This window comes from Botryllus schlosseri, chromosome 13 (genome assembly GCF_051294905.1).
Source record: "Botryllus schlosseri isolate E-star chromosome 13, Bs_hap1, whole genome shotgun sequence".
NCBI lineage: Eukaryota > Metazoa > Chordata > Ascidiacea > Stolidobranchia > Styelidae > Botryllus > Botryllus schlosseri.
In genome coordinates this window covers 19,439,171-19,561,157 of record NC_137248.1, presented here as the reverse complement: position 1 = coordinate 19,561,157, position 121,987 = coordinate 19,439,171, and the positions used below count along the sequence as shown (strand labels likewise).

Below are 121,987 nucleotides of genomic sequence, written 5' to 3'. Positions count from 1 at the left end.
AAATTTTCATGGACAACGGATACCCAGAGTATGTTATTAAGCGGGCAATAAGTAAAAAGTTAAGTCATTGGAATGATACCAAACCAGAAGAAACCCCCGAAGTAATTTCGCGTGAAAATAGGGATGTGTACATTCATCTTCCTTGGATTGGCCCGGTTTCTTATCGATTTGAGAAACAGATAACTTCAGCAGTCTACCGCTGTTATCCAGCGGTGAAAACCAATGTTGTTTTTACCACGATACCAATGTTTCCTGCAACCCGAAAGGACGTTCTCCCGGCTATAAAACAAAGCAACGTAATTTATGAATTCAAGTGCCACTGCGATTGTCGGTACGTAGGGAGAACTTCCAAACGGTTGCAGGACCGTATCAAAGAACACATTCCACCGTCTGTCAAATCTTATATCTCAAATTCGCAGCTTAACAATCCACTTGTTCTTGAACATAACCAGGCCATGGGTCAAAAATCTTCTATAGGCAAACATTTACTAGAAAATCATACGTGTGCTGCTAACTATCACGGGGACATGTTCTCTATATTGGCTAAGGGTCGCAATTTATTTCATTTGTCTGTTCTTGAGTCCACCATCATCACTATGAGCAAACCTAGTCTATGCCAACAGAAAGAATTTGTGTATCATTTGAAAATCGCGCATTAACTTGTTTTGCTTCGCTATCTCCATGCCAACGCTTCAGTTCTCTCGTTTTCCTAACTTTGTATATTTTCTGTGTTACGTCATAATTAGCGATATATATTGTTGCTGAACATAGTTATTCGAATTCTCGCATTATTGCTGACGATACTCCCCTGACGAGGGTCAGCCGAAAAGCTTAGGGAATAAAATGAATATTTTATTCAAATGTGTCATGAAGTTCTGTACTCCTAAGCGTCTCTTATTGTTAGCATGTTTCATTTTTATGGGCATGTATGACATGGAGACACTCAATCCGGTCTCTAGTTTGTTAGGACAGCGTTGCCATCACACCTCGTGTCAGGGGTGTGGTTGGGCTGCGTTGACAATCAGACATCATGTCTGAGGAGTGTTCGAACAAAGTTGCCACCCGGAAATCGTGTCTGGGGTGTGTTCGGATATCGTGTCTGGGACGTGTTCAGTTCAGACATCATGTCTGGGGAGTGTTCGGACTGCATTGCCACTAGGACGTCGTGTCTGGGGTGTAGGCTATTCAACATGTCCGGAATTTCGCTGTTTACTGCGTCCGGGAGAAAATGCTGATGCTGAAATATGCCTAAATGTCCGGAATTTTATAGGCTTGGAGGGGGCTGAAATTTTTCGTAAATCAACATAAACAATATCTTATTTTAGGGAAGAATGCTTCGGCCTCCTTAGGCCAAATTGGAAATGGAGTAAAGTTCGTAATCCACCGGATATGCAGCCTGCTGGTGCGGAGTGGCATTTCGGTCCATAACTAATGTTATCCGTGCGACATCATCTGATGATGTTGGGTTGCATTTAAAACAAAAATCAATTTAAAACAAACATGTTTAAAGCAAGGCCCTTATTAAAAAAAACTTGTTTTTTTGAAGTCATGGCGTCAATAATATTCAATTGTGACGTCATAGTCGATTGACATTGACAATTGAAAATATAGGTTAAATATATAGCTCCTTTGACGAAATATCTGTACTATTGCTGTAATGCTTTGATAGCAACGAAATACTCCTTGTTCATCAATAAACAGCTTTGTAGATAGGACATCCGCAATAAGAATGCGCCAAATCTGATAGTCGAGCTTCAAAAGCAGCATCGTCCGATTTATGACGACTGTCAGCCGACAATATTCGGGTTCCTTTCAATATGAATATACTATTCAGTTTTATATTGAAGTTCTGTACCTCCAAGAAGCTGTTCAAATAGTGGTTATGTATATCGCAGGATTAAATGGATTTCGTGGCGAGGTTTTAATCCCTGCATTGGTAAAAATTGGGGAAATACTTCGGAAATTTTTATTTCAAACGACTGTTCACTAATTTGATGAGACTGACAACTTCAAATCGAGAAGACATAACGAAGTCCCCCTTGTTGACCTTACTATCTCCATATTTTTATTTTGTCAAGAAACCTCAACAAAACGTCTCTAGACAGCAATATGTTTGTATCGGCAAGTTATTGGAGAATTGGCAATGAAAATGAATTTCCACACTACGATAGTTCATGTCAAACGATTATTATGATGATATGAGTCATGAGGTTATAGCAGTTGTGGTGCGAAACTGCCTCATGCTTTCTCAAATTAATAAATAAAATAAAAATTACGTTATCAACCATTTTAAAAATTTAGAGGTCTCGCGGACCCCCTGAAATTGCTTCGCGGACCCCTAGGGGTCCGCGGACCCCCGGTTGAGAACCACTGGTATAGGGCCTACTGAACGCACAAAATGTTAACACCGTATCCGATATAACTTCTCCGTATTACTCTTCGACTAAACTACGGCCATAAAATATCGGATAGGGGCCCAATGTCATGATATTTTAGAAAATGGGGTGTTCGACGAGTAAACGAAGGATTAGCATCGCACTTCCATAGGCCTATCAATACTATCATTTGTTCCCATGATGCGGGCGAATGAATATTCTTTAGAAAATTGATATATCCTGGGATGCATTGATTTTAATCAAGTTCTCTACACCTTCCGCGTAGCTCCATTTCCAGCTTTAGACAGTCCATGCGAGCGAATTACGATCGTTTAATCAACTACTTATTTACTTGAGTAGATTTAAAGTCAATAAATTCTAATTAAAGTAGTTTTAGGTTGCTTTTACAAGGACTACTTCTACTCGTACTCGAGTAGATTTTTGCGTCGCTACTTTTACTTTGGTAGCTTTCGTGACCACATCTGGTGACGTCATGTGTTCATGCCTCATTTTAAAACCCGCTAGGGGGCACTAAAGAGTGTCTGGACTTTGGCCCAAGACAATATGGTAACCCTGTTTTCAGACTGTGTTGCCACTCGGATATCGTGTCTGGGATATGTTCGGGCTGCGACTGACATTATTGTGAATATAAATATAACGACTGACCATATTTTAAACATGAGACTGACTATATTGTGAACAAGACTATCCCTATTGTGAACATCCGACTGACCTTATTTTGAAAAAAAAACGGCGCTTCTTCGATAGTAGGTAGACATCGAACAATATTTACCATGATCATCAATAAATGCTTCTCATGACCACGTTAAAATTTCTAAACGTCAAAATATTTTTTCGCTTTGTGTTTAGGGTTGGCCGGTTGGGGAAGGGTGATATTAGGGTTGGGGATGTTTTGGTTGAAGGTGGGTTAGGGTCAAAGTTGGGGTTAGGATATCCCAAGATTAGGGTTGGGGGAGCACGATATCCAACCCAATATCCCCCCTCTCCTAACCGTAATACCCCCCTTCCTAATCTTGGGACACCCTAACCCCAACTTTGACCCTAATCCACCTCCAACCCTAATATCCCCCTCCCAAACTACTACCCCGCCTCCTCTTATGATACCATTAGCCCAACTTTGACCCTAGCACTCTCCCAAGTCCCAACCCAAATATCCGTCTCTCCAAGCGCAAAAACAAATTATTTTGTTCATGAGAAACAGTCATCGGTGATCATGGTGAACATTGTTCGATGTCTACCTACTATCGATGAAGTGCCAAAAAAACTGCCCTTATTGTGAACATAATCGAACCAACCCTGTAGCAGAAATATAAAGATCGAACACTGTTAACGGTATCATATTTTACACGAGTACATGTATTTTCAAGGTTATTTGCAAATTGATGACTAAAAATTGCGGAAATGTAGGAGGGGGGCCCCTCATAAAATCAAAGTAAGCTATTTTGATGGGTGCAGAAATTTATTGTTTGACCATTGTTCACAGCACCATATTCTACATGGGTGGGGGCCTACATGTATTTTCACGGTTATTCGCAAAATTATAACTAAAAAGTGTAAATGTAAGAGTTGAGGCCCCTCATGAAATCAAATTGAGTGGAAGCAGAAATTTACGTTACCATATTCGAGTCCAGTCTACTTTCATGTCCACGAAGATATCAACATGACAAATCAGGGTTCCCCGTGAACATGTCAAAATTTGTGACGGTTACAATCGGGTTACGATTAGGGATTAGGTTGAGGTGTCATAAAATTAGGGTTGGGGGTAAGGGTTAGGTTGGGGCCGCATAAAATTAGGGTTGGGTAAAGTTAGCGGTTAAGGGTTAGTTAGGATATTATAAAGTTATAGGTTGGAGTAGCCTACAATGAAATTAGGGTTGGGGGAGTTTTAAAGTTGGGGGTTAGTGTAGTTTGGGCCGTGTTGGGGTATCGTATGATTAGGGAGTAATTATAAACTTAAATTAAACTTAGACATGTTCATGGGGAACTCTGATTGGTCAATTAGCCAAATAGCCATGTTGTCATGGATAAGAAAATATTAGACTAGACATATTCTACAATGGTGCATGGATTTTCACGGTTACTTGCAAAATAATACTGTAACAAAAATGAGATTTGATGATTGACCCCTCTTCAAGGTGTCTTAACATTGTATATACAATGGATGGTAATGGATACAAGGATTTCCGCTGTTATTCAGAAAAAGCTTACCATACTATAGACAAGTCGCATCCACTATAGCCTGCTTATCATTGTAGACTGTAGAGCTCTGGTGCTTTTTGCAGACCATAGACCTGTGTAAATAGTGTAATTCGGATAAGACAAGTTAGAACTTTACCCTGTGGGTAAGCGGTCCGCACTTGTGCGGATTCAAGTTACACTGCCGGGATGTGGCATATACTGGAAAAGATATCTGAACAGGTGTACGATACAATTATCAAAACTTCGTAGCTTTTCTGTCAACATTTGATCGCTTTCAGGTCACAAACTACAGCACGTGTCTGGGTCAGCTATGGTATCTTTGCGTGTTCGTATTTCGTCTCATTGTGGTGGTGACAATCGGTGGTGCTGGTAAGTTTGCATTCAAAATTTATATGTAATTTTTTATAAATATTTCGAAAACGGTTTTTGCGTGGATCAAATGGTAGAACTATTCCTGTTGAATATTTCTATACCCACTCGATCTTGCCCATATTGGAGCTAGTGCCTTGGTTTTGAGCACTTCCAAAGTGGGGTAACACAATACCTTAATTGCTTTGCTAGACTTCAGAGTACTGTTTACTTAGTGTTGTATCTTCGAAAACAAGCCGTGTCCCAAGTACATCGTTGAATAACGCACTAATGAGCAACAATATTTTTCATGTTTCCAGTTTACGGCGACGAGCAATCCGTCTTTGAATGCAGCACGATGGAACCCGGCTGTCGGATCATGTGCTTCAACGAATTCTCTAAACTATCTCATATTCGATTTTGGGCTTTCCAAGGTAGAATGTTTAAGGATAGGCTATCACAACATTGTTTGGTGCTCACTTGTGGTAATTTGGTGTCCATTATATCTAAATTTATTTGCCTTCATATAAGTTTATTCATCCATGTAACTGTATTCCAATTCATGGGGATGTAAAGCACGGGGACTGCATACGTCTTATAATCTGGCAAGCTTTTATGGCTGCCCACTGGGTCTTCAAAATACCCTTATTAATGGAGTGGGGTGACCTAATAATATTATAACGCCATCAATTATGCGATTCCATACTCAAATATACGCTATTTGAATTACAAACATGACTTTACATTTGGAAACGACATACATTAGTAGACATATCATAGTGAGTATTAATAAACAAGCTATTACATATATAAAAGTGTTGGATAGATGGAATCTACAATAAATACAGGCCGAATAGTGACCTACTTTGAAAAACTACTGTTTTATTATTGACATTACATAATGTTCGCTCAGCTTTATATTGCAAATCGATGTGTGTTTGCAGTGGTCAGTGGGATGTCAGTCAGTCCACAAAATTATTTGGACAGCTGGAACCGGGAATTTGAATGATTGGTTGTCACGTTCTCTCAAATCGTGCTCGCTTGATTGAGTACTAAACTCGGAGTCATCATTTTCTCATGCACCACTCGTATATCGATGGCGCTGAACATTGAACAACCATACATCGTAAATCTGGTCCATGGTCGAATTAGGGAATATGTAGGAACGTTCAGTGTGTCCGATAGCCTACGAGGGTAGGCCTATACAACGAGTCCGTGATCTACGAATAGCTACTTGAAAATATACTTAACTGGCATTATAGCTGAGACAAACGTCCTTACGAATGAGCCGTTGACTAGCAGTTGAACAGAGGACCACTGCTTTTTTCCAGGTATATTGTACGGATAACTCAATTGATAGGTTTTTTATCACACATACGAGTCTCTCTAGTTAATATACGATATACATTGTCACATTGAGTAACATACCATGTAAGAATAGAGACCACATGTCTTTTTCGCAAGTCCATATGCCCGGGAAGAGTATCTGCGTCTAATGCATTAGCGTACTCCTTGTGGTTTTTGATCGCATCATGCATGGAAAACGAGAACTCTGTTTCAAAGTTAGTGTGTGGTGACAGAGGTCAAATTCTCATGTTCTAGCGTGCTACTTGCTACTAATTTCATCATGTATGGACGGTGGACAGTGATTACATCCGTACTGGGTTACTACACCATGTTTCTGTCGCTGCAGCTTCTGGCGATCGCTGTACCAGTTGTTATATTTCACTTTTACTCAATGATCGTTGTCGGACAAATCGAGAAACTCCGAAAAGATGAAGCCATCAAAGCGGAGGAAGGCGAAATGGATTCGATGGTACGATTGTGGGTAACAGCATAATTTCAAGTATGGAATATTCCATCTTCATAATAGGGTGATTGATAACTGTGTGGCGGGGCAACATTAAGTGGAATGAGTTCCTAATGTGAATCAGGCACGTATCCACTATGTTCAATCGGCCGTACCTAGTGCCCATGGTTGGCATTGGGAAGGTGGCTATTGTTCATAATAGCAATGATTTTGACATCCTGTGCAGTTCTTTTTTCCAACTGAGGAATGTTGAATGCAGGGTTGTAACCATGTCACAAGTCAATGTCACTTATATAGTTTTGACTACATTTTCAATTCATTTCCGAGCCGGGTCCGAGTCATAGTGTTATGACTCGAGTCCGAGTCCAAGTCATTGTGTTCATTGTTCAGTTTTGAGTTCAATCCAGTTAAAACCACTTTTTCCAACTCTGCTCGAGTGATATAGAATGGCTTGCATCCATAATTATCCTCAGTCCTAGCAGTTTTTGGAAGAACCAGGACTGAAGGACCAAATACCACTAATCTGTGAATTTGTTTACAATTCTTCGTAATAACAATGAAATGAGTGGCTGTCCTAGTCCCGAGTCATATGACTTGGTTCGAGTCATGTACAATGACTCGAGAACAAGTCAAGTCAATACACAAATTGACTCGAGTCGAGTCTAGTCACTTGAAGCATTCGGAAAAATGACTCGAGTCAAGTCGAGTCACCAAAAATCGTAACTCGAGTCATTGCAACCCTGGATGAATTTATCGTTGAACAGTTCGGTTATGCATGATATTAATATATCCTTGACATATATATAATATCCACCTGAAAATACCAAAGTTAATTCCTAACATCAATGTTCTCCACATGAATGCCTGTCGTGGAACATGATGTTGTTATGTTATTATTATTCTTAGTATGATCCCAGCCACGAAAGGGACTTCGAGAAAATGGCTCGCAGACGAAGAAGTATCGGACATGTGAAGGTCAAGAAAATCTACGCCGGCGGTGACTTAAAAGAGGTACATTCGACAAACACACACAGAAGTGTAATGTAAACGGGACCCGTGATGTTTTAGATTCCCTTCACAAATAAAATCCACACCGCCTACTTCTTGAGCATCATCGCGAGACTGGTTGTGGAAGGAGTGTTCATATACTTGGCATATTATCTGTTCAAATTTGTGGTGAGTTCTATCATTTGATATGGTACGTCTCGGTAATTGTGCGGCTTACACCGTCATCTGGCCTACATTTTGTGACCAACCCATCACAATTGCAGTGTCGATTAGGTACATTTGTGGAAACATCTCACACTGCGACCTATAGGCTACACCTTCATACAAAATTTCCCACCGTCAAAGCTGCTTCCTGGGGTCGTCGGCTTTGTATAGCGACTACTAGTTGTGTCATTGGTCATTTTGAAGTAGTCACAAAGAGACACGCTGTAATTTCAAAAGTGACCATCTCCGGTTAACTGCTAGAAGCATGCGTAGTAGGCCTACCTCTGATAAAATGTCACCTGTCCCTGATCATTCCACCTAATCTTGTATGCCTTTCAATACAGAATTGCATTTTCAGGATCTCAATCGTGTTATGTAAAGTAATGATGAATGATGAAACGAAATGCATACACATGAAAAAAGCAACGTTTACAAATACAAAATTGAATTTTCAGGACCCCAAATCATGTGCATAAGAAATATTCATAATGGACAACAAAAGCAGTGTATGGAAGAAATCACAATGCTAGGTATCAGTTCATGTCATCATCAACATGGAAAAAGTGTTTGCATAATGTCCTTCATGATTGTTTTATACTTCAACCGGGTTCACATCATTTGTTTCCTGCTCTGGAGAAGTGGGCAATAAATCTAAATGTTCAAAGCGTATTTTACAGCAATTTTATTGGAATTTAGGATAAAAAATTAAACTCAATTCAAAGATACACCACAATTATCAGTGAATATGTAATTATCGAATTTTAACATAGAATGGCAACGACTAATTTTGCAGCATCGTTCCACTTTGCTGAGGCTGGATTCTGAAATGTTTCCCCGCGACTGTAGTACTTCTGGCAATTTAGAAGTTATCATCCAGAGTGCAAAATTTACTGAATCTGGTTTTGATCAAAAGCTACTGTCGCGCTGATTCCGGAAATATAAATTTAAATGTGGTCTGAGCTTCGGAACTTGACCAAAATCTCCCTCAACATCTGAGATCTGCATTGTTCAGAACAATCAGGTTACCGCAAAGCAATGACCCATTGTGGATTTCCGATTGTTTGGACAATGCCGATATTTTAGACTTGGAGGGCGATTCCAGCTCCTGATAGTACCAGCGTAGTTCCAGTGCCTAGTCATATTTTAATTTATATTTATGTTGCTCTACTACGGATCTGATGGATTGTGTCAGCTTTTCATGGGCACACGGCACCACCCGAGTCACTAATAGCTGCTCTTCAGAGGGTAACTATCTTGTGTGTTGTAAATGATAGTTTTTTGGAGCTGGTTTTGTGTATACTATATGCCATGGCGCAGCGCCATAGTGCTGGTGATGCGATGAACAATGCATCTGTGTCATGATAGAGCCTGTTTGGCCAGTAAGTTGTTGTTCTTTATTCCTTTAATTTCTCAGTTCTTCAATACTTCGAACACTAACCTGTACCCCGTTCCTGCAGGATATCACAAACTTGAAAATGGACAGTGCATTGGATTTCATATGGATTCGCATACCAGCGATGTTTTCATGCACCGCCACTTCTTCCGCAGTAGAAAATGCGTGCTATAACGCCATTGTCGTCAAGAAGAATGGCCATGTACCATGCTGGGTTTCCAGGCCGTGGGTGAGTGATTTGTTTCGATTTTCGACTGCGGGGTCGCTTTAATTCGTTAAGACATATGTGTAACATTTTCTAGTTCTGTTATATGTCTACAAATAGGCTACATGCAAATCGCATTGCAAGAGGCCCTATATTGTGAATTCCTATGCACATTTCAAGTTGGTTACTAACTTCAAATCGCAGTGGTTTGTTTTCATAATCCTATTATGTTGTTCATTCGCATCCACCGTACAATAGAGTTATGTGACTTGGTTCTTTTCCTCCGAGATACAGTTATCTTCCTGTGGGATCTGTATATTTGTCATCAATGAACTGGTGGCTATCGCACCATATGCACAAATATCGGTTTTACAGGGTATCATATCTGTTCAACAACATATCGTTAATCACCATATATCGTTAGCCAGCTCTAGTTAGCAGCGTCCTAATTTGGGTGCCTTGAGGTCGTCTTTTATCAAAATACGCCAACCAAGTATGTGCCTACAGAAGGAGTTCGTGTACCATCTAAAAATAGTGCGTTGAGCTTAAGCGATCATTTCGCTTCGATTATTCGAAATTACATGCCGGTGATGTCATCTTTTGTGATACGATTTTTCATACTCAATGTTCAATTCTCTACTAGTTGCTGACGATTATCCCTGACGAGTGTAAGCCGAAAATATTCGAGTTCATTTCAATATGAATATACCATCCAATTGTATATAGAAGTTCTGTACCTCGAAAAACTTCAAATTTACTTAGAAAATGAATGGAAATTATTCAGTTGTCAAGCTCTCATGTTTGCTCAATGGTCAGTCAGACTATCAACTTATGCAAAGTTTCAAATGTTCAAGTGTTCAAATGCCTGTAGGTGGCATCTAGATATGTTATCCCTCCCTCTCACTCACTCGCCTTTTTACCATTTGTGGCTATCGTTTTACCTGCGAAGAATCAGAACATGGCTCAATATTGCAGGAAAAAATAATTTACCTACAACAGCAATTGTTAAATTATCTCTAAAATAATAATGGCGCAGATTTTTCAATACCAGGAAAAAACGATATACATACGATACATGAACGTCATGAGTGTGATATGTTTCATCCTTTGCGCCTTGGAACTGATCTATCTGACCGTAAGATGGCTGAAGAGCTCCTCGCGAAAACGCCGTTCTCCGAAGAAGTAAGATGAATTATTTTGTCGGACAGATAAATGAGCCCAAAGCAAGTAAAACGCCTTTTGAAGCGTGCGAAATATTGTGAAATAAAGTGAAATATGAATGATATGAAATTTCAGCTTACTTCTGAACGGTCTTCACAAACATGGCCATCGTCACGATTCAGTATTTGACGGCACCGGGCCCAGCGCTCACCATATGTATCATGAAACTCTTTATCCGACTCTTGCAGTGCCGATTCGACACGGCGGCAGTGAGTATGTATTGGGTTTACTGTTAGGTGGCTCGGTCTCATGTCAGGTGGTGGTGGCGTAGCATACTACTAACACTATTATCATACAAGCTAGGCCGGTGGCTCCCAACCTTTTCGGATGTTGAAGCCTCATTTCAAACTTCATGCATGAAAACACTCGAATAGGCTACTTGAAACGAAAATTCAAAGGTAGCTGGCGTACCTCTGGATCTCACCATGCAGCTAATTTAACAGCATGCACATATAGGCTTCTATATATTCTATATTGGTTATTTTAGCATTGATAGACGCATATTGGCGAGTGCTCTACATTGAAATACACTGAAAATGCTTAATGTGACTACATCACACTATTATGTCATTATGTGATAGCCCTTCAACATTCCAGCACTTGAAGCAAAGTTTGCAAGGGATTATACACGCGGAGTAATATTAGGATTACCATATTTTGGAAATCTAAAAAGAGGACACTTTTTCAGAAATTTGAGACTTGCAAAACCAGAGAGGAATTCTCAAAAATCGGTGAATTTTTCCCACTATGTGATCGGTTGACTAAAAAAAAAGGTCAACTTTCCGCTCAGAGCTCAAAATACCGTTTTCCTCTCCACATTGCTAGGTGGTTGACTAAAAATAAAAAAAAGGTAAACTTTTCGCTCAGAGCTTAAATCACCGTTTTTCACTCCGAAATACCCGCCGGAGCGTCACATCTGTGCTAATTTACGGCATATCACTCGCATTTTGCTCTAAATGTGACCTAAATTTTCAAAAAAGAGGACAAAAGGGCGTCCTCCGAGGACACTTTCAAAAAGTCAAAAAAGAAGACAAATCGTCTTACGTATGGTAAACCGAAGTAATATAGGACTTATTGCAATTTATACTTGACTATGAGCCGTTATTTTGATGTTAGTAGAATTGTGTCGAAACTTACTCTTCACAGAAACGATATATAAAGGTCTATGACCAGCAGTACTCAAGATATACTCTTGTCTAACGGGCATTCATCCATACGATTGACGATAGTCTGCAAGAATTCTCTTTCCTGGTTATCAGAAGTGTCCTTGGACGGCTTTCGACTTAACTAATATCCCTCATTTTAGCATTCATACACAGAAATTGACTATAACCATTCATAAAAACAAACAAGAAGTGTTAATCTAATATATCCTCATGGCGTTTTTAGAGGTCAATCAGGTTATGGTATATTAACAACGCCAATGACTAATAATAATGGTACATTTGACTAAAATAAGTCATTTGAGACCTAGAGGTAGTACGCGGTGCATTAAAAAACAAATTAGTGGCATGCGACCTGAAAAAGTTTGAGAAACCAGCTGACGTGAGATGTTGGCAATCTAATGCTAATCTTATTTCGTGAAATTTTTCAATGCTGAAATTTTAATTATAATATAATTTCTGGGTTTCTTGAAAATGCTACCGGAGAACTGTATAGTGCGAATTTAGTCCCGCACTTAATGTCTCGGCCGCAATATGAACCCCTCGTTTTGTCTTCGCTCAGGATACGTAGAGTCAAAACGGTCACGCACAGCGAGTATGTATAAGCGATGAGGATGACGTCATGGAGGGACTGGAGCATGAATCTGTGGTCAGCGTGAGGAGTGCCACGCATCAGACCGAACGATTTTGAGAACTGCTATTCACCCGATTTTTCGCGCTACCTTTTTTCATTCATTCATTTCATTCGATTGCAAACGGTGCCTACGTTTTGCACAGATGCCTTGCCAGGTGTACATATCGAGGAGTGCTTGTAATATTGTTGGAAAGGTACTTTTTCTTTCTTTATGGGAGAATCAAAATAAGGTGTTCCTCACTAGTTTTATCGCCGCTTCATAGGGCGGCGATGTACTGTAAATATTTAACCGACTGCATTTTGGTACACTTTGATCGTACTTGAAACTGTGCTTTAGTTGACATTCTGGGTATATGCTCTATGATGAGAAAACAGTGTTCAGATTTTTTACGACATCATGACTGCAATCCGTGCTGTGCAACGAAATAAGTTATTGCCAACCAGAACTTTCATATTATACTTTTCATTGAACTTAGCCTTAGTGAAATTTCGATCACGACATCATTTCTTGCCTCTGAAATTGTTTTGTTTGTTAGCTTTTAGTGCGTCAATCATGAGTTAATGTGTCTCACGTTAGCGTCGTTAGGTTTCTGAAGCTACGTCGTCAGTTTCATTTTACAATGCTTGGTTGATGCCAACTGGGTTTTTTCGTTACAATGTTGAAAATGTTCGTTTTTAAAATGGTCCATGAAATTATTCCAATGTGGAATATTTAGTGCTTACTCATTGTGTGAACCTTGAATCTGTGCTGTGTCGTGGAACGGCGTTCTTCAAACATTATTGTCAATTGCTTTACTGTGTACAATCTGAAGCCGCTGTTTTGTCGATCATTCATGTATTTCTCGCTACGAGATTCAACTTTACCTGTGGTTACTCCGTCAATTGCATCCTGTATTAACTTTTGTATCACGGATGCGAAGCTGCAGCACCTGAAAAAATAGATACTGGTTACGAAACATGTTGCATGTATCAAGCTGTGGGTCATATCTTGATATATAAGTTGGAGGGTGGATTCGTTGTATTCATTTCATTCAAAAACATCAGTTCGTTTGTTCATTCCATCGCTTGCAAACATTTCTGGTGCAAATATAGTAGAGGGTTACCATGTTTTTGTAGCTAAAATTCAGGAGTCTTTAGCGCCCACTAGCGGGCTCTACAATGAGGCATGAAGGCACTGTCTTTCGATATGACGTCACACTATCGAATGTATAGGAGTGGAGCGGAACATATAGGTCTCACATCGGACCATCTCTGACACAGATCTTGGGACGACCATAGTACGTTGTAATGACTATATAGCGATATTTTGGTGACTCGACTTGACTCAAGTCGTATTTTTCGAATGGGTGAAATGACTCGAGTGAGCGTTTGTATTGACTGTAATTGTACTCTAGTCATTGTGCAGGACTCGAACCAAGTCATATGACACGCGACTAGGACGGCCAATAGACAGACAATTTCATTGTAGCACCGCAGAATAGAAAATGTCACCACATTATTGGTGTTTCTTTTATCAGTCCCGATTCTTGGGAAATAAGCCGAAAACTGTCAGGGATGAGAAAAATCACGATATTATGAATGCCAGCCATTCTGTAATACTCCATCAGAGCAATTATATATATATCATTGATCAGAGTTGAAAAAAGTGGGTTGAACCGGATTGAACAGAAAACTGAACACAATGACTCGGACTCGAGGCACAACACTATGACTCGGACTCGACCCTCTATACCAGGGCTGGCCAACCTTTCTGGCCAAAGGGCCACATTCGAATGACGGACTTATGCGCGGGCCACCATCCGCGCGAAGCGCGAAAATTTTTGAGGTTCATAGGTCAATAATATTGTCACTTGACAATATTGCGGGCCTGCTGTATATCGCTGGGCTAAGTTTGCGAGGACTGGGCTACTCGGCGCATGGACATATCGATATCGAAAGCTGCGACCAACATGCGTCAATCATTTCGTGCCTAGGTTTCATAGTCGACGGTCTTACTGCGAGCGCAAACACAAGGTCGCATATGTTGAACGACACTTTGTCTCGTAATCGCGAATATAGTTAGACTCAATCTGATACATTAGGTCAGTGGTTCCCTACCTTTTTCGACTCATCGCCCCCTTTTCAAGCTCAACGCCGATCATCGCCCCCCAAATTTTGTGAACCAAAAAATTGGTATACAAGCTGTAAGCACCGGCGGGTTGACTAAAAAATGGTCAACTTTTCGATTCGATGTCGAATTTTCCACTTTTGCAACTGAATTTTCGTGGGTTGACATAGAAAAACAAGTCATTTCTCCGACTTGGCTCTCTCATTTTCGCCCCCCTGGACAGCCAAATCGCCCCCTGGGGGCGATATCGCCCACGTTGGGAACCCAATATTAAAAACAAGAAATCGAGTGACAACATATTCCGTTAAGCTTGCAGAGAATTTTTACCCTTGACAAATATATCGCAAATTAATCTGCTTTATTGTAGTGTACGAAGATATACCAATATGTGAATGGCTGATGGATCTTTTAATGCGTCGGAACTGATATTTTAGTAACCACATCTCAAGTATTGCGGCAAGACTTATCAAATTTTTGGTTGGTCTTGCAATTTCAAAATCTGTGCAATCCATTTTTGATGATATTGGAAATTACCTCGCGGGCCACTCAAAACCTTCTCGCGGGCCACGGGTTGGCCGGCCCTGCTCTATACTCACTGACTTAGTAGTGAATTGAAAACGGTTTAACTTGACTCGAGTCAAACCTAAAAGCAGTGAGATTGACTTGGTTACAACCCAGCCGTCATCGATAAAACTTCTTGGAAGCTTACTATAGCCGATTCATCTGCTGTCTGTTAAGTTTTGTGAATGAATTCTGTCAATGATATTGGTTCTTCAAGAATACACCCGAAATTGCTATTTTTGGTGATCAGCAAAATCATATTCTTTTCCGCACATCAGCTAAAATTAGAGAAGGTCAAAAGGCTACGCAGGTATACCAGTATTGGTATTGCCTTTGAAGCAGCCCAAAACTACTTCAAGTAGAATTTATCTTTGAAACTATACTCAAAGGAGAGGACGTAGTTTATTTTTGTCCTCGATGTTTTTGCGGCATATACACCGACTCATGATACACATACACACGATCTGTACATTCATATGCAGCATACCTCGAGTGCATTTGCCGCTGGACAAGGGAAGTTTTTTCGATTAAGAATGTGTCATTTTTATGTCAAAAACGTTTATCAGGCCAAACTACTTCGTAAGGACACACAGCTCCACCCAGAAATGAAGATAAGTAGTACAATTTTAACATTATGTCCGATGATACCTAATTAGCATGTAAGGTGAAAACCAAGTTTTTTTAGGCCAAAAAATGTCAAAATTTCGATTTTGTAGGTCAAAATCTTCCTGTTATCCAGGTAAAAAATCGCCCTAACGATGACTATTTCGAAACTGCTTACTTACATTAGTATTCTTCGAAAACATGAAATCATACTCCTGGACTTGAAATAGTTCGAAGACGTTCCAGAAAGCATTTCTACTCATACTGTGATAGAATTTCACATCACCACTACTCCAGTAATTTTGTTCAGTACTTTGCCAGCTCTGTTACTCATATGTCATCAAGTAGTCTACTGATAATAACCGTGAGTCCCATGGCCCTGTACTCGGTCATTATGCTTGTGATACCTTTTCTGACAGCCCTTGCTTCAAGTCTCAATCAATAATTGTCCCAAAGTTGGACGAAAAGATGCCAGATCATTTTTAATGTGATGTAGATCAGAACTGGCATTAAATTTTTTTGTGGTTGCATAAAAGTTATACAATTTAACTTCAAACATCTTTTATACTGTTATGACGTCTTTGTGAGTAATACTGAAATGCTAGACTCCAAGCCTAATACTTGATTCATATTGGAATCACTCAGGCCTACTCGATTTAGCCCAGCCCTCTCCTCAACAACTGAAAATCCGGATCAGGTGATCTATTGGACGAGTCTAGGTTTATGTCCTTGACGAACTCACCTCAGGACACCTGGAAGTGGGCTACTGCCCCACTCCAACTACCCTCCTCAATAAGCAAAATCTTGCCATAAGCTCACCTTAGGACACCAAGAAGTAGGCTACCGCTTCACTCCAACTACCCACCTGAATAAGCAAAAGTGATGAGACTAGTCGAATTTCTGCGACAGCCCGAGGGCGTCTCACACACCCTACGACTCTCATCTCTTCAGACAGTCGAATTGGAGATGAAGACAAGATTAAAGAACGAACAAAATATAATAAAAGAACTCAAATATAAGACAAAGACAAAGTTATTCAGGCAAAATATACAAAAATACAAGACAATAAAACATCAACGACGAGAACATCAAGAACGAGAGAAATATAATAAAAGAACTCAAATATAAGACAAAGTAGAAACATAGACACAAAAATATTAAAGTAAAAAATACAAAATACAAGAATAAAAGACAATACAAAACAGCGGTTTTGAAGTTTGAAGCACAAACGTGCAAAAACTGATATTTCAACATCAAAAAACTGTTGACGGAGATATGTCGATCTTCGTACTGGGGTGGTGGGGTGATGGGAAATCAAGTTTGACGACTTTTGCCCTAGAGTCATGAAACTAGACAGGGTTTGAATTTTATTAAAAACACAGCTTTCCACAGCCAGATAGTGTAGTGGTATTATCCACAGCTGCAACATCAATGGGTTGCGGGTTCGAGTATGATGGAGGCAGACTCCAGAATCTCTACCTAAGTGTTGGAGGTTTATCCAGGCTCCTCCTCGCCATCTCATCTATGTAAGTGGCGTCTTATAAAAGCCTAGAAGTGGGCCGTGCTACAAGTCTGCAGATACGGGATTAACATGAAAAGTGGCCAGGTGTAAATGACTATAGCAGTAGACAAACACCATGAATACCTCAAAACAAACAAACAAACAGCCTAGGCTTAAAGGGTACGGTATTAATAGGCAGTGGGTATTAGTCACAAACTGTTTTCCGCAACTGCAGAATTGATTCCCAGAGCAAGTTCATCTCGTTTGAAGAATTAGGCCATGTTTTCATGAGAAGCGTGCGTTGTTCCTAAACTTCAACCTCACTGGACATTTGTTGCAACTCTCGCGACTAACTTTCTCGTATTTTGAGAGCATCGCTACGCTATCAATTACAAGTTGTTATGACATGAACGTCACACGATCATAGCGTTCTGTTATCACACTTGTTAAAACTACCAATCTAGGTGGTTAACGGTCAACCAAGCACTGGTTTTTGAGCAGTTCCAGTTTCTAGTTGAGCGAACAATTATAAAACATGTGTTTTGTTTGGCTTAAATCGAGGCACCCATATGCTGTTTAGTGAGTGTGAGTTGGTGTAGCCAGCGCACACACCCACAAGGATGTTAAAGTACGCCGCATTTCATGGTGATTTGCTTCAAATCACCCTATCCCGCTTTTGAAGCATTGATTAGTATCGCTCAAGTCAGTACGGTCATACCAAACACGGCGTCAATGAAAACAGGCCCTTGGAACAGTAGCTCCCAACATTGAGCTCTGTAATCCATAGCGGTAGGGTTACCATATACCCTTTTTTAGTTGCGCGTGTGCAATCGCCCAGCAGTCAACTCTATAAAGGAGGATGAATTGCCAAAAAGGCGGACATTTTGGCGTCCTCGGATAACATTTTTCATTTATTGAAATGGATGGACAAATCCTCCTAAAGTAGGACGTATATACACAGTGGGGCATGTAACTTGAGCACAGATGCTACGATACCGACCAATCGCTATCGTCAGACAGCTCTAAAAAATAGTGGAAATATCAAAGTCGCCTCGATTAACGTAAACGGACTAACAAGCAGACTGGAAGACTTAGACCAGTCCATACTCAAATCGAAGTTGGATATATTGCTCATACAAGAAACCCACAGAATTGATAAGCCAGTCACGACCGAATGTGCAGCAAAACAGGGATTTACTATACACTTCAAATCGACAAGAAAAAGAAGGCAATTCGACGGTACAGCTATAATGATGAAGAAGGACTGCCAAGGTAAAATCCTTACACATACTATTATCATAAAAAACCGGGCCCAATGCCTCCTAATCCAACTCGACCAATGTCCAATAGCCGTTCTGACGCCTACATCCTATCCGGGCACAAAGGCCCAGCCCGTAAAAATAGAATTGACTTCCTGACCGCGCTAAAAGACTATACCAATGAAATTGACGACCCCATAATAATGGGAGGTGACTTTAATACCATATTAGACAAAAGAGATAGGAAAGAAAAAAAGAGCTTCGAAATTATAAGTGGGACAAGAATTCTCCAAGAAATAATATCGGAATTCTACATAAATACCCCAAGGTTGAAATATTCACCGACGTGACTGCTAAAAGCAGCAGAAGAATCGACAGAATTTACGTAACAAAAGAAATAGCTGATGACGTCACCCACTTGGGTCACGAAAACAACAACGTAGCGGACCACATAAGCCCCACCATGACCCTCAGACTCCAACCAGTAACGAAATGGAATAAGAAAAAATGGAAATGTAACATCGATCTAATATCAGACAAGATATATATAGCCAATTTTATCAATACGGAAGAAGCAAACCTAGACAAATGCGAAACACTCCAAGAGTGCTGGGACGAACTGAAAAGAAAACTCGCTAACCCAAGTAAAAGGTATGAAATAGATAAGAGCAAATAGACTGACCCGAGTCTAAAATACCATAAAGTAAGAGGAAAACTTACAATGCTAACCCGCTCTGATACTTTTGAAGGGGAGAGAAACTCACATCAATCGCTATGGGCGCGGTTCCAAAAAAGAATGAAACTTACCGACATGAAGGAGCTACAACTAGACGACGGGACAACAACAACAGACAAGTCCAAGATCGCTAACCATGTTAAATCCTTTTACTCAGAGCTCTGGACGCGTCACCTTGACGACAACACCGAACAGCAGGTCGAATACATAGCAGAATACGAAACGAACCCAACCCAGCAACAAACGCCCGGAGTGCAATTGTCGGTACGAAAGGAGGAGGTACTGGAAGCCCTCAAATCCATGAAAAAAGGGAAATCACGAGGGCCAGATGGCCTCACGGTAGAATTTTACATCACGGTATGGAAAACAATTGGCACCAAACCAATTCAAATGCAATACTATTTGGAAATATACCCAAAAGATGGAACGAAGCCAGAGTAACCCTGATTCACAAAGGGAAAGAAAAAACAAACCTTAAAAATTGGAGACCGATATCACCACTGAATATAGATTATAAGATCATGGCTAAAATTCTGAATTCCAGGCTATCCCAAGAGATCCAAGACTGCATCTTCGAATCGCAAAAAGCAGGAATCCCAGGAAGACAAATGGACTCCATCCTCAACAACATCCGAGCTACAATACGTCACCAGAAAGAAAAGCGAACAGAAGGATACCTGATGACAATAGAGACAAAAAAAGCCTTCGACAAGGTAGACCACTGCATGCTTTTTAAAATCCTTGAAAAACTACCGTCTCCCCCCAGACCCTAAATGCCATCCGGGCAATATACAACAAACCGACAGCTACGATAGAGATAAACATCCAACAAGTAGCCAACATACCATACACGAGAGGCATCCGACAAGGATGTCCTCTCAGTATGACGCTATATGCCATCAGCGCAGATCCCATGGCCCGTAGAATAAACAATAACAACTCGATAAGAGGAATAGGAATCAGAGGAACATCCCACAAGATCGCCGATGACATCACCTTATACTTAGATACTTGTTTTGAGTTCTTCTATTATATTTCTCTCGTTTTTGATGTTGAAATACCAATTTTTGCCAGGTTTTGCTGGGTCATTTTCAAAACTGCTGTTTCGTATTGACTTGGTGTTTTTGTATTTTGTATATTTTACTTGAATAACTTTGTCTTTGTTTCTACTTTATCTTTGTCGCATATTTCAGTTCTTTTATTATGTTTCGTTCGTTTTTGATGTTGAAACACCAATTTTGGCCAGGTTTTGCTTGGTCATTTTCAAAGTAGGCCATGTTTTCACGAGAAGCGTGCGTTGTTCCTAAACTTCAACCTCACTGGAGATTTGTTACGTGTTCGTTATCGTTCTCGCGGCTCAGTTTCTCCCATTTTGAGAGCGCCCACACACTGAAAGTTGTCATTCGCTACGCTATCGATTACAATTTTTTATGACATGAACGCCACATGATCATAGCGTCCTGTTATCACACTTGTGAAAACTATCAATCTAGGTAGTTAACGGTCGACCAGGCACTGGTTTTTGAGCAGTTCCAGCTCCAGTTGAACCAACAACTAGAAAACATGTGTTTTTGTTTGGCGTAAATCGAGGCACCCATATGCTGTTGAGTGATGATCTTGTCGCCATCGCTATGCAATAGCCATTACTACTACCAGTGGTGTAGCCAGCGGGTGGGTTTCGGGGGTCAAAACCCCTCCTATTTCGAAGTTGTACTGATTGGTCACATTCCGAATAAATGGATGTAACAAAATACAGGCTTTTCTAAGGACTAAGTGAAGTGCACACATGATTGCACTGTGGTCGTTAACATAACCATCATTGTGTGAAGAGATCTCGCCATCGCGATCAACTCGGACAGACCCACAAAGATGTTAAAGTACGCCGCATTGATGGTGACGCCATACTATTATCGCCTATTTTTCCAATATTTTGCACCTCTTCGTATGTGTGAATAAAAATGTACCCCCCCCCCGCCTACCTACACCCCCACCTTACTACCTTCGCACCCTCCCCCCAAAAAAACCATACCCAGAACCCAACCAACAATTAGGAGAAAGGGCAAACAAAACATCCAGTCACCACAAACCTTATGAACATGAAGGATATACTCCAATAACATAGGAATAATAAATATGATTTCGAGTCCAGCAAACCTAGAGTCACATCACCCAACACCTCCCCCGACATAGGCAGACCACGCCTAGACCAGCAAATTTTTTTTTAAAAAAACTGAAAAAAGAAACAGAAGTTTGTACGTCACGCTCGAATGACTATCCGAAACCACCTCAAAGCTTGACAAGTACCAAACAGACAAGCACGGACCACACCCATTCCCTATGCTAAATAAAAGATGACGTCATCCTTCAAAATAGCACATCCATCATGATTGAGGGAGAATTATGAATTGAATTAATGCGCCCTTACCTTACCATCAGGGAAATTGCCGCAGATATGAGACACAAAGAAAAAGATGCAATGGTATCCATAGATTTTTAAAAAGCCAATGATTCAGTTGATCACAGCTTCATGCATGATGCCCTTCGCAGCGTTGGCTTCGGGCCGGTCTTCCAAAACTTTTTTAAGGGGAGATATAAGAACGGAACTGCAAGAATCTCTATCGACGGCCGAACTGGAAGGGAAATTCCAATTCAAACAGGAATCAAACAAGGTGATCCCCTATCCATGTACATTTTTACCATTGTGACAGATTCCCTATTACAAAGCCTAAACCAAGAGATAGAGGGATATCGTCTGACCGATCTCAGAAACAAGATCGTAGCCCTGTCGTACGCGGACGACATAACAATCACAGTCACGGACGAAGAGGACACCGAAAAAGCGATCGAGATTGTCAGATGCTTCGGGAAAGCAAGCGCGCTTCAAATGAATGAGGAAAAAACGTAAGGAATCAGTTTTGAAAGGAAAAAGTGGAGAAGAAAACCGACAAATATTCAATGGGTAGGAAAACTAACAATACTTGGAAACATTGTAGCTCACAAGGAGAAAGATGCAAACACTCAATGGGAACAGTCAATGGACAAAGCGTCCAACTTCATGCAAGAAATCAATTTCCAAAGGCTTGAAAAATTAGCTCTAATAAGAAGTAACATCCTACCCATATTTAGTTACAGAGCAACAATATCGCGCTTCCCGAAATACCGGCGGGCCGGGCTCGAAAGAGAAGTAATGTGCTTCCTTTTCTGAAAGGACGGAAAGATGACCTATCCGAAGACAATACAAGCAAAAGAAGGAGGCCTCGGACTCCTAGATATTCCGCGAACAACCGACCTGCTTTACATCAAACAGGCCACACGCTTCATACAAAAAGCGGGAAAGCCGCCAGACAACGAATGGGAAAGGAGAGTCGAACAGCAACTCGCCATAACTCTAAAAAGGTATAAAAAAAACCGCATACATTTCAGCCCCTCCCACATTAGACAGAAGTGAACGAGACACTAAAAGAGCTGCAGATCGAGCCCGGGAACATCACTAATAGTAAAGAAATGTACAACACCACAATCAGAAAAAATCACGCAACAGAGCGCAGAGAGATGCTAGGGCCCAACTTGAAAGGCATACAACATCAATGCTTGAACCAGAAACAACGCCAAATAAATTGGGACATAGCACACTACCTGCTTCCAACAAGGGACAGATTGCATGCAAGGTTGGCCGCTCATACTGCACACTGCTCTTTTTGTAACATTCACGCAGGGACCCAGGACCATCTATTTGTAAAATGCGAGGCAACAAACCCAGTAATAAATCTGTTTTTAGATTTTTGGAACGAATCGACAGGGGACATAAGACAAAAAGTAGACCTCCGAACCATCATCAACATGAGTCCAAAAGGGCCCATAAAAGGAGGTAACTATAAGTCGCTGATAAAGCTTATATCAATGTTCAAGCAGGCCGTGTGGACGGCAAGAAATAGGAAAATCTGGAAAACACCTTACATCGACAAGATGGATACAGAACTCTGTATTAAGAAGACTCGAAAGAAGAAGCCGACATCAGGATGATGAAGAAACGGAAGAAATCTTAGAGAAGATAACAGAACGAGCGCGAAAACTACGAAGCAATACGCGATAGGCTAATGTATGCGAAACGAACGAACTACAATCATAACACCCATTGTCACGATTCCGAGCTATGTCTGCTTTTGAAATGGTACATATTATGCATGAAACTCCAGGTGAAACTCTACAGAAGCAAATCATACCAGTGCAAATTTTGCCAACAGCCGAATGTTAATATAATCCTTTAATGCATTCATTTCGCCATTTATTTCCATTGTCGAAATCTATATGCACACTTTTGAATTCAATAACCTCTTAAATGTTGAATTAATGCGCACTTTTATGCGCACGAATCGTGACTTACGCTATGCTATGTCCAGTGTGGACTCTATTACCGTAAGTTTACGAGAAATAAAATGTATCCCATACCCTAAACAACACCCCCCCCCATAAAAGACGTTTTCAAGAGACGAAATATTGCACTTGTACACATCTCTGAATAAATCACTAAACCAGGAGTTGAGATTTTTTTCGATGGATTATGATTAGGATTGGAATTAGCGATTTTCGGGGAGATCGATGCCCTGTGGCGAATGGCGACAAAGTTTTTCGTTCTACCTTAGTTACTTCATGTACTTTGGCACTCATTTAGCGTTTTATTTCTTTTTACAGAATTACAGGCATCGGATGTAGGATTACCAAGTGGAATTGGATTAGGATTGGAATATAGAAAATTTCTAGACTATGATTAGGATTTAAAGCTTCAGATTTGGATTGGATTAGGATATAAAATTTCAAATCTGCTCATCTCTGATAGGTTGTACCATAAATCGGGGTTACACTGGATGTATGGGTAACTTTGGACAGTATACAGTAAAATATACAAATTGACGGAGAAGAGTTGCTATTGGAATTCTATTTCTTTCTCGAGGGTCAACAGTACCACAAGTAGTCTCAAGAAAATTTACACAACTATCTGGTAAACTTGACCTATCATTGAAAAATTAATGGCGGGGAACAATATCTTAACAATCGATAGTCATACAATCAAACATTGATGGAATGTGAGCCATATAGTCAGAAATTGACAGAAGGGACCAGTAAGTAGTCCTAATCAATGGCAAAAATATCAATAGGCTCCCCCTAGATCAGTGGTTCTCAAACTTGGTGGTGGGGGAGGGTGAAAGCATCTGAAGGGGGGTGCGAAGCCGCAGTCAACAGAAAATTTTTCAAGCACTGTGTGATTTACCTCCAGCATATAAATATTGCTGTGTATAGGCCTAGTCCGAATTTCGTATTCTCTCATCAGCAGCTATAACCTCCCAAGCCACCTACCTCTTTGTTGGGATTTCTAAAATTCTGATTGCACTTTTTATATTTAATGATATAACGATAAGGAGGTGTGACATTTTTTACTATCATAAAGGGGACGTGTCTAAAAAAGTTTGAGAACCACTGTCCTGGATTGTGATTTTTAGAATTCTGAAAAGTGGTTGCTTTATCTGTATCAAAGTGCATCAACGATATCTGTAACGACTGATCCGATGGCTTTTTAAAATGGGATGAGGTTTTTGAATTAGAGTTTAATAAAATATGAACTAAATGGGTAAGCAATAAGCCAACACTTGATATGTGGGTGGAAGCTAATTGAAAATTTATCACATACTTTGAAATAAGTTTCTGTTTTAGCTAGTAGTTTAGTAGCTAATTTTGTCGATCCAACTGACTAAACAGTGTTCCAAGCATGCCTGAAGGGAAAGTGATGCCTTTTTTCAAGTATTTCAATCTTCTGATGGGCTTGTGAGAGCATTTCGATATAGACATTCATTCAGTCATTTGTTTATTCATTATTTCCAACAATTAAAAACTCCACAAGAACAACATAAGATTAATAGATAGGAGGTTGTCGAAATCAGACACCCATCCTGGCCTAGAACATGTAAACAAGAGTCATGCACACTGAATGGAAGGAAATAGGTGATAACATAAAAAAGACAAAAGATTAGAACGAAATGCAATGTGTCCAATATGTCAGATCCTGGTCCAGTAATCTCGAGGGCATCACGAGCAATGGAACCGATACATAAACTTGACAATTTCCAGCATTTCCATATCTTGCATGCTTAGAATGCCAAATCTTTTATGCAGCGACTTCTTGATCACATATCCAGATCATTTTGGGACTCCGGCAGTAATGGGGAGGACCCGATGTCGAAGTTTCTGCAGTGGTGAAAGTGCATTCTCACTGGTTAAATTCAGCAGAGAATGCCCGGCTTTGAATACCGGGACCACTATGGCAGTTTTCAGACATTATCCATTGTAATCACAATTTTCTATCATTAAGATGAAAAAAGTGCAATAAAACCGCGGATATGCGAGCTGATTCTTAATTAATTCTTGACCAGGTATATGGAATGTCCTCTATGTTTGAAGAATCTCTCAATATCTTTGTCTTTAGCCTTGAAATAGGATTAGTGATGCAATTTATGAGCAGTCGGAATCTTTCTTGTTCGTCTTGCATGAAGTACTTAATATGTTCAATTTTGTTTATTCCAGATCGTACAACAACTGTGGAGACATCCGCACCAGTCAGTCAACTTGCATTGCTTCCTTGAAATGAGCCACAGATGTGTACAGCGATTTTCTGGCAGACATAGACTCCCGAAATTGATCATCATTAATGCTTATTGGGTTGGAACGGTGGCTTGATGGATAAGAGCTGGAGTCCCCTCGTCGACAGAAGTGTTGTGTTTCTTGGCACTATTCCCTAACCATGCACCGGTACCTGAAACAAACTAATCGATAGCGTAGAAATTCTGAGGGCGTTTATTCACGACAAAATCTTCATTGAACAGCGATACATAATAGATTACCGAATGCATCTGGTGCAGAATCAGGCTCACTGTCTTCTAAAATTCCAGTTTGATCGAAGTTGGAGCAAGCAGATAACTTTCAAATTTACACTGCGAGAACCAAATACATGGGATGTGTCCATAGGTGAAGTCGATTTCTCAGATCCTGGTCCGGCAATCTTGAAGGCATGGAGCGCAGTAGAACCGATACATAAACTTGACAATTTATAGCTTTCCAATATCTTGTATGCTTAGAATACCAAATGTTTTGTGCAGCGATTTCTTGATCACATATCCAGATCATTTTGGAACTCTGGAAACAATGTGGAGGACCTGATGTCGAAGTTTTTGCAGTGGTGAAAGTGCATTCTCACTGGTTAAATTCAGTGGAGAATGCCCGGCTTTGAATACCGGGACCACTGTGGCAGTTTTCAGACATTGTCCATTGTAAACACAATTTTCTATTATTCAGATGAAAAAAGTGCAATAAAACCACTGATATGCGTGCTGATTCATAATTAATTCTTGACCAATTATATGGAATGTTCTTTATGTTTGTTGAAGAATCTCTCAATACCTTTGTCTTTAGCCTTGAAAGAGGATTAGTGATGCAATTTCTGAGCAGTCGGAATCTTTCTTGTTTGTCTTGCATGAAGTTCTTGGTATCAAGTATTTAATATGTTCAATTTTGTTTATTTCAGATCGTACAACAACTGTGGAGACATCCGCACCAGTAAATCAACTTGCATTGCTTCCTTGAAATGAGCCACAGATGTGTACAGCGATTTTCTGGCAGACATAGACTCCCGAAATTGATCATCAATAATGCTTATTGGGTGGCTTGATGGATAAAAGCTGGAGTCCCCTTGTTGGCTGTTGTGTTTTTTGGCACTATTCCCTAACCATGCACCGGTACCTGAAACAAACTAATCGATAGCGTAGAAATTGTGACCGCGTTTATTCACGACAAAATCTTAACTAAACAGTGATAAATAATAGATGATCGAATGCAGGATCATATGAAAACAATCAACAATGACATCACAGCTAACTTATTGCAAACACAAAGTAATTCAGCAATTCTCCCTTCAAATCTGAGAGATACTTTACATCAAGCATAACTGTTTTTTTGAGTTCATTTGCATCATCCATGAGGTCCATATTACGGTAATTCGTAGACTTGCCTCTATGTGCTTGAATAAATCAAGCCAGATACATATGGTGCAGAATCAGGCTCACTGTCTTCTTCAATGAATTCCTGCAATACAGCTTCAGCTGTCAAAGTGAATTTCCATTGTGAGGGTACGTATCAGTCCACTAGTATTTCTGTGGCGCCATCCGGACAAGGGTGAAACGATGGGACAGATAGGTGCATGATATCCCTTTCTTTTCATCTTTTTTGAAATTTCAGTCCAGTGCCTGTCGTTGCGAGCTTCTTCATCGACGGAAATGTTGTCTTCCTCTTCAGTATTTCCTTATCATATAATTGGAACAAGCTAATTGATGCAATGCAGATTGCGGACATTTTTATTCATGACAGAACCTTAACTGAAGGAAGAACAAAAACAGATAATAGATCAATATCATTATTCAATAAAAACAATCAACAAAAAGGAAAGGAAGTAATTCTTCAAATCTGAGAGTTACTATAAATCAAGCGTAACTTTTCATCGGTCCATATGCTTCGTCTCTGATTATGAGGTTCATATTTCGGAATTGCATGGACTTTCGAAGAGGCATGACACATTGCATGAAATTGTCTCTGGGTGAGGGCTTACTATCCTTGGATAAACCAAAGCAGATACATCCGGTGTGATGCCAGGCTTGTTGTCTTCTTCCATTCCACAGCTTGTTTGAAGTTGATCAATTTGTTTTCTCCACGTTAGACCAAACGGAAAGACGTTGACATTGACTATTGCAAACCAAATGCCTTGGTAACTGTTGCCCATACTGATTTTGTCGCAGCGGCATCAGAGTAGCTCATGTCTATTTTTAACTCCTTAGGAAAATAAACTTTTTCAAAGATTTTCCAAAGATGTTAAAATGGACACATACTACTCAGATTTCCACTGCGGCTATTCAGGTTTTCATCCTTTTTATGTCCATAATGTAAGAGCATAGCAGGGTTTGCCAACACGCGATTGATTGACAGAAGGTTCAACTTGTTTCTCAACTTCTCTTGCTTGCCTTTAGCTGAGTAAGCTGGAGATGGAAGCACAGTATCAATCATCACACTGATATGTCTTTGATTGATAAACAGCTCAAAGATAATTCCATTTTTACGACATTCTTCTGTACAACATGATGAATTCATATAATGTGGCTTTGACCGTCAAACTTGATTTGTGTAGTGAGGGTTTGATTGAGACTAGTAGCTTTGCTATGGTGCAGTTCATACATGAGAGAAAGGGTGTGACGGATATGTGGATAATATCTCTTTGGGTACATCATTTCTGAAATTCGTCAGGCTGAAACGTACTTGCATTATAAGACACAATGGCAAATAAATAATCAAAATGTGCAAAATCCTGTTCAAGTAGGCTGATCATTTCTTTTCAGAACGTAATTGATCAGGTGGATGCAAGGGTGCTTGGAATACAAGTCTGTTAATACGAGTCCATTGGTTCTCATGATGCTGATTGCATGGCCAACATAAACACAATTGTAACACGTCTCCATGTTATCTCTGTCCATTGGTGGGTAATACACAAAGTTGTTCGATACGTCGCATTACAAAATGTCTCAAATGAAGAATATCCAACATTTTTCCATGACGACTTCGGGAAATGCAATTTTCACCCCTAGCAAGCATCCATTTCATCATCATTGGTTTATTAGCAAATATTTCGGTTCAATATACCACAAAAATGCGATACAATGAAACGATGAAAGGTGTCGAAGCAACTAGGAGTAGTCCATTGAATCAGACACCCACCTTGGCCTAGGCGATGTAAAGAGGAGGTATGCACTATGCACACTGAATGAAAAGTAAAGATAGTATAGAAAAAGGCAAGTAGCAAGAAATGGGTAGGCATTTCATGGAAGGTGAGATCGATAGGTCAGTCGTAGTCCATTTCCAACAAATAAACATCTGGATATTTCACGAAGACTTTGTTATTGAACTGTGGACGTTTTCTAGCCAGAACACAGGATTAGAAGGATGAATGTTGGCTCACATCACATACTGTGCTAACAATGTTCATGTTTTCCTCTTTCTATCCTCTATTATTAAATAGAGTCATGACTGTACACTGGTCACAGTAGTCTGCACAATGCATCATTGTTACCATGCTATTCAATATCATAATCGTATCGATTCACAGTCAGTGCCTATCTAGCTAGACCAGGGTGAAGGAATGCTGAACTAATGAAAATATGCTAGTAATATGCAAAATATTTCCATCAAAAGTTATGATTTTTATTAAAAAATATGTCCAATTAAATGATCACCCAGGACAGCAAATGTCGAACATACTAATGTGTCACATCACTACCGCCCAGCGGCATTATTGTGTTTACACTTGAGTCACGATTAGTAGAAAGTCTGTGACACTGACAAGGCGAAAGTTGACGCACATCTCAGAGTTTTCAGGTAAAATAGGTCGAAACGTAAGTATTCACAGTGGCGAGAATGCCAATGCTAAACCATTATACTCATGTGACACCGTAATCAAAGAATATCTTGCAAATATGAGGTCGCCGTATCGGAGACCTTTCTCTTGGCGTCTCTTCAACAATGCACGGAGATTATTCATATGATCTACCCCATTAACTCTGCTGACCAGAAAGCCATCCCGGTAAAGTTTCACGCCTTCGAAATTGGCTGATTTAAGACTTCCTGGTCCTGACGAGATTCCAAATGTCATTCTCATTTTCAACAATACTTCACGTGTGATGAAAGCGAGATGTTTCTTACTTTCTTCGCCCAATTGTACTTGGTCACATGCATCTTTCGTACAACAATATCCACCACCCAATCTCTGTATCAACTCATCCTCGAGTCAAGGATTGATTAATGAATTAACTACAACAGAATTATCCCCGCGCACGCAAATCTTTCCTAATTTAAGACCAGGAAATGAACATTTATAAATTGGGACAACTCATCGCGGATAGCAAATGCCACTGCATGATATTTGCATTTTTGTTAATCTAACTCTATATCCTTCAAACAACCAAATTCTGGTTTGACAAGTTCTGGCAATTCATTGCTTTTCCATTCGCTTTTTCATTGTTTATACGTTCTTCATCTGGTCTTTTTCTGGGCACGGAAATAAGGAGCCCAGGATAACCTCCGACGCAAAATTCAACCTATGTAGCTGCTTCCTTTTCTCAAGATGATAAAATGAACGCAAGCTACTCTGATTCCACAGCCTAGATATATGTATTCTTCATGTGAGTGTCGGCAGGTGTCACATCGGAAACATGTCTAATGAGCAAGCTTTCTTCCTTTGGTTTCATATCCAGAAACTTGACTCTTGGGGGGGGGGAGTGTCTGGTCCATTTCTTTGCCTTTTCCTTGTATGAGAAGCCTTGAACATGTTAGCTTGAAACAGGTTGTAATCAAAACGAAACAGTTTTTTCACAAAATGGCCCCGGAAAAGGGTTAACGGTTCAGAGCAGCAAGAAGGGTAAATACTTGACCATGATAAGAATGCAACCATCTGATATTAGAATGAATGAGACCAGTTTGTTTGTCCTTCGGCAGTTTAGACAAAGTCAGGCTGTTTCTTTAATCCATATTGAATTTGTGAATAAGCTGGAAGTCTTTTGATTCATTATTATCCATGATCTTGACAGAGACGAAAGATGACTCAGAAATCCCTATCATTGATTTCAATTATGATTTCCAGTCTTCGACAAAGGATCATTTATATTTGAAGTTAGTCTTAATACACCAAGACATTATCATTTAGAATAGCCTGCCCTACATTATATAATTATTCAGCTTGAAATAGATTCTGACTGAGAGAGATCGAGAGTCTTTATTTTCATCCGACTGAAATACATAACAAGCAGACAGCAATAATGATTGCACAGTATTCCGTATCAGATAAGAATAATCGATACGACCGTGGAGGTCAACTAGTCTAATCACACTCGCATCAAACAGGTACACTTGTCTCTACACAGTCTTTCTTCAAGCGTAAGTACCAAACGCATCATCATGCACGCTTGGTATGCATATGCACAGATTTAGTATATGTATATGACACGTTTCTCGGCTACATAAGACAGTGTATATTCCGCAAAATATTGAGGACAGAAATAAAGATGTCCTATTCCTATTATCTCGTCTGGTATCAAAATATGTAGAAGACAAGACTTTCCCTCTAGGCATGCTTGGAACAAGTTGTTTGGAATTTGGTTGGGTTAGGAAATTTGCCACTGGTGCAGTTGCTCGGCCACTTAAGGGTTTTAAGTTAACACACAACCAATAATTAGCATGGAGCTTATTATAAATATATCACGTACCGTAACACGGGGTGACTTTAGCACTGCAGGGTGACTTTGGCCGAAAACCACTATTCGTTTCTATTGCACTCATCGAACAATATATCGATGTATGAGAACTTTGAGCTATTGTTTAGGAACAATCTGCATCAATAGAGTGCTATTATTGCAAATTTCATGTTTGATACCACACTTTTACATGTTCGCAGCCATTTTTATACTGACAGGTTTGGTAAGAAATTTCACCACACTTTTTACGTACTCAAACTTTTGTTTGGTTTACATGCAAAGTAGGTGTTTGAGGCAATTTCCTTTCATTTGCAGACAAAGACTATGTACCTGACAGCATTTATTGGGTTTTCTGGGCGAAACTACAGTTCATTATTTCACAATTGTCAAAATCCTGTGGGTGATCAATTTTTTGCAATTTATGGGGTGACTTTGGCCTGCTATTTAGAGTCAGCTAAAATGGGTATTTTTTGCATCAAGATCAATCTTCTAAATAAATAAATGCCAAGGAAATATAGAAGAAAGCTTGGTGCCAGGAGTTATAAAGACTACACCGCAGATGAGATCCAAGCGGCACTAAGAATGATCGAGGAAGGAATGTCCGAAAGATCTGTGAGGGAAATAACTGGTATTTCGAGAAGGGCTTTACAGAATAAAAGGACAAGAAAGCATCCGAAATCACCAGGAGGCACTGTCACTCGTTCTTATACAAATTACACTGCATAACGTAAAACGTCACCGTCCACAACAACCTATTGTTAACCGGATGGAACACTTAGTGCCCGACCACTCATCTCGTTCAGAACAGATAAAACTTTTTTCGGTCAATTATTCGACAACAACACAGCCTTTTTGGAGACTCGATATATCGACACTGGTTCCGCAAACGCAACCAGAGTATTCAAGGCGGGTGATTCCTATTTCAAGTACCAAAATGGAGTGCTCACATCCCGCAATGCCTCAGTCACTCAAGTCAAATTCTCGAAGGATCTCAACATCTACGATTTATTGGGATCACCACGTGTTGACAACATCACAGAAACCTTTCTGCATTTATTCAGGAAGATGGACTCTTCATTTAGCACAGATTATGATCATGTTCTATCTCACATATCCAGTTCCATGCTGCTAGTACAACGTCTACAGAGCCTGTCTGCTTCGTACGTTTTGAACAGCAGTAGACAGGATGACACTACCCAAATAGACCCCTTAGAGCCAATAAGAGTAGCGTCCGAAGCCATTAATTGTAGCATTTTATCCTTTCTTATCCACGATTACCAACCCTTTGCTTAAACTTTTACTTTCTTGCTGGTTTGTCGCTGCGATGCTTATGGGTTTATACTTTTCTTGTCGTTTATTATGTTGTAATCGTCATAGGCTTAGAGAACGTTTAATCGTGCATCGTGAATCTGCCGCTAGCTCATTTCAGGCCCGCAGTGCACGAATCTGCCGGCGACGGTATGCTGTTGATGAAAGGATTACTCACGACGTTCAGGGAGACGCTAGCGAACTGCAAACGATCCGTACAGGACATGACTCTGACAATCTCGAGGACGATACCAAATCTCTCGCAGACCCGACCAATGTCGTCGAGACATCAATCACTACTTCAGACCCAGATGCAACCAATCAACAACCATCGACTTCGACTATCGATTCGGACACATCAAACAACGATCTGACAACTTCTACCGATCGAGTACCAATTCAGACGATCGCACCACCAAACCAACCAATTTCATCTGTCGGCGACGAAACCGCACCACAACAACAACAAAACCATGTGCCAATGGATTATGCGAGAATCACTGCAGTGATTAACGACCACAGTCCGAGATTCCGTCCCAGGATTCTCAAGATTCTGCACAATTCCAAACGGAAACGACCACGTACGAAGAATTGCCCGCGTCTGCCCATGAGCGAGTAAATCCGAGTAACGCAGTATATGCCAGACCGGCGGGTATGTTATATACTGTTATATATTGACTGACTGACCATGCTTAAATAAACGGTCTGGATAACAAGGTACAAGTTTATTAGCACCGCGCGCGCGCGGTCACGTTGTGACATGGACAATGGACATTTGTGACGCTCAGCGTGAGTGATATTGTTAGGATTAAATTTCTTTATTGTGTATCGTACTTGTGTATTTTTTTTTCATGCCTATACTGTACGTTATAAAAATGAATGAATAAAAACTTGCTCATTGCTCCATCAATTAGACTTAACTATTTTTAGACATCATTTTTCCACTCAGAAATTTCTCTAGTTATGTGATACACCTCCAAGCTACGACTGATTAAATACCTTGATTATCTTACATTTAGACCTATCGTTTTTCTCTTATCTAAGAGGGGGCGGTGCAGTTGCTCGACAACTTAAGGGTTTTAAGTTAACACACAACCAATAATTAGCATGGAGCTTATTCTAAATATATCACGTACTACAAATTGTGCATGCTATATAAAATGCTCATTACGCAATATTGCACGAAGCCACTCTATCGTTCGAGAGACTGCAAAACTGTCGAGTCTGTCTCGTATCAAACCAGACTCATTTACGCTACCTACCGTAAACATCAACGAATAAATCTTGTATTGGTTCAAGAACTTACTACAGAGTTGACGTCCAAGTTAAGTATAGCCCAGCAATTACCTATCACCTACCAGGTTATGCTACTTTGCTACTTCAGGGACTCATTCAATTATAGTACCTTGGATGAACTCAGAAATCGAGAGGCCGACCGTGGATGCAGCAAAGAGTTGTCTCGCCCTCTTTTAGCGTGCGATTGAGATTTCGTAAGTGGTTGTTATGCTTTAGCGTCAAACGTACAGAATCTCTCTTATAGGGCTTGATGTAATTCCTTTCTCGTATTTCGTCTGTTCCTAATTATATTTGAATGGCATGGGCTCACTCTCGGAATCAATCAAGGAATTACGGATCACAGCCACGGACAAATTGCCACTGCCTAATAACAACCGTACCTGTCGGAACTAGGCTGTGGAAAGGTCGTAGCAGCAGATAACAAAATCTGGGGGGCCCTAATATCAATATTCGGAAGACCGACATATACAACCATCACAAAGCTAGAAAAAACTACAACAAGAGAAGAAAAAGAAGGAAATTCAAACCGCTTCCGGTGACAACACGTAAAAGATGACGGCTTCTGTACTCTGGCCGTTATGAAGCGTATAGGTGTTTTCGTACGGCACCTGAAACTGGGAGCCTGCCTTCAGTTCGACAACTTGGCCTCCCAGAGCCAGCTGCACCGTACCTTCTTCGACGAAGCAGGCCTGTAAAAAAGGATCGTATTTGTTGAAACGTAAAAAAAAACATTTTGATGCTTGGTTGTGGACACAGCGAGAAACAAGCACGATGAAAACCAGGACAGGCCACAGGATTAATATTTTGACATCGATTATAATAGGCATGACTATTCACAAAGCAGGTACCGGCGATTCCTATTTTTTCATTGGGCGAAGTGGTCAGGGGCCGAAAATTCCTTAGGCCCCTCCATGTCCAGCAAATTTAGATTTGAATACTAGGCTTCAATCGTGATGCATTTTTAATTCACGACCACCATCAATCTATTTGATACACACCAAGTAAGGTCTATGGTATAAATGGAGGTGGTAAAATTACTGTCCAAATCTTGAAATTTGTCAAGTAGATGATCAATTACTGGCGACATCTTAAACGAATATATGATATTATCATCGGAATGTAGGGACATCTGCTGTCGTCTGGCCATGCTAATTACCTCAGCAAGAGTTTACCAATAGAAGCAAGCATTACCAATTTCAGCTGGGTGATTTACCGCAATTTTCCTTGGATGCTAAACACATTTTAATCAATTTTTTTTGTCCTAAAATCGGTGTGTATTATACACGGGTATAAGAATATTGAAAAAATTTCCCTCAAAATAAAACTTGCAATTACATACACTCATGGTGCCCAGACTTGTGCGGAAATCTAATTACCGCACTTATTTTCTAACCCCTAGTGGGTGTATTTGACTCATTTTCACCTATTGGAAGGTTGTCAAAGGATAGTCCACACAACACGCTATGGTGGAAATCTAGTTAATACACATTTATTCTCAGTTTCTTCGAACACGCTGCATAACAACACAATGCATTCGTATCAGACGCTTGCTCGATGACATTCTCGTACAGGGGGTGCGTATTATACGTGGATGCGTAGCCTACTATAAATGGAAAATTACTGTGAATAGAATACTTGTCGAGAAAGAAATTAATGGTACGTGCTACTTCTGAACCATGACGTATTTTGGAACGCTAGAATCCCCCCTCCACACAATCAAATCAGTAAGGCACACGATCTTAAGCCGTCCTCAAACGCTTGTTAATCAAATTACACAGCCCTAAAGACATTACCAGGCATGTTTGCTTTAATCATTAGAGGAGCCAGATGTAAAACGGCCAAAAATAAGTTCACGAAAATATCAAAATTAGCAATTTTTTGACATATGCCATAAATAGGCATTAGGGTTGTTCAAAATTTGGAAAATGTTTGGAATTATGCGTGTCCATCGCTTCTTCTGTAGATTATTGTTAAAAAACAAAAATGGGCTTGAAAGAAGCTCGCAGGAAAGCCGCTAACATTTGTCTAAATGCGTTTGAAAGTCGTTGATGAAGAATGGGCGGGCAACCGACAGCAGAGGCGGGCAATCACGAAACCACGGTTCTTGATTGGGTAATCGGCTAAGCTTCACTGATTACTGCAACAGCTGACTCGGATTCGGGAGCTTGGCTTTACTAAACTGAAAGTCTGTTTCGCTGAGGTAGAGTCTGTTAGTAGCGGTTGTGGTTCTGTACAAGCGCGTTGTGGGTTGATGAGTCATTAGTAGTACTGTAACACGTGTTCTTTGAATGCTTCAGAGTCGATAGCAGTAGTTTATGATTTGGAGCAACAATAGTGCAGTCATGGCAGAGGCAAAACGGCGAAAGATTGCACACACGCCGCAGCGAAGAACAAGATCCAAATCTGAGCAGTACTTGGTCGGATATACTTGCGATTACATCTGTGGCTCGAGATTACCTACTATACGAGAAATAATGAGTTACTTGCTGCATCTGAAAGAGCATTGTCCTCAGTCAACCCCTACTCATGAACTGTGTACTGTGGTGGTGGATGATGTAATGACAGTGTGGAAAATGGCGAGAATTGCGACAATGCAGAAATCACATGTGGTGCGATCACTTCAAAACCTGCACGAAAGATGGCGTGATCTGAAAAAGAATCCGAAACAGGAAAGTGATCCCAAGGGTAAGAGGAGAAAATTCACTGATAATTTGGACAGGCTGTGGGATATTGGAAGTAGAGATGCCATAACAACAATAGAAAATGACATTTATCTATCACATGAAAGAAAGCTTGAAGACATTGCATTTTATGAAGATCAACGGCAATCTCGCCAGTCAATAATGTTGGGAAGAGACAAAATTCTGTCTAAAGACCTCAAAAAGAATACAGCAGCCATTGCAGATCAAACTGTTGAAAACGTTTCACACGACTCAAGTTGTGACTATGTTGTTTTAGCATCTTCGTCATCTTCAAAAGAGGGTGACAGTTTGAGTTCAAGTTCTGACTATGATGCTGACGTTGGACTTAGCCCCTCGACCCAATCCATATGAGCTAGTAGTCAAAGACGTCTGGAAATGTTTATTTGGAAAAGCAACAACCGGACCAGAGAACACATGGTTTGTCCACGTTAAGAAGAGCTGGAGCAGTCTTGACAGAAAACAGCAATTCAAGACTCTGACTATTCCTATATGCTTTAAAGAACGAGCAGCAATGACAGTTGAGAACTTCAAGCTACTACTCGCCTGATAAGATTTCTTCACACGGGATGACTACAAACAATGTGTGACTAATGCTCTTGCTCTTCTCGGTGCAGATGGAGATATACATCATCACAAACCTGGTGCAACACACCATGCAAGGTGGATGGGCACAATTCTGTATGCTCAGAAGATGTTCATGTGGGCTGATCAGTTACATTACAAATCTGAAGAAGTGGAACTGCTGCATCGCTTCAATGTATTTTTAGTTCTCTTTTATATTCCTGCCTGGGTTGCTTCAAGCATCAGTCGTGATGCAGCCGGTAATGACTTGAGATTTATCCAGGACATGTTGAGTTACAAGGAACATGATGAACAAGTTTCCAAAGCTGCTTCACAAAAGCTTTTAAAGCATGACTGGTATATCGTGAAGGAAACCGCTGTATATGCCTTGTTTTCGCCTAGTGAAAGCAATGAAACCCGAGAAAATATGGCAAAGACGCTCCTGCAGGTAGAGCGAACTTCAAGTTTCAGGAGAGGCCCGCCCTCGTTGAATGCAACTTTACACATCAACAAGGACACTACTTTGTCCGATTTTATTGGGCCACAGTCGTGGTACATATTTGATGTTTTTGATGCTCTGGGTCGTGGCTAGCTCAACCGGTTGATGTTTGGCACCTATCAGATTCCTACACCAGAATGAGCTCCTACATCAGTTCTTTCAAAGTCGTTAATGATGCCGCAGAACGAGGTGTAAAGCTAAGCACAGACTATGCTGCAATCTTGACTGACAATGAACAACAAAGAGACAGTCTGCTTCAAACTGTGGAACAGCATAGGAAGACAGTTGGAGACAGCAGGAAGTCAACTCTAATCGAAAGCCTGTAATCTGCAACTTGTGCCTGACAATGCAACACTGATCTGCAACGTACTTTTTAATGTTTTTTGTAAATAGTGCTTTTCGCCTTCAATTGTGAATAAAAAGTGTAATATGCGTTTGTTTAAGGGTGAGACGTCGACTAGTCATAACAAGCACTACTGAGATGTTGACTCCAGGTGGTAAATTTTTGAGTTTCACTCACTGTCAGAAACTTTTGGAAAGGTTGAAGGTAGCAAGATGCATACATCTAGTTTATTCGTATCTCAACTAGCGAGAGCACCTGTGCAATACATAGCACTTATACACATTCTGCAGGTAGATATTAACTTAGGCGGTTGCAATGTTGTACTATGAACTCTTGATGACAACATTAACAAAGGCAATAATATATCATGTCTGTAATGCCACCAACAGAAACGACTGCATAACAGCACGCAAAAATCGTTACCAGCAGTGTTCACAAAGTCGGTCTTTCAGCCAATCATTAGCTTATTATTACCGGCTTCAACCAATCAGGATTAATGGCTTCTCTTTGCCCGCCCACTTCATCAATTCCCTGCCCACTCGCCGACGGCTACTTTCAAACGCATTTAGACAAATATTACCGGCTTTCCTGCGAGCTTCTTTCAAGCCCATTATTGTTTTTTAACAATAATCTACGGAATAAGCGATGGACACGCAGAATTCCAGACATTTTCCAAATTTTGAACAGCCCTAATAGGCATATCTGGTCATCGTCTAACGGCAAGTCTTACGAGCGGGAAAGAGACAGTACTGAAAAATACATACCAGAGTACCACGGCTCGCACGCCGCTCCGCTTTCGTACACCCCGGGGCGATAACAAGTCGTCCCTGCTTGGTGTCAGTGTTCAACGGGCTTGTAAAGGACACACCGTCGCACATGTGCTTCTTTTGGGGCTCAACGGCCCAGGACCCACCACCAACTACAACCAAGTCTGATAGAGCTGGTAAAGAATAAGAGTTACAGAGTGTTACAGTGTACGTGCCGCTTTTCAGGGGTGAAAAGTCTATTGGATGCGTGGTAAAAAAGCGCACGTTCCAGTCAGGCTAATCATATCCCATCAGTAGAGATGGGCGAACCAGACGATGTGTATTATGTGCAGAAATGTCACCGCCACTAATGATCTTAGCTTTGTGCAGCTAGTCTAGAATGTTCCGATCGAGGTTTCAAGGCTTCCGCGTGGCAAGAAAAATACTCAAAACTCATTGCCATCAGACAGTCGACGAGCATGTCCACATTCAAGTCGAAATACAAACAATTACTACTAAATAAATACAGTCCATCCTCAAGATTACCGGACCACGACTGACCTATCGATCTCGCTTCCCATGACATGCCGCCCTATTTCTTGTCGCATTCTTTTTCTATACTATCTTCTTTACTTTCATTCAGTGTGCATGCCTCCTCTTTACATCGCCTAGGCCAAGGTGGGTGTCAGATTCCATAGACTACTTGTCGCTTCGACATCTTCCTGTCTTTTCATTGTATCGCATTTTTTGTGGTGTATTGAACTGATAAAATTGCTAATAAACCAATGATGAATGATGATGATGATGATAATACAGCCTTTGTTAGACGAGAGTGTATTTTCAGTAAAAAATCGTTTCTTACTACTCGACTGGAATCATTTAACACTGAATTCAGATCTTGCACTCAAATCATTGAAGCAAATAAAGAACACAGTTTCGAAAAAATTCCGAGGGCAACACGTTTGCTACAAATAGATACCTACCGACGCGACGCAATTCATTCGAGGCGGTCCTCATCCCGACCGTCCTACCCGACAAGTTTTGCGACGGGTGCTCCATTGGTTCGGGTTCGGCTGTTTGAAAGAACGAGGTTATTTCCAAAGTACGTAGCGTGGAAGCAGAATTCACGCAAAGCGCCTGATTCAAGTTCTTCACAGGGGTAGGGGTTGACTATATAATGAAAGCACAGTAGATACGGGAAGACACAAACAAGGACACTATGTTTTGAATGTGGGTGGGGGGTGGCCTTACTCACCTAGATCTTGATCAACGGGGGCTGATTCTGCCATTCTAGTGTTGTCGTCGTTCCTTCTCCGCTTCGGCCTCGCACCAGTTTTTTTTCCTGAATAAAACAATCCGATTAACTTCAAAATTGCTGCAATTCCCGCAACCAATATTCCTCACGAGTTCGATTTACCCGATATATCGCGGGCCTCGAAGGATGATTTCAGTTTATCACAAAACTTTGACGAGAAGAGCAGACGTGCCGTCGCCTATGCGACAATGCAGTTTTCAAATCCTCATCGTTTTCCTAATCATGATAAGCTCCTTTGGAAGCGATGTTCACGTTTACAGATTCGAATTACAAACGTAGCCATCCACATTGCGATTAGCGTGCCGGCACTGTCTTTAAAATGTAGGCTTGGAGCGCAACGCTATGTTGCCGGTGACTAATTTGTCAATTGAGAAGTAAAGTGGATTAAAATATATGAGGTAAAAAAATTCCCCTGCCGCTGAGGTTATTATTCTGGTTTGTTGGAACTAATTGAAATGCGGGTTGTTAGTACACTGGAGAGGTATGGCTGTCCTTGGACACGTCATACGATCAGCGCGGAAATATGTTCGGCTTCCATGTATACTTCTCTGTATTTGTTATTGGCAATCGTAATCGTACTTGAACTGTTTAATGAGATGGTTTATTACATCGACAATGTGGTAGCGGGCAGATTTTATTGTTAAACAAATCTCATGAAACAGTCACTAAACGCAGGCTGTTTCTGTGAAGTCATACATCGTTAGTAAATCAAAGTGCAGCCCTTTACCTTTCGTCTGAGTACACCCTGCTTGTTGTGATCAAGAAGGAACGGCAAACATACAGCAAAAAATTTTCAATTGTGACGCAGCAATGGATTAACATGTACGGCTCTTTAGGAGTTGAAATGGAAAATATAGGGCCAACATGGCTCTTCAGACGAAAAAGGTTCCCTAACACTGGGCCTAGGCCAAGGTGGGTGTCTGATTCCAAAGACTAACCCAAGTCGTTTCGACACCTTCCTATCTTTTCATTACTGCAGCAAACAATACGTTCGTATTGTTAAATTTATTCCACTGGAAGCTTTTCGACTGGCTCTCTGCAGCAGTGAACACCAGTAAATGAGGTTAACCAAGTTCGAAATGTAGAAAGAATTTTGTCGTTGTGACGTAATAATGACAAGTACACATTTTTGTGGTGTATTAAACTCATAAAAATTGGTAATAAACCGAACCGACTGATCAGCACCGATTGGCAATGTTATTTACTGATGGCAATCAAGTAATACAATTATTGCAATGGATATGATTAAAATTTTTGACTCAGCCCGCCAGCGTATTTCTACTTATCATTTGGCCCGTGGGGCAAAATAATTGCCCACCCCTGCTATTAATTAATAGGGCTGGGCACAATGATTCAAGTACTCGAATCTGAATTTAGTATTTATTCTAATGATTCGAGTCGACTAGTAAAGGATGATTAATTTCGAGTGAACATGGTACAAAGTTACGAACGTTACTGGAAATAACACATTTCCGAAGTCATGATCATCCTACAACATTTTCACAAAGTGCAGTGAAATCGGAATGGTCGAAAAAATATCAAAGTATCTTTCATGCGACGAATAACAGGCATTATGTTCTTTGTGGTGCCATAAAAGGTACATCACACATTCGGTTGTGATATCATAATAAGTGATACTCGAATACTCGACTCGAAGTATAATACGTGATTCAGAATCGAATCACTCAGGAACTCAATTTTGCCCAGCCCTATAAATTAATAGTGCTCAAAATTACTTGTGTGTCAACAATGTGTTGAAGAACAACACCATCAAAATGTCATTATCACACAAGCATTACAATGAAGATTATGGCGTATCAGTGTGTGGCTTTTGATGTTCCCTTGGAAAAAACATCGTATTTTTGGGTCGAACCGCAACAGCATGAGACCAATTGCTTAAATACAAATGATCTTATAAATATTGGGGATGCAGTTGTCATTTCGGAAGAACGGGGTTTCAATTTTGAGCCCTAACCACCCCTGTGTGTGCTACTGCACACGATGTACCACCTTGAAAGTCACAAGTCGACAACTAATCAAGCCTAATCACCACTGACCCACGATTGCCAAGACCAGCGTACCATCACAGATCATATGTTTTAGGGACTCCATGGAACCACTGAGACTGGATCACGTATCCCCTGGTGTTCCGTGGAACTCAGGTTAAGAATCACTTTTCAAGAGTAACTTTGTTCAGAAAATACATCGTTTGGGCATTTTCATCAAGAAATTGATCCGAGACCTTCCTAGTTATGCTTGTCATCAACCCAAAACAGACTGCATCGAGCCGACTCGGTTTGAAATAGGCGCGAAGAATTCACGAAACCTACTGCACCTTTAGACGCGGGTGGCTTCTTTGGACGCGGCTTCCGTTTTTTAATTTCGACGATTGACGCCTTATACTCTGCGCTGTCTACAAAAAGAAGACACATAAACTCGCTGCCTTCAACCGGCACCGATTCTGCATACCCTTGTCCACGATTTTACGAACACCTAGGATTTTTTTGAACCCGAACTCATCAAACTCATGGAGGCTGCAACAAGACAAAAGATATAAGCGGGACACCGTCCAAACCTTGCGCAGGCACAGTCCACTTACGCGTAATGAAACCCGTACCGAACCCCGGGGGTTACGGGCAGCCTAATCCTTTTACTGCGGCGTCTTTGGTCTGACAAAAAGAGGTTGAATTCAGAAGCTGTATCGACCACAATATTTCCGTTCTGTCACATTTTCAACATATACACGGCGCGCTATTTTTAAAAATAAAGTATCTAATCAACAAAATTGCCTACATTCACAAAAATTCAATATATTTTTCCTCTGTTCATCATTCTTTGAAGGAGAGGTTTTGTGTTTTGGATTTCTGACGGATATACGAGGAAAAGTGCCCAACACATTCTGTGTTCTATCGTGTCGATTCATTTGGTGCTGACCTCATTTTCAAGTTAGGCGATATACTTTTTGGCAAAAAATCTTTTCAGATGTCATTAAAATGTATTGGTGGCTATTTCTACCAAAAGTCCTAAAATCTGATGCTAGCATAGAGATTATCTTTGAAAAATTTCAGCGGGACTCAATATGAACCAATCAAATCGCCTTGGCTAACTCGTTTCATTGTTGCTATGCCAAGATTGGTTGCCAATTAAATGTTGATTTTTCCAAATCCCAATAACTCCGCTTCTATTGAATCAAATTTCCTTTGCATCGTTTTTGAAGACAACTCAAACAATCTCCAAATTTTTTTTCTTCAATTTTTCATAATAAATTTATAATTAAAATTAGCTCTGCGGCAACTTATACCGGTTAGAATTGAACCAAATTTGGTGTAGCGATTTTTAGGGTGACCCAAAAATTTATTTTTGAACAACCCCATTGCACACACATATACATAGTTATATCATTACGAAAACCATTACCTACTTCTTCCCATAAATTTTTCTGTATTCAACCTACATTTTAAACAGCATTCACTCTACTACAGAATCTGTGTCGTGGAACCTTGTAAAGACACGGACAAGGACATATTTCGAACGCAGCTGGCCGTGCTTACCTGTATCCAGTGGTGCGGATTCCGCCACCCTTTTGTTCCCCCTTCTAGGTTTAGGCTGCGCACAGCTTTTCTCCACTGAATGAAATGATTCAAAAATCCTTAATAAAATACAGCAAACAGAATGTGCAACGGAGCAATTTGTATTTCTTTTCACATAATATTCGTTAAACGTTTTCAAATATAAATAATCGAGTATCCCATATTATTCGAGCACTCGAATCATCAAGTCCAGCCCTACTCCCAGGACCCCAAGAGCCCCCCCTCCAATGTGTCAATCTGTTATGACGTCAAAATGATGGGAACTACAATACTTGAGTCTTATACGCGGTTCTACCAGCCAACGTGATGCGCCGTTCATACATTGGAGTCAACTTTTATCAAAATGCCGAGGTTGTGTCAACAACAAAAAATTCGTGTATCATCACAAAAGAGGACATTGAGAGCTCTCCTGTTCGAAATTTCCTGCTGGCGAGGTCATATTCTGTGATACGGTTGTTGATATACGATTTTCTTTCCAATTCTCTACAGGTTGCTGACGATTACCCCTGACGAGCTTCAGCCAAAAATATCCGGGTTCATATAAATATCAATACACTAGCCAATTGCATATTAAAGTTCTGTACAACCAAGACCAAGTAACTATTTATTACATATTCCGTTGAAAGGATGGTTAACCATGTTTTAACTGTGACAATGTCATAACTGCAGGTTTGTTAAGGGGAGAAATAAAGTCAAGAATTAGCAATAGCCTTACAAGCCTAAATAAGCGCGATCAACCTATCATCCAGGCTAGTGGATCTCAAACTGTAGGGGGGGGGGGCGGGTGCATCCTCTTCGGCGGGCGTGAAATCATTTGAACGGGAAGGGGAAGCGAAGTCATCTGAGAGACATAAAGTTCAAGAATTCGGAACGAGTTTAATCTGGGTTGTAACTTCCAAGTTTTACCACAGCTGTAATGACCCTAATTATGGCGCGGTTTTGAATGTCGTAGTAGTGTCGTATTACCCATACATCGATGCTAGATTGTGACTGATACCAAATTAATTTTGTCAATACTATCTGTACTGCATGAAGTTATAATCCTCTTTCTTCCCAAGTGATCAGATATAACGGTAATGCTAATGTCTTTGAAAGAAGACTCGCAGTCATGACCTTAACGTGGGTTGGATTCAAGCGGCCCATTGGTATTTATCACATTGGGGAGTCGCATGTCGGTGAAACGTTTAATTGCCTTGGTATGTCATGGCCAAGATTTCCATGATGCACACACAGGTTGCAGCATACCCATAGGCGAAAGAATCCCAACAAGCGATACGCTCATAATTGTGAGTACAGCTACTTGATTCTATAAATTTATGCGTATTTTGTTCGAGATTGGGTACATCTATATTCCACGGCAAAAAATGTTGTGACACAAAATTTCACTTTGAACAACTCAATACTATAATTTGGGCGCGTTCGAGTTTGGTTTGTAAAATCAGGTGCATAACAATTTCTATATTACAGAAGTAATTTCCAAGTTTGTGTCCGGTCCTAAATAAACGGTTCGCGGACCCCAGTTTGAGAACCTCTGCTGGAGAAGGTGACACAAAACAAGACACTCACGTATCGAAGGTGGTGGCTGCTGGCCGCTTGTTGCCGCTGGCTGCGGGCTGGTGGTGGCAGGCTGGTTTTTTTTGCTCCGTAAGTTGTAACTGCTGGATGTCCTGTAAAGTTAAAATGAAACTTGAAGCTATGATTGGAAACCAATAGACTGAATGCAAACGAGGACCCGAATATGAAATTTTTGTGCCCGAATTTACAAATTGCTCACGTGTAAATACCGTTAATACAAGGATCACATGAGATTTCTACTGTTAACCAACTAGATAAGAAAGAGTAGGACTAATCAACATTTACATTATACATTTCAAGATGTAAAAGCTATTCAGGCCAATTTAGTTATCATTTAGCAGAAAGTACTTTGGTGACGAGTTTCTATCCACTCCATCATAAAACCGCATGAAGTAGCCCCGGGTACGTAAGCTCATGGAGAACTAGACCTAGCCATAATTTACAATAATGTTCGAAAAACCTCGTGCTTGTTCCAGCTTTTCTGCCACTGTCAGCTTTTACTGGAACTGGGCGCTCTGGTGCGTTAGTCGGCAAGCCAGACCTGCAGACAAAACAAGACTTGCATCTGATTTTTATTTTATTAATAAATTATTAATTTTAATAATCAACACATCCGCCAATCAAGCTGGTGACCAATCAACAATATGATAAGTTTGCCAGTGAAAGTATTTCAGAAATCTGAACGTTCATGGCATATTCTGTTATGTGCCGATAGAATATGCGATGATTAAGTCCTATGAAACGTGTAACGAATGTATGTTTTTTTTTCTAATCTCTGGTGATCCTAGGCCCGTTGCATGCAGTTTTGAACTGATGTTATATAATAACGATCAGCTGAGATAGGGTAATATCATAGTCGAATATACATTGAAGTGCGTGTGATGCAATCAATAATAACAGAATTCCACTTTTGAGTCATAATTAAAAAGCGTGTCCTGAATCAATAGGGATTGATGAGATTGTGGTGCGAAACTTACATATGTCAATCAGCACAAAATCACATCCAACATTGATTGGCCAGACATCTCCAGCGATATCATTTCTTTGCCTCACATGTGTCATGCTGCTTCAATTTCTTACTGTATATGAATTAGAAATCATTTCTGCACTGTGCGTTTGTATACCTAATGTTTAGTGCTGGCAAAATTAATGTATTTTAATCTTTTTGAACTGTCCGAATTAGTTTTGGGACGAGTTTGCATCATTTCTACAGGTGGAATTGCTATATAATGCGCATCAAGTCGCCTCATTACCTAAACATAAACGCGCGACACAGAAAAGCCATCAAATCTCACATTAATCGACTGTTGTCAATAGCTTGCAACCGCAGAAATCGCAATTACTCAAAGGTTTTCAAATCAGGGTTGAATTTCACTGTCAAATGTTGCAACAAAAATGTATAGTCTAAGCAAAACCCTCACCTAGACGTAGTGGCCTCCGGTCCAAGCCCTTCTAATAGGTCTTCCATGTCACCAAAGCAATAACCAACGGGCGAGTTCAACAGGTTTGGTGGTAACCCGCTGTAAAATGGAAATTACGATGTGCCTGGTTTATTTTTAACCGTGTGAAAAGTGAACAAGGCAGAAATGAAGAGGAAAAAAACCTCAAGTTACTCGAAACATTATCAAATGGGCCGAAACAAGTTACAAGAACCTAGTTTGATCTTCTGGCTATAGGGGAGAAAATCATCGCGTCATTGCAAAATTGGCAGCGGTGAAGTGAACATTTATTGGAAACTAGGATGAATATGGCACTACTGAACACAATCTTCAAATCAAAAACGATGAAAACGACTAGCAACTAAAAATGGTTGTGTTCACACTCTACATACAAGTTCAAATGCCGAAAAGATGTACAGATTGGGTGTAGATTGAGAATTATTAGATCACAGTTCACCGAAAACTCTGTCATTCTGTTCTACAACAGCCCAGGTCTACCAACAATATTTGATCTGTTCCTGTTCACCGTAATGTCACTAGCGAAAGTTGAATTTTGATCCATTTATGAAACCGAGTTTCATGACAGCAATCACTAGCACAAAATCGGATTCAGCTCCATGACCCCACTTCTAAATGAGGCATTCCATTCGATAACTTGAAATTTCAAGACCACGGTAATCGTGGGGGCTCTATTCGTGACACGACATAGTTCGATTCTAAATGAAAAGACATTACTTCCCTAAGTCAGATTTTGAACATAGAGTCTTTTTGTTAACGAACCTTCAGGAGGGAGTATCAGAGATCAGGCTCAACGATATAATTCGCTTCAAAATAGGTCATTGATTTGGTAGAACTATCATATAACGACATATATATCTACTTTACGAGAAAAAAGAACGTCACTAACCCGTGAATGCTGGTGGCATTCTTAATTGCTTGGGACATTGAGGGTTCATCTTCTGAAAAATCAAAGTTACAATATGGAATCATTTGCTTGGTTGCTGCCTGCAAGAATACAATTTACCCACTGCAAAAACTACAACATCGGATTCCGCGTATCGTTGCAATGGCCCCAAGAGGGCCTGAATGTGCAACATATAGATCGCTACACAAAATATTCGGTGTTCCAAACTTACGAGACATGAGGAAGCTAGAAATTGCCAAGTTTATCGATCAGTTCCATTGTGATCACTGTCCCACAAATTCCAACAACTACTTCACCTCGAAATCAAAAGCGCACACGTACGCAGAACAAGTCGCATGTGATCAGAATGGAATACATGAAAACGCATCTCTCTTACAAGTATAGCAGTCATGTAGTGTGAAACAGCCTCTCACTGGCTAACCAACATTCGAATTGAATTGCAAGCAACTTCTACTGAATCAATACTAGTCAGCCCTCAAAATTACTGGACCACATTTTGATTTATCGACCCCGCCTACCGACACATGCCGCATTCATTTCTGCCGCTTCCTTTTAAGTTATCTTCTCCTTAATCCAGTGTGAGTGTCTGATTAGAAGACTACTCGAAGTCGTTTCGGAACCCTTCTATCTCTTGATATATATCGCGATCTTTAGGTGGATTGATTTGACAGAAGTATTAAAATGACGGTGATTAAATATTCAATCAAAAACATTAAAGAGAAATATCGATTTCAATTCACACAATCTTCGGTCACTGGCACGCTTAATTGACACAAAGTGAAGTGTTCCATGATCCACTGTCGTTTTTCGTTGTGTCGCATTCTTACATGTCTGGCAATCAACAATTACAGTACAACTTTAGAAAGTTACCAAAGAAGGAAAAGAACCGACGCTTTTTCCTTTGGCCCTCTCTTCGTGGCAGGCCACCATGACGTCGAGGGCTGACTTTCTGATCTGAACAAAAATAACAACAGTGCAAGCGCAATTGAGCAGTCCGGATTTTTTTTCGCACAACGCAAGCACTTGATCAAAAAAGGGTAGAGGTCGGGAAAACTTGGAAAAGCTAGCAATACAATGCCAACTGTCGCGAGAGAAACTTATGATGCACTCACATTTAGGAGGGCTATAACGACCAGCGGACTCCAGCCATCCGCTCAACGACCTCTTCTCACAGGCAGGCATCTTAAAGATGGAAACATGTTAAAAAAGGCATGCCTATGCCTTCACGTATAAGTGGACGTTATGGTTATTCAAAATAACTTTTTTCCGCATTCCAGATATTCATGGATTAAATTGTCAGGTTACCCTAAAAATCGCTGCACAGCAAATTTGGTTCAATCCAACAAGCATAAGGCACCGCAGAGCCAATGAAAATTTTCAATTATTAGGAAAAAATTACAAAAATTTTTTGAATTTTTTTGTCTGAAATTGTGGGGTTGTCTTCAAAAATGAGGCAAAACAAATTTGACCCAATTCCAACTAATAGACGCGGAGTTATTTGAGTGTTTCCTTGATAATTTTCGGACCATCCTTTACCTCCAGATTACCATTGATGATTTTTTGTGGTGATGTGTCATAACTCACTACAAGAAATGCCATATTTTTAAATATGATCGGGATTTCAATTTGGTTCACTCCACCCCCACTGGTTGGAATTTACCCAAATTGAGCTGAACGACATACACTGTAGGCATAGGCGCCAAGCATACCTAGACATTTTTTTAGGTATGCACTATACCTAGAATTCAGTCTGGCATGTATCGGCATAAACCGCGATTGTGTTATATTGAACGAATCGCAATGAATTTTCGTTTACGGCATTACCTGCTGCCGCTTATGTGAGCGAGGTAACCCACTCTCACACTCTCCTAGCCACGATTCGACAGGTTGGAATTGAGCCAAATTTTATGTGCAGATTATTTCTAACCAACATAACAATTTTATCAAGTTGTTGGTAGCCCAAACGTTTTAATCAACATCGGCTCATGGCATGCCTCACCTCAGGAGCATTCTTCTCATTTTCATCCACCCGGATTGAGGAACTGAAACATCATGATATTGTATTAAAACACAAATTCAAGTTACACTCAATGCTATTTTTATATTACATGAATAACTTATATATCCATATCTCGCTCCTCATCGATGCATATATTGGGCTGCGTGAATCATACTATTTGTAATCTCTCACCTAACCGAATGTTGGAAATTTTCAATTTTGTCACATCTTGCATTTAAATTTTTTCACGTATAAACTGTGCATAAATAGATAATTGATTATGATTAACACTCAGGTCGTTCTCAGTTTTTCCATCTTATGACCTGATGCGCGAACTTTGTTTGTTAAAAAATGAGTTTGTCAAGCCTAAAAATTGTACTTTTACACAATGGAAATACATTTTCTCCAGTACCAATTGGTCATTCTACCAAGATGAAAGAGGAGTATAAAGCTATCAATTTGTCCCTCGAAACCTTAACAAAAATACTCATGCGTCTCATCTCTTTTCACTTGTAAATGGATAATTTTCCGGAAAGCCAACCATTAGTAGAAGAGAGTAACAGAGATCTGCCTAAACAAAATAATTCACTTCAAAATAGTTCATTGATTTGGTAGAACTATCATATAACGACATATATATCTACTTTACGAGAAAAAAACTGCCCTTACCCGTGTAGTGTAGTGATGGGGGCGCTCTGAATTGCTGATGCTGAGGGTTCATCATCTGAAAAATCAAAGTTACAATATGGAATACGCTCATAGTTGTAAGCAGTTACTTAATTCTATAAAATTATACGTATTTTGTTCAACATTGCGTACGTACATCCATATTCCTATCACAATCACCATAAAAACTGTTGTGACAGCATAATTTCACTTTGAACAACTCCATACTATAATTTGGGCAGATTAACGATCTGATTTTGGGCACCTTCGAGTTTGGTTTGTAAAATCCGTTGCATAACAATTTCTATACTACAGAAGTAATTTCCAAGTTTGTGTCTATTTTTACGAAGGTGCAATCCGGTTCTAAATAATTGGTTTGCGGACCCCAGTTTGAGAACCTCTGCTTGAGAAGGTGACACAAACAAAGACACTCACGTATCGAAGGCGGTGGCTGCAGACCGCTTGTTGCCGCTGGCTGCGGGCTGGTGGTGGCAGCCTGGTTTTTTTTGCTCGGTAAGTTGCAACGGTTAGACCTCCTGTAAAGTTAAAATGAAACTTTAGGCTATGATTTGAAACCGATAGACTGAATGCAAACAAGGACCCGAATATGAAATCTTTTGCACAATTTTACAAATTGCTCATGTGTAAATGCCGTTAAAACAAGGATCACATTAGTTTTACTGTTAACCAACTATATCAGAAAGAGTAGGATTAAATAACATGTACATTTCTAGATGCAAAAGCTATTTAGGCCAATTTAGTTATCGTTTAGCAGAAAATAGTTTTGTGTCAAGTTTCTATCCACTCCATCATAAAACCGCATGAAGTAGCCCCGGGTACGTAAGCTCAGTGGCGTATCCAGGGGGGGGGTTTTAGGGGGTCGGAACCCCCCCTTTTCAAAATCCTAAAAATTGATGTCCTCTAATATTTGCTAATTTGTTAGTTTAACATATTCGTTTTTACGTATGAGAAGCCGAATATGGCGTCTTAATGTTATTTAAGGGGACTAACACCCCTACAAAATATTGGAATTATGCGCCGAATTAGTCGAAAGGATAAAATAGGTCATTATAATTCGCTTATTCCATACGAATTCTGCGATTGTTCAGCTACATTTCAGCTGTGGCAATTGCTGACGTTCTCAACTTTCTTCCCTCGATTTCTCTCTCGCCTTGCTAAAACGAGAGACGCATTTTAGGAAAATCTAATCTAATTGGCCGACGCGATACGTAATTGCAAAGACGAAGTAGTCGGCAATCAACATTGCTCGCGAATTCGCTGCACCTGCTCGCCTTGAAATCCTAATTAAGAATTGCACGCGGCGTGTTGTTTGATCAGCGAGACGCAGACACGACGGCACCAGTACGACAATGCTATTCTCAAATCCACGTTGTATTCGCCATTATTGGCGAGAAATGACCTAGGATTGACATTCACATTTCAAAATACAAGTCTAGCAATCTACGTTCCCGATTGTTAGGTGGCTTGCTGTCGTCCAAATACAGGCCTATGTTGTCGCCGAACGGGAGAATTGAGTAGGCCTAGTAGTACAGTTAACCTAATTATATCCGCTGACAAGTTTCTCTGTCGATCAAGTTATTATCCAAGTGTGTACTCTGTATTAGTTGACTGACTTGCGTGCTTGCAAATTAAGGTCTAATTATCTTCGCGCGTACTACACGCTCAGCCGTATGGCTAGTAAAGCCATCGAAAAGCACACATTCGTGTACGACGTACACTGTTCACACCACACCTCTCTGTGGCGATCGCCCTCGTTTATGCTACCGCCCTATTCCGCGCTTGTTCGTCCGCTGCGATACTACCGACCGTGCGCATAATATCGTCGAAACCCAACAAAATCGCGCATCTCTGACCGGAACTAGGCGCTTGAAGACGGGCGGCGTTTGCCAGCTTATGACTAAATGTGAGCATTTACGAATTTCTTTCAATCATACCGTAAAAGAAACGCGATTTTCAGGCAATGTCCGTATCGTATTCGTACATCTCCCACTCACCGCAAATCTCTGTTTATTATTAAACTATAATGTATTAAATATTCGCCATGGCGTGGAGACGAGTGATCGTAATGATGACGTCACAATAGCCAATTTCGTAACGCAAAACCCCCCCTTTTTTCGCGCTCTGGATACGCCCCTGCGTAAGCTCATGGAGAACTAGACCTAGCCATAATTTACAATAATGTTCGAAAAACCTTGTGCTTGTTCCAGCTTTTCTGCCACTGCCAGCTTTTACTGGAACTGGGCGCTCTGGTGCGTTAGTCGGCAAGCCAGACCTGCAGACAAAACAAGACTTGCATCTGATTTTTATTTTAATAATAAAATAATAATTTTAATAATCAACACATCCGCCGATCAAGCTGGTGACCAATCAACAATATGATAAGTTTGCCAGTGAAAGTATTTCAGAAATCTGAACGTTCATGGCATATTCTGTTGTGCCGATAGAATTTGCGATGATTAAGTCCAATGAAACGTGTAACGAATGTATGTTTTTTTTTCTAATCTCTGGTGATCCTAGACCCGATGCATGCAGTTTGAACTGATGTTATATAATAACGATCAGCTGAGATAGGGTAATATCATAGTCGAATATACATTGAAGTGCGTGTGATGCAATCAATAATAACAGAATTCCACTTTTGAGTCATAATTAAAAAGCGTGTCCTGAATCAATAGGGATTGATGAGATTGTGGTGCGAAACTTACATATGTCAATCAGCACAAAATCACATCCAACATTGATTGGCCAGACATCTCCAGCGATATCATTTCTTTGCCTCACATGTGTCATGCTGCTTCAATTTCTTACTGTATATGAATTAGAAATCATTTCCGCACTGTGCGTTTGTATACCTAATGTTTAGTGCTGGCAAAATTAATGTATTTTAATCTTTTTGAACTGTCCGAATTAGTTTTGGGACGAGTTTGCATCATTTCTACAGGTGGAATTGCTATATAATGCGCATCAAGTAGCCTCATTGCCTAAACATAAACGCGCGACACAGAAAAGCCATCAAATCTCACATTAATCGACTGTTGTCAATAGCTTGCAACCGCAGAAATCGCAATTACTCAAAGGTTTTCAAATCAGGGTTGAATTTCACTGTCAAATGTTGCAACAAAAATGTATAGTCTAAGCAAAACCCTCACCTAGACGTAGTGGCCTCCGGTCCAAGCCCTTCTAATAGGTCTTCCATGTCACCAAAGCAATAACCAACGGGCGAGTTCAACAGGTTTGGTGGTAACCCGCTGTAAAATGGAAATTACGATGTGCCTGGTTTATTTTTAACCGTGTGAAAAGTGAACAAGGCAGAAATGAAGAGGAAAAAAACCTCAAGTTACTCGAAACATTATCAAATGGGCCGAAACAAGTTACAAGAACCTAGTTTGATCTTCTGGCTATAGGGGAGAAAATCATCGCGTCATTGCAAAATTGGCAGCGGTGAAGTGAACATTTATTGGAAACTAGGATGAATATGGCACTACTGAACACAATCTTCAAATCAAAAACGATGAAAACGACTAGCAACTAAAAATGGTTGTGTTCACACTCTACATACAAGTTCAAATGCCGAAAAGATGTACAGATTGGGTGTAGATTGAGAATTATTAGATCACAGTTCACCGAAAACTCTGTCATTCTGTTCTACAACAGCCCAGGTCTACCAACAATATTTGATCTGTTCCTGTTCACCGTAATGTCACTAGCGAAAGTTGAATTTTGATCCATTTATGAAACCGAGTTTCATGACAGCAATCACTAGCACAAAATCGGATTCAGCTCCATGACCCCACTTCTAAATGAGGCATTCCATTCGATAACTTGAAATTTCAAGACCACGGTAATCGTGGGGGCTCTATTCGTGACACGACATAGTTCGATTCTAAATGAAAAGACATTACTTCCCTAAGTCAGATTTTGAACATAGAGTCTTTTTGTTAACGAACCTTCAGGAGGGAGTATCAGAGATCAGGCTCAACGATATAATTCGCTTCAAAATAGGTCATTGATTTGGTAGAACTATCATATAACGACATATATATCTACTTTACGAGAAAAAAGAACGTCACTAACCCGTGAATGCTGGTGGCATTCTTAATTGCTTGGGACATTGAGGGTTCATCTTCTGAAAAATCAAAGTTACAATATGGAATCATTTGCTTGGTTGCTGCCTGCAAGAATACAATTTACCCACTGCAAAAACTACAACATCGGATTCCGCGTATCGTTGCAATGGCCCCAAGAGGGCCTGAATGTGCAACATATAGATCGCTACACAAAATATTCGGTGTTCCAAACTTACGAGACATGAGGAAGCTAGAAATTGCCAAGTTTATCGATCAGTTCCATTGTGATCACTGTCCCACAAATTCCAACAACTACTTCACCTCGAAATCAAAAGCGCACACGTACGCAGAACAAGTCGCATGTGATCAGAATGGAATACATGAAAACGCATCTCTCTTACAAGTATAGCAGTCATGTAGTGTGAAACAGCCTCTCACTGGCTAACCAACATTCGAATTGAATTGCAAGCAACTTCTACTGAATCAATACTAGTCAGCCCTCAAAATTACTGGACCACATTTTGATTTATCGACCCCGCCTACCGACACATGCCGCATTCATTTCTGCCGCTTCCTTTTAAGTTATCTTCTCCTTAATCCAGTGTGAGTGTCTGATTAGAAGACTACTCGAAGTCGTTTCGGAACCCTTCTATCTCTTGATATATATCGCGATCTTTAGGTGGATTGATTTGACAGAAGTATTAAAATGACGGTGATTAAATATTCAATCAAAAACATTAAAGAGAAATATCGATTTCAATTCACACAATCTTCGGTCACTGGCACGCTTAATTGACACAAAGTGAAGTGTTCCATGATCCACTGTCGTTTTTCGTTGTGTCGCATTCTTACATGTCTGGCAATCAACAATTACAGTACAACTTTAGAAAGTTACCAAAGAAGGAAAAGAACCGACGCTTTTTCCTTTGGCCCTCTCTTCGTGGCAGGCCACCATGACGTCGAGGGCTGACTTTCTGATCTGAACAAAAATAACAACAGTGCAAGCGCAATTGAGCAGTCCGGATTTTTTTTCGCACAACGCAAGCACTTGATCAAAAAAGGGTAGAGGTCGGGAAAACTTGGAAAAGCTAGCAATACAATGCCAACTGTCGCGAGAGAAACTTATGATGCACTCACATTTAGGAGGGCTATAACGACCAGCGGACTCCAGCCATCCGCTCAACGACCTCTTCTCACAGGCAGGCATCTTAAAGATGGAAACATGTTAAAAAAGGCATGCCTATGCCTTCACGTATAAGTGGACGTTATGGTTATTCAAAATAACTTTTTTCCGCATTCCAGATATTCATGGATTAAATTGTCAGGTTACCCTAAAAATCGCTGCACAGCAAATTTGGTTCAATCCAACAAGCATAAGGCACCGCAGAGCCAATGAAAATTTTCAATTATTAGGAAAAAATTACAAAAATTTTTTGAATTTTTTTGTCTGAAATTGTGGGGTTGTCTTCAAAAATGAGGCAAAACAAATTTGACCCAATTCCAACTAATAGACGCGGAGTTATTTGAGTGTTTCCTTGATAATTTTCGGACCATCCTTTACCTCCAGATTACCATTGATGATTTTTTGTGGTGATGTGTCATAACTCACTACAAGAAATGCCATATTTTTAAATATGATCGGGATTTCAATTTGGTTCACTCCACCCCCACTGGTTGGAATTTACCCAAATTGAGCTGAACGACATACACTGTAGGCATAGGCGCCAAGCATACCTAGACATTTTTTTAGGTATGCACTATACCTAGAATTCAGTCTGGCATGTATCGGCATAAACCGCGATTGTGTTATATTGAACGAATCGCAATGAATTTTCGTTTACGGCATTACCTGCTGCCGCTTATGTGAGCGAGGTAACCCACTCTCACACTCTCCTAGCCACGATTCGACAGGTTGGAATTGAGCCAAATTTTATGTGCAGATTATTTCTAACCAACATAACAATTTTATCAAGTTGTTGGTAGCCCAAACGTTTTAATCAACATCGGCTCATGGCATGCCTCACCTCAGGAGCATTCTTCTCATTTTCATCCACCCGGATTGAGGAACTGAAACATCATGATATTGTATTAAAACACAAATTCAAGTTACACTCAATGCTATTTTTATATTACATGAATAACTTATATATCCATATCTCGCTCCTCATCGATGCATATATTGGGCTGCGTGAATCATACTATTTGTAATCTCTCACCTAACCGAATGTTGGAAATTTTCAATTTTGTCACATCTTGCATTTAAATTTTTTCACGTATAAACTGTGCATAAATAGATAATTGATTATGATTAACACTCAGGTCGTTCTCAGTTTTTCCATCTTATGACCTGATGCGCGAACTTTGTTTGTTAAAAAATGAGTTTGTCAAGCCTAAAAATTGTACTTTTACACAATGGAAATACATTTTCTCCAGTACCAATTGGTCATTCTACCAAGATGAAAGAGGAGTATAAAGCTATCAATTTGTCCCTCGAAACCTTAACAAAAATACTCATGCGTCTCATCTCTTTTCACTTGTAAATGGATAATTTTCCGGAAAGCCAACCATTAGTAGAAGAGAGTAACAGAGATCTGCCTAAACAAAATAATTCACTTCAAAATAGTTCATTGATTTGGTAGAACTATCATATAACGACATATATATCTACTTTACGAGAAAAAAACTGCCCTTACCCGTGTAGTGTAGTGATGGGGGCGCTCTGAATTGCTGATGCTGAGGGTTCATCATCTGAAAAATCAAAGTTACAATATGGAATACGCTCATAGTTGTAAGCAGTTACTTAATTCTATAAAATTATACGTATTTTGTTCAACATTGCGTACGTACATCCATATTCCTATCACAATCACCATAAAAACTGTTGTGACAGCATAATTTCACTTTGAACAACTCCATACTATAATTTGGGCAGATTAACGATCTGATTTTGGGCACCTTCGAGTTTGGTTTGTAAAATCCGTTGCATAACAATTTCTATACTACAGAAGTAATTTCCAAGTTTGTGTCTATTTTTACGAAGGTGCAATCCGGTTCTAAATAATTGGTTTGCGGACCCCAGTTTGAGAACCTCTGCTTGAGAAGGTGACACAAACAAAGACACTCACGTATCGAAGGCGGTGGCTGCAGACCGCTTGTTGCCGCTGGCTGCGGGCTGGTGGTGGCAGCCTGGTTTTTTTTGCTCGGTAAGTTGCAACGGTTAGACCTCCTGTAAAGTTAAAATGAAACTTTAGGCTATGATTTGAAACCGATAGACTGAATGCAAACAAGGACCCGAATATGAAATCTTTTGCACAATTTTACAAATTGCTCATGTGTAAATGCCGTTAAAACAAGGATCACATTAGTTTTACTGTTAACCAACTATATCAGAAAGAGTAGGATTAAATAACATGTACATTTCTAGATGCAAAAGCTATTTAGGCCAATTTAGTTATCGTTTAGCAGAAAATAGTTTTGTGTCAAGTTTCTATCCACTCCATCATAAAACCGCATGAAGTAGCCCCGGGTACGTAAGCTCAGTGGCGTATCCAGGGGGGGGGTTTTAGGGGGTCGGAACCCCCCCTTTTCAAAATCCTAAAAATTGATGTCCTCTAATATTTGCTAATTTGTTAGTTTAACATATTCGTTTTTACGTATGAGAAGCCGAATATGGCGTCTTAATGTTATTTAAGGGGACTAACACCCCTACAAAATATTGGAATTATGCGCCGAATTAGTCGAAAGGATAAAATAGGTCATTATAATTCGCTTATTCCATACGAATTCTGCGATTGTTCAGCTACATTTCAGCTGTGGCAATTGCTGACGTTCTCAACTTTCTTCCCTCGATTTCTCTCTCGCCTTGCTAAAACGAGAGACGCATTTTAGGAAAATCTAATCTAATTGGCCGACGCGATACGTAATTGCAAAGACGAAGTAGTCGGCAATCAACATTGCTCGCGAATTCGCTGCACCTGCTCGCCTTGAAATCCTAATTAAGAATTGCACGCGGCGTGTTGTTTGATCAGCGAGACGCAGACACGACGGCACCAGTACGACAATGCTATTCTCAAATCCACGTTGTATTCGCCATTATTGGCGAGAAATGACCTAGGATTGACATTCACATTTCAAAATACAAGTCTAGCAATCTACGTTCCCGATTGTTAGGTGGCTTGCTGTCGTCCAAATACAGGCCTATGTTGTCGCCGAACGGGAGAATTGAGTAGGCCTAGTAGTACAGTTAACCTAATTATATCCGCTGACAAGTTTCTCTGTCGATCAAGTTATTATCCAAGTGTGTACTCTGTATTAGTTGACTGACTTGCGTGCTTGCAAATTAAGGTCTAATTATCTTCGCGCGTACTACACGCTCAGCCGTATGGCTAGTAAAGCCATCGAAAAGCACACATTCGTGTACGACGTACACTGTTCACACCACACCTCTCTGTGGCGATCGCCCTCGTTTATGCTACCGCCCTATTCCGCGCTTGTTCGTCCGCTGCGATACTACCGACCGTGCGCATAATATCGTCGAAACCCAACAAAATCGCGCATCTCTGACCGGAACTAGGCGCTTGAAGACGGGCGGCGTTTGCCAGCTTATGACTAAATGTGAGCATTTACGAATTTCTTTCAATCATACCGTAAAAGAAACGCGATTTTCAGGCAATGTCCGTATCGTATTCGTACATCTCCCACTCACCGCAAATCTCTGTTTATTATTAAACTATAATGTATTAAATATTCGCCATGGCGTGGAGACGAGTGATCGTAATGATGACGTCACAATAGCCAATTTCGTAACGCAAAACCCCCCCTTTTTTCGCGCTCTGGATACGCCCCTGCGTAAGCTCATGGAGAACTAGACCTAGCCATAATTTACAATAATGTTCGAAAAACCTTGTGCTTGTTCCAGCTTTTCTGCCACTGCCAGCTTTTACTGGAACTGGGCGCTCTGGTGCGTTAGTCGGCAAGCCAGACCTGCAGACAAAACAAGACTTGCATCTGATTTTTATTTTAATAATAAAATAATAATTTTAATAATCAACACATCCGCCGATCAAGCTGGTGACCAATCAACAATATGATAAGTTTGCCAGTGAAAGTATTTCAGAAATCTGAACGTTCATGGCATATTCTGTTGTGCCGATAGAATTTGCGATGATTAAGTCCAATGAAACGTGTAACGAATGTATGTTTTTTTTTCTAATCTCTGGTGATCCTAGACCCGATGCATGCAGTTTGAACTGATGTTATATAATAACGATCAGCTGAGATAGGGTAATATCATAGTCGAATATACATTGAAGTGCGTGTGATGCAATCAATAATAACAGAATTCCACTTTTGAGTCATAATTAAAAAGCGTGTCCTGAATCAATAGGGATTGATGAGATTGTGGTGCGAAACTTACATATGTCCATCAGCACAAAATCACATCCAACATTGATTGGCCAGACATCTCCAGCGATATCATTTCTTTGCCTCACATGTGTCATGCTGCTTCAATTTCTTACTGTATATGAATTAGAAATCATTTCCGCACTGTGCGTTTGTATACCTAATGTTTAGTGCTGGCAAAATTAATGTATTTTAATCTTTTTGAACTGTCCGAATTAGTTTTGGGACGAGTTTGCATCATTTCTACAGGTGGAATTGCTATATAATGCGCATCAAGTAGCCTCATTGCCTAAACATAAACGCGCGACACAGAAAAGCCATCAAATCTCACATTAATCGACTGATGTCAATAGCATGCAACCGCAGAAATCGCAATTACTCAAAGGTTTTCAAATCACCGTTGAATTTCACTGTCAAATGTTGCAACAAAAATTTATAGTCTAAGCAACACCCTCACCTAGACGTAGTGGCCTCCGGTCCAAGCCCTTGGAATAGGTCTTCCATGTCACCAAAGCAATAACCAACGGGCGAGTTCAACAGGTTTGGCGGTAACCCGCTGTAAAATGGAAATTACGATGTGACTGGTTTATTTTCAACCGTGTGAAAAGTGAACAAGGCAGAAATGAAGAGGAAAAAAACCTCAAGTTACTCGAAACATTATCAAATGGGCCGAAACAAGTTACAAGAACCTAGTTTGATCTTCTGGCTATAGGGGAGAAAATCATCGCGTCATTGCAAAATTGGCAGCGGTGAAGTGAACATTTATTGGAAACTAGGATGAATATGGCACTACTGAACACAATCTTCAAATCAAAAACGATGAAAACGACTAGCAACTAAAAATGGTTGTGTTCACACTCTACATACAAGTTCAAATGCCGAAAAGATGTACAGATTGGGTGTAGATTGAGAATTATTAGATCACAGTTCACCGAAAACTCTGTCATTCTGTTCTACAACAGCCCAGGTCTACCAACAATATTTGATCTGTTCCTGTTCACCGTAATGTCACTAGCGAAAGTTGAATTTTGATCCATTTACGAAACCGAGTTTCATGACAGCAATCACTAGCACAAAATCGGATTCAGCTCCATGACCCCACTTCTAAATGAGGCATTCCATTCGATAACTTGAAATTTCAAGACCACGGTAATCGTGGGGGCTCTATTCGTGACACGACATAGTTCGATTCTAAATGAAAAGACATTACTTCCCTAAGTCAGATTTTGAACATATTGTCTTTTTGTTAACGGACCTTCAGGAGGGAGCATCAGAGATCAGGCTCAACGATATAATTCGCTTCAAAATAGGTCATTGATTTGGTAGAACTATCATATAACGACATATATATCTACTTTACGAGAAAAAAGAACGTCACTAACCCGTGAATGCTGGTGGCATTCTTAATTGCTTCGGACATTGAGGGTTCATCTTCTGAAAAATCAAAGTTACAATATGGAATCATTTGCTTGGTTGCTGCCTGCAAGAATGCAATTTACCCACTGCAAAAACTACAACATCGGATTCCGCGTATCGTTGCAATGGCCCCAAGAGGGCCTGAATGAGCAACATATAGATCGCTACTCAAAATATTTGGTGTTCCAAACTTACGAGACATGAGGAAGCTAGAAATTACCAAGTTTATCGATCAGTTCCATTGTGATCACTGTCCCACAAATTCCAACAACTACTTCACCTCGAAATCAAAAGCGCACACGTGCGCAGAACAAGTCGCATGTGATCAGAATGGAATACATGGAAACGCATCTCTCTTACAAGTATATCAGTCATGTAGTGTGAAACAGCCTCTCACTGGCTAACCAACATTCGAATTGAATTGCAAGCAACTTCTACTGAATCAATACTAGTCAGCCCTCAAAATTACTGGACCACATTTTGATTTATCGACCTCGCCTACCGACACATGCCGCATTCATTTCTGCCGCTTCCTTTTAAGTTATCTTCTCCTTAATCCAGTGTGAGTGTCTGATTAGAAGACTACTCGAAGTCGTTTTGGAACCCTTCTATCTCTTGATTATATCGCGATCTTTAGGTGGATTGATTTGACAGAAGTATTAAAATGACGGTGATTAAATATTCAATCAAAAACATTAAAGAGCAATATCGATTTCCATTCACACAATCTTCGGTCACTGGCACGCTTAATTGACACAAAGTGAAGTGTTCCATGATCCACTGTCGGTTTTCGTTGTGTCGCATTCTTACATGTCTGGCAATCAACAATCACAGTACAACTTTAGAAAGTTACCAAAGAAGGAAAAGAACCGACGCTTTTTCCTTTGGCCCTCTCTTCGTGGCAGGCCACCATGACTTCGAGGGCTGACTTTCTGATCTGAACAAAAATAACAACAGTGCAAGCGCAATTGAGCAGTTCAGATTTCTTTTCGCACGACGCAAGCACTTGATCAAAAAAGGGTAGAGGTCGGGAAAACTTGGAAAAGCTAGCAATACAATGCCAACTGTCGCGAGAGAAACTTATGATGCACTCACATTTAGGAGGGCTATAACGACCAGCGGACTCCAGCCATCCGCCCAACGACCTCTTCTCACAGGCAGGCATCTTAAAGATGGAAACATGTTAAAAAAGGCATGCCTATGCCTTCACGTATAAGTGGACGTTATGGTTATTCAAAATAACTTTTTTGCGCATTCCAGATATTCATGGATTAAATTGTCAGGTTACCCTAAAAATCGCTGCACAGCAAATTTGGTTCAATCCAACAAGCATAAGGCACCGCAGAGCCAATGAAAATTTTCAATTAATAGGAAAAAATTTAAAAAAATTTTTGAATTTTTCAGTCTGAAATTGTGGGGTTGTCTTCAAAAATGAGGCAAAACAAATTTGACCCAATTCCAACTACTAGACGCGGAATTATTTGAGTGTTTGCTTGATAATTTTCGGACCATCCTTTACCTCCAGATTACCATTGATGATTTTTTGTGGTGATGTGTCATAACTCACTACAAGAAATGCCATATTTTTAAAAATGATCGGGATTTCAATTTGGTTCACTCCACCCCCACTGGTTGGAATTTACCCAAATTGAGCTGAACGACATACACTGTAGGCATAGGCGCCACGCATACCTAAACATTTTTTAGGTATGCAGTATACCTAGAATTCAGTCTGGCATGTATCGGCATAAACCGCGATTGTGTTATATTGAACGAATCGCAATGAATTTTCGTTTACGGCATTACCTGCTGCCGCTTATGTGAGCGAGGTAACCCACTCTCACACTCTCCTAGCCACGATTCGACAGGTTGGAATTGAGCCAAATTTTATGTGCAGATTATTTCTAACCAACATAACAATTTTATCAAGTTGTTGGTAGCCCAAACGTTTCAATCAACATCGGCTCATGGCATGCCTCACCTCAGGAGCATTCTTCTCATTTTCATCCACCCGGATTGAGGAACTGAAACATCATGATATTGTATTAAAACACAAATTCAAGTTACACTCAATGCTATTTTTATATTACATGAATAACTTATATATCCATATCTCGCTCCTCATCGATGCATATATTGGGCTGCGTGAATCATACTATTTGTAATCTCTCACCTAACCGAATGTTGGAAATTTTCAATTCTGTCACATGTTGCATTTAAATTTTTTCACGTATAAACTGTGCATAAATAGATAATTGATTATGATCAACACTCAGGTCGTTGTCAGTTTTTCCATCTTATGACCTGATGCGCGAACTTTGTTTGTTAAAAAATGAGTTTGTCAAGCCTAAAAATTGTACTTTTACACAATGGAAATACATTTTCTCCAGTACCAATTGGTCATTCTACCAAGATGAAAGAGGAGTATAAAGCTATCAATTTGTCCCTCGAAACCTTAACAAAAATACTCATGCGTCTCATCTCTTTTCACTTGTAAATGGATAATTTTCCGGAAAGCCAACCAATAGTAGAAGAGAGTAACAGAGATCTGCCTAAACAAAATAATTCACTTCAAAATAGTTCATTGATTTGGTAGAACTATCATATAACGACATATATATCTACTTTACGAGAAAAAAACTGCCCTTACCCGTGTAGTGTAGTGATGGGGGCGCTCTGAATTACTGATGCTGAGGGTTCATCATCTGAAAAATCAAAGTTACAATATGGAATACGCTCATAGTTGTAAGCAGTTACTTAATTCTATAAAATTATACGTATTTTGTTCAACATTGCGTACGTACATCCATATTCCTATCACAATCACCATAAAAACTGTTGTGACAGCATAATTTCACTTTGAACAACTCCATACTATAATTTGGGCAGATTAACGATCTGATTTTGGGCACCTTCGAGTTTGGTTTGTAAAATCCGTTGCATAACAATTTCTATACTACAGAAGTAATTTCCAAGTTTGTGTCTATTTTTACGAAGGTGCAATCCGGTCCTAAATAATTTGTTTGCGGACCCCAGTTTGAGAACCTCTGCTTGAGAAGGTGACACAAACAAAGACACTCACGTATCGAAGGCGGTGGCTGCAGACCGCTTGTTGCCGCTGGCTGCGGGTTGGTGGTGGCAGCCTGGTTTTTTTTGCTCGGTAAGTTGCAACGGTTAGACGTCCTGTAAAGTTAAAATGAAACTTTAGGCTATGATTTGAAACCGATAGACTGAATGCAAACAAGGACCCGAATATGAAATCTTTTGCCCAATTTTACAAATTGCTCATGTGTCAATGCCGTTAAAACAAGGATCACATTAGCTTTTACTGTTAACCAACTATATCAGAAAGAGTAGGATTAAATAACATGTACATTTCTAGATGTAAAAGCTATTTAGGCCAATTTAGTTATCGTTTAGCAGAAAATAGTTTTGTGTCGAGTTTCTATCCACTCCATCATAAAACCGCATGAAGTAGCCCCGGGTACGTAAGCTCATGGAGAACTAGACCTAGCCATAATTTACAATAATGTTCGAAAAACCTTGTGTTTGTTCCAGCTTTTCTGCCACTGCCAGCTTTTACTGGAACTGGGCGCTCTGGTGCGTTAGTCGGCAAGCCAGACCTGCAGACAAAACAAGACTTGCATCTGATTTTTATTTTAATAATAAATTAATAATTTTAATAATCAACACATCCGCCGATCAAGCTGGTGACCAATCAACAATATGATAAGTTTGCCAGTGAAAGTATTTCAGAAATCTGAACGTTCATGGCATAATCTGTTATGTGCCGATAGAATTTGCGATGATTTAGTCCAATGAAACGTGTAACGAATGTATGTTTTTTTTTCTAATATCAATTTCTTGTAGTGAGTTATGACACATCACCACAAAAAATCATCAATGGTAATCTGGAGGTAAAGGATGGTCCGAAAATTATCAAGGAAACACTCAAATAACTCCGCGTCTAGTAGTTGGAATTGGGTCAAATTTGTTTTGCCTCATTTTTGAAGACAACCCCACAATTTCAGACGGAAATATTCAATATGCAATTGATATGATATATAATAACCGTCTGCTGAGATAGGGTAGTAACATTGTCGAATATACATTGAAGTGGGTGTGATTCAATCATTAATAACAGCATCCCACCTCGGACTTGTAATCAAAAAAGTATGTCCTTAATCGTTAGTGATTGATGAGATTGTGGTGCGAAACTTACAAATTGTCTAGACTAGCAAATGTTTGCGCTGCAATCTTGGCATGTTTCGCACTACACAGTTCTCCTGTAGCATTTGAAGAATCAGAAATGAGATTAGACAGCATAATACAGAATTGAAACATTTCACAAGTAAGTGATCTCTAATTAGCCATATCGGAACACTGGATTAGTCCAAGTCTGTGTGCGGCCTCACGGGACACAGTGCGGCCATTTAATCTCGCACTGATCGACTCATGTCAAGTTTCCAACCACAGAAATCGCAATTAATCACCTGTTTTTCACATCGGGGTTGAATTTCACCGTTAAATGTTGCAACAAAAATTTATAAACAACACCCTCACCTAGGCGTAGTCGCCTCCTGACCTATCCCCTCAAATATGTCTCCAATTCCAGCAAAATAATCGCGCAACGCCGAGCTCAACGTAATGTTCGACGATGACCTGGTGCAAGATGGAAGTTACGTTGTGTCTGGTTTATTTCTTACCACGTGAAAAGTGAACAAGGCAGAAATGTAGAGAAAAAAACACCTAAAAAATACTCGAAACTGCAATTAGCAAATGGGCAGCAACAAGTTTCAAGGTCCTAGTTTGATACCTAGACTATGGGGGAACAAATCATGGCATCATTGCAAAATTGGCAAGGATGATGTGATCATTTGGTGGGAACTAAGATGAATATGGCACTACGTAATACAATCTTTAAACAAGGAACGATGCAACTTGAAATTTCAAGACCAGTGTATTCGTTGCCATGATACGACATAGTTCAATTCTACATGAAAAGGCATTACTTCCCTAACTAGGATTTTGAACATATTGTCTTTTTGTTAACAAACCTTCAAGAGATCTGCCTTGATAAGATAATTCACTTCAAAATAGGTCATTGATTTGGTAGTACTATGATATAACATATATATTTACTTTACGAGAAAAAAAAATGTCACTAACCCGTGAGTGATGGGAGCACTCTTAAATCCTTGGGATGTTGAGGGTTCATCTCCTGAAAAATCAAAGTTACAATATGGAATTCTTTGCTTGGGTGCTGCCTGCAAGAATACAATTGACCCACTGCAAAAACTACAACATCGGATTCCCCGTATCATTGCAATGGCCCCAAGACGGCCTGAATGTGCAACTGATAGATCGCTACTCAAATTATTTGGTGTTCCGAACATAGAAGACATGAGGAAGCTAGAAATTACCAAGTATATCTATCAGTTCCATTGTGATCACTGTCCCACAAATTTCAACAAGTACTTCACCTCGAAATCAAAAGCGAACACTTGCGCAGAACAAGCCGCATGTGATCAGGATGGAATACAAGACGCATCTCTTTATCAAGTATGCCAGGCATGTAGTGTGAAACAGCATCTCGCTGGCTATCCAACATTCGAATTGAATTACAAGCAACTTCTACTAAATCAATACTAGTCAGCCCGCAAAATTACTGGACCACATACTGATTTATAGACCTCGCCTACCGACACATGCAGCATTCATTTTTGTCGCTTCCTTTCAAGCTATCTTTTCCTTAATCCAGTGTGAGTGTCTGATTAGAAGACTACTCGAAGTCGTTTCGGGACCCTTCTATCTCTTCATTATATCGCGATCTTTAGGTGGATTGATTTGACAGAAGTATTAAAAAATGATGATGATTAAATATTTTATCAAAAACAGTAAAGAGCAATATCGATTTCCATTCACAGTCTTCGGTCACTGGCATGCTTAATTGACACAAGGTGAAGTGTTCCATGATCCATTGTTGTTTTTCGTTGTGTCGCATTCTTACATGTCTGGCAATCAACTATTACAGTACAACTTTAGAAAGTTACCAAAGAAGCAAAAATGGCGACGCCTTTGGCCCAGAGCTCTTCGTGGTATGTTTTTCGTATATGGACCACTTACGCCACCAAGTCGTCGAGGGCTGACTTTCTTATCTGAACAAAAATAACAACAGTGCAAGTGCAATTGAGCAGTCCGGATTTCTCTTTGCACAACACAAGCACTTGATCAAAAAACGGTCGAGGTCGGGCAAACATGGAAAAACTAGAAGTACGATGCCATCGGTCCGACGCAGAGAGAAAACTTTACTGCCGCGGCACTTACATTTCCCAGGGCTCCCACTAAACTGACCAGCCGTTTCGAGCCATGACTTCAGCTTCCTCAGAGGCTTCTGTTTTTCGTCAGACATCTAAAAGATGAAATTGTCTTAAAAAAGACATACCTCTCCCTTCAAACATGAGTGTAACTCAATGATTTGTTGTGGTGGTCGTAACTCACTGCAGGAAATGCTATATTTTCAAAGATGATTGGGATTTCAATCTGGTTCACTCTACCGCTACTGGTTGGAATTGACCCAAATTGTGCTGAACGACATACCATAACAGACAGTTAGCATATAGTGTAACAGAGATAACCGAATAATAACACAACACAAATCATTATAACACCATAATAACCTGTCATTATTACACCACATGAACAAAACATGATTTATCCCATGGAATGTTGGCTATTGGTGTGAAATTGTGAATCATAGTCGTTGAACTCAGGTATGCCGCGCATACCTAGGAATTTTTTTAGGTATGCGGCATACCCAGAATTCGGCTAGGCTGGCTGGTGAATTGATCGATTTACAATTAAGCAATGTACTTCGTAATGCTGCTGAACACTTAATCAAATCAGAAGCAATACAATGACCCGCGTAGCACAGCCCCGTCTTTTTGAAATGAACATTCTGACGTTAATATTCAGTTGCAATTCCGTAAGTCTTATTTTATCAGTGTTGTGCGCGGCCACGACCAATTAACGAGAAGCGCTTCGCATCCCAGTTTGACAAGCACTGCTATATGCAACATAGAGTCGAGACATTCAATCAACATCGGCTCATGGCATCACTCACCTTAGGAGGGTTATCTTCCTGTTCCCGGATCAAGGAGCTGAAACATGATGTCATTGTCTCAATAACACAAATTATTCATGTTACACTACATGTCATTTTTATATTACATGAATTACTTGTAGGCTATATCTATATCTCGCTCCTAGCTGATGCGTATGTCGGGCTGGATGTGAGTCATACCATTTTTGACATGACAACTCACCGAAAAAGTTGGAATTTTTCAATTTTGTTACGTGTTGCAGGCTCACTGACAGTAGCAGCATACCACAGACTCTCGCTTCTATGGCAGCCTTGCAATATTTTTTAACCGGTTAAATTTGGAAGGAAACATTCTTGTGTATCAGATGCGAAATTGATCTTGCGTTACGGTTGATGCTGTAAAATTTATGTTTATGGCAGAATGCAGTACAGTGTCCAACACTAATGACCCAACTGTGTCTAGTGAAAAGTCCAGAAAAATCCTGCTCTGAGTAGAGATATTCTATTTTGTCCACATGAGAAGACGGACAGCAAAGAACGCGAACACTAGCATTGTAATGTTGCTTATATGGCGATTGATTATTATTAGACCTGGGCGAATCGTTTCGACTATTCGACACCTCATTCAGGCTATATTCGGTGAATATTGTGTCTCAAGTATTAGCATTACACATTTGCATCTTGACTTATACTAATAGACTCCTGGTTAAACTAGGCCTAGTTAGCATATGAAACTGAAAACTATGGAAGTAGAACTAGTCGATAATCATAACCACTGGAGTAATAAAGTAAGTCGACAAAGTCTATTCTAGTAGTCTGAAAAAGTAGAAATAGTTCAGTACTGGCCATCTTTGCTTACTCGTGTCCAGGTGCAGCATTTCTAGATTGTTTCATGTTTGAGCGAAGCCGTACAGGTGGCCAGCCAAAAAATAAGGGGGTTTGAAATATAAGGGACGAGTTCGAGTTCACTAATAGCATCAATTCATTAGGGTTAAGTGCATGTGTAAATGACGATTACACAATCTCCTCATATTGACGAACTTACGAGTACCGGTATCATAAGCTTGCCAACAAGTCCGGAAGTGCTATCAATTACCGAGTCCCTGATCTCCCGTGAACAATTAAATACGAGCGCACATCAACACGTATTACGTAGCCTCGGCGACGATTTCCGCAAGTTAAGTGTCTAAGTTGTTATTGAATCTCTTCGATGATGTCGTCGATTTAGGGTGGTTCAAACCTATCGCATCTTTTATGACTCAAGCCTTGACACACATCTTCTAATAGCGGAAATCAATTTCACATGCACCAACGTCGAATGATATTCGATGTCATTCAGTATCGTGGTTACCCTCTTTCATCACAATTACTAATGAGCATAAGCTTAAACGGCATCGTCTCCAACCCGGAACCCCAGGAAGATTAAGTTTTCGATTTTGAAAAAGTGAGTAAACTTTTTTGAAAATTCCATCCGGTGCCGAACGGTTATTCATTATAGGATTGATGAAATTGTGGTGCAAAACTTACAAATCGTCCAGGACGTCTTGTCAGCAACACATTACACCTATAACTGACTGTTATTGGCGGGGTATCGCAAACGATATAATTTCTTTTGTCTCACATGCTTTACCGTCTTACTGTATGAGAATTAGAAATCATTCTTGCGCATAATAGGAACACCAAAGTTAAAATTGTGTATTGCGGTATAAAATGACGATATAGTAAGCTAGCAGTTACTTACGTGACGTTTGATGCCTCTGAGTTGTCCTTTTGTTGAGCAGCTGCATCCTCTGAATAGAATGTCATCGATTCACATAAAAGAGTGCAACCCCGATGTAGGAACACAGCAATCCCTATTTCATTCCACTGATGACTCGTTCAACGTTTCAAAATATAAATTATCGGGTATCAAGAATTACTCGAGGCAGATTCGAGTACTGGAATCACTACGCCTAGCCCATTTTGTGATTACTATCTGTTTTGCAAGAATTTATAATCCTCTTTCGGCCCATGTGATCAGATATAACGGTGAAACTAATGTCCCTGGGAATTCGCTCGCAGTCAAGAGCAATAACCAAGGCTTTACACTGGGTTGGATTCAAGCAAGCCATTGGTAATCATCACATTACGAAGTCGCATGTCGGTAAGACCTTCGTCTGTCTTGGTGTGTCCTGGCCAATCAACATTCCATAATGCACCAGCAGGTTGCAAACCCCTAGGCTAAAGAATCCCAACAATCATAAGCTTTACCCAAATAATGGAGACTACAGTCACTCAATTCTACAAAATCATGCGTATTTTGTTTGAGATTGGGTACATCCATTGGTCTATCACAATCACCTCAAAAGATGTGGTGACACAATAATTTTGACTTTGAATAGCTCTGCTCAAAAATACTATAATTTGGGTCGATTATCGATCTAATTTTGGGTACCGTCCAGTTTGGTTTTAAATATAAGTTGCATAATAATAATAATATTTCAAAAGTAATTTTCGGGTTTGTGTCAATTTTTCGGAAGGTGCTTTGTCATCCTCCATAATTGGTTTGCGGACCCCAGTTCGATAACAATTACTTTAAATGTAACACGAACAAAGTCACTCACGTTTAGGTGGCGGCTTGTGGCCTGTGGTGGCTGGCTGGCTGCTGGTTGGCTGGCTGGTTGTGGCCGGCTGGCTGCTGGTTGTGGCTGGTTGGCTGCTGGTTGTGGCTGGCTGGCTGCTGGTTGTGGCTGGCTGCTTGCTTACTGTCTTTTTCTTACTGCGTAAGTTATATGGAGTTACGAAATTCGAGGTCCTGTAAGGTAAAAACACAAACTTTATGCTATGACTTGAAACCGATTGATTGAATGCTGTTGCCGCAGAATTTCACCCTTTAATGAGTTCGCCATACGCCACTGCTTCTTGATTGTGACACATAAATGGTTTATTGTATTTCACAACTACACGAGACACGTGCTTGATTCATTTGTAACAGCGCTCTGTGCTAAAAGGAGTGATATTTGACGCGTATTAGTTAGGGCTGTATCATTGTAGTTAGGGTTGTACTTGGCTTTGATGTGTATTTAATTGTCGTATTTGATTGTATTAAGGATCTGGTATAAATAATTTGGTCAGTTGTTTTATCGCTGGGAATTTCTATCATCAAAAAACCGTACTTCATCCAAGAAGACGCGTGCTTGACTTACAACCGCAGCGTAGACAGCTGACAGTGTAACATGGTCGTGTACCAAGAATAGGCTTCAATTTCTGCGGTTACAAATGCTAACGGGAATGCGAATATGAAATTTATGTGCCTGATTTTACAAATTTAACAAGGTATTATCAATTTATAACGATCATGCTCATGTGTAAATGTCGATAATACGAGGATCACATGAGCTTTTTAGTGTTGACCATCTCACACCGATGATACTTATCAGTCAGTATCTACTACACTTTCCCACACTACAATAGGAACTCGCAGAGTAAGATTCACCAACATGTAAATTTGAAGATGTAAAAGCTATTTAGGCAAAAAACTTCATGATTGAAATGATCATAACAACCGCATGAAGTAGCACCTGTAAACCCATGGAGAACAAGATCTAGCCATAATTTACAATATTGTACAACCGACGTCACCTCCGGCTCTTTTTCTTCTTCCTTGCAGCTTTTGCCGCATCCCGTGGCGCCAGAGTGTTTGTTGCCAGTCCAGACCTGTAGACGAAACAAGACTTGCATATTTACTTTTTTATTCTAACGAGCCATTCCAGGTAGAGAACAATCCAATAATATTTTTCAATCTCTGGTGATCCTAGGCCAGTAGCTTGTAGTTTCGAATCGATATGGAAAGGAAAGGACGTGGTTTATTTTTGTCCTTGATGTTTTTGCGGCATATACACCGACTCATGATACACATACACACGATCTGCGCATATGCATACCAGCCGCTGCCTGCCGCTGGACAAGGAAGTGCAGATATAGCCGTAAAGGCTTTCTAAGTCATGCACCACCCCTCCATGCTATCCCAGTAATGCATGAGCGCCAAGCAGGGAAGCCATGGATACCAGTGTTACTAATCAGGTCTTAGGTCTGACCTGGCCGGGAATCGAACCCACGACCTACCGATCAAGTAGCCGGACGCTTAACCATTACGCTATCTTGTATGATGTATACAAACCGTCTGCTGAGATAGTGTAATATCATTGTCTTGGTTACAACAGTGAGAAGAATATACATTGAAGTGCATGTGATATAATCATCTATAATGGAAGCCTGCCTCGAACTCGCAATCGAAAAATATATCCTTAATCATTATGGATTGATGAGATTATGGATTCAGGATGTCTCGTCAGCAACACATTATATCTGACATTGGCAGTACTGTTATTTGCCCGGTATCGCCAACGACATAACTTCTTTTGCCTCACGTGTGTCCTACTGCTTTACTTTTTTACTGTATATGAACTAAAAATCATTCCTGCGCATAATCGTTACATCGGTATAAAATGACGGTACAGTATAGGAAGCTAGCAGTTACTCACGTGATGTGAGTTTCCTGCGGTTGGCCACCTTGTGTGCTGGGCGCAGATTGCGGGCCGGATACATCCCCTGTATAGATTTATTTCATTAAGTCACATAAAACAGTGCAAACACGATGTGGGAACAGACGAATCAGGATTTCTTGTCATGCAACACTCGTTCATCATTTCCAAATATAAATTATTGAGTTGTCTAGTATTACTTGATTAAGATTCGAAAACTCGAATCATTGCGCCCAGTCTAACTCTTAGGCTCTAATGGTTACGTATTTAGGGTATACAGTAAGCGGTAGTTGCAATGATCAATACACTATAAACCTGATAGTACCCTACATAAATTAATCATTGCATGTTCACATTGTTCAGTTATCGAGATGGTTATGCTTGTTTTTTGCTGTGACAGTGTCATAATTCTTGGTTTGTTATCGGGGACGATAAACTCAAGATCAAAAAACAACTTAAATTGCTGTAATAATATCTAATTGTATAGTATATTCATATTGAAATGAACCCGAATATTTCGGCTGACACTCGTCAGGGGTAATTGTCAGCAACTAGATGAATTGGAAAGAGCATTTTATACCAACAATCGTATCTACAAATATGGCGTCAGCAGCATGAAATCTCCAATAAGAGAGCGTTTAATGGACTATTTTAAGATGGTACACGAACTACTTTTGTTGATATACAAAGTTCTTCGGGCAGTCACATGCTTAATTGACAAATGGTAATGTGTTGCATTCTCACATATCTAGCAACCAGTACAACTTTGCAAAGTTACCACAAAAGATAAACTGCGGAAGCCTACCTTGGCCCAGGCCGCTGGCACTCGGTTCCTCTAAGAGGTCTGGCGGCTTTTCCGTTCTATACGGAGATGCCCGTACAATACGGTGTGCACGTATTACTTTCCCGCCTGAACAAAAATACTTGATCAACACATGTGACAATGCTGCAAGCGCAATTGAGCAGTCAGGAATTCTCTTCGCACGAGGTAAGCACTTGACCAAAACAGATTGAGGTCAGACAAACTTGGAAAAACTAAAAATACAACGCCACCGGTACTTTTTCAATAGTCGCGAGAGAAACTTATGCTCATGCTGCACTCACATTTAGGAGGGCTATACCGGCCCGCTGATTCCGACGACCTCTTCTCAGACATCTCAGACATCTTAAAGATGGAAACATGTTAAAAAATGCATGCCTCTCCTTTCATGCAGGAGTGGAACTTGGCGATTTGTTGTGGTGATCTATTGTAATTCACTACATTAAAAACTATAGTTTCAAAGATGATTGGGACTTAAATTTGGTTCACTCTACCCCTACTGGATGTAATTGACCAAAATTGAGCTGACCGACTTACAACAACAGACAGTTACAGAGTAACACAGACGAATTCGGCTATAAAAGTATGCAAAGAACGACACAACACAATACCGTTGCTATCAGTCTTGGGATCAAGTCATAACCTTTGAGTCACAAGTCATCTCGATTCATTGCGACAAGTCACTCGTTTTTGAAGGTGACTCGAGTCGAGTCGCGTCAAGTCAAGTCATGCCACAATTGAAGTCTAGTTGTCTTTTTGAAGTACTGTAGGATGCATGATTAGCAGTTTGAAATACACATTGAGCGGCGTTGTATAGCTCACCCATACGTAGAACTGGTAAACTATGTCACTAACTGCATAACCTCAGTCTATATTTACCAAAATTAAGAACAGAATAAGAAACCGCAGAAAGTTGAGAAGAATTGATATGATGCAGTACCCATCTGAATATCCATGAGATACAATTTAAGCCTGCACCAATGATTGACGAGTAATATATACTTATAAACTATATTTGAAATGGATTTAAATCATACAGGAGACAGGATATTGGTCAAGGTGAGCGTAGAGCACAAGGGGCAGTGTGTAGAATGGTCCAATAGCCTAACTTATTTTGCAGTCGATTCATTTATGATTAAGCAATAGAGATCCTAGGGCTATTCAAAAATAACCTTTTTCACGGATTCCAGCCATTCACTGATGAAATTGTCAGGTTACCCTAAAAACGCTGTACACTAAATTTGGTTCAATTCCAACAAGTATTAGCCGCCGCAGAGATAATTCAAATTTTTAACTTACTACGACAGTTGAAAAAAAGAAAATTCAAAATTTTAGAACCCATGAAATTGTTGAGCTGTCTTCAAGCACGATGCAAAACAAATGTGACTCTATTCCAACAAGTAAAAGCTGAATTATCTGAGTTTTTAGTTGATAATTCTGCCACTTTTTACAAACACCAGTACTAATACACGAAATACCAATAATATTGTAGCTTACTATTCTTCGAACAAAGAAATGCCTGTCTTGGCTGTTTGAGTCTCGTGTCAAATGACTTGGTCGAGTCACACGGAATGACTAGAGTGCAAGTCAAGTCAATACACAAATTGACTCAAGTCGAGTCATTCTCCATTTTCGTAAAAATGACCCGAGTCAATCAAAAATTGCGACTCGAGTCATCACAACCCTGGTATTTAGCGTCCAGTTGGTTCATAACGGGTATGCCTTGGAATGCGGCTGTATGCAGCATAATTAATCAAAATGCGACCATGAATAGTAAACAGATTGGCCACCCATGCACTAAAATATAGACTCTCTCAACTCAAATTGTTGTGACAAACCGTACTTGCAATAAATGCCATAACTACTTTCTTCCAATATGTGCCACATGTACCACATCAAGACTGTCGAAAAATATAAAAATATAACATTTTCCACTCTCATAGCTATGCTTCGACAAGTTGGAATCGCGCCAAATTAGATGTGCAGCATATTTCTAGCCAACATAAAAATGTTATTAAGTAGCCAGTCTAATTTGAAAAATGAGTTATTTTTGAACAAGCCGAACGTTGTAATCAACATCGTCATGGTTCACCTCAGTAGCGTTCTTTTATTGTCTCTTTCTCTCTTCTCTCTTTTTAATATCCGGATCGTGAACTGAAACATGATCATATTGTATTAAAATACAAATTCTTATTGTTACGCTCCACGTCGTGTTTATAACAGTTAATTGACTGGTATATCTATATATCCCTCCAAGCTGATGTGTATGCTGGGCTGCATGTGAGTCATAAGATTCTAGACTTCTCAACTCGCTGAAAAAGTTGAAAAATTTTAATTTTGTTGTGTGTTGCAGGCAGGTACGTAGCCAACCGAAAAAAGGAGGTGGTTTGAAAATGAAGGGGAAGTTCGTTTTTTACTCAAATATACCATTATAGCATCAATTCACAAGGGTGAAGTACCAGTGTAGGGATCAAGTCGCTACCTTTGAGTCACGAGTCATTGCACCTTTTGGCTCGAGTCAAGTCAAGTTAATCGATTCTTCAGGGTGACTCGAGTCAATCACAATTCAAGTGGATTTTTAGAAGTATGAGACATAATTAGGTCCTTGCATTTTAATAGCTGTTTGAAGGTCGCCAATTATTTTGAATCAAGGGACCAATAGCGTTGAAAAAACATGCAAAAAGGCGACGTATCGCTCACGCATACGTAGAGCTGCTTAACTATGTATAAGTAACTGTATAGTCTCAGTCAATAGTTATCGGTCAAAATACAGAACAGAATATGAAACCTCAAAAACGAATTGATATGAGCCCACCTACACATCTGTAAGATACAATTCAAGCCAGCGCCGATGGTTGGCGAATACCCTTATAAACTATAATGAAATTTGATGTAAATCATACAAGAGGTTTAAATAAAGCGAGTAACGACCACAATGAGCAGTCTATAGAACTGAGAAATACATTGCCACTAGATTACTTTACTATGAGTTTACGACAACGTAAGCTGTAAGCTGCGATCACTTTGTTTGCGCGGTCAATTTATTTGTGATAGAACAATGGAGGCTCAGTAAAACGCACAATCATCGAATGATTGCTCACTCTCAAAGGTAATACCAGCTTTTCACGCACAATCTGAATACATGCAATATCACTCATTTTTATTGACACCATTACTTGATGACTTGAAATTGACTTCTAAATTTAACTCGAGTCACAAGTCAATCCACATTTCTGAAACGTTGAGTCAAGTCATTTTTGCAAGGTGACTCAAGTCAAGTCAAGTCATACGAAAAAAGTGGCTCGAGTGATCCTAACAGCCAACACTGTTGACTATATGTGGAAATCACGATCAGGGACGAGCAATTATTTTTCAGAGAATGAGAAGTAGGAAATATGTTGGCGGGCTGAGTCAAGAGTTTTCATTGTATTCTGTGGTGTAGTAATTTTTAAAGTTCCAGTCGCAGGTTTTGCGAAGTGAGTAGTTCCAGTTTAAGTTCTAGTTGAGGATTTTGAAAAGTTGGTAGTAATAGTTGTGAGTTTTAAATTATGAGTACCGGTAGTTCTAGTTGTGTTTTTGAAAATCTACTAACATGGTTTGTTCAAGTCTGGTCAGAGCAGTGTAAATACTTTTGAAAGTACAACCAGGAAACTCATAAAAACACACGCAAAAACGGTGTGTGTGTGAGGGAGGGGGTCGCCGAAATGCTCAAAGTACTTCCACACCACGTTTCAACGTGAATACACCACACATACAATACACATTTATGTTGGAATGTGTTTATCTATTGCATGAATGGCATAGCTGTCAGCAATATACCTGTCTGTATTTAGCCTTGTACTCCAGTTTTACCTAACATACATTTGAGTCGGCTAATCATTTGTAAATATACGAATGTCGTCGGAAGATGAATGATTTCTAGTAATCTCAGCCGGTAAATTCGGTCAGGGCCAGGGTAACAATAACATTACCTAACCTTAACCCTAATCCTAACCCTAACCATAACCCTAACCCCTAACCTCCAAATTACTAAATAATAATATAATTATGTAATTAATTCACATTAATAGTTGGTAATACACACCCACACAAATCATACGTACTTGTCGTTGCCGTTGTAGCTTGCGAAAAGGCCTAGTAGGGCAGTTGCGCAATTGATTGTGTTCTAAAATTGCGACACCTGCCGGACATACTTAAATAGTTATTTCTCGCTCTATACCGACGTTGCACTGATTTTAGTTTAAAAGTGGAAACGTTGCGAGTGAATGTTGCGAGTGAAAAGTGCTCATGTGGCTGCCCCTGCTGTTTAGGGCTGGGCAGAAACGAATACCTGGGTGATTCTATTCTAAATTTCAGAGTCTAGAAATCGAGTTTTTTGCATTATGACGTCACAATCGAATGTTGCTGAAATCTGAAATCTGCGCCTGCGTGTTTATAATAGATAGCTCAGCGCTTCTATGCGACCTTACAGAATATAATGCCGATTCGATATCACATTGGTGATTATTTTGTATTTTTTCGACTACCTTTTGCATTGCACATTGCGACAATGCTGTGGCTTGATCATGACTTCACAGATATGTCATTTCAGTAACGTGTGTAGCGTGTAGGGTAGCTTCGTACTTCATGATTTGTAGACAGCGATACGGCCAATCTCGGTTTACAGATTTCCACATTAGAAAAGGGTATCCTAACTATAATCAAGACTAAAACTCGATTCAGATTCGTGTGCTCGAATCATTGTGCCCAGAGGCGGCCACGATCCGGTGCAGGCCCGAAGAAGGAGTTGGATTTCATCGATATCCAATGTAGCCGGGCTGGATCCGGATTTGAATGTCGGATTTTAGCATAATTTTTCCATCGAAATATGATAAATTGGCTTTGTTTAAGCAGGATTATATTCGACCGCCCGATTTTTTCCATAGAAATTTCTTAACGCCAGCCGGATCCGGATAGATTTGGATCTTGACATCTCGGATTGTGCCCGCCCTACTGCCCACTCCTCGTGTTCAGTGACGTCATGCCTTACTCGTTCTAATGATTTGTACACATCGTTTTCCCGCGAATTTGGGCTTGTAGTTTTCGCGATTAGCGGTTTGTTTTCAGGATTCGCGGGTTGCTTGTTTTTGGGCTTGTTTTATTTTTTATCAAACATGTATGGTGAGCCTGTTAACAAGTTGTAATTGCAGTTTTTGACACCAATCTTGCAACAATTCAACAAGCTTCTTCAGTCCGAATCTGGAGATCATCTAAAAATACTGGATGATCTTGTTACTATTCTTTCGCTCGGGTGTCAAGGTTTGTGATACCCTCGTACAAAATGTTTGCTGTACCGACTTCAAACCTACGAAATGCATGCTGGAGCGGTTTAATGAAAGCATGTATCAGGACACTGGATGATGGGCAGGAAAATGACATTGTTTCACATGTTAGGCCTATATCTGAGTGATTTGTATTGTAAATACAATATTTTGCATCATGAAAATTGTTGCTTGTTTTTAGGATTGTCTCGGCTAAAAATTCGCTTGTTTTGTGCTTGTTTTTCAGATTTTTTTGCTTGTTGTAGTAAAATAACCTGGCAACACTGGTGGTGACATTCTCTTCAGCTATATACTTCTGGGAAAATTACATGAAGACATGCATGTCCTCGCTATTCCGATTTTAGAGACAAAGACTACGGCTTACATTTTAAGTGTTTGTGAAAAGTTTGTTAGGCACCCTGGCCCCTGACGCCGACAGATCATATTATGCTTCAGCAGTGACGTCTGACGGGGAGAGAACTATCTAAACTAAACGGATCAGGGGGCGGCGACAAAGGGTTGAAGACGTGGCGGAGTGTGAAATTGTGTTAGTTTGGTGTGGGCTGCACCTGCTGGTCTTAGTGGCATAGGCCGAAGACCACCACCTCCAGAATAATTGCTTCGTCCATACGATGATTGATTGCCTACCTCAGACGGCAACAGAACTTCATCCACGAGATGAAAATCATGTACTTGAAGTCTGTTGACACCCATTGGTTTTCAATAAAGAGGTTGACCCCTTGGTCGACTGGACACAATATCAAACTCCTCAAGATTATATACGAAAAAATCCGGACCTGTGCATTTTCGCAGCAGTGGTGGATCCGTCTAAGATCGTCCTCGATCGCATAGCCACAAAGCTGAGCACCACCGTCACGGAACTTCAGGGACTTTGGCTGAAGTCTGTACATTCGTATTTTGGCCGTAAAGTATATACACCTGATAAAATCGCCTACTATATACTTTGTAAGTAATATCCAATGATGCGTTCAGTTTTATATTTCAGTCTGTTCAGGACTACAATGCAGGCTGCAATGGCATGTTCCAGACATAATGCGATATATTGAACAGATCAGAGCACGTCGTTCCTTTGCTCTTTTTATTTGCTTCCTATTGTATAGGTCCTTGATCGATCGATCCGGGTTCAGTAATGTAAACGGTGGAGTATTTGCCCGCCAAGATTGGATGTCTAATCTTGTTGATCATTGTCGTGTATTATCGAAAAGACGAGCATGTTTCTGTAATTGAGATTATCGATATGTTAGATATGGGACCTCCGACATCAATTGATCGCGTTTTGTGGAAAGCCCTGATGATGATTACGTGAAACCAGCTCCATTTTGACATGTTCATGTGGAACACTGATCGATGGTGGTCATGAGAATCACTTCTCGCATTTGCTGTATTCTACACCTGACCCGGTTCTAGTACAGTACTTACTTTGGTTCAAGTTGACATACGCTGTCTTCTATATCAAATATACTGCAGATTTAGAGCGTCCCATTAACGCTGACCCCTTGCGTGCTGGTTGGCCTGAAGACATAGTCTTTTCCCTTCTTCAATATCTCGAAGAGCTTGTTTGTTCTCATCCAGGCCATAGTGGTGCCAACGTCAAGCTGGGGGCTGGACCTGATGACGCCGACACAGGTCTTCTCAGCGTGTATGGCCGCGCAATCGCAATCACTTTCCTGTTGAAATTCGTAGCTGCTAGACTATCCATTTCTTTGCGAGCGCAAAGACTGCATTTCAAACGGGCCCCCACCTGCATTTACGTGATTTTAAGTTATCATTTTGTGACAGCAATGTTTATTGTAATCATAGTTATGAGAAATGTTCAATTCCTCTTGAAATTCACAAGTTCTTTTTGAGCAACTAAAACATTGCAATCAACATCATCTGTAGTAAATTTTGATTCATTTCTTGTTGAACCAGTAACGTGGTAGAATTTGAGATCAAGTAGTTTTCAAGTTCTAGTTGCGCGTTAAAAAAAAGTTTTATAACAACTAGAAAGCACTTGAGATAATTTGGCACGAATCGTGATATCCGTGTTCTGTTGTGTGATGTACTTATGGCTGTTGACAAGATACAATAGTTCTAGTTGCTTGATTTCAGAATCAAGTCGGCTGTGCAATTTTCACTGCGGGATGCAGTTTTGTTTGTCGCCGCTGAAAATGACACTCACCTTTTGTAAGTTGTTCGAATTTTTCCGGTATAATATTGCGCGGGGAGGCCCTGCAATATTAAGGAAATCAGTAACTATGACTTATGAACGAGGACGCAGCTAAGAAATTTCTCTGCCCGATCGTACAAATGTAACGTGGTATCACCAACTCATGCGTGCGAACACAGAAACGGATATAAGCTACACGTTGGCACGCTTCGAAGAGAAACAAGAATATAAGACATAACACTCTAACATGTGAATGGAAAGATGTGCCAATTATTTAGGCAAAATTAATGTATTTTAATCTTTTTAAAATGTCCGAATTAGTTTTGGGACAAGTTTGCATCATTTCTACAGGAGGAATAGCTATATAATCCGCATCAAGTAGCCTCATTACCAAAACATAAAAGCCATCTAATCTCACATTGATCGAATAATGTCAATAGTTTGCAACGGCAGAAATCGCAATTACTCAGCAGGTTTTCACATCAGGGTTGGATTTCACCGACAAATGTCGCAACAAAAATTTATAGCCTAAGCAACAGCCTAAGCAACACCCTCACCTAGACGTAGTTGCCTCTGGTCCACCCCCTTCGAATATGTCTTCCATGCCAGCAAATAAATTGCCCAAGTCGGCTGTGCAATTTTGACCGCGGGATGCAGTTTTGTTTGTCGCCGCTGAAAATGACACTCACCTTTCGTAAGTTGTTGCACTTTTTCCGGTATCATCGGTTCCGCCTCAGAAATATGGTGTGGGGAGGCCCTGTAATGTTAACGAAATCAGATAACTATGACTTATAAATGCGGACGCAGGCATGAAATTTATCTGCAAAATTTATATGCCCGATTGTACAAATTTACCGTGGTATCACCCTATCTTAAACCCAAGTTGATGTGTGAATGACCAACTCGCGGATGCTAACGGGTGTAACTTACACTTTCGTACGCTTTGAAGCCTGAAATTGACGAGTTATTTTTGCAATCAACATTGCCTCATGGCATGGTTCACCTTAGAAGCGTTCTTTTCTCCTCCTTTTTTTCTTATGGTTTGTAATATCGGATTGTAGAACTGAAACATGATAATATTGTATTAAAACACAAATTCTTCATGTTACACTCCATGTCATGTTCATAATAGGTGATTGACTTGTATATCTATATATCCATCCTAGCTGATGTGTATGCTGGGCTGCGTCTGAGTCATAAGATTTTAGACTTATCAACTCACTGAAAAGGAGGAGCGCTCCTTTTTTTTTTCCGATATAATCCCGCATTATTGGAAAAGATAGAAATACAATGCCACCTGTACTGATCCATTGTCGTTTTTCGTTGTGTCGCAATCTTACATGTCTAGCAATCAGCCATTGCAGTACAACTTCGGAAAGTTGCCAAATAAGATAAACTGACAAGCCTCTTACCTTGGCCCGGGCCACTGACACTTTGTTGTTCTAAAATGTCCGGTGTCCTTTCCGTTTTATACGGAGACGCCCTAATGCCAGCACGTTGTCCACGAGGGCCCGGACCTCTTCGTGGTACGGTGTTTTTTGTCCTGCCAGTATATGGACCACTCAGGCGACCAAGACGTCGAGGGCTGACTTTCTGATCTGAACAAAAATAACAACAGTGCAAGTGCAATTGAGCAGTCCGGATTTCTGCTTGCACGACGCAAGCACTCGACCAAAAGAGGGTAGAGGTCGGGCAAACTTGGAAAAACTAGAAATACAATGCCAGCAGTACTTTTTCAATAGTCGCGAGAGAAACTTATGCCTATGCTGCACTCACATTTAGGAGGGCTATATCGGCTCGCCGATTCAAGCCATCCGCCCAAGCTCCTCTTCTCTTTAGGCTTTGAGTCAGACATCTTGAAGATGGAAACGTGTTAGAAAGGCATCCCTCTCCATTCACGCATGGCTCACCTTGTGAGGTCTGTCTTCATGTTCCCTGATCAAGGAGCTGAAACATGATGATATTGTATTAAAACACAAATTACTAATGTTACACTGCATGTCATGAATTACTTGTACGGTAGGCTATATCTTGCTCCTAGCTGATGCCGTATGTCAGGATGCATGGGAGTCGTACCATTATTTATGACGTTATGTTATTCTATTTATTACTACTTGAAATTCAATATCGGTATCAATTGTGGAGCTGAAACATGATATCGTATTGAAACACAAATTATTCATGTTACACAAAGAGTTATTTTTAACCAACCCGAACGTTGCAGTCAAATCAGCTCATGGCATGATTCACCTCAAAGTGTTCCTTTATTCTCTTTTTTTTCTTGTTCATAATATCAGGATCGTAGAACCAAAACATGACAATATTGTATTAAAATAAAAATTCTTATTTTTACACTCCATTTCGTGTTTATAATAGATAATTGAGTTGTATATCTATATATTCTCCTCTCTGTCTCTCTGTATTGATTGTTAAACTAGAAATACGATGCCTCCGCTGCCCTTTCAGGAGTTGTCACAGAGAGAAACTTAACGCTGCCGCGGCACTCACATTTAGGAGAGCTCCCACCATATTTCCCAGCATTCTCCAGCCATGACGCCAGGGCCCTCTTCTCGGGAATTTTTTTGTTTGCCGCTGGCGCTTGTAAGATGTCCGTTGTCCTGCCAGTATACGGAGCAGCCCTTAGGCCACCAAGGCATTGCATGTTTCACCTTAGAAGCGTTCTTCTACTCTCTCTGTATCGATCGTCGAACTGAAACATGATGATATTGTATTGAAACACAAATTATTCATGTTACGCTCCATGTCTTGCTTATAATACATGGGTGACTTGTATAGGTATCTATATCTCAATTCCTTGTTATCATAAATATAAAGCCATGTCATGATCAAGTTTATAAGTTACTTCTGGAACAAGCGATGATTTGTCATGTTTTGGTATTTGTTCTTTTTATTTTCTGTCAGTACTTTCGTTGTGTTGGATCTTGCGAATACATCATTATTCTTTGCTGTTGCTGTAGAAATATACTGTAGTCCATGAGTTAGTAATTGCTAATTCAGCCAGTAATAATTCTTGATAACCGTTAACTGATTTTGATTAGAGTCTTATTGTCAGAGAATGGAAGTCATTATTGTTTGTTGTTGAATCGTTATGTTCCGACTACTTTGGTAATTTCACACCAGGCCAATATGATTTCTGATTGGTTTTCATTTACTTGTTCTCTTTTCAATTTTGGTGTCATATAGCTGTCATAATTTCGATTTCTACTTTTTTGAAGTAATAAATGACTCAATTCAATTGTCTGATCATAGTTGTCTCTTCATTCATTGAAAGTTTTAATTTCTATATATTCATTCTATCAACTGCATTGGTTAGTGACTTTAGTCATCGATTAGCTTTTGGTCAGAGTTGTAACCAAGTAACAAGATCCCGAGTCAAAAGTCAATCCTACTTTTGTATTTTTGACTCGAGTCAAGTCTAGTCCACCAAAAAAATAACGGATAGAGTCATTAAAACCTTGTCTTCATTCTCCTTGAAGTGCATAACTTTTTCTTCTTGAGTTTACGTTGCCACTAATTGTGATAACTTTCACACATGAAAATCACATCTTGAATGACACTGAGCTTGTATGGGTATTTGGCTATCGATTTTAATAGTAAATAGCTAAATCAACATATTTCGTTTACCAGTCTGGTTACATACAGTTTGGAATAGTCAGACTGACAGGCGAGGGGGTTGAGTTTATATTGATATAGGGCGACCCTGGCCTAGGGCCACCACTGATAGTATGGTATGGAGCGGTGGTTCTTAACCTTTTTAATACCGTTACCCCCAAGAAGAAAATGTTGAGATGCAATTACCCCTTTTCAAAATATTACAAATTACAGCTTGCACTCAATTAGTTGTCAAACAACGCAGTGTCGTGATAATGTACACTGAAAAGCCTGTCAAAAATACGAAGTCAATGGGGAGGCTGATGCTATTTTTGTGTTATCCAGTGGTCACATCTAGGAAAAGAGGAGGATAATAACAGCATCTCATGCAATTGTCAATCGCAAACTTACTTCGATATTTCGTTTTGAAAGATACCATTGCAGAATGTCCTATTTCACAGCAATAAGTTGAAGGAAATTCAATCAAAAATTTCAATGCCATTATGACGAAGATTGGTTATTCATTTTGAAGGCGAACCCAAAAGGTTCCAATATCTTCCCCTTGTTTGTTCGAAGCATTTTGATGATTTCATACTTAATTTTTCTGACTAGACTAGACCACTACACTTTTCAATACTAACAACTATATTTCTATGATATTGTTACTGCATTATAGGTGTAAAGCTGAACATAGACGCCCCTTGTTGTGTTTCATTTTGCCAGCATGCGTAGCAATATATGATCCGGACTATTTCAAAATGAATTGGACTTACCTAGCACTATACTAAACTACATTCGACCCTGTTATTCATAATCACTATTGGTTCTGGTTAAAATGATATCACAGCAGACATGGTGGGTTGAGTGAAACAAAATATATGTGAGCCTACATTAATATTTATGTTTGAAAATATTTCAGTGCAGCGGTCCAAGTTAATACATGTCAATTTGAATTACCCCCCCCCCCCCCCCGAAAATTGGTAAATTACCCCCAGGTTAAGAACCACCGGTATGGCGAATGACCAATGTTAGAGTGGAAGCGGCGGCAACGTCACGCGGGCATTTACATCTGATTACATTACGCCGACGTCACATATTAGCTTTTGCCTACGTCACATCTTCGATTTTGCTGATTAATCATACCACCATACATAGTCCATTAGTCATACCTGCAAGGTTGGCGGCGACAATTTCCCGAAAGAGCCCAGATCCAGAAGAGGGCTCTTGCGCTTGACAGTGAACGCAAGCAAGAGTGGCATATGCACCACAGCTGTGGTCGGCAGACATGGGGTAATCGCGATTAGTAATCGTAATCGATTACGACGATTACAGCATTTTCAAGTAATCGCAATCGATTACATTCGAAAAAAATCCAAAGTAATCGTAATCGACTACTTCGCATATCTAATCGATTGTTTTGTTAAAGAACGATTACTTTTTATTTGTACAATGAATATGACATATCCGAACATTCGAGAACAAGGAAGAGATATTATACTATAGGTCAGTGGTTCCCAACCGGTGTGCCGCGGCACACTAGTGTGCCAATCGGACTGCTCAGGTGTGCCGCGAGCAAATGTGGTAAACTATGTCGAAGTGTAACAAAAATCCCTATTTTGAGTGTGTGTCATTGTTGGTTTTTCTATTGAATTTACCCGATCAAGACACGCGATGCACAATCCGATGCAGTGAACAGATATAAGAATGCCGAGGTGACCGTAGTTACGATATCTCAATCTAGTATTTCAATCTGGCATCCCCATTAGGTCATGGATTGGGTCTTTCTCTGGGCTTTTTATTGTAAAGACGCTCTGAGCACAGCAACGTATAGGGGCGGGGAATCTAATAAATCTGCAACGCTTTGTACCTTACTACTGCACTGCCATGAATCAAACTGGGGCCTCCGCCGTCAATGGGTGTGTGATGCTAGTTTGCCCACACAGTAGCATTTAGGACGGTGATAACTAAACTCGGGTAATTGGACCGTGATATTGAGGTCTGGCCGAAGTGTTCAACTTTTACTTGTCACCTTTTTATGTTTCTGTTTGTAGTCGTATTCTTGCCATGTCTTCGTCATCGATGATCATTTTACACCATGCCGATATATTACATATTTTGATTCCTGAGATGTTTACTTATAGCACGGCTCACTTTTTGTAAGACACTGCTTTTGCAGATCGGAGGACGAGTAGGAGCCTACATAAACTTCCAACACCATGGAAGACATTCTCACCATCGAGAAATGAACTCATTTGAGAGTGATGTTCAAGTTTAAAAATTAGAATTGCCAACATAGCCTTTCACATTGCGATTGTTAGGTAGCGTGCCAGCACTGCAGGTGAAATGTAGGCTCAATGCGCAATGTTATGTTGCAGGCGACAAATTCGAGAATTGAGAAGTAAAGTTGATCAAATTATATCAGTTACAAATTTCCCCGCCGCCGAGGTTTATTATCCCGATTTGTTGGACCTACAATTGAACTGCGGGTGGCTGCCTGTAACACTAGGTATACCAACCTATCCTATCCTATTACACGATCTGCGTGGGAATGCGTTTCGCATCCATGGATATTGTATAATACGCCTCTGTATTTGTTAGTGGCGATCGTGATTGGACTCTTCGATGCGACGGTTAATTTCATCGACAATGCGGTAGTGGGCAGACTTTATTGTCAAATCAATCTTATGAAATTAAGCGGAACCTGAAGTTTAAACGAGACCTCAGCAGGCCAGTTATGTGGTAACAGAGGTAATAGCTGATAATTCAAAACCTCTCATGGAAACGGAGAAAGCTCTTCTTCCGCCCTGCAATAAAATTGTGAAAAAAAAGTTTGGGAAGAATTGAAAACGATTCCCATGTCAAATAATACCATTCGTAGACGTATTTGTGAGATGTCCGCAGAGAAAAAAGAAAACTCAAGCAGAGAAAAGTCTATTTGAGTGCTCCGAAAAGGTAGCAGTACTTCGTCAGTGACCACCTCTGTAAGACTACGGTTGCTGCTATACGCATTCTGGTAGTTTGCCTGTGCCGTAAGCCTAAAGAGTTCGGAACCACTGTGCTAGTGTGCCGCGAACTATTTTTAATTTTCAAAGTGTGCCGCGAGGTCAAAAAGGTTGAGAACCACTGCTATAGGTTATTGATAGCGCAAGCGGTTGATTTTCGAACGCCACTGCTCATTATTACGTCAGAAATATTAACTTTGCTCGTCCTTTCGTAAGAAGTATCCACACGTAGTAGATATATATTCTATGTACATTGTACATTGTTGTGTGATTGTTAGAACAGTGTAAGCCATGCTGTATATCAGGTTATCAATACACTCCAGACGCCACTACCTCGCAGCAAGATAATAATCATCACTCTGCCTAGTTTCAAATAGTAACTCATGCATTGATGTTTGGTTATGCTTATAGTTGAACGCAGTTTGACCGTTGCTGCTTGGCGAGCAGTAGGCCTATCTATGTAGTGTACGCATGTATTGTACGTACACCGGACAAAGATTTGAAGTTTTGTACTCGTCAAATAAAACATTACGCTGCGTTTATATATCATAACCGAGCTGTTCTTTGCCGTTTCTTTTAACGGCATAACCGGCAGCTTGCAGTATCTGTATTAAGTGGAAGGTAGAATTTTAAGTTCACTTTATCCTCATATGACTACTTCAAACGGGCGCCAATCGTTATTTCACAATTCTTCACTCGACATTTATACCTGCCGCCATAGCCCCCCGCTTATGCACCATGTAAGCGTGGGTTGTAGGTACTATCAGAACCAAAACAGCAATTCGTCCCCACTCCAAACGTTGGTATTGGTAAGGTTGTAACCAAGTTACAATGTTCCGAGTCGCAAGTCAATGTCACTTCTATAGTTATGACTCGAGTCAAGTCTATTCATTTTCAATCCCCCCCCCCCCGAGTCAAGTGGGAGTCGTATAGGGTCGAGTCTGAGTCATATTTTTTGACTCGAGTACCGGTCCAAGTCGTTATGTTCACAGATCAGTTTTCTGATCAATCCGGTTCAACCCACTTTTTCAACTCTGCTCGAGGGATATAGAATGGCTCGTGTTCATAATATCGTATTTTTCATCAGGTTTCACAGTTTACGGCCCCATTTCCAAGTATCAGGACTGATAGACCAAATACAAATAATGTGGTAACGTTGCTATTCTTCGTAGTTACATGGAATGTCTGTATTGGCCGTTCTAGTATCGAGTCATATGACTTGGTTCGAGTCATGCAAAATGACTCGAGTACAAGTCGAGGTAATACAAAAAATAACTCGAGTCAAGTGTAGTCACCAAAAAATCTCGAGTCGAGTCATGACTCTAGTCATTACAACCCTGGGTATTGGGGCCCCATAGGGTGGTCAGTTATCAAGCTGATGAGTGAATTTCATCAATAATATTGGTAATTGCATTATCTTGCTATTCATTTACCGGTAGAGCTGGGGGAAAGTAATTCATAATTATAGCATCTGGTATGTTGTTTTAATTTCATTATTGTATGTTGTTAATTCGTGACCTCCCGTCTTTTATATAATCAAAAAAAAAGCATGCAACGAGCCCCCTCTTCACATTAGACACAAATATCTGTGTATGAATTATCGCTGTTACCTGCTCAAGCAAAATGCAGATCAACATTCCGCGCTTTGGCTATTGCAAGATTCATGGCACGAGATATATGGGCTAATTAGACCTAACTTCGTCACGTATAACATTTACTCCAACCTCCTGTTGTTTCGGAAAATTTCAGTGGAGAAAACCCTCTCCCACTACATTGCAAGGGTACTTATACCATGAGGTAATTTCAGACCGTGGTGCACCAGACCCTTAAGGGAGATAAGCGCCACTAACACTTTTAACCATATTAATAATAACATAATCAAAAGATACTGTAGTCGCCCAAACGTAGCAGACTAAAAGAAAAACTTTCGTGAGACGCACACACAAATTGCCATATCTTCATTCCTCTGTGAGTGCCCCGGGTGGCATTTGCATTGTTGGGGCTCTGATTGGAAGGACCGGACTATTCGTCACGCCCACAGAGCGCGGCTACTGACAATGGACAGATACCCAACGTTTTGGCCAAGGTCATTCTTTGGTAGCACACTTTGTGGAGTGGCATGTTGGCCGAAATTGCTTACGTCTTTTGGTGTGTCGTGGCGGGGTAATGACCGTCACCGAAATGCCTATTCCTATAAATTTGCATGCTTTTTTTCTTGAGGGGGAGAGGTATGCATTTCAAAATAAAGCTATTTAGAGACATTAAATCCCGAAGCTGAAGAAAATTTTCAAATTAATTAACTCTCTTGAAAATATGTTGATTTACAAAATACTTTTGAGTCCCCTTAGAGCTCGCTTCCGGTCCTATTGTGGAGTTTGGGGTGTGGCAGTTACGGACCTGGCAAGAATGCAAATCGTTGGGTGCGACGGATAGTCCTGCATAGAGGTGGGCAATGGGTTCATTATGACGTAACAAGCAAATGACGTATGATTTATAAAGAAAGTTGTTATCTCATTAGACCTTTTCATCGCAAGCCTTATTTATATTGTCTTCCAATATCTCTTCTGAAATTAGTTCTAAGAAGTAAAACAAATGTAATCGGGAGTAATCGTGATTACTTTTGAAAAGTAATCGTAATCGTAATCGACTACTTCCTGATTTGACTGTAATCGTAATCGTCATCGTAATCGCGGAATTCACAAGTAATCGCAATCGATTACATTCGTCAAGTAATCACCCCATGTCTGGTGGTCGGGAACCTTTTTCGACCAAAGAGCCATATTGACCCAATATTTTCGAAAGAGCCATACATGTCAATCAACTATTACGTCACAATTGAACATCTGTGGCGTATTGGTAGCACCATAGTGTCCTATATGGTGTCGACACAAGCAAATCTCACGGCTCAGTGAAATGGTGCCCGTCACAATTCCCATTTGGCTACAGGCAATTTGACGGTCATTTTTGACCGGCTTGCCGAGCATTAAATTTGGAAAAACTGGTATCAATCGAAAGCTGACTCTGCACTGATTACGAAAATAAAAATTTTATTCCGCTCGCGGGCCTGGAACCCCCACAGTCAGCCTCGAATTTTTCATTGTTATGGAGATTGGCATTGTTGCGTCCCAATGCCAATCTGTCGTTTCGACAGACAACATTGTTTCGTCCCAATGCCAATCTCCATAACAATGAAAAATTCGAGGCTGATTGCGGGGGTTCCAGGCCCGCGAGCGGGATAAAATTTATATTTTCGTAACCCACTTTTTATAACTCTATTTGGTAATATCGGTTGGTTCGCATTCATAATATACTAGTTTTCCTCGCTTTTAGCAGTTTCTGGTCGCATTTTCAAGTACCGGTACCAATAGACGAAATCCCAATAGTGTGGTAACTTTACTATTCGTCGAAATTACAAGGAGTTGTCGCGGTCTTGGCCGTCGGAGTCTCGAGTCAAAACTTGGTTCGAGTCATGCGCAATGACTCGAGTCATCAGAAACTCGTGACTCGAGTCATTACAACCCTGCAAAGTACCATCACAACAGTGACAATTCCACTACTGATCAGGCATAATTTCCTTCAACCAATGATGGCCAAGACGGACGTTTTATTACAAATCATATGTATGATTGTATGTCTTGACTAGGGCTGGTGAAATCGAGTACCTGAATGATTCGATTCTTAATCACGTATTATGCTTCGAGTCGAGTCGAGTATTCGAATATCACTCTTTATGACGTCATGACAGAATGTAATACGCCAAAGTTCAAATACAACATTTTTGGCACCACAAAGAATATAATGCAGCTGTTATCCATCACATTAACCATTAATTAGTATTTTTTCTACCATTCCGGTTTCATTGCACTTTGTGGCAATGTTGGCCAATCAAGATTTCATGGCTTCCACAGTGGAAAATAGCATCGAAGCTATAATTTCCGTTGACAAATTAACTTTCAGTGGCGAGAAGCGCATAATTTCAGTACTCGAAAAACTCTTTAAAATTAATACTCGATTAAGAGCCGTGTACTCGAATCATTGTGTCCAGCGCCCTAGTCTTGACCTACAAGAAACCCCTATTGTTCCATATAATACCGTTTAAGCGCCACTGCTGCATAAATAGACCGGAAATGACTATAATTTTGAAGTCTGTTTATTTATGTACAGTAAGTAGGGTACGTAGCCTACGTCTAACAATGTTTGAAGGACAAAGCGTTCAAGTTGAATACAACATTAACACACATAATATTATACGCTACTCATTGAAGTTATAGTGCAGGGGTCACCAACACGCGGCCCGTGAAATCATATTCTGCGGCCTGATTTGAGATGTCGGAAGTACGCGCGGTATAGCATTTAAAAATGCTGAAATTGATTCAAAAATATTGCTCTTGTTGTTCAAAATAAGCCATTCCCATCACTGTTCCTCACTAGCTGATACGGTTTCGAAGGTGGTAATAGCATTCCAAGGAGGAAGAATAATAAGCTGATATGAATAGCCATATTGCCTTGGCGTGCAATGGCCCAGAACTGCCAAGATCCAGACGTTTAGAAAACGACGTATACGGCTTCACCAAAAGATCAAGCTTTATCAGGCGCGATAGTTTTCCTGCAAATATCTTGTCTACGTAACCCCGTTAGCGATTCTTTACTCACTGAAAAGTATTGTCAGGTATCGTACACAGCACCTTTTATTATGGGTACCCCCATCGCCCCGACAAAAAATACGCATCATTTATATAAGAAAAGGCACTTCAGCGATGGCCATCATCGCTCCGCGACACACCAAGATTTCCGACGTTTCGGCCGGAATGCGACTTCAAGAAGTGCGTTGTCAAATAAAACCTTGGGCGAAAATGACCGCCGCATATTGACCGAAATCATAAATATATATATATTGTCAATTGTCCATTGTCCATAGGCACGGAATAGTCCTCCGCTTGCTATCTGAAGTCACCAACTCTGCCAAAGTGCCAATAAATCTTATCACGTGGACTGTGTAAGGATGAATAGTAAATAGCAATACATGCAATTACCAATATTATAGGTATAATTCCATCATGAATATGGAAGTTTTTCGCGCTAGGCGCGACTACAAGCACTGATACCAAGATCCCCTATAACAGTAAAACGTGTCTTACTGGTGTAGTGGTTGAAAGGCCCGTCGCGACACGGTGTCTGGTTTATGATCCTACGGGCCCCCAAGATCAACGTTATTGTGCGTGTGTGTTCGGAAGGGGGTCGCTGACGAAGTGCTGTTTCGGCCCTGACCCTGAGTATAGCTGAGACGAAAGTTCTGAGTTAGTTCTTGACTGGCAGTTCGGCACACGATAATTACCGTTTCCAGATATATTTTACTGATACGTCAAACAGGTTTTGTATCACGAACAAGTCTCTGAGTTCATATACGACAGTGGTCGGGAACCTTTTTTGGCCGAATAGCGATATTGGCCCTATTTTTTCCATCTCAACTCCCAAAGAGCCATACATTTCAATCTACTGTTACGTCACAATTAAAAATTCGTGACGTCGTCGTAGCGCGATTTCGAACTCATTACATGGGATTCCTCCCAGGGCTGTGGAGTCGGAGTCGGAGTCGGTGGAGTCGGAGTCGGAGTCTGGGTAATTTTCGCTTGATGGAGTCGGAGTCGGAGTCGGAGTCGTGAAAACAATAATAGCCGGAGTCGGAGTCGGAGTCGGAGTCGAAGTTGGAGTCGGAGTCGGAGTCGGAGTTTGTGAGAATGACCCTGACTTCGACTCCGACTCCGACTCCAACTTCTCCATCATGAAAACATTTGCTTGCAAATAATTTTCGAAAGAATTTTTACGTACCACCAATCACTGGTATTAATAACCATACAGATCAGGTACGACTAGCCCGTGGCACGCAGGCCAAATTTGGCACACGACAAGGCTATGTGTGGCCTGCGAGGTAATTCTCGAAATTATTTATGACATCAGGTACGATTGCAAGGCCAACCAAAATTTGATTAGCATGACCGCGAAATTTGATGATGACTACAACAACAGTTCTGACTCATTGACGTATCCAGGGACCAGCCACATTTATCCCAGATCTACGTATATGACCATAAAGTAGAATATTTCATAGCAGATTTATTCGACTTGAAATTTTTCTCGGTACTTCGCATGATTCATTGTCACTAGATTTCATGCATTCAGTATTTGAACCCCCTTCTGAAAATTATAAATACATATTATTCACAGAACTGAGTCTAACTATATTCGCAATTAGGAGATAACGTGTCGTCCAACATGCAGCTTTGCTTGTGCACTCGCAGCGAGATCGTCGACAAAACATTTGCACAAAATGATAGAGGCATGTTCACTGATATCGTCGATTTTGCTATGTCTAAACGTCGAATAATCCTGTCTTTGCCAAATGAGCCCAGTGGTATACAGATGCGCCCCCCAATGTATTTTAGCAACATATTTATTGATATAATTCGGTCATTATCTTGCAAAAAAATTTCGCGCTTCGCGCGACCAGGGCCTGCTTGCGCGCTGCACAGTTGCATGACATGTTGTTATTAATTTTAGAGCGTATTAATATAAGTCTTGTTTGCAATGTTACCTAATTCGGTTCGCTTCTATAGGACGACTAATAAAAGGTTATCAACATTCCAGTTGCCCGCGCAATGGTTCGTAATCTCATGTGTCCCTTTGGCCGAAAAAGTTGCCCACCCCAGATATAGACAAAAATAAGACATTACTTGCAAATTACAACTCAGTGGCACAGGGGAAGAAAATCGCAATATGCGTTTTCGCGATGCAGTCAAAAAATTGATGCAATTTTTGGAATTATACCATGATACTGTGACAGAGCAAATGCATCTGCTGGTTTTGTAAAATTGTAAAAATGATGTAAATATGACCAAACGATGCTTCCCGCTTGACAAAATTAAAAATATTTGTAGTGTAGCTTAGCTGTTTGTGTCGAGCAAATGATTGAGGAAGACTACAAGTCCCAATCCTTGAATACTTGATTAAGTACATGTAGACTAGACAAAGGCTATGATCTTTGACTACTTAACTAAATTCCATTTATGACCAATGGCTCATAGTAGTAAGAGGGTGTGTGCTTGTAATCAGGATAGTGTGCAATGACAAAATTAGTAAGTTCAATCTCTTTATTAGTTGCTGACTCATACACAAGAGCTACACTTCGTTTTTTTGTCTACATTTTTATTATACAGGATTGGATATTGCCATATTTGAATGATTCATACATTTCAGGATATTCAGGATATTCAGGATATAAAAACTTGAAAAAGGAAGGATATTTAGAAAATCTTTCTTTCGTGTTAATTGCATAGTGGATTATTCGAGCTGTGCCACAATGAAACAATTTTGCATGCCACAGTTAATCATATGTTTGCATATGTTTAAAATGGTTGTATGATAGTCATTCAACCGACAATGTGGCATATAATTTTCGAAGTAAATTGGTAATAATGCTGGAGTCGGAGTCGGGAGTCGGAGTCGGAGTCGGTACGTTTAAAGACCCAGGAGTCGGAGTCGGAGTCGGTACGTTTAAAGACTCAGGAGTCGGAGTCGGAGTCGGTATATTGAAAATTTGTGGAGTCGGAGTCGGAGTCGGTGGCAAAATTTACCGACTCCACAGCCCTGATTCCTCCTGTGCGCCATATTTCCTCTGTAAGGACAGGTATTTATTGTTCGAAAATATAGTTCGAAACGAGAGGTAAGGCGCAGACGGGTCAAGCCTCACCATTGATAACGCAATTCGCAAATAGCTTGATATTTATAATAACTAGGGCGGTTTTTTTTTGACCTAAAAAAAAGAAAATTTTGACCTAAAAAATCAAAATTTTGACTTTTTTTGACCTAAAAAAACTGAATTTTGACCAAATTTTGACCTAACGTATGCAAATTAGGTGTTTTCCCAAATAATGTCAAAATTGTACCAGTTATCTGCATTTCCGGTTGTATCTGGCTGTCCAAACAAAGTAGTTTGGCCTGAAAAAACGTTTTTGGCATAGAGACAGGCAACTTTGTACATATAAAAAACAATATTTTAACGAAATCTGGCCCTATGAAGAATTCCAGTGGTTGCAATTAGGGCTGGGCACAATGATTCGAGTACTCGAATCTGAATCGAGTATTAATTTTAATGATTCGAGTCGAGTAGTAAAAGACGATTTTTTCGAGTACTGAAATTGTACGCTCCTCACAACTGAAAGTTAATGAACTAACAAGAATTATAGTTTTGATAATATTTTCCACTGATGAAGCCTTGAAACCTTGATTGGCCGTGTCGTAGCATGATAGACATAGTACAAAGCTACGAACATTACTGGAAATAACACATTTCCGAAGTCATGATCGTTCCACAACATTGTCAAGAAGTGCAATGAAGTCGGTATGGTCGAAAACATACCGAACTATCATTAATGTGACGGATAACAGGCATTATGTTCTTCGTGGTGGCATAAAAGGTACATATTTGAACTTTGACATAGTACATTATGTTGTGACGTCATAATGAGTGATACTCGAATACTCGACTCGACTCGAAGCATTTTACGTGATTCAGAATCGAATCACTCAGGTACTCGATTTTGCCCAGCCCTAGTTGCAATACGTATTATAGTGGAAATAATTTTAAAAAAATTTTAGTACAACGAGAGATACTTTCCTATATTCTTGGGTAAAAAGTGCATGTCCTTACTTTCCAAGGACGTTCAACAGCAGCAGTTGTTGGCTGACAACACTCAAGTTGTGCATACACTACTGTTGACACACCATGTTGCTTCATTCTGACAATGTTGTCTATTACAATTTTTCATCATGCGCTTCTCAATATAAGAATGATGTCCCAGTTAGGATATTGCGGTACGTTGACCATAATACCATGTCCACCAATTTGTTTTATTTGACCGTTGATGATTCAGTATGAGCAGACAATTAGCCCTTTACAACAGAGGCCTATAAAGTAGGCTACAAGCTGTAAAATATCAAATGATACGTTCACCGACAGTGCAAAATCTACGATACAAGCGAAATAGAGACGTCAAAAAAATTTTGACTTTATGAACAATTTTGACCTAACGCTACAATTTTGACAAAATTTTGACAAATTTTGACATTTCAAAAAAAAAACCGCCCTAATAATAACTGATATTAATGGAATGTGACTATCACACCGATTCCGAAAACCTAAATACTTCACAATTATAAACGAAGTATTCGGCGGTAACATAACGTTGCCCTCATGCCTACATTTTATCGCCGATAATACACAGAGCTATACTTACCAATCAACGTGGATTATAGCTATGGCGTTGTCTGTAATTCGAGTTTGTAATTGTGAATGTCACATCCACAACAGTTCATTTCGCGCCGTAGATCAAGAAGACAATGTGTATTTGAAAGTTGCGTTGCCATGTCTGCTATACTCTTTGATTTATCAACGTATCGCCCAATTCATGATTTCGAGTCGAGTACATATATTTCGCGAGTGTGGTCGCCGGCGTGACAGTAACTTAAATTTGACGATTTTGAAAATAGGGGTCCGACCCCATAAACCTGAAGACGGCATTGTCTTTACCTTTTAAAGACATGTCTATACTGCCACGAGAATAATTATTCTAGCCATGATGAAAATTTACGAACAAGTTGCTGCAATATTGATCAATTCAGTACAAAAATCAATATTTGGCAAAGAGCCATATCTTAAACCCAAAAGAGCCATATATGGCTCGCGAGCCATAGGTTCCCGACCACTGATATACGACATGCACTTGCACAAGCACACCCCTAATCCTCGAAGTAGCATGCCTCAGTGAACTTGACAGCCCAACGCCCTCTGACCATAAAACTTTCCTTGTCGCGGGCGTCATTGTCTCATTCCTCAGCTGGACACATGCGCCGGAGCCCCTACTACTGCTTCACTATCAAAAGGCCAAGTTCCAGAAGCTTCGTGACACTGGTGCTGAGCTCTGTGGCCATGCGATCGAGGACGATCAGCTTGATCCAGCACTGCAAAAACATCCGAAAATAATCAGGACTGGTTATCGGTGAACGTTCTAGTACAGGGCTGGCCAACCTTTTCAGCCAAAGGGCCACATTCGATCGACGAAATATTGCGCGGGCCACTAGCCGCGCGAAGCGCGAAATTTTTTCGAAGTTCATAACTCAATAATATTATCACTTGACTATATTGCGGGCCTGCAGTATATCGCCGGGCTCAGTTTGCCAGGACTGGACTATTCAGCGCCTTGACATATCAATTTCGAATGCTTCGACCAACATGCGTCAATCGTTTTGTGCCTAGGTTTCATATAGTCGACGGTCTTTCTGCGAGCGCAAACGCTAGGTCGCATATGTTGAACGACACTGTCTCGTAACCGAGAACATAGTTAGACTCAATCTAATACATTAGGCGTTCTTTCATTTTCACAAAGGGGTAACAATATTAAAAGCAAAAAATCGAGTGACAACATGCTGCGCGAAGCGTGTAGAAAATATTTACTTTTGATAAATTTATCGCAAATTATTCTGCTTTATTGTAGTGTACGAAGATCTACCAAAGTGTGACTGGCTCATGGAAATGCCAATGTGTCGTTACTGATATTTTAGTCATAGCATCTCAAGTGTTGCTTCCAGACAAATCAAATTTTTGGTTGGCCTTGCAAGTTCACAATCTGTGCAATTCATTTTTTATAACATTACCAATTTCGGAAATTACCTCGCGGGCCACTCAAAACCTTCTTGCGGGCCACGGGTTGGCCGGCTCTGCTAGTATGTTTCAAGTGTTCATGTTCATACGTCGCTGACGCCTTTCACACTCGTTGATCTCAAAACATACTTTCCTCCTTTTCCCAATATTTCAAAAAGAATATTGGTTTTGAATAAGGCCATAGTGGTGCCGACGTCAAGCTGGCCGCTGGGCCTTATGATGCCGACACGGGTCTTCTCATCTCGGATGAAATACTCTATACCCATCCCGCTCAATTTGGCAATGATTTTCTCGATCAAATTCCTCGTAGCGAGAGCAACCATTTCTGATCTTTCGTCGACTAAACGTTGTGAGCTCAATGAAGGAATGACTTCAAAGTTCAAACTGGTTAGACGTACCGGAGTCCATGATAATCATTGTGATGTAGCAGTCTGAAACATGCGGAGTCGCGAACGGATATAGGCTAGTTCAGTGATATAACCACAACCAGAGCATAGTGCGTATGCAATGGTGGCTTTTGGGGAAGGGGAGGTAGGCGGTTGCCTAGGGCCCCTGGTAGATTTACGCACTTTCGTGGGGGGGGGGGCTCCCCGGTTGACATGCTCTTTTCGAACTAATATCAAGTTATGAATAGCCGCAGAAATCCTTGTAATCACTAAGAATATGGTACATTTTACCTACGGTTTAATTTTACGAATAACCGTGAAAATCCATGCAATTGTGTGCATTTGTTTGTGGTATTCATGGTGTTTATCGACTACAAAGGCCATTTACACCAGGACGATATTCCTTATTTTTGATTCCGTAGTTGCAGAATGGTAGCACGGCGCACTTCTAGGCTTTTTTAAGACACCATTTACGCGGATGAGATGGCGAGGAGGAGCCTAGATAAATCTCCAACACCCAGGTAAGGATTTCTGGAGTCGACTACAGTCGAACTCGAACCCATAACCCATTGGTGTTGGAGCTGTGGATTTATACCACTACGCCCCAGATCAAGTCACTACCTTCGAGTCACGAGTCATTGCACATTTTGACTCAGTCATGTCAAGTCAATCGATTTTCGAAGGTGACTCGAGTCAAGTCAATTCCCTCGATTTTTGGAGGTGACTCGAGTCAGTCACAATTCAAGTCAAGTCGCCTTTTCGAAGTACGAGGCATGATTACGTCATTGCATTTTGCTAGCTGTCTGGAATACCGATTGAGTGGTCATTGATTTTGAATCGATGAACGAATATAGAGTTAAATGTATACCCAAGAAGGCGCTGTATCGCTCACATATACACAGAACTGCTAAATTGCGTAAGTATTTGCATAACCTCGGTTTACAGTTACCAGCCAAAATAGGGGATAGAGAAATCAATTGAGAAAATGCAATATATTACCCATTTACAAATTGATATGATACAATTCTGGCCGGAGCAAATGGTTGCTGACTATATAGAGAAGAGGTTTGGCTAATGTAAGAAATTGAAATTGACTCGTGAATTTTGCTCCGAGTCACGAGCCAATTAATCTACATTTCTGATACGCCGAGTCAAGTCAAGTCGTCAAGTCATTTTAGCAAAGTGACTCAAGTCAAGTCAAGTCACACGAAATAGGTGACTCGAGTCATCCCAACACTGCTACGCCCTGGTTAGACTCATTTCGAAGCGTGCGGAGCGGCATCGTAACGAAAAGTGAACGTGTGTCATGCTCTTGTGAGACACCCGCTCATGCTAATCGAATGACGATGAAGTGTCTGGATAAACTTCCAACGCAGGGATTCGGTAAGCAACATCGGTCGGACCCGTCGGTGACCCATTGTGTTACAGCTCTGCAAAGTATATGATGAATTAATATTATTCGATGCTATATGGTGTTATGTATATATATATCGACAGCCCTTGCTGTGGCATGGTCACTGGAGGATACCAAGTTCTTTACCCTTGGCTATGATGACCTTGTTATCGCTACCGATCACAAACCGCTGATCAAAATCTTCGGGGACAAATCGTTGGACGATATTACAAACACTAGAATATTCCGCCTGAAGCAGCGTACAATGTCCTGGCGTTTTCGTATTTTTCATGTTCCAGGTAACCCAGTCGATTGTGTGGCGGCAGGTCACGATGAAAACAACCAACTAGAGACGTCTATTATTGCAGCTACGAGGGCATCCCTGAACGCCATTAAAGTCATTTCATGGGAGGATGTGCGAAAAGCTACCCTATGCGATGATACTCTCAGTAAGCTGAAGGATACATCGTCTCAGGATTCTCACATGGATCGGAACAGTTGCCGTTTCAGGTCCAAGCATATTGGCGCTATCGTGGTAAGCTTTCTATTGTTGATGATGTCGTCATGTATGATGATCGAGTTGCTATACCTTCAATTCTGAGGAAACCAATATGCGACACCCTTCATTCTACTCACCAAGCTATCAGTGGCATGTCACAGAGAGCTCAAGCTACTGTTTCTGGTCCGGTATGTCGGCTTGCATTGCAAGAACGCGGGCACAATGTGATGCGTGTAGCAGGTCTGCACCGAGCCAGCCGCATTTGCCCCCTTGTGATCCTTACGTACCGACATACCCCTTTCAGGCTATTGCCGCAGATTACTGCACTGTTGCAGGTCACCAGTATCTCGTAGCCATCGATCGTTTCAGCAATTGGCCTGAAATCTTTCATATCAAGCCTGGCACTCAAACCTCTGGTGCACTTGGACTGCATAAGATGCTTTACGGAACTACTTCATGACATTCGGCGTAGCGTAGAAGAACTGAGCAGCGATGGGGGACCTGAATTCACCGCTCATAGTACGCAAGATTTCCTACGTCGATGGGGTGTTCGGCACAGACTGTCTTCAGCATACAATGCTCGGTCAAATGGCCGGGCTGAAATTGCGGTCAAGTCAATTAAACGACTTATCACTGGAAATATATCACAGGATGGTGAGCTCCGAACCGACTCATTTGTACGAGCTGTGTTACAGTTCAGAAACTGTCCTGATCCAGACAATGGCCTGTCTCCAGCTCAAATCGTTTTTGGGAGACCTTTGAAAGACGCTCTGCCATTCAAGAAAGTTGGTTCAGTCTTCAACGGACATATCGTAAGACCGATGTGGACAAAGCTATGGCAAACAAGAGAACGTACGTTACGTACCAGGTTCGCTAAGCAGCTCGAATCTTTGCGACCACGCACTCATAATCTGGCATATGTCGTGTACAAAATCAACATGGACGTTTCCCTCTTCGATGGGACAAGACCGGTATGATTGTTCAGTGTAACGGCAATGACCAGTATCTTGTTAAGATTGATGGGTCCGGGAGATTGACTTTGCGAAACAGAAAGTACCTTCGTAAAGTACAGCCATTCTGTCGATATACTGAAAAGAAGCATGGTACGGAAACTTTATTACCCGTGCCGACACCTGAGTCACCGCATGTTGATGGTGCGAATCCCGCGCAGAGGATTCTCAATGACGCACACGAGGAAAAAGATTGCCACGACCAGCCTGTGGATGATGTTGACGATGCGTACGTGGATGATGACTCTCCTGGTACTTCACCATCAACCAGCGCTGATGGTGGCCGCATGTCAAAAATCCTCCATTTTGGCACAAAGACTATATGTCCTTGGCGCGTTCTATTCATATTGATGCATGTTTATTGTTGCGCCTTTTCTTTTCAACTCCTCGAGTTGTGCCTTTATCGGAGTTGTGGGGGGATGTATGGTTATGGCTCATACCGTCACGCATGACTTGTGTTCATGCTGACAAAGACTTTTGTGTCAACTCACTGGAGTTGAAGGTAGTGACAACTGACAAGTGCAAGTTTCGGCTAAGTCTTACGTTGCTTTATTTACAGCTTAATCATTTATTGGAGTATAAAACTCATTAATAAATGCATAATTGTACACTTTTCAATTAGATAAAATAAAAAAAGGGCAAAAGAAAACAGGAGACAAAAGAACATCGAGATAATCAGTTTTTGGCTCGTGTTAAGCGTCTCCAACGTAGGCGGTCGTGGGCGTCTTCAAGCGACAGCCCGCGTTGCGCTAGATCAGTCTCCATTGTTGAGCGCCATGTTCTCCGATTCCAGCCACCTCTGCGCCATGGCTCCGTGGGAATGTGATTGATGATGGCGGCGGCTGGTTGCTCGTCTTGATGCCGCACTAGATGGCCGATTAGGCGGAAGCGTCGTTCAGCTGCCAGTAGACGGCATGGGACCGTTCCTGTGAGCTCTCGCAATGCGTTCGTGGATATATGCTCCGGATGGTGAATGCTGAGTGCATAGCGGAGGAGTGCGTCGTAGTTAGCGTTGAGCGTCTTAGCCAGCTTCTCTGTCAGCGTGAGTGCCTCTATTCCGTAGAGAAGAACCTGCTCAACAGTGGCACGGAAGATGCGGGTCTTGAGCTGGGTTGAGGCACTTGAATGGAAGAGGCTATGTAGCCGTCTTGCCGCGCCCCAGGCCTTTGCTCGCCTCGCCTTGAGCGCTTTTCCAGAGTCAGCGAAGTCAATACCGAGGTATACAAAACTCGTTACATAGCCTACTTGAGATCGATATCTCCCAGTTGAATTGGTGTCGCGTTCTCCGGTATAGCTGGTATGGCCAGAACCTCAGTCTTCTTAGCGTTGATCTGAAGGCCAACAAGAGCGGCGGCGGCCTCTAGCTGGTTAATGAGGCGCTGTGCCGATGCGGTGTTTGGGGGAAGCAGGGCTAGGTCGTCTGCGTAGGCAAGAATACCTACGTGGATTGCCTCGCGAGTCGTACGCGTGCGCGTTCCTTGCCGTGGCCGCCATTCAAAGAAGTTCGTAGTATCCGGGAAGGCCGTTCGTAGCACGAAGTCAAGGATGACCACGAACAAGAATGGTGCCAGGGTGTCACCTTGAAGCACACCAGCCGAAGTGTTGAAATCTCCGCTTGGGCCGTCATCTGTTCGGACTCGCGCTCGTGTGTCAGTGTAGAGGGCCATAATGGCGTACGTTATCACCTCAGGAATTCGATAGAATCTGAGGATCTCCGCCATGGCTGGGCGCGAGACCGAGTCGAAGGCTTTCGCGAAATCAACGAAGACGGCCACAACATTCTTTTTGTGTGAGCGGCAGGTGTCAATGATTGTGCGCAGTGCCAGGATGTGCTCAGTTGTACCACGAGATGGTCGAAATCCATTCTGAGCATTCAGGAGCTTGGTAGAGAGTTGCTCACGTATGCGAAGGAGCAGTACTCGGTCGAACAGCTGGGCAGCGGTCTGCATCAGGGAGATGCCTCTGTAGTTCGCGGGGTCACTCGCAGCGCCTTTCTTGTAGATAGGGACGATTTCGCTCTCGAGCCACTCGGGGGGCACCGGGCCGCCTTCGAGCGAGGACGGCATTCATGACGTCGAGGAGCACAGGTGCAACGCCCGAGGTGTAAGCAGCCGTTGGGATACCGTCCGTGCCGGTGGCCTTGAATTGTGGTACTCCACGCATGGCTGTCTTGAACTCACCTAGCGTGATCAGGGTTGTATTGATCGCTAGAGGTGTTATGAATGATAACTGTAAGCGATACTGACAATCCCTCTTTCATCGGACGCAGTAATTTGGCTTTTACATAGTCAACTATCCTTCCGGTGTGACGCTTGTAAAATACCAGAAGCCGGGACAGACACCACTCAAATTAACGACGTGTTTGATAACACCTCTTTCGTAATATGCAAACTTATATAGTAGTATCTGAAAAATGCAAGCATCGATGACATTGAAAACTGAAAGAAACTCAAATCGGCGCATTCACAACTAAATTACAGAATCCAGGTCTGCTATAAAAATAGCAACACGGCAACAACAACTAAAGGAAACTCAAATCGGTGCATTCACAATTAAATTACAGAATCAAGGTCTGCTATAAAAATAGCAACACGGCACCAAAATCTGGAAAAAGCAAGCATCGTTGACATTGAAAACTGAAGGAAACTCAAATCGGTGCATTCACAAATAAATTATAGCACCCAGGTCTGCTATAAACGAAGTAGCAACACGAAAGAAGTCATTCATTGTCTTTTAATTTTACTTATTCAGAGTTCAGTGTTCTGGCAAACTGTCGTCCGACAGGTTTGACGCGGGCCTGGCCTGGGTCGCATTGTTGCGCTGTGCCTGTTGCTGTGTAAGCCGATTGACGAGTTGAACGTAATTCTCCATTGTTGGGTTGATTCGAAACCGCTCGTACTCAGGTTCGCCACACAGTTCCGGATGTAGTCCGCCAATTCCTACTAATATTAGCAAAGCTCCTGTGTAGGTCAGCCAGTCGATAATTTCTTCCATACGTTCTAGGACTTCGTGAATATTACTTGAGGGAAGCATATTTTGAAAACCGGTAGGTGACAACTATATCATCCGAACTGAAAAAAGACTTTGATAAACGAGAATAGATAAAGAAGTCGTTGCTCTCAAATACTCGAGAAATGATGCATGAAATCTACAACCCAGAAATGTTTATAAATGATTCACACAATTTCTGTGCTGATGTAACAAATCTGATTTCGTATTGGCTTCGTATGATCTGAACAAATAATCGATTCACACGCACACGCACCATCTCTAACGATAACATCGGTATGGGCACAGCCGTCCCTTCGAGTTATATATTTTCGCGTTTTTAGCTGCTAGCTTTAGATACTTTCAGTTATTGCTAACATGTGTCACGGTATAGAATAGGAAATCAGACGCTTAAATAGTCGCTAACCGAAGATTTATCAGTAGTTAGCGATTTCGTTATATTGGAATGCTGCCCACACTGAAATTTTGATAACGCATCTGACATTAGTTAAGGGGGAGGACCCCCTGCACTCATCAATTTTTTCAATATTTTTTTATCATGGAAATGTGAAGTATGAGACTAGCTCTTTCCGAAGATGCATTCATTTCTCCTGATTTAAAGCTGGAAGTATGCTAAAATGACGTTTGAAACCATCCATTTACAATAAAAATCACCCCCCCCCTAGATATTTTTGAATACTCGCCTAAAATAGCCATTCAAGACCCTGACATACTAATTGACACAGTAATAAAAGGAGCCATAACTGTAATCGGTGAAGCATAGCTTTCAAAACATTGGGATCGTCAATGGTCAGGGAGTTGTTAGCACTTCAGATCAGTGCCAGTAGCCAACTATTTTATACTGCTATCATCGTAGCACGATTTTCATATAAACGGAAATAAAAAATGAGTCACCATGAACATGGAATACAAAATGTCATAAATCTAGAATAGTAGGACTATTATAAGTAGTTTCTCGACTAAGATATAGCTGAATAAACTAGCACTGTCGTTTTAAGTCAACAGAAATCACATCCACATCGATAAAAAAAAAGTCATGTATGAATGGCGCCGATGAGTTGTGCGTCTACATATTTTTCCAATTTCAAATAAAATCATCCAGTACCGTTTTCCAAAAACCACTCTGATTCTAGTATACTCATCTAATTATATGCTCTAAGATAAAAGTAAATGAGGACGTTTTTAGGTCCGACACGATGTCCAACTATAGATAACCAACCTACGGATAGATCATAGTGTCCTATATGGTGTCGACACAAGCAAATTGCACGGTTCCATGAAATTGTATCACGTCACAGTTTCCATCTGGCTACAGGCAATTTGACGGTGATTTTTGACCGGCTTGCCGAGCATTAAATTTGATGAATCGGGTATCAATCGAAAGCTGACTCTGCACTGATTACGAAAATATAAATTTTATTCCGCTCGCGGCCCTGGAACCCCCACAATCAGCCCCCAATTATTCATTGTCGAGTAGATTGGCAGTGTGACGCAACAATGATGTCTGGCGAAACGAGAGACTCGCTCAAGAGCAAGGATGCGGCCGAGCGGCGAGAGTGGGATCAGCTGACGGCGCGGCAATAGCGATGTGCAAACGCGCCACAGAGAAACGGTGCGCTGTTGATACTTTTTCTATGCGTTTCGGTACAAGCGAGCACACACCAGCCTTTCCTTGACTTGTAAGGGTAGAACTGGGTCCACAGAATGTATTAGGGCCCTACCAATTTTCGCGCAATATCCTTCAGCTGATAAAGATATGTAGGCTACGTCTAAGTAGTCTACATTGGATATGTCAGATTATTATGATATCGATTGCCTTAGCCCGCTTGTTGCGTAGGGCTCCAGAGACACGTCGCGCTGTTGATGGCGGGTGTCGATACTTTCTATAGTCGCTTTTATGGTTGAGTGTGAGCAGGGAGCATTGAGCATGAGCATACATTACAAGCTTTTATTTGATCCGTATGGGTAGGACTTGGTCCGCGAATGCAGCAGGTAAAATGTTGATTGTTGAATAAAGTTTAACAACAGGAGTGTCGAATTAAACTGGTATCGCTGTCCGGATTCAATCCGTTACTAGAAAGCTTGCGGGCCATACCTGCCAAATGATTCCAAAATGTTACCACCAAATTCATACCTTTGTTTTTCACTGGAATATATCTGATATCACTATAAACGTTGACGTTGGAAGTTGGTTTAGCATTTTTCAATCACCAAATAGTTTTTTTGAATGCCGGGGACCTTTTGCGTCAAAAGTAATACAGTGGTATCACAGATATTTGAATTATATTCATTCTGTAGCCTGTATATATATTCCTAATGTAACTTACGTAATACGGATTTGCAGTATTTTTTTCGCATCTGTGAATAACTGATGTCCATTGTCCATTCGGACCAACAGAGTTTGCACTTTTTTGCCTTCTCGGAATTTGGCAAGGTCACCGACGTGGTGCTTATGAGGACTAAACTGAAAACTCAACACTGTAGTTGTATTACTACAATATGATATATTTACATTATCTAAATTTGCTGTCTTGAGTGAATCTTATTACTTGAAAGTATATTTTTCTTACTAGAAATATCTCTAAAAGCTGAAGGATTGCGCGAAAATTGGTAGGGACCAAATACATTCTGTGGACCCAGTGCTACCATTACAAGTCAAGGAAAGGCTGGTGTGTGCTCGCTTTTAGCGAAGCGCATAGAAAAAGTATCAACAGCGCCACGCATCTCTGGAGCCCTACGCAACAAGCGGGCTAAGGCAATCGATATCATAATAATCTGACATATCCAATGTAGACTACTTAGACGTAGCCTACATATCTCTATCAGCTGAAGGATATTGCGCGAAAATTGGTAGGGCCCTAATACATTCCGTGGACCCAGTTCTACCCTTACAAGTCGAGGAAAGGCTGGTGTGTGCTCGCTTGTACCGAAACGCATACAAAAAGTATCAACAGCGCACCGTTTCTCTGTGGCGCGTTTGCACATCGCTATTGCCGCGACGTCAGCTGATCCCAATCTCGCCGCTCGGCCGCATCCTTGCTCTTGAGCAGAGGTCTCAAACTCAAATGTGCTCGCGGGCCATTTCCCAGTTTTTGATGACGCCGCGGGCCGCAGCACCACTCTTAGGGATATTCAATGTATAATTTCAAAATAGGCCTTATTTGACGGGACCTTGCAGACAGGCATTCCACAAACATCGTGGTAATGTAATTTACTATTGCATTATTCACTCTTGACACGAAAATAACACATTGTGAAGTATTTCAATAAAATTGATTTTTTACCGGGCATAATCTTTTTAATTATATATATTATTATTATATATAGATATCATACGAGAGCATGCCTCATGACATCGTAAGACTGTCGGGTTATAATATTGCAGCTAGTGGACATTTAACGTGCCACAATTCTATGTAAAATATTTTAAAATCTACTGAAGATTGATCTGATATCAGAGCATTTGAGCGGTGTAGCCTAATCCTGGTTTTGATACAGTCGTGATAAGTATCGGCTGTTGTTTCTGTCATTACCAAAGTCAAACTAAATCAGCGTTAGATTTTGCCTTCGATTTATATTGGAATATATCAATAACCAGTAGCAACTTAAATATAATCATTATTGAGCAATAGTAATAGCATTGCTTCCTAACCTTTTTAGCGATCGTACCCCTTGTGCTTTCAATAAGATTTCTCGTAGCCCCTGTCCATTTACACCACAGTTTCTGATGGTACTTCTACCTATATTAAAATCAGAAAGACCATTCACTTGAAATCGTGCGTAACACTATTTCATCGAATCGAGACATAAATAATTAATTATAATTATAATTTGCGACGTAACCATTGAAAGTGACGTCATAATATCGAATGCCAAAGTTGTTGCGGCTTACAAGTCATTTGGGAAGCGCGGGGAATATTTTCCAGTTGAATCAATTGGCCAAGAAAATATTCCACAGCATATTGGACTAATTCCACCATGCATCTCGTACACCCTGATGTGGTGCTTGGTACCCCGATGTAGTCTACGGACCCTGCTGGTTAAGAACCCCTGGAATTGAAATGTCCAATCGGCGAAGAATTCATTGGTGTTACAGCTTGAGAGCGAAATACTACCTTACTCGCCAACGATAATAACATGGATAAAGAGCACAAACAACACGTAGCATATATTCAACTATACGTCACGGGGGTCACAGAATACCAATGGCTGCCATACTGACCTGATTAGATAGCCATGTACCCCACCCAACGCAAGCTACAACCTTTTGATATATTACCATTCCCCATGACGGTTTCATAGATTGTTGCGTCCGTAGGATTACCAAACAAGTCACCGTTCCGAGTCGCAAGTCCTTCTCTGATTTTGACGTTTGATTCGACTCAACTCGAGTCATTTTAATTTAATCACCCAGTCCATCCGAAATCGAGTAACGAAAAGGTCGCATCAAACCAAATCACAATTTTCAGTCACGATTCATCAACGGGTCATGTCTTATCATTATAAACTTATAATGAAACGTAATAAGCCGATCTTCCATAGCATGGTAGCTTTTAAAAGAGATGTGATAGTGAAGTTTGTTGAGATTTCGGTTATTTTGTAGTAGTTTTAGCGTGAACTTTAAGTTCTTATATCTAAAAAAGATATACGGCACTTGAATATATTGGTGAATACTTGAAATTCCAAAATGCCGTCGCGGGCCGCACAAAATGGTCTCCCGGGCCGCATGCGGCCCGCGGGCCGCGTGTTTGAGACCTCTGCTCTTGAGCGAGTCTCTCGTTTCGCCAGACATCATTGTTGCGTCACACTGCCAATCTACTCGACAATGAATAATTGGGGGCTGATTGTGGGGGTTCCAGGGCCGCGAGCGGAATAAAATTTATATTTTCGTAATCAGTGCAGAGTCAGCTTTCGATTGATACCCGATTCATCAAATTTAATGCTCGGCAAGCCGGTCAAAAATCACCGTCAAATTGCCTGTAGCCAAATGGAAACTGTGACGTGATACAATTTCATTGAACCGTGCGATTTGCTTGTGTCGACACCATATAGGACACTATGGATAGATATACAACACCGTCGTCACGCTTGCTTGCCCGGAGCAAAATACTGCTGAACAATCTGAACGCAACGTAATTGCCAATCCCATTGCTGACGACCCGAGCGCTCAAATTAAATAAAGTTGGTCTTATTTGAAAGCTACTGTCGCACTGATTCTGAATATGTACATAACTTATGACCATTGTGGTGCGTCGCTGCAATTGTTTAGAACAATGCCGATTTTCAGACTTTGCGGTGTATTTCGAGGCGGTTCCATCGTCCTGATCTGATTTTAATGTATATTTTCGGAATCAGTGCGACAGTAGCTTTCGAATAAGACCAGCTTTATTTGATTTGAGCGCTCGGGTCGTCAGTAGGGCTGGGCAAAATCGAGTACCTGGGTGATTCGATTCTGAATCACGTAATATGCTTCGAGTCGAGTCGAGTATCGAGTATCACCCATTATGATGTCATAACACAATGTAATACGTCACACTTCAAATATGTACTGTTTATGCCACCAAAAAGAGTATAATGCCTGTTATCAATCTCATAAATGATACTATGGTATTTTTTGGACCATACCAATTTCATTCCACTTGGTGACAATGTTGTGGGATAATCACGACTTTGGAAATGTGCGACGTCCAGTAACCTTCGTAGCTTTGTGCAATATGTTTCGTATGCTACGATACCGTCAACCAAGGTTTAAAGGCCTCAACAGTGAAAATTAGTATCGCAACTATAATTCTCGTTGATAAATTAACTTTCAGTGGAGAGAAGCGTATAATTTCAGTACTCGAAAAAATCGTCTTTTACTACTCGACTCGAATCATTGATACTAATACTCGATTCAGATTCGAGTACTCGAATCATTATGCCCAGCCCTAGTCGTCAGCTGTAGGATTGGCAATTACGTTGCGTTCAGATTGTTGAGCAGTATTTTCCTCCGAGCAAGCAAGCGTGACGACGGGTGTTGTATATATATCCGTAGGTTAGTTATCTATAGTCCAACTATCACTTTGAAGTTGGCCTATCAATACGCGTCAATTGCGATTATCAGCCGCGCCTAGGTACCATTTTCAAAGCTCATTAAGCAACACCCCGGACAGTTTCCCGAGGACCAATCTGGTTTTAATATACTCCAATGATCATAAACGTTGATATAAGAGTAAATTCAAAGAATTCCAGGTCCGACACGATGTCCAACTATCACTTTGAAATGGGCCTATCAATACGCGTAACTTGCGATTACCAGCCGCGTCTATGTAGCATTTTCAAAGTTCATTTAGCAATACCCTGGACAGTTTCCCGAGAACGAATATGGTTTTAATATTATCCAATGATCATAAACGTTGATATAAAAGTAAATTCCAACAATTCCAGGTCCGACACGATGTTCAACTATCACTTTGAAGTTGGCCTATCAATACGCGTCAATTGCGATTATCAGCCGCACCTATGTACCATTTTCAAAGCTCATTAAGCAACACCCCGGATAGTTTCCCGAAGACCAATCTGGTTTTAATATACTCCAATGATCATAAACGTGGATATAAATGTAAATTCAAACAATTCCAGGTCCGACACGATGTCCAACTATCACTTTGAAGTGGGCCTATCAATACGCGTAAATTGCGATTATCAGCCGCGCCTATGTACCATTTTCAAAGCTCATTAAGCAATACCCTGGACAGTTTCCCGAGAACGAATATGGTTTTAATATACTCCAATGATCATAAACGTTGATATAAGAGTAAATTCAAACAATTCCAGGTCCGACATGATGTTCAACTATCACTTCGAAGTAGGCCTATCAATACGCGTAAATTGCGATTATCAGCCGCGCCTATGTACCATTTTCAAAGTTCATTTAGCAATACCCTGGACAGTTTCCCGAGAACGAATATGGTTTTAAAATACTCCAATGATCATAAACGTGGATATAAAAGTAAATTCAAACAATTCCAGGTCCGACACGATGTCCAACTATCACTTTGAAGTTGGCCTATCAATACGCGTAAATTGCGATTATCAGCCGCACCTATGTACCATTTTCAAAGCTCATTAAGCAACACCCCGGACAGTTTCCCGAGGACCAATCTGGTTTTAATACACTCCAATGATCATAAACGTGGATATAAATGTAAATTCAAACAATTCCAGGTCCGACACGATGTCCAACTATCACTTTGAAGTGGGCCTATCAATACGCGTAAATTGCGATTATCAGCCGCGCCTATGTACCATTTTCAAAGCTCATTAAGCAATACCCTGGACAGTTTCCCGAGAACGAATATGGTTTTAATATACTCCAATGATCATAAACGTTGATATAAGAGTAAATTCAAACAATTCCAGGTCCGACATGATGTTCAACTATCACTTCGAAGTAGGCCTATCAATACGCGTAAATTGCGATTATCAGCCGCGCCTATGTACCATTTTCAAAGTTCATTTAGCAATACCCTGGACAGTTTCCCGAGAACGAATATGGTTTTAAAATACTCCAATGATCATAAACGTTGATATAAAAGTAAATTCAAACAATTCCAGGTCCGACACGATGTCCAACTATCACTTTGAAGTTGGCCTATCAATACGCGTAAATTGCGATTATCAGCCGCGCCTATGTAGCAGTTTCAAAGCTCATTAAGCAACACGCCAGACAGTTTCCCGATGACCAATCTGGTTTTAATATACTCCAATGATCATAAACGTGGATATAAAAGTAAATTCAAACAATTCTAGGTCCGACATGATGTCCAACTATCACTTTGAAGTGGGCCTATCAATACGCGTAAATTGCGATTATCAGCCGCGCCTATGTACCATTTTCAAAGCTCATTAAGCAATACCCTGGACAGTTTCCCGAGAACGAATATGGTTTTAATATACTCCAATGATCATAAACGTTGATATTAGAGTAAATTCAAACAATTCCAGGTCCGACATGATGTTCAACTATCACTTCGAAGTAGGCCTATCAATACGCGTAAATTGCGATTATCAGCCGCGCCTATGTACCATTTTCAAAGTTCATTTAGCAATACCCTGGACAGTTTCCCGAGAACGAATATGGTTTTAAAATACTCCAACGATCATAAACGTGGATATAAAAGTAAATTCAAACAATTCCAGGTCCGACACGATGTCCAACTATCACTTTGAAGTTGGCCTATCAATACGCGTAAATTGCGATTATCAGCCGCGCCTATGTAGCAGTTTCAAAGCTCATTAAGCAACACGCCAGACAGTTTCCCGATGACCAATCTGGTTTTAATATACTCCAATGATCATAAACGTGGATATAAAAGTAAATTCAAACAATTCTAGGTCCGACATGATGTCCAACTATCACTTTGAAGTGGGCCTATCAATACGCGTAAATTGCGATTATCAGCCGCGCCTATGTACCATTTTCAAAGTTCATTATAAGCAATTAACACGCCGGACAGTTTCCCGAGGACCAATCTGGTTTTAATATACTCCAATGATCATAAACGTTGATATAAACGTAAATTAGGACATTTTTAGGTCCGACACGATGTCCAACAAACCAAACATTGATTTGATGATAACGTATACACGTGACAGAAACATTGATTTGATGATAGCGTACAGGTGACAGAAACATTGATCTGAATTTATAAGCTGGTCGTCCTCTTTGTCAAAATTAGGGGGGAAAGTCTGGTGTTCCGATTCTTAAAATCTGGTGTAAATTTGAGCCTGTGAGCAGCGATCCGTTCGTAGATTTGCATATTGTACTTAGGGTTTATAACTCCAGGGAAAACAATCATGACAGCATATTAACCATGTTACCTTTACGCTACTTCAATATATAAATTTTATAAATATAAATACTACTACACATATAATTGAATATATTCATATTGAAATGAACCCGAATATTTTCATTTCAATAACAATATACTTATTTTATTGTATATTGAAGTTCTGTACCGCCACAAAGCTCTTCAAATATTACACATACAAAGAATGATTCTTTCTAATACACTAGCGAGTAGGCTGTTCCAAGTACAGCACTAAACGTAATATGCCTGCTCGTGTTGCCAATCTAAAATCACACTCGTGGTTCGAATTAAGTCATTTATGTTTCACTTTCTGTGATGTTTAGCATTTGAAACCTTTCAATATGCATGGTTCGCGACTAGCGAGGTCGGGCTATCGCGACATCAATAAAATTAAAAAATACTATTAGTAAGGGAAACTTATGAAAATCTGTGAACTATATTGTTACCAATAAATTTCCTCACCAATATGTTTGGTAAGGTGTGCAGTAACAAGTGTTAAAATGTTGAAGTTCAAGTCTTTTGAGAAACCCCCGCAAATGCTGTTAAATTTTACGAATTAAAAAATAAAAATTGTAAAGAAAAATTATCGCCCATAAGTAACTTAGGGCGGGTTTAATAATGGTTTCACATGATTCTCAATTGAATGTTAATAATTATATTTCACTACAGGCTCTGCTCTGTGAAAAACAGCACACCCACTTTTATATTAATGCGCAAAATAGCTCTTATTTTGGGCAGTGGTTCCCGAACTTTTTTGAGCTACCGCCCCCCTGGGTAACGAATAAAGTACCAGTGGGTCTCGACCCACCCACTGCCACCGCACATCTAAATCATTAAGCGAAAGTTGTTCTGCACATATTACAATAATAAACAACAAGACATATGAAGATGTCGTATATGTTATCATCCTCATCAATATATTGGGTTAGATCAGTGGTTCCCAACGTGGGCGATATCGCCCCCCAGGGGGCGATTTGGCGATCTAGTGGGGCGAAAATGACGAAGGGGGCGACAGGGGGGCGAAAATGGACAAAGGGGGCGACGGGGGGCGAAAATAGCGAAGGGGGCGATAGGGGGGCGATGACGCGTAAAAACGGCTGACCTTTTTTTTTTTTTTTTTTAGTCATCCACCTAGCAATGTGGAGCGAAAAAACGTTATTTTCAGCTCTGAGCGGAGAAAGATGACCTTTTTTTTTTTTTTTTTTTTTAGTCAACCCGCCGGTCATTACAGTCTGTATGCCCAATTATCGGTGCACAAAATTTGGGGGGCGATGATCGGTGATGACCTTGAAAAGGGGGCGATGGGTCGAAAAAGGTTGGGAACCACTGGGTTAGATGTTTTATAAGAACAATCTGAACAATCTGAACAATCCTTATTGTCACTGCGATTCTCCGTATAATGGCGAACTGATTGTACAATGTGAGAATTGTGACGAGTGGTTGCATCCTGCTTGCGTTCTACCGAAAGATAGCAAATTTATCAGTTATAGTACCGAAACAGTGGAGCAGATGTCACCTAATATGTACAGAGAACGATGTGAAATTTAATGATGATTGGGAAATTGCGCGTCACCAGAATCGTGGCTACATCAAAAGCAATCGCTCGCACGATAGTAGTTTCCAAGGTCCAAATGTACTCGCGCAAAAAACGGACTCAGCGCCGAGAAGGAATGACACATGCAACACCGCAGAGTTGCCTTGTACTAGTCCCCACCAGTCGACCACGAATTTCGAAGTACAATTTTCGAAACCAGCCAATGACGTTACTGACAGCGTCGCGGAAAAGGGCCCTGCCTCACTAAATCCGACAGCTCCTTGGACTCGCAACACAACCGAAAACAGTAGCACGTACGATTGTAGCTACCAAGGCACAAATAAACCTGAACAAAAAACGGACACGCCGTCGCGAAGGATCAACACCGCCGAGACCTAGAATTGTTTGAATTTACTCTTATATCAACGTTTATGATCATTGGAGTATATTAAAACCAGATTGGTCCTCGAGAAACTGTCCAGGGTGTTGTTTAATGAGCTTTGAAAACGGTACATAGGCGCGGCTGATAATCGCAATTGACGCGTATTGATAGGCCAACTTCAAAGTGATAGTTGGACATCATGTCCGACCGGAAATTGTTTGAATTTACTCTTATATCAACGTTTATGATCATTGAAGTATATTAAAACCAGATTGGTCCTCGGGAAACTGTCCAGGGTGTTGCTTAATGAGCTTTGAAAATGGTACATAGGCGCGGCTGATAATCGCAATTTACGCGTATTGATAGGCCCACTTCAAAGTGATAGTTGGACATCGTGTCGGACCTAGAATTGTTTGAATTTACTCTTATATCAACGTTTATGATCATTGGAGTATATTAAAACCAGATTGGTCCTCGGGAAACTGTCCGGGGTGTTGCTTAATGAGCTTTGAAAATGGTACATAGGCGCGGCTGATAATCGCAATTTACGCGTATTGATAGGCCCACTTCAAAGTGATAGTTGGACATCCTGTCGGACCTAGAATTGTTTGAATTTACTCTTATATCAACGTTTATGATCACTGGAGTATATTAAAACCAGATTGGTCCCCGGGAAACTGTTCGGGGTGTTGCTTAATGAGCTTTGAAAATGGTACATAGGCGCGGCTGATAATCGCAATTTACGCGTATTGATAGGCCCACTTCAAAGTGATAGTTGGACATTGTGTCGGACCTAGAATTGTTTGAATTTACTCTTATATCAACGTTTATGATCATTGGAGTAAATTAAAACCAGATTGGTCCCCGGGAAACTGTCCGGGGTGTTGCTTAATGAGCTTTGAAAATGGTACATAGGCGCGGCTGATAATCGTAATTTACGCGTATTGATAGGCTCACTTCAAAGTGATAGTTGGACATCGTGTCGGACCTAGAATTGTTTGAATTTACTCTTAGATCAACGTTTATGATCATTGGAGTATATTAAAACCAGATTGGTCCCCGGGAAACTGTCCGGGGTGTTGCTTAATGAGCTTTGAAAATGGTACATAGGCGCGGCTGATAATCGCAATTTACGCGTATTGATAGGCCCACTTCAAAGTGATAGTTGGACATCGTGTCGGACCTAGAATTGTTTGAATTAACTCTTATATCAACGTTTATGATCATTGGAGTATATTAAAACCAGATTGATCCTCGGGAAACTGTCCGGGGTGTTGCTTAATGAGCTTTGAAAATGGTACATAGGCGCGGCTGATAATCGCAATTTACGCGTATTGATAGGCCAACTTCAAAGTGATAGTTGGACATTGTGTCGGACCTAAAAATCTCTTAATTTACTTTTATCTTAGAGTATATAATTAGATGAGTATATTAGAATCAGAGTGGTCCTTGGAAAACGGTCCTGGCTAGATTCATCACATTTTATATTTTCATGTTCATGGGGAATCATTTTTTATTTCTGTTTATATGAAAATCGTGCTACGATGATAGCAGTTATTTTATGAGAGTGTCATATTTGAAATTGTAGTTTTTTCTAATATTATAATTGTAAGATTCGGAATAGTTATTTAGTGATGGTGGGAGTGAAGAAGTCGACACGACAGGCATTTGGCAAAAGGAAAAGAAAATATTACGGCAAAAAAGAAGCCTCGAAATCGAAAAGATCCTTTGAGAAAAGATTGGAACTTTCATCAGCTTCAAATGCCAGTGAAAGTTGGGGCTCGGAGGAGACTTTTTTACTGACAAGTCATGCGTTTTTTGATAGTCTGATTGGAAATATAGTGACTTGCCGGGAATGTGGCTCAACAGACATGAGATATTGGAGAATAAATCAGCGGAATGGTTTTGCTACAGAGATTATCATTGGTTTATCGTGTTGTAGGTTGTAGCAAAGAAATGTTTCGTCAATACGCCTCTGCAAAAAAAACAATGTTGAAGAGAAGGGGAAGAGACATTCTCATCACCAGATAAACACTAAGGGCAGTGTTCTCAGCAATGCAGAATCAGTTGCACCTTCGAAAGCTGAATTCATTCACTGAAATGATGGGTGTGGAGAAAGGAATTGGAAAGAATCGTATGAAAAAATTTCGAATCTAATATTTGATGTACATTTCGAATTTGATTTACCCCATCACTAACGTTCGCTACTGATGAGAGTTAGTCGAAAAGCTTTTAGCGAATAAATTAACAATATGAAGTTATTGTTTCGCGTTATTCTGAAGTTCTGTACCACAAATCACTTATTTTCATCATGGGAAAAAAGCATCCATTCCGTCAATGCGGCCGTTGAATTTGACAATCAAGTCAAATGATCCATTGGTTAGATGGTCAGTGGTCAGATAGCGTTGTAAAACGTGTTGCATTTGCAACACCACCTGCACTTAAGTCTGATGATGAGCAGACTTAAATTTGAGTGACGATCCAAACGCATTTGAGTGTGGGCATACTTTTTAACGTGAGTTGAGTAACGAAATCGTTGCTGAGTAGAGCATCGCTACTCGACAGCGATCGGAATTGGTCTCCACCCTTAATTACAAACTTCAGATTCCAAGCCAAGCAAATGTAATTTTTGAATATCAATTTTCTTGTTTGTTCGAAATTGATTTTATAATATTTTTGTTGGATTTTCCAACGTCAATGGGAGCCGCAAGTAGGCTAGCTCGGAGTCGCATGCGGCTCTCGTGGCCGCGGTGGGGAATCACTGATCTAGAGAGGATTTTCAAGTTAATTAGATCTCTCGAAAATACTGTATAACTTATGTTGGTTTACGAAATACTTTTTTGAGTTCCCTTCGAGCTCGCTCCCCACCCTATTGGGAAAATTGGGGTGCGGCAATTATGGCCCTGGCAAGAATGCAAATCATTGGGCGCGATAAATTGACCTCTATCAAAATGTGCAATGGGTACATTATGACGTAACAAGCAAATGACGCATCTCTTTTAAATGGAGTTTGTTATCTCATTAGGCCTCTTCAGCGCAACCCATATATTGTCTTCCAACATACCTTCTAAGATGCAAAATAAATGTAATCGTGATTACTTTTCCAATGTAATAGTAATCGACTACTTCCTGATTTTGCTGTAATCGTAATCGTAATCGCGTCATTCAGAAGTAATCGTAATCGCAATCGATTACAATCATGAAGTAATCACCCCATGTCTGGTGCAGACTCGTGAAAAATTAGAGGTAACATTGCCAGGGGAAAATAGTGTTATCACTAAAGTCTGAAACCAGTACAAGTGCGGCCCGCAGGGGCAAATATTGCGCTCTGTGAAGAAATTAGAATTGCAATCACGTCCGCCTCACGAAAGAGCTTTTTTTAGTATGGTCTCGTCCGCGCGAGCGATACTGATATCATTTCTATAGCACAATATTTTATGGGAATGGCGAAATAACATGATTTAATATAGTTATAAATAAGAATGGGCTAGCTCGAAGTTGATCTGCGAGAAACTGACGAATAGTCTTCTCCGCGTGGCCTGAACATTGCGTATTATTTGCTCAGGACCGTAACTGCCGCACCCCGAACCCTTCAATTGGAGAGGCCGAGCTCGAAGGGGGCCCGAAATTATTTCGTGAATTAACCTAAATCATGGTATAATGTTTGGTAACTTCTCAAAAAAATATTTCGCGCTCTGCGCGATTTAATATTGTCGAATATCTTGATCATTGGGTAGGCTACCTTTTCCCAACAAAGAAATACGCATGATTTATAGAATGGACACTTGGGCGTCGGCCATTACCGCACCACGATGCGCCAATACATATGAAGTTATAGGCTATGTAACATACGACTCCGAGAAGTGCGCCAGAACGATCACCAATGAAAAAACCTTGGCTGAAAAGGACTGCCCTTGTGCTTACCGAAAACCTCGATATATTTATACACATATGTTCAATTGTCCATAGACACTTAAATGGCTGGCGCTGAAGGTTCCTGACCTGGCGATCCGAGTCCCACAACAAGACGAATCCCAAATAGAGGGAACAGTATTTGCCAGTAAAGAAATACCAACTTGAAATCGTGTAGGCTACGTCTTTTAGTTTAGTAGATAGAAGTCACGAAATAGCATCATTTAACAAAGTCATTATACCAACGGGTACGCCCGAAGATGTTTTATATTTATTTAGAGGACCTTCTATTCCAACACACCTCACTAGAGCTGCTCTACCGGTAAATCTGATTGTGTGAGCAGAGAGAGGATAAAAATTGATAGCAATATATAAGCAATTCCCAATCAAATTGACCGATGCAATCATGAATTACATAAAATTTTCACGCTTCGCGCGTTTAGGCGACACAACCATTTAACGGCCCCCAATGCAGATGATAAGTACCTGCAAAAATAGTAGAGCCTGAGGGGGGTCTGGGGCGCAAAGCCCCCCAGAAGTACGTTTTATCACCCTATAGGGGGTCTGGTTGCGCACTGTTATCCAAGAGCCTGCGCAGTTCGCTGGCGTGTTTGCGCAGACTCGTGAAAAATTAGAGGGAACATTGGTCACAAGTGCCGACAAGGCGTCATAATATTCGAGTGATAGGTTTCGCAGGCATTGATGACAATAAACATTGCGAAAACGTAGGACTACTGCAGCAATTAGAGCTTAATGTCTCTGATGATCTGTATAAAAGTATAGCTAACCAATCGTCTTGGTGCTCGGCTATACAATACTTATCTCGAGAAGCTGTTGCCTTGGGTGAAGTTCTTCGTACCAGATATATGCTCAATACAATGGTTTATTCGACGTTGATGCAGTAGTAGCGTATAGAGTCTCAATCATAATAAAAGGTAATCTCTAACACGTGTTACCTACACTTATATAGAAGTCTCGAGTAATCACAAGAAGAAGTAGTTTCTTATTCGAGACATCGCCAAATATCATGGACGAGTGATCACAGCGGAATAGCTGCACTACTTACTCGTAACGTATGAAAGCGTGGTTATCAGAGATGAGCGGATTTGAAATTTCTATGTCCTAATCCAATCCAAATCCGATCATTCAAATCCTAATCCATAACTTTTTCATGTTCAAGTCCATGTCCAATCCTAATCCGATTCCAACTGGAAATTCAGAAAAAATACTAATTTATGCAATGAAGGGATTCGAAAATTTTCTTTCACAACCAACGATTCACTTGATTCACGATAACTTAGAAACCATAAGTACAGTGATAACTGATCTGAATAAAGTTTGTCGCCACACGACATTTCAATCTCCCAGAAAATAGGTAAATCCAATCAAAATCCTAATCCGTTCTGAAAAATATGTCTAATCCAAATCCAATCAAAATCCGACAAAATTTCACAAAAGCCTGTTTTTTCAAAACCTAATCCTAATCCATGCTCATTGCTCATCTCTGGTGGTTATGGGACACCAAGGCTCGCAGCACCAGGAGAGATGAATGCCAACAAAGCACCAAAGCAGATGAAACGACATAGTAAACGAGGAACACGATGTCAACGAACATGAAATGGAACTGATGAGAACCCCCAGCCTGATAGGCCAACTGAAACAGAACAGAACAGATATGCAATATGCATGCTTCAAAACAGGACTCAACCAGGATCGTCATTGCTGAACACCGCAATCAAACGTACCAAGCTGCCCTACACGAAGAATTTAAAACAACTATAGGAAATAATGCAAGCCTCGGCTGACTTTGAAAACAACAGTAAAGTTAAACGAATACTACAATACAATAACAAAAGCTCGGCTTTTGCCAATTCAATTCAATTTATTGCTTAACTTCTTTTATCATTTCAATACACATTACAATCAATGTTCCCTCTTTCACGAGTCTGCGCAAACACGCCTACTCACTGCGCAGGCCCTTGGACAACAGTGCGCAACTAGCCCCCCGCCCCCCTTAGTGTGATAAAGCAAACTTCGCCCCCCAAACCCCCTCGGCCTCTGAGCTTTTTTGCCGCTACTTATCATCTACATTGGGACTATGTTTAGAGTTTTTGTCGCCTAAACGCGCAAGGCGCGAAAATTTTCGAAAATTCATGATTGAACCGGTATATTGCTATAAATTTTTATGCTCTCTCTGCTCGCGTAAT

General features: G+C 40.6%; 4 protein-coding genes across 12 annotated transcripts; 1 reads left to right on the top strand and 3 right to left on the bottom strand.

The window, feature by feature from the left end:
- Positions 1-3,732: 3,732 nt before the first annotated feature.
- Positions 3,733-13,688, top strand: LOC145453818 (gap junction beta-2 protein-like). 3 transcript variants are annotated; one of them, XM_080331806.1, is made up of 10 exons: positions 3,733-4,814; positions 4,874-4,964; positions 5,264-5,376; positions 6,637-6,759; positions 7,660-7,764; positions 7,822-7,929; positions 9,423-9,587; positions 10,600-10,745; positions 10,860-10,997; positions 12,510-13,688. In XM_080331806.1, the coding sequence occupies exons 1-10, from the start codon at positions 4,782-4,784 to the stop codon at positions 12,550-12,552; spliced, it is 1,065 nt and encodes a 354-aa protein (XP_080187932.1). In that variant the 5' UTR covers positions 3,733-4,781; the 3' UTR covers positions 12,553-13,688. The 3 variants fall into 3 exon arrangements, with proteins under 3 accessions (XP_080187932.1, XP_080187931.1, XP_080187933.1); XM_080331805.1 differs by having other exon boundaries at positions 3,736-4,814; positions 10,860-10,993; XM_080331807.1 differs by having other exon boundaries at positions 3,743-4,814; positions 10,615-10,745; positions 10,860-10,993.
- Positions 13,689-21,382: 7,694 nt separating this feature from the next.
- Positions 21,383-44,255, bottom strand: LOC145453938 (uncharacterized). 2 transcript variants are annotated; one of them, XR_013919979.1, is made up of 9 exons: positions 44,005-44,255; positions 43,053-43,122; positions 42,923-42,987; positions 42,789-42,866; positions 40,394-40,480; positions 40,122-40,211; positions 39,157-39,332; positions 26,443-34,976; positions 21,383-25,456 (listed from the first exon to the last, which is right to left on the bottom strand). XR_013919979.1 is itself a non-coding variant. In XM_080331901.1 (8 exons), exons 5-8 carry the CDS (start codon positions 40,425-40,427, stop codon positions 34,809-34,811), a joined length of 468 nt encoding a protein of 155 aa, XP_080188027.1. In that variant the 5' UTR covers positions 40,428-40,480; positions 42,789-42,866; positions 42,923-42,987; positions 43,053-43,122; positions 44,005-44,255; the 3' UTR covers positions 21,383-34,808. The 2 variants fall into 2 exon arrangements, 1 of the variants encoding a protein (XP_080188027.1); XM_080331901.1 differs by having other exon boundaries at positions 21,383-34,976.
- Positions 44,256-45,395: 1,140 nt separating this feature from the next.
- On the bottom strand, positions 45,396-78,207 carry LOC145453578 (uncharacterized). 5 transcript variants are annotated; one of them, XM_080331535.1, is made up of 39 exons: positions 78,103-78,207; positions 76,092-76,153; positions 74,284-74,344; positions 73,985-74,089; positions 73,180-73,246; positions 72,278-72,352; positions 71,260-71,450; positions 70,398-70,446; positions 68,678-68,714; positions 67,882-67,966; positions 67,608-67,712; positions 66,724-66,775; positions 66,118-66,216; positions 65,097-65,177; positions 64,637-64,737; positions 64,205-64,259; positions 63,536-63,578; positions 62,650-62,719; positions 62,408-62,491; positions 61,521-61,572; positions 60,596-60,694; positions 59,638-59,718; positions 57,861-57,961; positions 57,429-57,483; positions 56,760-56,802; positions 55,873-55,942; positions 55,631-55,714; positions 54,743-54,794; positions 53,818-53,916; positions 52,860-52,940; positions 51,083-51,183; positions 50,651-50,705; positions 49,982-50,024; positions 49,095-49,164; positions 48,853-48,936; positions 47,965-48,016; positions 47,040-47,138; positions 46,079-46,159; positions 45,398-45,710 (listed from the first exon to the last, which is right to left on the bottom strand). In XM_080331535.1, exons 3-39 carry the CDS (start codon positions 74,342-74,344, stop codon positions 45,500-45,502), a joined length of 2,973 nt encoding a protein of 990 aa, XP_080187661.1. In that variant the 5' UTR covers positions 76,092-76,153; positions 78,103-78,207; the 3' UTR covers positions 45,398-45,499. The 5 variants fall into 5 exon arrangements, with proteins under 5 accessions (XP_080187665.1, XP_080187661.1, XP_080187664.1 ...); XM_080331538.1 differs by lacking the exon at positions 59,638-59,718; XM_080331536.1 differs by lacking the exon at positions 52,860-52,940 and having other exon boundaries at positions 45,401-45,710.
- A 1,988-nt stretch (positions 78,208-80,195) lies between these two features.
- On the bottom strand, positions 80,196-83,057 carry LOC145453579 (uncharacterized). 2 transcript variants are annotated; one of them, XR_013919832.1, is made up of 5 exons: positions 82,882-83,057; positions 82,027-82,532; positions 81,482-81,531; positions 80,740-80,987; positions 80,196-80,537 (listed from the first exon to the last, which is right to left on the bottom strand). XR_013919832.1 is itself a non-coding variant. In XM_080331540.1 (3 exons), the coding sequence occupies exons 1-3, from the start codon at positions 82,190-82,192 to the stop codon at positions 80,790-80,792; spliced, it is 414 nt and encodes a 137-aa protein (XP_080187666.1). In that variant the 5' UTR covers positions 82,193-82,695; the 3' UTR covers positions 80,694-80,789. The 2 variants fall into 2 exon arrangements, 1 of the variants encoding a protein (XP_080187666.1); XM_080331540.1 differs by lacking the exons at positions 80,196-80,537; positions 82,882-83,057 and having other exon boundaries at positions 80,694-80,987; positions 82,027-82,695.
- Positions 83,058-121,987: the final 38,930 nt, after the last annotated feature.

What these genes read in the sequence shown, in the direction of transcription:
- LOC145453938 (XM_080331901.1), bottom strand. Translation starts at nt 40,427, where the DNA reads ATGGCAGAATCAGCCCCCGTTGATCAAGATCTAG. An exon ending in CCCCGTTGATCAAGATCTAG is followed by an intron (nt 40,212 to 40,393) that starts GTGAGTAAGGCC and finishes TCTTTCAAACAG; the next exon opens with CCGAACCCGAACCAATGGAG. An exon ending in GTGCGAGCCGTGGTACTCTG is followed by an intron (nt 34,977 to 39,156) that starts GTATGTATTTTT and finishes CCTTTTTTACAG; the next exon opens with GCCTGCTTCGTCGAAGAAGG.
- LOC145453579 (XM_080331540.1), bottom strand. Translation starts at nt 82,192, where the DNA reads ATGATACCGGAAAAAGTGCAACAACTTACGAAAGGTGAGTGTCATTTT. An exon ending in CCAGAGGCAACTACGTCTAG is followed by an intron (nt 81,532 to 82,026) that starts GTGAGGGTGTTG and finishes TTAATATTGCAG; the next exon opens with GGCCTCCCCGCGCAATATTA. An exon ending in ATTCGAACAACTTACAAAAG is followed by an intron (nt 80,988 to 81,481) that starts GTGAGTGTCATT and finishes GAATTTCAACAG; the next exon opens with GAAAGTGATTGCGATTGCGC.
- LOC145453578 (XM_080331535.1), bottom strand. Translation starts at nt 74,344, where the DNA reads ATGTCTGAGATGTCTGAGAAGAGGTCGTCGGAATCAGCGGGCCGGTAT. An exon ending in ATGAGAAGAATGCTCCTGAG is followed by an intron (nt 62,720 to 63,535) that starts GTGAGGCATGCC and finishes TCCATCTTTAAG; the next exon opens with ATGCCTGCCTGTGAGAAGAG. An exon ending in CCCATCACTACACTACACGG is followed by an intron (nt 56,803 to 57,428) that starts GTAAGGGCAGTT and finishes ATGATGTTTCAG; the next exon opens with TTCCTCAATCCGGGTGGATG.
- LOC145453818 (XM_080331805.1), top strand. Translation starts at nt 4,782, where the DNA reads ATGTGGCATATACTGGAAAAGATATCTGAACAG. An exon ending in ATTATCTGTTCAAATTTGTG is followed by an intron (nt 7,930 to 9,422) that starts GTGAGTTCTATC and finishes CCGTTCCTGCAG; the next exon opens with GATATCACAAACTTGAAAAT. An exon ending in GCTGGGTTTCCAGGCCGTGG is followed by an intron (nt 9,588 to 10,599) that starts GTGAGTGATTTG and finishes ATAATGGCGCAG; the next exon opens with ATTTTTCAATACCAGGAAAA.